The sequence below is a fragment of the Dasypus novemcinctus genome, chromosome 5 (genome assembly GCF_030445035.2).
Source record: "Dasypus novemcinctus isolate mDasNov1 chromosome 5, mDasNov1.1.hap2, whole genome shotgun sequence".
Classification (NCBI taxonomy): Eukaryota; Metazoa; Chordata; class Mammalia; order Cingulata; family Dasypodidae; genus Dasypus; species Dasypus novemcinctus.
Window position 1 is genome coordinate 38,010,631 of NC_080677.1, and position 144,179 is coordinate 38,154,809.

A 144,179-nucleotide genomic window follows, 5' to 3' on the forward strand; every position below is an offset into this window, starting at 1 on the left:
GCTACTAAGAGGAACACAGCCCAAGGTTTAGGCTAATTAGCAAATCTTAAAAGAATGGAAATACATGCATTTAAAATCCTAACGTGCAATTACAAGTTGGTTGTGTGTATGTTAAATAGACATTATTTTGGGACAGTAAATGCAATAAATACTTTTTTCAGATTGAAGAATATTTTACATGTTTCTTGCAGATACCCAAAGATACTGCACTCCTTTAAGCATAATAAACAAGGTACACTGAACATAATTTTTTTTGATAGCTTGAAGTTATTATGAATGTCACTGTGAACCACACCATATATGAGAGTTGCTCTTAGCAAGGCTTCAACTTTCCCAGCTTATTACAGCAACGATTTTATGTCAACAATTCTATGATAAAGTAAAAGGATTACTTTTGACATTTTCTCCACAATTCAGTCTTTTTATTTTTTTTAAAGATTTTATTTTTAAAGATTTATTTCTCTCCCCATTCCTGCCCCCCTCCCCAGTTGTCTGCTCTCTGTGTCCATTCGCTGTGGTTTCTTCTGTGACTGCTTCAATCCTTATCAGGGGCACCGGGAATCTGTGTTTCTTTTCGTTGCATCATCTTGTGTCAGCTCGCTGTGTGAGTGGTGCCATTCTTGGGCAGGCTGCACTTTCCTTCGCGCTGGGCGGCTCTCCTTACGGGGCACACTCCTTGAGCACAGGGCTCCCCTACGCGGGGGACACCCCTGCGTGGCATGGCACTCCTTGGGTGCCATCAGCACTGCACATGGGCCAGCTCCACACGGGTCAAGGAGGCCCAGGGTTTGAACCGCGGACCTCCCGTGTGGTAGACGGGCGCCCTATCCGCTGAGCCAAATCCGCTTCCCCACAATTCAGTCTTGTTCATAGTTGCTTATGTGGTTTAAGTTCCTAGAAGTCTAAGAACCTGTTTTGACATTAGAAATTAGAAAACACTACTAAATTTTCTTTTTCTAATTGCACTATCTCCTCTTTTATACAGTATCATCTTGGTGCTACCAAATATGAGTTTTTCAAATGCAACACACATCTTCTTTTTTGAAAATTTAATTCCTTCCTGTTTCTTGATTCAGTCGTCATTATGAACATATATTGAGATGTAATATTACCATGCCCTTAAGGCTTTGCTGTACAAGATTATCTACCCATATACTACATAGCCTCTGATTACCACAAATTGATGTTTCTTTGGATCTTTTTTCAGTGGGCCAGTGTATTTCCCTTTTTGCCTAAAACATTTTGCTCCCAGCCGCAAACACACACGCAAACACACACAACGCAGTTTGCTCTATCTAATCAGGCATAAGCTGGGAAATCTGAGGACTGGAGTTGTTACAATGTACTCATTATGTCAGTAAGGTTCTACATGAAATTTGAAGAATTCTCTCAGAAGGAAAAAACAGCTTTTACTTAAAGACTCTGTGTTATCTATGTGGCCTAAACTGCTTCTTAGTGTTTGTTAGTTTAAATAATATTCTGTGTTTTCATTTTTTTAGATTTTCAATTTCCTAACATTTATTGCTCAAAAATACTTAAGCAAAAAATGTCCCTAAATCAAAATTTAATTTCCATAAATGTCAAGAGCAATGGCTACAAATTAACATTAAATTTGAACTGGTGTTCTTCGGCAGTATGTTCAGAGAGGTGACCAGATCTTACCACCAGGAATCATGAAGGGCTTCCAATATGTTTACTAGTGAGAAGCATTTACTTTCCAGTGTTCATTGTGATACGAGGGTAGATAGTTCAAACAATTTATTGCTGCTTTATATTATACATAATTAAATGAAGAAACATGTTAAACTCAAGGGAATTTTTAATAGGTTACTTGCAATTGTTATTGCAGGCAACAACTTGTACATGATTTTATTTCCAAATCCACAAAAAAACAAATTTTATACAAATCAGCACTGTAAAAATGTCAATTACAGCCCCAGAGGCTTTGCTGGCAGAATAAATGTCTAAATTCTAGGATATGGGAAACATTTTTTTCTGGATTTACCTTTTTTTTTTCATTTTCATTTTTTTTTTTTACAAAAAAATTTACAAGTGAAATGTTACTACAAAAACTTTTTATAAGGAATTTTTGCAAAACATTTACATTTTACCATCAACTATTTCTGTTTTAAAATCATTATGTAGATTTAATACCCTATGCTGCACATCAATTTATGTGGGATGACAACTTAGTGACATGCATAAAAAAACACCACAAGGCATTAAAATGAAGACTTAAATACAAATATTGTTGCAATAAAACAGTTATAAAATTGAAAAATAGGACCTAAACATCATGCTTATCTAAGTTTGACAAATTAACTTTTTCTCCTAGATTACACACTTTTATTACTGCTCTCATGAGAGTGTGATAAATAATGACTTAACATCAAGTTCTAATGTAATCAGCAACACATACACAAACCTAACCAAAGAAAGTATACTGGAAGAAAAAACTATTCTAACACTGGAGTTCTACCATGATAAATACACAGTTTTGCACTGATAATTACAATAAAGAAAAGTTTTATAATGGTGGCAAAGGGAATGAAGAGTGAAATGCCATTAACCAAGACTCTACTTCACATCTGTGCCCTATTACTTATAATAGCCATATCCCACTGAGTCAAATAAAGGACATTGAAATTTACGATTCTTACAAGACAGAAAAGTGGATTCAGAATGGTATACAGAACAGACTGTCAAAATATTTCTAATTCCAGTGGTGAAATGTGCACCTGCTAACACAAATTAATATATTTTATATGCTATAAAGCTATCTAGATTCAGTTTGATAAATTTATAATAGGTCTCATTGTTGATTAAAAAATAATTCCATTTCTGATCAGCATACATAGGTATGCATTAAAAACTGGTTCATGAATAATGGTGCAGAGTGCTTAAACTTGGTATTAACAACAACAACAACAAAAAGTCACTCTGAGGAAACATGATTAAAACATTAAGAAAATTTCTTTGCATAAAAAAATTTATAGCACTGATTGTGTAGCATAATGCTAGATAAAATATATATTTGATGTTTCAGTTCCTACATAATAAAATTAACAATTAACACTACCAAATCTTCCTCTGTACCAAACAAAACAACAAACTGATTCTGATGTTTTAAAGCCAGAAATATATCAGTTAAGAGTACATTAAATAAAATATACAAAACAATTTACAAAATCCAACTAAAATTTTAAAGACTTTGTTACAAGTCTACAAAAGCTTTAAGAAACTTGTAATTTATAACCACAGTGTAAAATTTTTTTTCCTTTAATCTCAAAGCTTTTTTATACAAACTGAAAGCACAAAAGACCTTCAGTTTTATATAACGCTACAAAGGGCTGGCCTAAAGTGTACATAGTGTAAACAGTGATCATTACAGTATTTCTCCTTCATCAAAAATACATGAAACATCACAACTGTGGAAGAGAATTCACATGAGTAGTACTTTTCCTGAAATAATAGAGAATGCACAAGAAAACTGTACCTCTATTTAAACCGCCCTCGAACTAATGATGTTAAACTGAGCAGGTAAAAAACTTAAGTTTTCAAATGGTCGCTTCCATTAATTGATTTCTGTAAATACTTTTTGAAAACATAAAATATCTTACTAATGTTTAAGCAATTGGTATAATCCTAAGTTTTTAATATGAAGTTTTTGGCCATCTTTCCTAATAAGACCCTTTCCTATAAGATCTTTGAATAAACAATGAAGTATATTTTTTCCCTTTAGTTACTTATTTGACTGAAAATTATTCTGATTTTTAAAAAATAACTTTTGCTTCATAATATCAAATCTATTATAAATTTGCTAGGCTGTCTTTTTAGGGAAGATTCATTTATTCACATAACAAAGACATCACTGTGTCATAAATTCCTTATCAATGGTCTAATATTCTAGAAATAAAATGGGATTGGCCAATTTTTAGTATAGAGGAGTAAGAAAATTGTATGTAGTTATAATTTTCTACTGGCCTTGAACAAAAGTGTGGTCATTCTTTGGCTACCAAGTAAAAGCATAAAGAATTCTGCACATTGTCAACATAACTTATATTTACAGAATATGAAACTACAGAATGATTTATACTCTATGCAAATATTTCCAATATAAATGTTTAAACTCAATTTTGTGGTTCAGTATAATCAATCTTAGCTTCAAAACTTTCCATGTCAAGTTGCTTCATTTTATTTTTCTGAGGCTCTTATGAGTTCTCTTGTAACCATTTTTTTTCCAGCATTTTTCCTAAGGTTACAGTCTAAAATTTAACCTAAGATTTAGTTTAAGTTCCTCTTCCATCTCCAGATGGAGAAAATAATTGGACTTCACTGATTGTCTGCGTACACACTACTATAATGTAGTGGTAATAAAGATCTGAGATGCACCTCAGATTTCTTTCTTGGAACTTACCTACTTTAGCTGTTAAAGAATTTCTAACATTTAGAAAAGATGGCCAAAACTGTTTTCAATTGGTTTTCCAAAAATCAAGCTAAGGAAATACAGCATTATCCCTATTGTCAGTTTAACTATCTGTTTTATGTGCTATAGAGAAAAGGAAATACATATAAATTATTACTGAGTGATTGTATAAAAGTACTTTCAAAGAAAAGAAGTCAATTAAGATCCAGCTTGGAAACTACTGAGGTCTGTCTTTTTAAACATGTTAACACATGATGTTAAGAGAGGGGAAGATTCAGTTAAAGGTTATGTGATATAGTTCCAAGTAACTACAACTTATAGTATGGAAGAAATACTTTTCCATCTATTTCCAGTATATCAGTTATCTTTTTGTATTTTTTTAAATTCAACATTTCACATGTTGACCCAAAACCTTGGAATAAAGAAGCCAAGAATGAAAACATGATTTCCTACTCTGTAATCCACTTGACCAGCCCATTTCCAGATTTTCAAAGGTGTGTAAACGTAAGTGCAGCACTAGAGGTCTCTCTGTGAGTAACTTTTCAGAATTCTTCCATGTTGGTTGAAACGCTGGGAGTTGCTGGGTTTGAATCTTGAGAAATGGCTGCAACTGTTACAATCCTCGGGGAGCCCAGCACCTCAGTGACAGATGAGTCCAGTTCTCCTGAGGTGACAATGGCAAGAGCTGTCCCACCACCTTTCTTATTCTGGTGCGTTTTAACGTGTTTGGAGAGATGATCACTTCGCATAAACCTTTTAGAACATTCTGGACATTCAAATCGCTTTTCACCTAAATGGAAAAATTTTAAAAATGAAATTATATATATTCTATTTAAATAAAATTATAATTCTTAAAAATGTTTCTTCTAGGTTCTGCTACAAATTGGAAATAAAAGCTGGATCAATTCAAATAACCAGTCTGGGTCTCAGCTTCTCTGTCTACAAAATAAAATGGTTTTCTAAGATCTTAAAAATCTCCCTATACAATGTTTAAGGCTTACATCTGTTCTTTAAACCTACTAACTGGTTTTTAGATAATCTAGACAAAAGCAATTTTTCATTATTCAGTTTACTAGACAAAACAAAGATTGTTTTCATTAAGAAATAAAATTTGCAATTTGCTCTTGACCTGCTTTGAATACTTGTAATGAAGACATTTAATAAATCTTTATCCATATAATAGGCCAGGCCATGATCACTTTCTTATTCAGCTTTTATTTTTTTCAAGTTTATAGCTTATAAACCTATTATCAGTTTTCTATTGTTGCCATAACAAATTACCACTAATTTATTACTTTAAAAAATACACATTTATTATCTCAGGTCAAAAGTGTGGGAGGAGATTGTCTGGATCCTCTACTTAGGGTCTCTCAGATATAAAACAAAGCTGTTGATATGGCTCTATTCTAAAGGATCTAGGGAAGAACACATTTCCAAGCTCATTAAGATTGCTTGCCAAAAAACTTCAGCTGCTTTTGCTTATAGAACTTGTGTTACCATTTCCTTGCTGGCTGTCAGCTAGGGATCAGTCTTTGCTCCTAGAGACATCCCACATTCTTTCTCATGCCTTCCCTGTGGTCTGCTGAAGCAAGAGCAGGTCAAGTAGCACTCTTACTTTTCAACCCCCTAACTTTTCTGCTGCTTCTTTCCAGCTCCAGCCAAAAACAACAACAACAACAACAAAAAAAGTCAACCAAGGATTCTATATCCAGCAAAATTAGCCTTCAAATCAGGACAGAGTATTAATTTTGGGGTTCTGGGAAGATGGTGGAGTAGGAAGCTTCATGAGTCAGACTTTCCCCTAAAACAACCACTAACCTTGCAGGAATTGTCTGAATAGACTATTTGAAACTCTGGAGTCCAGTGGAATACTGTGCAGTTTCCAGGAAGGAGTGGGCAAAATAGGCAGGTAAATTAGATGAATACAGATTAGCTGGGAAACAGATGTGGCTCAAGCGATTTGGCTCCTGTCTACCATATAGGAGGTCCAGAGTTTGATTCCCAGGGCCTCCTGGTGAAAGGCGAGTTGACCCATGCAGGAGTGCTGGCTCATGCAGAGAGCTGGTGTAGTAAGATGATGCAACAAAAAGAGAGACAGAGGAGAGACAGTAAGAGACTCAGCAGACCAAGGAACTGAGGTGGTACAAGAGACTAAGCACCTCTTTCCCACTCTGGAAGACCCCAGGATTGGTTCCCGGTGCCGCCTAAAGAGAAAAGACAAGCAGACATGGTAGAACATACAGAGAGCAGACAGTGAGTGCAAAACAATGGGGGTGGGAGGAGGGGGATAAATAAATAAATAAATCTTTTTTTTTAAAAAACCAAAACTGATTAGTTTCTGGCATTCAAGAAAATCGGTCATATCACCATACAGATGCAAACTTAAAGAACAGACAGCTCAGTAACTAAATACCAGGGTTAAAACTTTAAAATATTAAAACATACAGAATGGAACAAAAGATTACAAAACAAAGAAACAGGAAATGATGGCCCAACTAGAAGAACAAGATAAACATTCAGAAACCATCAACGAAGAGGACCTGACTTCAGACTTACTAGACAAATTCTTTTAAAAAAATTATCCTCAATATGCTCAAAAGAGATAAAGAAAAATATGGAGAAAGAACTAAGAAACATGAGGGAAACAATGAATGAACAATATGGGAATCTCTTTGGGATTCTCAATAGAAACCAAACATATAAATACCAGAGTTAAAGAACACAGTAATTAAAATGAAAAATTCCTTAGACAGTTTCAACAGCAGACTGAAGGTGATAGAAGAAAGACTGACTTCGAAAACAAGAAAAGTGAAGTGATTTAGGCTGAGAAAGAAAAAAAAAAAGAGTAAAATAAACAGCCTAAGAGACCTGTGGGATACCACCAAGTGTACTAATACATGCATTATGGGAGTCCCAGTAAAAGAGAAACGGCAGAAGGAGTATTAAAAGAAATCATGGCAGAAAAGTTCCCAATTTAAATAAAGAAATGAATATGCACATTCGAGAAGGCCAATGAATACCAAACAGGATAAACTCATAAAGAACCAGGGACAGACACACAGCAATCAAATTACACAATGCCAAGAAGAGGAGAGAGTTCTGAGTGGCCTAAGAGAAAAGCAACAAGTTACGTACGAAGGAATTCTGATAAAATTAAATGGTGATTTCTCATAAAAAAACATGGAAGCCAAAAGCAGTGGGACAAAATAAAGTGTTAAAAGAAAACAACTGTCAACAATGGCAAGATTTTCTTTAAAAATGAGGGACAAATAAAACATTCTGAGATAAACAAAAGCTGAGGGAGTTCTGCAGACAAAAAGGAAAGGACACTAGATAGTGGATCAAAGCAGAATAAAAAAATAAAGAGCTCCTATCAAGGTAACTATATGGGGAATTAAAAATTCCAGTGCTCTTGCATTGTATTTTTTAGTATGTAACTCCACTTCTAACTTCTTATAAATTCTAAAATGCAAATGCATAAAAAGTAATGATGAATAGATGGTTTTGGATTTATGATGCACAAAATTATAATTTGTGAGAAGCACAAAAAAGGTAGAGATATGATGGGGATTAGGAACAGTGTATATAATAATAGTAATTTTAAAAAAGGAACAACATCAGACTTGTCATTAGCAAAACATATTCAAGAAGATAACACAACAGTGCCATCAATGTTTCCAGGGAATAGAATTTCCAAGTCAGAGTTCTGTATAGTTCAAACCATCAATTCAGAATGAAAACATAATAGATAAATTTTCAAACAAATTTACTTCCTCTTGCTTTTTGTTAGAAAGCATTTCAAGATGTTTTATAGCAATTAAGGAAATAAAACCAGAAAGAGGAAGATACCAGATCCTCAGAATAATGGAGCCAAACCAATAGAGCAGTGAAGACAAGTCACAAGATAACTGCTATGTAGCAGGCCTATAGAGGAATCAGATTTGGGTTGGACTGGGAAGGTGGAAAGCTCCACGAAAAAGGAGAAAAGAGATGGAGTTGAAACTGTTCTTGAAATTTTGAAATAACGAAAGGTGGTAATAAAGTTAGGCAACCCAAGAAACAAAGGCCAATTAGAAACTCCAAGGAAAAAATGAAAACCACGTAAGAAAGGAAATGTAATCAGTGTATATTATATAGTCATTAAGTACTTATTTTCAATTTGAACTAACAACCTATAACAAAGAGACTTAGTGCTTCCTGAAGAAAATGCAAACATTATTAATCTTAAGCAAAAGAAATAGACTAACATTTTGGTGAGAAAAGTTGAAAGATGAAATGGATAGGAAATAAGGGCAGAAAATGATAATATCTTAGAGTAGTGAGTAAAGAGATAACGCCTGGCCTGTACACTGTATTTTAAAAAATAATCTTAATGTTCTCAGATGGTACAAAGTGAACCACATCAATCCTCACAGCAAAATGTCAATAATGTCTAAAATTAATAAATGATGTATTATTTAGATATATGGTAGTAATTACAGGAAGAAAAAAAAGAAATAATTAAAAGACTATGTTTTTCCTGGGGAGCATGAGGGGGCGGGATAGAGAGTAACTGCTTAATACTATAAAATCTTCTATAAGATTTTACCTAAATACAATATACATGTATCATTCTGAAAATCTTTAAAAATTAATCAAAAAAATCTTCACAATTTTATCAGTGAATAAAAATAACTCATATTTCTTCACAGCATGTGAGATGGTTAGGTTAATGTGTCAACTTGGCCATGTAATGGTGCCCAGTTGTCTGGTTAAGCAAGCCCTGGGCTAATTGAAATACAAGGGCATTTCATGGATTATAATTGCATCTATGGCTAATTACATCTACAATCAGCTGAGGAGATTGCCGTCAACAATGAGTAATGTCTCATCTAAACAGCTGAAGCCTTAAAAGAAGTGATTTCAGCATTCAGAGAATTTCCATCTTTACTTCAGACACACAGCATCTCCTGGGGAACACATCAAGAGTTCCTGGTTTGCAGTTACCCTACAGAATTTGGACTTGTCCATCCCCATGGTTGTGAGAAACAATTTTATAAAATTTCATACTATTTACAGATATCTCTTGTCGGTTCTGTTTCCCTAGAGAACACTGACAAATACCAGGAGTGCTTCTGGAGAAACAGAATCTTAAAAATGGGATTTCTGAATTGGTGCTGGAATTTCTGCAATTGGCTCTCTGCTCTGATTAGATTCAAAGAGGCTAATGCCTCTGTTTCCAGTAATCAAGAGGCTACTGACAGTCCATGGCCTGAGTTGGCAATAGAGATATGCAAAGTATCACACTGGATACTACTACTTCCGTGCTTATAAGAGGAAAGGCTCTGGGTGAAAGTATTTTAACACCTTGAAGTTCTGTGGCGTTAAAAGGTGCAATGATAGCTGGCTATTCCTAAATACCCTGGATACAATTACAAAAGAAAGGGATGAGCTGAAGATTTCAAATTTGCAAGTTGCATACTGCATGAATGATGTGGAAGTTTCTATGTGTGCCCTAAAAGAAAATCTTGTTTTGTGCAGCCACAGACTTGAGATCTCTGAAAATCAGGCCGAGAATCTCATTGTGCAAGTAGCAGAGATACAAGAGAAACTAAAATCTCAACCTTGCAGGATGTCTGCTTTTACAGTGTGAGCATTGTTTGGAAAGGAGTGGAATGTTGAGGATTAGTATGAGACATATGGGTTGATGATGATGGCAGTGGGGACACTGAAACCCTAAAGTCTGCTGAGACTCTGCCAGATAAACCTGTAACCGTCTGCCCTGAGGAGACAGCCACCCTACCGTCTCCCCACAGTGAGGAGATCACCACAAAACCTCTAACCTGCCCTGAGGAGACAACCACCTGACCTCCACCTGCACCAAGGAGTCAGTCACCGGACTCCCAGTCTGCCCCAAGGAGTTACAACCCAACCCCCACCTGAAAGGATTAATTCTATCTCACCAGATCAAACTGCAATGGAATGCCCTGAGGTAAGTGGCTTGCAAGAAATTTCTAATGCTTCTCATTATCCATCCCCACAACCACTTTTGTTCTAGACCTGTAACTAAAGTCACAACAAGCCCCAAAGTGAAGTATTAATACAAAGCATGAGTCATGAAGAAGTACCCTATGCTCGAAATGAAGGTATGAGTTTTTAATTTATATAAACAGAAATCAGGAAGAGGTGTGTGGGAATGGATATTAAGGGTATGGGAAAACGGTGGAAGGAATATTAAGTTGGATCAGGCTGTATCTACCGATATGGTTCCACTAAGCAGAGATTCTGGACTCAATGTTACAGCTAGAGAGGTCAGAGTGGGTTCCAAAAGTTTGTTTGGGTGGATGGCTGAAAAATGAACCAAAAGATGGTTGATTCCCTGAGGTAGAGATGCCAGAATGGCTCTGATATACTGTAGGCGAGAGGATCCAAAAGTTTAGAGAAATTAGACTGTTAGAGTGGATTCACCATTTAAGAACTACCCACACACCCCAACAATGTCCAGAGGACACACTTTTTACCAGGACTGTGAATAATAAATTTGTGAGACTAACTCTTTCCTAAAGAGCTCTGTGGTTGCTTTTCTCTGTAGGTCAGATATTACTGTGGAACTACTGCCATGGAACTAGAAACCTTAAATACTATGGAGATGACTGGATCCCAGGCTGGTAGAAGACAAGGAGCCTAGCAGCACTTGATCACTGACAAGGTGAGCACGGATAGCTACCACAGTGAAAGGCAGACTCAAAGCAGCAATCCAAAGAGTCTGAATCATATAGCCCTATGAAACTAGTGAATAGATAATGAGGTACCTAGAAGTAAAATACATGGGCAATCTACTAAATTCCCACTTATGTATAAGCAGAAGAGTTCTAGATCGAGTGAATAAAAGCCAACCTTGAGTTACAGAAACAGGGGGTTATAAACCCTTAATAAATTCCCAGATTTAGGACAGTTTACAAACCCAGAGCCCCTTTATTGAGGGGATGGTCAGGTTCCCTTGGTGACGTCCCTGTTACATAGCCAAAAAATGTATACTGTTAATCTTCCTCCAGCATTCCCCTAAGAAACCAAGATGATGTTGCATTGGAGAAAAGGAAATGATCAGATATTTCAGGGATTAGACACTGGCTCAGAAGTGACATTATTTTCAGGAGACCCAAATTGTCACACTGTGGTCCACCAATCACAGTACGGGTTTATGGAGATCAAGTGATTGATGGAATTTTAGCTCAGGTCTGTCTCACAGCGGCCCAGAGGATCCCCAGACCCATTCTGTGGTTATTTCCCCAGTCTGGAATGCATAATTGGAAAAACATACTCAGCAACTGGCAGAATCCCCACAATCATTCACTGACTTGTGGCTATTATTCAGGAAAGGCCAAGTGGAAGCCACTAGAATGGCCTCTACCCAGCAAAATAGTAAATCAAAAGCAATATGGGATTCCAGAGATCAGTGCCACCATCAAGGACTTGAAGGACGAAGGGGTGATGATTCCCACCACATCCCCATTCAACTCTCCTATCTGGCCTATGCAGAAAACAGATGGATCTTGGAGGATGACAGTGAATTATAGTAAACTTAAACCAGGTGGTGCCTTCAATTGCAGCTGCTGTTTCAGATGTGTTATCATTGCTTGAGCAAATCAACACATCCTTTTGTACCTGTTATGCACCTACTGATCTGGCAAATGCTTTTTTGTCAATTGCCATTAGTAAGGACCACCAGAAACAATTTGCTTTCAGCTTGCAACGCCTGGAATATACCTTTACTGTCCTGCCTCAGGGGTAGATCAACTCTCCAACCCTTTGTTATAATATTGCCCCCTGGGAACGTGATTGTCTCTCCTTTCCTCAAATGTAATAGTGGGCCGTTATCTCTATGATATGCTCATTAGACCTAGTGAGCAACAAGTAGCAACTATTCTAGACTTACTGGTAAGTCATTTGTGTGAGGAAGGTTGGGTAATAAATCCAACAAAAATACAGGGATCTTCCACCTTTGTGAAATTTCTAGGTGTCCAGTGGTATGAGGCATGTCAAGATACCTACTATAATAGTGAAGGATAAACTGCTTCAGCTGGCCCATTATACAGCCAAAAAGGAGGCACAATGCTTAATTGGCTTCTTTGGATTTTGGAGATAACATATTTACCATTTGGGTGTGCTACTCCTGCCCATTTTCTGAGTGACCAGAAAAGCTGCTAATTTTGAGTGGGGACTAGAACAAAAAGAGGCTCTGTAACAGATCCAGACTGCTGTGCAAGCTATACTGCCACTTGGACCATATGATCCAGCAGACCCAATGAGCCTTTGGCAGGCCCCCACAGGAGAATCACAAAGCAGACCCTTAGGCTTTTGGAACAAAGCCATACCATGCTTTGCAGATTAACTACTCTCCTTTTAAGAAGCAACTTTTGGCCTGCTCCTGGGCCTTAGTAGAGACTGAATTCATAACCAAGTTACCTTGAGACCTGAGCTGCCTATCATGAGCTGGGTATTGTAAGACTGGCCAAACCATAAAGTTGGACATGCACATCAGCACTCCATCATAAATTGGAAGTGTTATATACAAGATAGAGCTTGAGCAGGTCCAGAAGGGACATGAGGAAGCGGCCCAAATATCCAGGGCCACCACTTCTGCCACATAACCTTCTTTCCCAGTCCATAGCTATGGCCTCTTGGGGAGTTCCTTACAATCAGTTCACTGGAGAAGAGAAAACTTGGGCCTGATTTACAGATGATTTTATATAATATACAGGTACCACTAGGAAATGGATAGCAGCAGCACTGCAGCCCCTTTCTGGGATGTCCCTAAAGGACAGTGGTGAGGGGAAATCCTCCCACTGGGCAGAACTTCAAGGAATGCACCTGCTTATTAATTTGCTTGGAAGGAGAAATGCATGGAGATGCTTTTATACACTGATTCATGGGCTGTTGCCAATGGTTTGGCTGGATGGTAAGGGACTTGAAAGAACATGATTGAATAACTGGTGACAAAGGGTCTGCTTTGTGATGTGTATAGACCTTTCAGAGTAAGCTAAAAACATGAAAATAATTGTGTCCCACATGAATGTACACCAGAGAGTGACTTCAGCAGAGGAAGATTTTAATAATCAAGTGGAGAAGAAGACGTGCTCTGTGGACAGCGCTCAGCCTCTTTCTCCAGCCACTCCTGCCACTGCACAATGGGCTTATGAACAAAGTGGCCATGGTGGTAGGGATGGAGGTTATACATGGGCTCAGCAACCTGGACTTCGCCTAACCACAGCCAGCCTGGATATGGCCACAGCTGAATGCCCAAACTGCCAACAGCAGAGACTTTGCCCCCAATATGGCACCATTCCCCAAGGTGATCAGCCTGCTACCTGGTGGAAGGTTGATTACACTGGACCACTTTCATCACAGAAGGGGCAGTGATTTATTCTAACTGGAATGGACACATACTCCGGATATGGGTTTACCTTCCTTGCATTCAATGCTTCTTCCAAAACTACCATCCATAGACTTAGTGAATATCTTATCCACTGCCATGGTGTTCCACACAGCAATGCTCATGATCAAGGAACCCACTTCATAGCAAATGATGTGGTGCAATGGTCACATGCTTATGGAATTCACTGGTCTTACCATGTTCTCCATCATCCTGAAACAGCTGGATTGATAGAACGGTGGAATAGACTTTTGAAGACTCAGTTACGGCACTAACTGGTGGCAAGACCTTACAGGACTGGTGCAATGTTCTCCAGGAGGCTATATATGCTTTAAATCAGTATCTACCCTATGGTGCTGTTTTTCCCATAGCCAGGATTCACAGGTCCAAAAATCAAGGGGTGGAAATGGGAGTGGCACCACTCATTATTATCCTTAGTGATCCACTATGAAAATTTTTGCTTCCTCTTCCTGCGAACTTAAACTCTGCTGGCTACAGGTCTTAGTTCCAAAAGGAAGAGAGCTTCCACCAGGAAACAAAAGAAAATTCCACTGAACTTGAAGTTAAGACTGCCACCCGGCCATTTGGGGCTCCTCATGCCTCTAAACCAACAGTCAAGAAGGGAATTACTGTACTGGGGTTATTGTTTCTGATTATCAAGGGGAAAGAGGACTGTAACTACACAATGGTGCTAAAGAAGATTTTGCCCAGAATATAGGAGATTTCCTAGGGTGTCTCTTAGTACTACCATGACTTGTTATTAAAGTAGGACTAACAGTGGCCCAGAATCTTCAGGAATGAAAGTTTGGGTTACCCCACAATGCAAAGACCCACGGATATATGAGGTGCTTGTAGAAGGTAAAGGGAACATGGAATAGGTATTGAGAAATACAAACTTTCATCATGTGACCAGTTTTAGAAACAAGGATTGTAATGGTGACGAATATTTCTTCCTTGTTTTGTTATAAGTCTGTTTGTATATATGCATAAAACGAGTATCTTTGTTTTCTTCCTTATCCTTTCTCCTTATCATATGACATAAGTTGTATTAGTTTCATGTCGTTGTATTTAAGAATGTCAAGTTTAAGAGTGACTATTACTCAAGGACTTGTACCCTATTCTGGAGGAATTTAGTGTGGTTGTATTCAGGACACATGAGTATTGTTATGTATGTATGTATGTATATTATGTGTGTAAGTTATTGCTTTTATTTAGAGATTAAGTATGGTTTAAGGTGATGTAAAGGGTTGCCAAGCTGATAAGAGGTGTCCCCTGCTCCCACCCTGCCTTTCGCTTCCTTACACTTTGCCCGCCTGTTCCTCGTAACCCCTCTGCATTATGGCCCTTCTCAGCAGCAGTTTGTGCTGCTGCCTCCCTCCGCCCCTCCTCCCAGCCACTGTTATCTTCCCCCTCCCAGCCGATCGCTGTACTCCCCGCCTCATTTCAACCGCCCTCATCCCGCATCCGCCCCGGCACAACCTCGGAAACAACCCCCTCTGCCATCAATGGCTTACGTCATAAACCGCAGGTCCACCCTTGCCTCTGCAGCCAATCCTCAGCTGCCCTGCGGACATGCCCCTCCCACAACCTCCCCGCCTCCATGACACTATAAAACCCCATGTACTTCCCGAATAAAATCAGACCTGCGCATAGACCTCGTCTCCGTGGTTTTTCCTCCATCGAACCGCGCGTCCCCCAAGCCTTGAGCCGCCCGCTGCCGCCCCGGTCAGGCCGTGGCGTAGGCCCGATCCCCGGCAGCGACTCGCCTGTAGTGACCCGCCTGCAGTGCCGCAGCGGAGGCCAACAGGTGGCGCCCGAACAGGGACCCCAGCTACGGCCCCTTGTCTGGCCAGCCCGCTGCTGACCCCTCGCACGGGACCCATCGCCGTCCTCCCGTGCCGCCGCTCAAGGTAGGGACTCTCCGGCGTTGCTCCCTTCACCCCCCTCCTGAGCCCTTTGCCGCGATGGGGGCCTCCCTCTCATCCCGTCAGGTTCCTCAAGTCCGCTTGCTCGCGGCCCTTTTAGAGACTCACCACGTGAAGGTCTCTCTCCGTCAGCTACAGCGGTACTGGGACCTTCTCCTACCCCTTAATCCTTGGCTCACCACCTGTGCTCTCTGGAGCCCAGAGACCTATGAACGTCTAATTCAGCGGGTGACGTCCGCTATGGAGCACGATCGCAAGCAGTTTCCCCCCGGCCTTATCCCGACCCTCGTCGCTATCCGCGCCTGTCTCCAAGGTGTGCCCTCCCCTGCCTCCGCTCTCGCCTGTGAGCCTAGCCACCCTCTCACCTGCGATCCTGATGGAGACGACGATACTCGCTCTCTGTCCGCCCAGCTAGAGGCCGCGCTCGAACTGGATCCCCCCACAGCCTCTGATCCGGACCCCAACCAACATGGCGACCCCCCGCCTTCTCCCCCCCCCACCGCGTCCTGCAAACAATGCCAACATGGCGCACCTCCTCCTTCTTCTTCCTCGGCGCCCTCTTCCCGCCTTTACCCACCTCTTCCTGTCTCGTCGCCATCCGGTCCCGTCCCGGATGCCTGCCGATCGCCATTTTCGGCTAAACCGGCAGAGCCTCCGGTGCCATCTTGGCCTGTACCTGGAAATGACGTGGCCACTCCTCCATCTTGGCCCGAGGCCAGAAGTGATGTCAGGCGTGACGTCACCGTGCCGCCATCTTGGCCAATCAGGAACACCGTTGCCGCCGCGCCCTCCTGGCCGGCGCCCGGTGGCACCGCCCATGCCTCACCTCCATGGCCCGCTTCACCTCCCGCCTGCTCCAGCAATAGCGGGAGCATCGGGAATCCTCCTCCACCAGCGTACGACACCGCCTTTCTCACCTCCCCCACTCCGCCTCTGGCTCAGATGTTCCCCCTCAATCCCGCTCGCACTCCGCAGAGCCCACAAGCGTGGGTCCCCTTCTCTCCCAAAGACATCCAAATGCTCCGCAACGCGATAAAAGAGGATGGCCTTGCCAGCCCTCATGCCCAAGACATTCTCGAGCGTATGACCATCCCTCGCTGCATCCCTTACGACTGGATCTCTCTAGCCCGAGCGGTTCTCTCCCCCGGGCAATTCATTGACTGGCGAGCCCATCTCGGTGTCCTGATCGACAATCAGATTGCCGACAACGCTCGTCAGGGTGTGCATTACCCTGCAAACGCATTTCTCGGGTTCGGCCCGTACGGCGATCCCAGCGCCTACACTGCCACCCCACCTGGGTTTTTCATCCAGCTCCGTGACTGTGTTTTTCGAGCCTTCCGTTCGTGCGCCGCGGCCGCCCCAGAGCCCCTCGTGAAGCTTTTCCAAAAACCCGAGGAGCCGTTTAATGAGTTCGTAGCTCGTGTGCAGGCCGCTGCAGAGAGGCGAGTTGTCGGCAACGCAGCCCGCGAGTCCTTCGTTAAGGACATCCTGCAAGAGGGGGCTAACCCAGCTTGCAAAGCCATCATCCGTCCCCTTCGTGACAGGCCCCTCCAAGACTGGGTCCTTGCTTGCTCCGGAGTCTCCGGCCAAACCACCGCCCTCGCTGCCGCCCTTGTTGCCGCCGTCCAAACCATCAATACATGTTTCCGTTGTGGCGAGCTAGGCCACTTCGCACGGGAGTGCCCTAACCTCCCGGCACCGCCGCGCCCGGCCCCTCGGGGCATGGAGCCGCCATCAGCAGCCCCCGCTCCCCGCGCGCCCTCCACTCCTTGACCGCGATGCGGGAAAGGCACCCCGCACGGCCCTGCCGACCTTCCACCCCCCGACCCCCTTCCCCCTGATGACTCCCCCCTGCCGTAATGATGGCCCTTCTCCGCATCTCACCCCCCCGTGAGGTTTTTCTCCTCTTGTCATTGCAGATGACGCCTCCAGTTGCCCAGTCGAGCCCGCCTGAGTCTGCCCCTCCTGCGCCATCACCCGCAGGGACCACGCCAGCTCTCTCCCGCCGCCAGCGATGTCGACGTCGTCTTCTTGTCCGCCGCTTGAGCCGTCTCTCCCTCGAAGATGCCTCCATCGAGCAGCAAATTCTCCAGCTTCTCCGTCGTGCTCGCGCCTCCCCTGCCCCGCGCCTTCCTACCACCCCCCCTCCACCTTCTCATCATTATGCTCTCCTTAGCCTCCTCAGCCCAGGCCACGCCCCTTTGGGCCGCCCTTCTTCAACCGCCTGGTTTCCTCTTTCTCTCCCCTCACTCCCCCACCTTCCCCACCATGTACTCCCCCAACTTCGACTTCCTCCCAGAAAGCTGCGACCCCCTCGCCCTTCCTGTCTCCTCGTGGTTGCCAAATGTCTCCATCCCTATTTCCCTCGACGCCTTGCAGTTCGTCACCAACCTTTCCCTGTGCGTAAACCCCCGCAATAACTCCTGCCTTTTTCTCACCAATGCCACTCTTCTTGACCTCTCCCCCACCTCCCCCCTCAACGTCAACTCCTCCTTCAACGCCTCCGCTCTCAATGTCACAGGTCCCTGGCTTTTCCCCACCAACTCCGCCCCCATGCCCAGTTCCCACCCCTTCATGCGGCCCCTCGTCCAGCCCTGCCACGCCGACACCCTGCCGGCCCGCCTTCCCACTTTCCCTTGGACCCCCTGCCTCTACCCCACGCCTCGCATTGGTGGCCTCTTCCACGGAGCCCCCTGCAACATCTCCGACCCCCACAACCTTACCCCCTGCTATGCAAACCCCTTCCAAGTTTCCCCCCTGGTCCCCCGCACGTTTAGCGTCATGTCCCTGTGCAACCCCCACACCTGCTTCGATCTCCGCGCCCTTACCTGCCACCCCAATTGCCTTGTCTCCCACGCCAACGTCTCGGTTATCACCCATACTGTCTCCTCGCCTGCAACCCCTCCCCCCAACGTCACCTTCACCTCCACCCCGTTCGTTCGACACCCTTACTATTTCCTTTTATGCCCCCCTCCTTCCGAATCCACCCTCACCAACTGCAGCCTCGCAAACCACTGGAACTCTTCCTTCCCTTCCGCCTTCCTGGTGATGCAGCCCCGCGTTGTGTGGCTCCCCGTTGACTCCCCCGACTGGGTTGCCCCCCAGCTGGTAGATTTCCCCCTTTCTCGCCACCCCCGAGATTTTGGCATCACAGCCGCCATTACTGCTGCCGTCCTCGCATCCCTCGCAGCTGCCACCACCGCGGCGGCGGCCCTTGCCGTCTCTTCTGGCGCTGCCTCCGCCGTCATCAACGCATCCACAGCAGCAGCCCTTGCCCTCGGCGACCAAAGCAACATCAACTACCTTCACCACCAAGCCTTATTCAACCTACAGCAGCAAATCGACCTGCTCGCCGCTGACGTTGCCGCCCTCTACGACATAGCCACCACCACCTGTGATGCCCGTTGGCCCCTCTCTAGCTTCTGCTTAACCCCCCACCCCGTCAACTCGTCGGTGACCGCCCGCCTTGCACTGCGCCAATGGATGTTTTCCTCTTACAACACCTCCTTCCTCAATTACACCCACTCCCTCCAGCAACACATCCTCACCCTCGAATCCATCAAGCCCCCAACCCTCTCAGCTTCCCTCCTTAGAGACGTGCTCCAAAAATTCCTCTCCCTTTTCCAACCCTCCAGCCTTCTCCTCTATGCCTTCCTTTTCCTCCTTCTCCTCCTCCTCCTAGGCCTCGCCTGCTGTATCCGCAAGTCCGTTCGCCAGCACCGAGAGCGGCAGAGGCTCTTGGCCACAGCTGTCCTAGTCCTCTCCCAAAGCCATCCCCTTCCCGAGGAGGCCCGGCACGCCCAGGTGTGGCTCACGGAGGTGGCAGGAGGCGGCCATCGATAGGGCCCATCGTGGTCGCCTCGAGCTGCGGGTACGGGTTCTCTGCCCTCCGCATGGGGAATCGGGCATTTCAGCCGCCCTCCCCTCTGCTCACGCCCCCCTCGTGCCCCCACGCCCCCTGCCGGTAGCCCCTCCTCATTCCTTTCTCTCCTATTTCCCCTCCTCTCACCCCCCTCATCTTTCCTCCCTACAAAATGTCAATCCCACAAAACCTGTGCGTTCTTATTTTTGAAAGAGGGAGCAATTGTCCCCTGCTCCCACCCTGCCTTTCGCTTCCTTACACTTTGCCCGCCTGTTCCTCGTAACCCCTCTGCATTATGGCCCTTCTCAGCAGCAGTTTGTGCTGCTGCCTCCCTCCGCCCCTCCTCCCAGCCACTGTTATCTTCCCCCTCCCAGCCGATCGCTGTACTCCCCGCCTCATTTCAACCGCCCTCATCCCGCATCCGCCCCGGCACAACCTCGGAAACAACCCCCTCTGCCATCAATGGCTTACGTCATAAACCGCAGGTCCACCCTTGCCTCTGCAGCCAATCCTCAGCTGCCCTGCGGACATGCCCCTCCCACAACCTCCCCGCCTCCATGACACTATAAAACCCCATGTACTTCCCGAATAAAATCAGACCTGCGCATAGACCTCGTCTCCGTGGTTTTTCCTCCATCGAACCGCGCGTCCCCCAAGCCTTGAGCCGCCCGCTGCCGCCCCGGTCAGGCCGTGGCGTAGGCCCGATCCCCGGCAGCGACTCGCCTGTAGTGACCCGCCTGCAGTGCCGCAGCGGAGGCCAACAAAGAGGTAGACTGTGATGGCTTAGGCTAATGTGTCAACTCAGCCACGTAATGGTGCCCAGTTGTTTGGTCAAGCAAGCACTGGGCTAATTATAATACAAGGGCATTTCATGGACTATAATTGCATCTATGGTTAATTACATCTACAGTCAACTGAGGAGAATGCCATCAGCAATGACTGATGTTTCCTTCAGTCAGTTGAAGGACTTAAAGGGGATGTGATTTCAGGATTCAGAGAGAGAATTTCCATCTCTACTTCAGAGAGCCAGTGTCTCTTCATTGGAGTCACTGGCTTACGGCCTGCCATAGCGAATTTGGACTTGTGCATCCCTATGGTCACATGAGATAATTTTACAAAATCTCATACTATTTACAGCTATCTCCTGTCAATTCTGTTTCCCTACAGAATCCTGGCTAATACGGCATGTTACTGAGATTTTATTGAGTTGTGGTTAGGCAGTGAACAAAACAAATTCTAGCCATGAAAGGCCATAATTTTCAACCTAACATATTAAATGCTTAATCAATACTTACATTAAATGATATTGTTTCATATTCTTGTCTACAACTTTAGTACAAACTTCAGAACAGAAATTACTATGTTGTTTTAAAAGTAACAATATATTGACATTAAGCTTAATGTTTTTAGCTTAACATGTTTTAATAAAAAATTTGTGTATGTATTTCAAAATGTAAAACTGAAAATTTAAAGTATATTCAACTTTGATAATATAAATGAAAAGAGAATGATGGTGAGGGTCTTTAAAAACTTTAAAAAAAGAAGATATGTCCCAAATCTATCATTGGTTTTGAAATACATGTGCATATAAATCCTTGAAATAATAAATTAGTATCCTCTCTATATGACTGTGGATGTGTGATAAGAGACTCTAGAAACTTGTTTTTCAAAACAATGAAATCGCAAAATGAGGTTCCAATTTAAAGAAAGTAGCAGTTTTCCTTGGCTTCCCTATCCTGTCCCTGTCAATCCAGATGAAATACTTCATCCACTCATATTGACATAAACAGCAATCTTCTAAAACAGACATCAACATAACTAATGGAATTTTTAATAACATTATATTTGCCAATGTCAATGATGAAGTAGCATTAGTAGCCTCAATGCAATACCACATAAAAAGCCTTCATATGGTTTTAAAAGAAAAAAATTTTAATTAAAATTCTTAGTTTCAGCATAATGCTAACTCTTTTAGGGATTGAGTTGGTTTATTAATGTCCATTTCTGTTACTACTTTATGTATATATGAAATTAAATAACCTTTACATTTATCATTTTTGATAGATTTAACATCTACTTTTCTTCTCTGAAGCCATTTTCTCATTTATAAAATGAAACTAATTTCCATCTCAGAGTTACTATTAAAATAGAATGAATACTATATTTGAAACATCTGATATATGGTAGCTGAGCAAAAATGTCACTTCTGTTTCCCCCTTTTTGCACCACATATACCTTGATAACAAGTTGAAGTTTAAAGTATAATTCAATAATTTGCTCAAATTAATTTATTCAAGAAATTCCAGGCATGTTTTTTTTTGGGGGGGGGCGGTGTTGTTCTAAGGGGTAAAAAAAAAAAGTTGTCCTATCGATATCAAAATTAATATAAACTGGTGGCAATTAAAATCATATAATACTGATACAGGAACTGACATGAAAAGATGCTTAATAATCAAGAAAAATGCAAATCTAAAAAATGAGGTACCATTTAAATTGCTGAAAACTTTCAAAGTCTGACACAACTGAGTGCTGATGAGCACAGAGTGAAAAGGAAATGTGCAATCACTCTAGAGAAGTAGAGATTGTAACAACTACTTGGACAATCTGGCCATTATCGAGCAAAACTAAACATCTGTATTCTCTGAGACCCAAATTTTACTTCTCATGCTTTTTCACTATATATTGATAGCAGTGAAGTTTGTGACAGCAATAAAACAAGCTATAAATCGTTTGAGAAATGTATAAATACAACGCAGTACTCATGTGATAAGATACTAAAAAGCAGTTAAAACACATACATGCATAAATATAAATACACAAATATATCACCTTGAAAGATCTCAAAACATAATGACTGCAATTATGACAGTGAAAAATATCACTTACGTAAATTCTCATAATACACATAAAACAGTATTTTTACATATATATTCATGAACAATATATGTAAGAGCTTTAAAAATGTACCAAAAATATACATTTAATTCATGGCAACTGTTGTCTTTGAGAGGTAAGAGAACAAAGAAGATGTAACTTTATCAGTATTTATTTATTACAAAATAACAGAAAATATAACACTGGTCATTTGTGAGTTAGAGTTAGGTGGGTATTTGTTACATTATTCTTGGTATTTGGGTGAATTTTCTGAATTTCTAAAACAAAAAAAACTAATGAAGTTTACCAACAAGATCGTAATTCAACTATATTTTTGTTTATTCAAACACTGGCAAAAAATGAAATGTAAATTCAACATCTTAAGAATTCACAAGGTAAGAAAATGGAATAAATTCCATTCTATGAAAATACGCTGTTGTAACTTACAAAAAGTAAAATAAAAGGAATTTCAGAAAATAGGCAAGAATTTTGATGTTACACATCATCCATATTATCACGATAGTCATTTACTTCCCCTAAATTTATTTTTGTTTCCAATGAGACAGCTAAATCTATCACTGAAATTTTCATCAAAGTACTGAAAAATAAAAAGTACAACTCCTTAAGTAAACCCACTGACCTGTATGGGTTCTTCTATGTCTCTGAAGCTCATCACTCCTTGTGAATCTTTTACCACAAAACATCCAGTTGCACACAAAAGGTCTTTCTCCAGTATGCCATCGAAGATGTGCTCGTAGGTGAGATGTTTTGCCATAAACTTTTCCACATCCTTCAATATGACAAATATGTTGTTTCTTTTTTCCTGGTTCATTACTGCCTCTATCGAACACAAAACCAAAACATTAATTACACTCCTAAACACCCAAGCGAAAACTATGAAAAAATGAAAGGGAATCAAGGCAACTAAATGATGTTTTTCTGAACAGATTCTTTTAAATAATGATGCTACAACTGTAAGATCAGAATATTTTCAATGAAAAAAGTACATATATTAAATATAAAAGTACTATGTAAATATGCTAATCTCAGAGAATTTATGCTCTATCCTAAAATTCATGTTTCTTCCCTACTAGGCATTTTCCTTGGGAAAGGAACACTTTAAGTTTTCCAATACAGGTGAAAATTCTCTAAAACAAAAGACTTCACACTCTGTGTGAAAACAATGGTAATATTCAGTAAAAAGTATAGGGTGCAGAGGTTCACTTTCAGCATGACAGCATCGGGAGCCCAGTGAAATTGGTGAAACTTATAAAATGGTCCTAAGAGCATAAATGAAGTAATATTTATTCAACAAAATCTAATAGAATTTGGTAAGAAAAAAAGTGTGGTATTTGCCCAAGACTCGCTTCTTCCCTTTTCCCTTTCCCTGCCACCATGAGACAGAAAGTCCATTCCAGAATGGTGCAGCCAAGAACACAGGGCTGCCTCTCCTCTCATCTCTCAGTCAGAAGGCTATCTTTCCAGGAGGGGCAGGGTGTCAGCATGTCCATTCTATCTCCAGCTACCCACTGCAGATGGAAAGTACAGAAGAGAGGTGGGGACTCCCTTCTTACACTCAGCCCTGATTTTAGTATGGAAGCTCTAATCCTGGATGTGGTGTGCTAAGAATACTAGAGTCCAGATCTCCCTCATCCCAGCCATTCATAGTTCATAAATTGGAGGTTCCAAACTGGGAGAGGCAAGCTAAGAAGACCTGAGGCTATTGTCACTCCTTAATCCCACCAAGAGCTCAGCAAGAGAGTGTCATTCTGAGACACAAGCCCTAACCCCCAGTTTCAGAGCCATGACTCAGAGATTTTGCCTGGAATGAGATCTGGAGATAAAACAGAGAACTCTGGATCTCTTCCCAACAACAATCTGGAGAATTTTAAACTCCCAAAGAACATGAAAGGCAGTTGACAGGAGACAGATTCACTGATCATACAGGCTAAACTGTAGGCCAGCTAGTCTGCAGGAGAGAATCTGGAATGAGACAGTTGGGAGGAGCCCTCCTGGCGTTACAAAAAATCTCAAACACTGACCTCTGGAACTAACCTTTAAAAGGAGCAAGAATTTGATTGAATCATTCTGTGGTGCAATTTGTCCTCAGAGCATTGTTGAAAACAACAGAACAAATAGCCAGTAATTAGTGGAGCTTAACAGCTGGGTGTGGTCAGGGAAGGACACAAAAAGAGCACTGCCCAAACCACAGTTGTCCTGAGTGAGTGTGGGCATACCCCACTCTGTACCTCTGAAGAACAATAAAAGAGGCTTCATACTCTGTGTATGGGCAGTGAGGGGAGAGAGGAAGACAAAAGCTTATCACTAAAATAATCCAGTCACTAAACAAATAGCTAGCAAACAGCAATACAAGGTTCAGAAGAGGGAAAGGCCAGCACCCAGAGATGCTATAATGAATTATCTAAACTACCCAGTTTTAAGCAAAAAAAAAAAAAAAAAGATTAGATATGTAAAGAAACAAGAAAGTAAAACCCTTAAAAAGAAAAAGCAGACAACTGAAACTGCCTGTGACAGCAATCAAATGTTGGATTTAACAGACGAGCCTTCAATTTAAGATATTCACCCTTATGAATATGTTAAAAGAAGTAAAGAAAACCATGATTAATGTAGCAAGAAAAGGTATGATGAAATGTCCATAAAATAGAACATATCAAGAAAGAGATAAAAATTATATAAATATATATATATATTTTTTAAAAAATAATCAAATTCTGAGTTGAAAAGTATAATAACTGAAATGAAAAATCCACTAGAGCACTAGAGTGGCTCAACAGAAGAATTAGTGCACCTGAAGATAGGTTAATAGAAATTTTGCAATCCAAAAACAGAGAAGTTAATAAAGAATGAAGAAAAACAAGAGATACGTGGGACACTGTTAAGCATACCAAATATCTATATGGGAATAAAGGAGGAAAAGAAAGGAGAAGAAAAAATATTTGATGAAATAACTGCTGAAAACTTTTCAAATTATGAAAAAAAAAGCTACACATCCGGATGTTCAATGAATTCCAAGTAGGAAAAAGAAATCTATAAAAAGATATATAACAGTAAAAATCCTGAAAACCAAAGACAAGGAATAATCTTGAAAGCAGCAGGAGAAAAAGGACTCACTTACAAAGGAACTCCGGTAAAGATTAACAGCTGGCATGTTATTAGATAAAATGGCCAGAAGGCAGTGAGATAATTAATTAAAAGTGTTCAAAGAAAAAACTGTCAACCTAGAATCCTATATGCAGCAAAATTATCTTTCAAAAATGAAAGGGAAATAAAAGATATTCTGAGATAAATAAAGCTGAGAGAAGTTGTCAATAGCAGACCAGCTTTATAAAAAATATTAAAGGAACTCCTTCAGTAGTAATTTGAATGTACACACAAAAACCAAAATATATCAGTAAAGGTAGTTAAGTAATTATAAAAGACAGAACAAATGTAAATTTCTTCTCCTTTTACCTCTTAATTCATAAAGTAATAGTTACAAAAATGTATCACAGAGTTTGTGATGTTTATGGATATAATATATATAACAATAATACCACAAAAGGGGAAAAAATTAAACAGTAGTAACATTTCTAAATGACTGGAATTAAGCTAGTATAAATCTAAAGTTGATTCTGATAAATAAGCTTAACGTGGTAAGGTCTAGAGCAACAATGAAGGAAATAACTCAAAATACAATGAAAAAAAACTTTAAAGAAATTAGATTGCTACATTAAAATGTACTTACTTAATGCAAAAGAAAACAGCAAAGGAGGAAGAAAGGAACAAAAAAGACATTAAACATAGAAAACAGAAAGTAAAATAGTAGCAGTATATTCAACTATATCAAAAACATCAATGTAAAAGGATTAAACAATCCAATTAGGCAAGAAAAAGTAATAAAAAAACCCATAAAAGATTAGAAAGGAAGAAGTAAAACTCTAAGCACATATGATCTTGCATTTAGAAAATCCTAAGGAATGCACTAAAAACTATTAGAACTAATAAATGAGTTAAGGTTATGGGATAAAAGATTAATATTAAAAAACAGCTGTATTTTTTTTACACTACAACATACACTCAAAGTACAATAAAGAAAACAATTCCAGTACAATATGATCAAAAAGAAAAAAAACTTAACAAAAGAAGTACAAAACCTATACTCATATAACTACAAAAACACTGTTGAAAGAACTTAAGAAGATGTAAATAAATAAAAACCTTCCATATTCCTGGATTGGAAAATATAATATTATTAAGGCATTAATACTCCCCAAATTGATCTACAGATTCACTGTAATCCCTATCGGAATCATAGCTACCTTCTTTGATGAAACTAAACTACAAACAGAATTTTAGGGATCCCAGGAGAGTCAATAAAATCTCGGGAAAAAAAAAAAAAAGTTTGAGGACTCATCCTTCTGTATTTATAAAAAATTACTACAGCCAAAAAAAAAAAAAAAAAAAATTACTACAAAGCAAATGGTAATCAAGACACTGTGATACTAGCCCAAGCAAGGACACAAGGGTCAATAGGACAGAAGAATAATTTAAAAATGAACTCATCTGTCTATGGTCAAGTGATTTTTGACAGGGGTGCCAAGACCGTTTAATGGGGAAAGAAGAGTCTTTTCAACAGTCAGTCACATGCACAAGAATGAGGTGGACCCTTACTTTACACCATATATAAAAATTAATTGAAAACAGATCAAAGATCTAAATGTAAGATCAAAAACTATAAAACTATAAGGAAAAAAACATAATCTTTATAACATCAGATTTGGCAATAGATTCTTACCCATGACACCAAAAGCATGAGCAACAAAGAGGGGGAAAAAAGGAAAAAAAGAAATAGGAAAAATGACACATTATGTGTCCTAAAGGACAATATCAAGAAAGTGAAGACAGCCCCAAAATGGGAGAAAGTATTTGCAAATCATGTATTTTGTAAGGGACTTGTATGCAGAATAAATAAAGAACTCTTAAATCTCAATATAAAAAGACAAATATCTCAATTTAGAAAGGGAAAAGGATCTGAATAGACATTTATCTAAAGAATATGTATAATGCGCAGCAAGTACATGAGAAGATGTTCAGATCCTTAGTAACCAGAAAAATGCAAATCAAAACCACAATGGGATATCACTTCACTCGAATGGCAATAATAACAAGTGTTAGCAACACTGTGGAGAAAATGGAATTCTCATATGCTGCTGGTGGGAGTGTAAAATGGTGCAACAACTTTGGATAACAGTCTCACAGTACCTCAAATGGCTAACCATAGACTTACCACATGACCCGGCAATTCTACTCCTAGGTATCAAATTTTATAGCAGCAGATAGCCAAAAGTGGTAACAACAAATATCATGAAAGGATGAATGAACAAAACAAAATGTAATGCAGCCATACAATGGAATACTATTTGCCATAAAAAGGAATGAAGTACTGAGACACATGCTACAACAAGGATGAACCTTGAAAACATGCGAAGTTAAACAAGCCACTCACAAAAGACCACATATTTTACGATTCCATTAATATGAAATGTTAAGAACAGGCAAGTATATAGGGACAAAAAAGTAGACTAATTGTTGTTTAGGGCTGGGGTGGGTGTGGAAAGAAGGAAGAAGGAATGAGGACATGGGGTTTCTTTTTGAGGTGATGAAAATGTTCTAAAAATTACCTTAATGATATTTGAACAACAGTTAATATACTAAAAACCAATGAATTGTACTCTTTAAAAGGGTGAGTTGTACGGTATATGAATTGTACACCTCAGTAAAGTAGTTAAAAATGTACAAAAGGAAAAAGGAAGAGCATTAAAAAGAGTGGTAAGGTGCAAGGCAGAAGACCATTCAAATCCCATTTTTAAAATAGTCAAACTTAGTCCTATTCATAACAAATAGATATAGTTTAAAGTCTATCTCAACTTCTGGGCAACAACGCTAGAGAAGTTTTAGTGATCAAAGTACCCAGCCAATGACTTGGTTTTAAATATTATTTCATAATTTCCTGATGGAATGTGTTGAGAAGAGAGCATTTACCTTCCCTCTCCTTCCCTACAATTAGGACAAGAGCAGGCAACTCTTCGAAGCCTCTTGCCAGGTTGCACCTCTTGATCAGAAGTTTGTTGGCCTTGCTGCAAATGCACTTGTGTGAGTTGGTCAGGACTAACAGCACCTATCGTTGCATTAGCAATTCCTCCAACTGCTACGGTTACAGGAGCTATGGTAGCTTGTTGGACTTTTACTCCATCCTGTCCTTGCTGCTGGCCTGAAAAAGAAAAAGTCTTAAAATGTTTTCTATTCCTCAAGAAAGAATTAAAACAATGCCAGATGGAGATTTTAAAGCTAACACATTTGTTTAAAAGATAATCTGTAAAATACACAAGCAAAGGGGTTGATGATTATCCTATGCCAAATCCTCCTAAAAGGTAATATTCTTACTTTAGCAGCTCAGGTTGCTTTTATATCTAGTTTTTGTGAGCATACATAAACCATTTAACCCTCTTTGTGGCTTAATTTCTCCATCTGTAAAGTGAAGATAATAATACTTGCCACCTACCTACCTCACTGAAGTACTGTGAGGATTCATGAGACATTATTTGAAAAGGACTTTGAGATCCTTGGATGGAAGATGCTATATAAATACAAAGTATTATTATTACTATTTCCAGAGTAAGCAACATATCTCATTCATTCCATGAAAATACAAGAGTGAAAAGCAACTAAATGAAGGATTAATTTTTATGGACATTTTTCATTCTTATTTAAAACAAACACTTCTTTATTGTTGAGGCACTATGCATGTAATAATCTAACATCTGATTATATTACTATAGTCATAAAAGACATATAGAATATTTCTTTATTCACTCATGTTATACAGCTTCATCTCTCAGGTCAGTACATATACCAGTTTAGCTTCGTCACTTAAGGAAAAATTGATAAATTATGTATCACATAAAAATATATCTATTTATATGGCTTAACTTTATACTAATAAAGTACACATGGAGTGCCTCATAATTATCCTTTCTTCAACATAGTTCTACTTTTTCCCCATCAGTTATGGTAATAGCAAGTACATGAATGGATCAGAAAAAGAAAAAAACAAAACAAAACAGGATTATGAAGGAATTTTCTCACATCAGAATTTAAGAATTAAATTAATTTAAAAAAATCCTTAACCACAGTGCCTGGCACAGACTTGTTCATTGAAAAAACAATGCTAGCTATTGTAACTATCAGTTTCCACTGAGCTTGGTGGCAACATAAGAATAAAATATGTTAGTAGAAATAAACATGTGAGTTCTGGGTATGAAATAAAAGGATTTAGCTGTAAAGCTGCATGTTTTGTACTTTAAGCATATCAAGCAACCAAGAAAAAACAAGAAAAATTATCAAGTGTGAAAAAAGCACACATTTTCTAAACAAAACTAAACCTCTAACTCACAGCAAGAGTAAATCTCGCCTCCTCCTCACACTCACAGCACTCTAAACCCTTTGGTAGCATACTCATAACTATAGTACAAATAAAAATGTGAAGTGTTTTGTCATCACTTTGATAGGAATTTCTATTTTATTTCCTCTACTGAAGTCTAAATTTTTGTCCACCTTTCAAGTAGCATAATATGACAGTAAAAGCAATGCAAATGAAGTCAGAAGTTGTGAATTCACATCTCATTCTATGAGTGGGCACTTGGAGATCCTCAGTTTCCTCACTTCTAAAATAATGGTGACCTCCATAAAATTCTTGTTCCCTATGACTTCCAACTGTTGTTTCTGAAGATCAAATGGATATCCTACTGGGATAGGGGCTTTTTAAATTGTAAAGCAACACACAAGTTTAAACTATAATTTTTACGGCTCAATGTATCTTTCAAGTACACAGCCTTGACATACTACAGTTCTTCGGTAAATATATGCTTTATATTCAAGAAAAACCATTTGACTTTGGCTAAGCAAACTATTCAAACTACTTTGTGTACCCAGAAGCACAGTAATATACACACACCCTATTTACCATGATGAATATATTTCTGGAAACAGGAGCTCTATAAGAACTAGTAAAGTCTTTTATCATGTGGTCCCTAGTGGAGATGAAGGTTATTTTAAGTTAGTAAGTATTCTTCAATCCCCTGAAGTTACAAGATATTTCTGGCCATAATTTTTCCAACTCTGTTCATACAACAACAGTTAGTCATTCCTTTCAGGTTGCAATGATATTTAAGATGCCCTTCATTACGGCAATGAACTGCTACAGATCCCCGATCGCCATCTGACATTTCCCCATTTCATTGACCATTTTTCCTTGATAGAGTCTCAAGCCTTCAGATAATGAGAATTTGCTCAATGCCTATACAACTTAACAAATTATTTCAACAAATAATACTCAGCAAAACATTTTAATTTACATATTTAAGGCTGGCAACTCTTTTGACCTCTTCATGTCTGACAGAGAGCGCTAATTTAAGTAGGTTCAGTACTACTTTTCTTTCATCTCCACTAATACCAATCAGGTACAAGCCATGGAACTCTTTACCAAGGAATTTAACCTACTAACCTCTCAGACTTCATCTTGTATTAGTCTCTCTCTCTCGTCACTCCGTTTCTGACATATTGGTCACTCTTCTGGCCCTCAATCATTACTTTGTTAAGGCCATTACACATAATCTTCAGTCTGGGTAGCATACTTTGCACCCAGATCTTTGCAGAGCTGATGGCTTAGTAATAATCCGGTCTCAGCTGAAATGTCTCCTCTTTAGAAAAGCCAACCTGACCACATGATCTAAAAATGGTTCCCCTTAGTCTATCTCTGTATCATCACCTGGTATTACTACTGTATTATTTGTCTTAAATTATCTTGTTCATTTATTATTCATTTTCTGTCTTTTCCTCACTTCTGAATATAAGTTCCATGAAATCAGGGATCTTGCCTAATTACATTCACTGGTGTATGCCCACAATCTGGAATGGTGCTCAAAACATAGTAGCTACTCAATAATATAGGCTCAATAAGTGAAAGAAAGTTTAGAAAAGCATTCACCTTCAAATCTTGCGTCTACTAATGTCTTTGCTTCTGTAAATATTACTACCTTTCTCCATATTACCCACATTTGAAACCTTAAAAAAGTCACCTTTTAGGTGACTTCTCCTTTACCCATTACATTTAGTTATTGCCAAGCTGTACAGGAGCTACTGCATAATGAGCTCTTGCATTCATCTTATTTTTCTATTGCCAACACCATCACCCTTGTTATTTTGTGCCTCTATCAAGGTCCCTTACATCCTATCTCATTCTTCAAACTGCTGCCAGAATAATAAAAAAGTGCCATTCTGATCATATCATTTCCATGTTTAGTAACTTTCGTTTTTTTCCTCCACTTACCAAAGTCTGGCACTCAAAGCACTCTACCACAAAGATTTGGCTCTTGGCTCATAGACTTCCTCTTTATGGCCAAATCCAATGGACATTTTCTCACTCAGCATTACAGGACTGCTCTGTTGCACTTGACATCATTGACCACTCTGTCCTCCTAGAAACTTGACTCTCTGAGTGAACTACTTACATCTCCAGAAACCTCTTTCTCTGTCAGGTCTTTCTTAAACATTAAATTCAAGGCACGCTTCTGAAAAAGATTTATCTATACTGGTATTTCTTATTCCCCATCTCCTATTCTCTGAAGCCGCTAAAATTAGGTCTCCATCCCATCACTCTGCTAAAATCATGATGAAAGTAACTACCAATTTCTTTGTTGCTAAGTCCAAAGATACCTCTTTCCTGTTGACCTTATTTTACCTTGGAAGCACCTAGAGTTGCTAATTCCACTCAATGAAATTCTCTCCTTTTCCTTCACTCATACTACTCCTCACTAATGTTCTCCCATTTCTCTGATCACCACAGTTCAGTGTTGTTTCCAGGTTTCTCTCCCTCAGCTCCACATTATTCTCTAGGATTCTGGCTTCTCATTCAAATTCCCTGCTTACATGATCTCATCTACTTTCTTAACTTTTGCTACTATGTATAGGCTGATATCTCCCAAATCCATACCTTCTGCTCAAATATCTCTGAGTGTCATACTCTTGTTATCTGCCAGGGGACATTTTCACTCATATTTTTCAAAGGCAACATGTCTAAGAATCAGACAGATTGCTCCACTCTCCTAAACTAGCACTCGCTCTCACCGTCCAAATAGGAAACTTGACAATCATTCTTGACTCCCCTCCATCTCCTCCATCCCCCTCCACTGCAGCAGCAGTTATCATTTTACACCAATTAAAGAGGCATGTTACTTTACTGGTGCTTTAAATATATTTTTTCATTTGCTCCTCAGAAGCCTATGGACTGTGCATTACTGTCCCAATTTTAAGACGAGGAACCCTAGGTTCTCAGGAGTATGTAAAATGCCTAAGGTCACACAAAACAACTAAGTGACAAGACTTGAGATTTGAATGCAGGTCTAGCTAACTCCAAAGGCTAGTCTCTTTCCTGCACATATATAACTTCTGTTGATAAACGTGATGTGTCAACTTGGCCAGGTTATGGTGCCCAGTTGTTTGGCGAAGCAAGCACTGATCTGACTGTTACAGTGAGGACATTTTTGTGGACTTAAATCATCAGTCAGTTGATAGTATCTATGGCTGATTACATCTACAATCAACTATGGAGGAACTGCCTTCAACAATGAGAGATGTATCATTCAATCAGTTGAAGGTTTTTACGAGGAGAAGTAATGATTTCAGCAGTCAGAAGAAAGAATTTCCATCTCTACTTCAGCCAGCCAACTTCTCCCGGGGAATTCATTGAAAACCTTCATTGGAGTTCCCAGCTTGCAGCCTGCTCATAATATTTAGATACCTCCTGCTGTTTCTGGTTCCCTAGAGAACCATGACTCATATAATCAGTAACCCCCATTGAGGCTACCTGTTCAAAATATTTCAAATATGTCCATTTTTCTCTGTCCTTACTACTTGTCTGTTTGCGGAGACCTTTATCACTATTACACCAGTTTTGCCCCTTCTGCTCCATTCTCCATTTTGCAGATACAAATCTGGTTTTCCCCAACAAGTCAATGGGCTCCCCATGCATTCACAGTAAGGTCAACATTTCTTAGCATAGTATACAAAGCTCTTCATAATCTAGTGCTTTTATTTATAGCTTCATCTCATGGTACTCTTCCACCACTCCCACACTCAATACCAACCCCAGAGAAATCCTATTTTCTTTAATGTTCTATATTTGATTGTCTCTGGGCCTTTGAAAAACATAGCTAGAATCCAACACATTCTTCCACCCCAAATCTTGGTCTGACAAATTACTATTCATCTTACAGAAAACCCAGTTCATCTGTCATCCCCTTTGGGAAGTATTCTTAATATGTTCCTCTCCAAGCTTGGGTCACATATCCCTTCCCTATCCTCCCATAATATCATGTGCAAAATTTTATCAAAATACTGAACAAACTCTGATAAATGTATGCACATTGTAAATACCTTTTATTTTTGTCTTTCCACCTAGATTATAAATTATTGGTCTTTGATGAGTTAAGTATACCTCCCTTCACTTTCCATTCCTAAAAATGTATTGGTTAGGTAGATGAGTCTTATAAACAAATGACTGGCCTGTGTGCTAGGGATGCTGTCACCATACAGAGTAAAAATTATGACTAACAGATTTTCTTCAAAAGTATAATTTTTTATAGATCAGTTGAACACAGCATAGCAATAATAACCAGAGAATGAAACTTGCATTTATAGGAACATTCATAGTTAAATACTAGACAGGAAAATTAGGAGTGTAATTTCAAAATAGCATTAAGAAAAAGGTATTACATCAGAAAAACAGCCGGTTTGTTGAAATGACTTTGTGTTTAATTTATCTAGTAAAAAGTGGAGACAAAGATGTGAAAAAAATATAAGAAGCTGTACCATGACAGTGGAGGTGATGATAGGAAAGGCCAAGTCACTGCAGAAGGAATAACTACATTTTTATAGCTACTAAACATCTTCATTATTGAAACACCTAAAGTATCACTGCTCTTCTGAAACTCTAGTCTCTAATTACTTTCCTAGCACTGAAACTGTTTTAAAACATCATTTTTGATATAATTCAGAATATCTTGGTAATGTAATTACGTATATGGAGGACAGACTGTGGGTAATCCTTTTCTTTCTATGCTGCCAATAAAAACACTACAAGGCTGTCTGCAGCAGCCAAGCCATCTTGCTTATTCCCCTCACTTTTCTTTTGCTCTCTTTCTTCACAGATGGAAGCTCGGCCAAGAGTTAAGGCAGGCAGCTGGATGGTAAGTGACAAGTACTTGATTACAGACGCTTAAGTACACATAGAATGGTTATTTGGAAGAAACTCATTATTTCTTGTACATTTTCCTTTAGCACCAGCTGGAGTGATCCTTTGCCTCACTACAGTGGTAAGATAAATAAGTTGGATTTAAGCTTAAAAGAAGGGAAAGAAGGTCTAAATGGTAGAGAAAAATGGTGTCTTCCATATAGACTACCTTAGTTCTTTGGATTTAGTGGTAGGTGGCCTAAGTCTTAGTCAATAAAGTATTACTCTGACTTGAATTTCAATATACCTATCCTCCTGAAAAGATCTCAGGGATTGCATAAATTCAAATTTTGAATACTCCTGGTTTCTCTGATCACTACCACCTAATTCCATCAAAATATGATTCCCAAATTACTTCTAACCAAAGCCCATTCAGGATAGAGTGTGGTTTTGTGTTATCCATCTTTTGGCTATTCAAGTGCCTGGCAGACCAGAAATACTTAATGAATGTTCCCTAAGTGTTCCTCAAATAAATGTAATGATTCTCTAAAATCCATATAAAACATAGAAGCTTTCATAAGAAAGTAGGCCAGCATTAGGTCACAGGGTTATATGATGGCAGCTAGCTTGTAATAAACAACAAAATGGGCGGAAAGACAAGAAACAGAGTAAGTACACATTACCACAATTCTCTCCTGCCTTATTTATCTGGAATTCAGATAATTTAGGAGCACATCCCAGAACGTAATTTGCCACCTGCCACATGTATCTTCTCTCTCAGGTATTAAACTTAACCTATAATATTTGTGACTCACATTAAGCAAGATTTTAAAAATACACTTAAAAATTTTTAACTAGGAAGACTGACTTTGAACATGACAGCACTGAGATTCTCCAATAATCTGCTCTCCAGTAAAACTGGCAAAAATTATTTAAAAACAAATACACACACACAATGAAGCCTCTGGAGATGGCCCTGAGGGCAAAGAGCAAGCAAAGAAACATCAATTCAAGAAAATCTACAAAGATTTGCTAAGAAAGGTGAAAATCTGTGGTATCTGAACCAAGACTACTCCCTCTATGATTCCTGTTTCCCAACTCATGGAGAACATTCTACTCTAAATGGTTGCAGTCAAAAACATAGGGCTGGAGGACTTTCTTCTGGGGAGGAGAAGAGTTTCAGCATTTCTCATCCTGTCCCCAGGTGCCTGATTCTGAGGCTAAGTCCCACGTGAATGCAGGCAAGAGTCCCCTCTACCCAACTGCCACTTGTGGGACTGAGGTCTACCTTGAATGTGGTAGACTGAGAATACTGACGCTATGAGAGCTCTTCATCTGGCTCCCGAGGCAGTGGCTCCATGCCAGGAAAGGCAAGCCAAATGGACATCAGGCTGCTGTCCCCTCATCCTTCATTGAATGCTCAGCTTCTAGAATGAGATGTTACTCAGAGACAAGTTGGCATTGTGCCACCCCATCTCCAGTGCCCAGGCTCAGAGGTTTTGACTGGGAGAAGCAGCAGCCATAAAAGAGACAGCTGCTAATCCCTTCCCAAGGTAAATTATTTCATTTGCAAAACAGTCTGAAGAAGTTTAAGCTTAAGAACACTCTCAAAAACAGTGGAGACTATAGTGAAAGCAATTGGGGACTGATAGATCTACTGGTGATACAAGCTGCACTGCAGGTCAGCTAGTTTGAAGAGGACCTGGAAAGAAACAATTGGGAGGAGTCCTCCTAAGGTCAAAACAAATCTCTAACACTGACCTCTGGAACTCTCCTTTAAAAGGGGCCTGAATTTTATTTCATTCTGTGGAGCAACTGAAGTCTCAGGGTGTTGTATTATTTGACCATAAGAGCAACCAGCTGGCAATTAATGGATTTTAACAGCTTGGTGTGCAATTAGTAGAGTTGAGCACCTGGACGTTGTCAAGGAAAGAAACAGAGAGAGCCATACCCAAATCACCAAGATCCGAAGGTGACTATAGGGATAACCAACTCCGTGCCCCCTGTGAAAAACATAAGAGCTTCTCACTTTTTTGGGGGGAGGGAGGAGAGGGAGGTAGAATCAATAAAATAATCTAGTTCGTCACTAAACAAATAAGTTAGCCAATAATAATATAAGCCCTAGAAGGTTAGGAGGACCAGTATCCAGAGTTGCTATAATACATTCCCTAACAACCAGTTTCTAACAAAAAATTGAGACATGTAAAGAAACAAGAAAGTATGATCCATACAATGGAAAGAAGAAAAAAAAGCAGGCAACAGAAACTGCCTATGAAGGCAACTGGGTATTGGATTTAACAGGAAAAGATTTAAAAGTAGCTACGGGAGCAGGTATAGCTCAGTGTTTGAGCATCTGCTTCGCATATATGAGATCCTGTGTTCAAATCCCTGTAGCTCCTAAATATTAAAAAAAAAATTTTTTTTAGAAGTAGCTATGATAAATACGTTCACAGAACTAAAGGTAAACTTGATTAAAGAAATAAGGTATAGGGAAGCAGACTTGACCCAATGGATAGGGCATCCGCCTACCACATGGAAGTCCAGGGTTCAAACCCCAGGCCTCCTTCAACCATGTGGAGCTGGCCCATGTGCAGTGCTGATGTGTGCAGGAAGTGCCCTGCCATGCAGGGGTGTCCCCCATGTAGAGGAGTCCCACGCGCAAGGAGTGCACCCTGGAAGGAGAGCCGCCCAGAGTGTCTGCCCAAGAATGGCGCTGCACACACAGAGAGCTGGCACAAGATGACGTAACAAAAAGTAACACAGATTCCCGGTGCCGCTGATAAGGATAGAAGCAGTCACAGAAGAACACACAGCAAATGGACACAGAGAGCAGACAACTGGGGGGAAGGGGAGAGAAATAAATAAAAAAATAAATCTTTAAAAAAAAAGGTATAACAATGTTGAATTAAAATAAGAATATCAATAAAGAGAAAATTTTTAAGAGAATTAAATGGAAAGCCTAGAGTTGAAAAATACAATAAATGAAATTAAAAATTCACTAGCAGGTTCAGCAGATTTCAAATGACAGAAGAAAGAATTAGTAAAAAAATGTGGCCTACAAACAACTGTATGTCTATAAATTATATAATCTAGATGAAAGGGACAAATTCCTAGAACTACTGAACTAACTCAAGAAGAAATAGATAGTCTGAATGGACCTATAAGATATTAAATCAGTATTCAAAAAACAAATAAACAACAAATTAAAAACCTACCCAGAAAGAAAAGCCCAGGCCCAGATGGTTCCAAGGCTGAATTTTACCAAACATTCAAAGAAGTAATACCAATTCTCCACAAACTCTTTTCAAAAAACAGAAGAAGGAAGAGTTCCCACTCATTCTATGAAACCAGTATTATCCTGACACACACACAAAAACAGATAATGACATTGCAAGAAAATTATGGACCAGCATCTCTTATGAATATGAATGTAAAAATTCTCAACAAACTATTAGCAAACGAAATCCAGCAACTTACAAAAAAAATTATACACCATAATCAAGTGGGTTTTATCCCAGGAAGGCAAAGGTGGTTTAACATCTGAAAAATCAATTAATACAATATATCATGTCAACAGAATAAAGCAAAATAATCACACGATCACCTCAAAAGACAGCAAAAATGTGACAAAATGCAACACCTTTTCATGATAAAAACACTCAATGAAACAGTAATATATGGGAACTTCCTCAGCCTGATAAAGGGCATGTACAGAAACCCACAGCTAACATCATACTTAACAGTAAAAGTCTAAATACTTTCCCCCAAAGATCAGGAACAGGAGAAGGATGTCCACTCTAGAGATTTCTATTCAAAATTGTACTGGAGGTTGTAGCCAGGACAACTAGGCAAAGGCATCCAAAACAGAACGGAAGAAGTAAAACTACCTCTATTCACAGATTACAGGATATTGTATATAGAAAATCCTAAGGAAGTCACTAAAAATCTACAGCAAAGTTGTAGGATAAAAGGTCAATATATAAAAACCAATTGTTTTTCTATACAGCTGCAATGAAAAATCCAAAAATGAAGTTAAGAGAACAATTCCATTTAAATAACACCAAAAGAATGAAACATTTAGGAATAAATTTATCAACAAGTACAAAATTTATATTCTGAAAACTACAAATGGTTGTTCAAAGAAATTAAAGATCTAAATAAATGGAGAATATCCAAAGTTCAAGGATGGGAAGATTTAACATTGCTTGGACAGCCAATACTCCCCAAACTTACAGATTCAATGCAATCCCTATCAGAATCTCATCTGACTTTTTGTACAATCATATACTCTGTGCATATGGCTCTAAAATTCATATAGAATTGTAAGATCCCAGAATAGCCAAAGCAATCTTGAAAAAGAAAATAAAGTAGGACTCACTTCCTGATCTCAAATTTTAATACAAAGGAATGGTAATCAAGACAATGTGGTTGTGGCATACTGGAACCAACCCTTCAAAGGGAAAGAATAGTCTTTTCAACTAATGGTGTTGAGACAACTGAATAGCCACAGGAAAAGCAACAAAAACTACAATGTAAACTATAATCCATGCTGTGTAGCAGTACTCCAAAATGTATTCATCAAATGCAATGAATGTACCACACTAATGAAAGAAGTTGTTGATGTGAGAGGAGTGGGGGATATGGGAACCTCTTATACTTTTTAATGTAACATTTTGTGTGATTTACATATCTTTAAAAAGAGAAGATAACTTAAAAAATTAAAAAAAAATTAAAAAAAGAATGAAGTTGAAATCTTATCTCACATCTTAAACAAAAATTAACTAGAAATGGGTGAAAGGCCTAAATAAAACTTAGAAGAAAACATAAGGATAAATTCATGACTTTGGGTTTGGCAAAGGATTCTCCAATATGACTTCAAAAGCATGAGCATCAAAAGAAAAAACAGGTAAATTCATTAAAATTAAAACATTTTTTGTGCTTAAAGAAAACCATCAAAAAGTGAAGGTAGTCCCAAGAATAGGAGAAATATGTATCTGCAAATTATATATTTGATAAGGGACTGTATCTAGAATATATAAAAAAAAGTTTACAACTCAGTATAGTAAAAAGACAACCCAGTTAAAAAAGGACAAAGGATCTGAATAGACATTTTTCCAAAGAAGATACACAAATGGCCAATAAGCACATGAAAAGATGCTTGTATCATTAGTCATCGAGGAATGTAAATCAAAATCATAATGACATACCACTTCTCACCCATGAGGATGGCTCGAATAAAAAAGTCAGATAAAAAGTGTTGGGAAGATATGGAGAAATTGAAACCTCACACACTCTGGAAAATAGTCTGGCAGTTCTTCAAACAGTTAAACATATAGTTACTATATGACCCAGCAATTCCACTAAAAGGTATCTACCCAAGTAAAATGAAAACATGTCTACAAAGAAATTGGTTCATGAATGTTTATGGCAGCATTATTCATAATACCAAATGAGAGACACCACCCAAATAACCCTACATACTAATGTATAAAAAAAAATGTGGCGCATTCATGCAATGGAATATTATTTGATCTTAAGAAGGAATGAAATACTGATATATGCTACAACACAAATGAATCTTGAAAACAGTATGTTAAGTGAAAGAAGCCATGCACAAAGCACAACATACCATAATGATTCTACTTATATGAAAGTCTAGAATAGGGTCACCTATAAAGACGGAAAGTAGGTAAGTGGTTACTTAGGCTGTGAGGTTGTGCAGGAATACAGAAAGGTGATGACTAAAGGATATGAGGTTTCTTTCGATATGACGAAATGTTCTAAAATTATGATGGTTGTGCATATTCTGTATAATCTACAAACCACTGATTTGTATAGTTTGAATGGATTAACTATATGAAATATAGCTCATAAAGTTATTAAAATTATAAAGTTGCCATTTCTTAAGGGAATTAGTAGGATTTCTCCCTTTCACCTACTTTGAGAAAATCAGTATTTTCTGTTAGACATATATATATATATATAAAAGATTAATTTATTTCTCCCCCCTCCTTCTATTGTCTGCTCACTCTGTCCATATGCTGTGTGTTCTTCCGTGTCTGCTTGTATTCTCATTAGGCAGCTCCAAGAACCAATCCTGGGAACTTCCAGAGTGGGAGAGAGGTGATCATTCTCTTGTGCCACCTCAACTCCCTGGTCTCCTAAGTCTCTTTTTATCTCTCCTCTGTGTCACTTTAGTTGCGTCATCTTGCTGAGTCAGCTCTCTGCACTGGCCAGCACTCCCACATCAGCCAGCACTCTGTGTAGGCTGGCTCAAAACGTGGGCCAGTTTGCCTTCACCAGGAGGCCCTGGGTATCGAACCCTGGATGTCCTATATGGAAGATGACAGCCCAATTACTTGAGCCATAGCTGCTTCCCCAGAAATATATATTTTAAGGTTATTTTTCTGATTTCAAGAGCAATGCATGGTCAGCATAGAAAACATGGAGGAAGGAAAAAAATCACTCATATATTCATCATTAATCATAGGTTGTTGCTATTATTATTTTGGTATATCACTTCCAATATTTACTCTGAGTATTTTCATATTGATGCAATTCCATGATAAAAGCAATATTGTATTTTTCCCATTTAATAAATAAGTTACTTCCTTTGCTTCTAATCTTTATTCTGTATTTTGTGATATTGATGCAATTCTACTATAGAAATGATTCTGCATTTTCCCCATTTAATAATATAAGTACTTCAAAATTATTATACATTTTTAAGAAAATAATAAAATGGTTATACAATATTCCATCATATACCTATTCTATAATTCACAAAAACATTACTCTATTTAGACACCTATGTTATTTCCAAATACTTATTATAAGTAAAATATAAAAACAAAATAAATGTAAACTTCAGCAAAAATATTTTCCCTATTAATTTCCAAGGAAAAGGCACAGAAATGAGATTAATAGGTAAAAGGATACAAAATATTTATATTATATACAGATTACTAAATTACAGGTATACACATACACACACACACACACACAGCTGCATTAATTTACTTACCCAAAAGAAAATGCACCTCATTCACAAGAGAAATTCAGTTAAGATTTAAAAAAAACATTTGACAAAAAATTGGTATTTTTAAAAATTGTATTGTAGTAACAATATAACACAAAATTTCCCAGTTTAACCATTTTTAAGTGTACAACTCAATTATTAATTACATGCAAAATGTTGTGCTAGCTACCATCACTGCTGTCCACTACCAAAATTTTCACCTCCACAAATAAAAACTCTGTACCCATTAAGCAGTAACTCCCCAACCATATCACTATGATTGTTAACAGGAGTGGTGGTTGCACACACCTCTACTATTCTATATTTCTTCAAAGTCTAAGCCAATGCAATAAAATAAACAAATAGACATATACAAGAAATGAAGATTTAAAAGGAAAAAATGAGGGTGGAGGGTAGGGTATATGGACCTCATATTTTTTAATGTAACATTTTTTGTGATCTATGTATCTTTTAAAAAAAGACAAAAATTTTTTTAAAAAAGGAAAATTGTCATGATTTACAAAAGATAATATTTAGAAAACTTTAAAAATTAGACTAGTTATTAGAACTAATATATTTCAGCATGATGGCCAAATACAAGATTAACATAAATCAACAGCTTCTCTCCACATCAGGAACAATCAATTACAAAAGGTAAAAGAAAAAATATTCCATTCACAATAGCAACAACATGAATACCTGAGAATCAATGCAAGATCCTGAGAAAGATTTAATAAAGGACATAATGCAAAACCTGCATATGTCCATGAATGAAAAGAATATTTCAGTTTTTCTAAAGTTAATCTATAAGTTGAATGTAGCCACAAATTAAACTCAAAAATTTTTCATGAAACTATTAGATGATTTTAAAAAGTAGAATAAAGATTCTATAAAGCTATAATAACTACAACAATATAGTACTTGGTTGGCATGGTATAATGAGAAACTTCCCCCTAGTTCTTGGGGAAGCAACCTCTGAATCTCTGGAATTTCCTGTGATAGCAGTGTCTTCTGATCTTCATGGTAGGCCAGGAGTATACCTGTTGGTTATAGGGTGGGATCAACCAAACCTGCAGCTTATGGTGGGGGCTTCAAGCCACATCCTATCAGTCCACCTCCCCAACCCCTGGGAGAGGATGGGGGTTGCAGGTAGATTGAGTTCAACTGTGTGGGCAATGATTTGATTCTATCAATCATGTCTACGTAATGAGACCCCATATAAACTTAGAATACTTAACAACCAAAAAAATCTTAGACAATTGTCAATGACTGATAAGATACATCTCTGGGCCAGGAGGATGATGTATGTGTTAAAACCCTTTCAGGCCTCACCCTATGCTTCTCTTCTTTTGGCTTCGTATTTATATCCTTTTACTATAATAAAATTATAAGTATAGCAATTTTGTTGAGTTTTGTGAGTCATTCTAGGGAATTATCAAAACCGAGGGGGATGGTGAGAACCCCTGAAATTGTAGTCAATTGACCAAAGTGTGGGTTGCCTGAGCCTCTGAATTTGCAACTGGTTCTTGAAGGATAACCTTGTAGAAGATTGCCCTTATCCTGTAGAGTCTGGCCTAACTTCAGGTAGTTTAGAGTCAGAATGGAATTGGATTGAATTACTGTAGTCTGCAATTGCTGATTGCAATTTTTTGATAACCACTATAATTAGGAATAGGGTACAGACCTGAATCTAAAACAGATTCTCATATATATATATACACACACACATATATATATATATACACACACATATATATATGAACACAGTATAAGATAAAGATGGCATCTCAAGTAAGAGGAAAAAGCATGAAATAATAAAGTGTTTTGGTTTGGGATTATTGGTATCTGGGCTTGCAGGAGATGGGAGGAAGTTTAAATCCCAGTTACACCATTCACAAAAGTAAATTATAAACTTAAATGTAAAAACAAAATAGTAACAAAATCTAAAACAACAAAAGTATTAGAAGAAAATATAGAAAGACCACACGGTCTTCTTAAACAAGAACCTAAAAGAAAATATTGATAAATCTGATTTTATCAGAACTTTCAATTTCTTAAGACAAGTATACAACTTCTTCCTATCAATTGCTTAGACCAAAATTGGTACAGCCATCATTGTTCTGAATTCTCCACTTTTCTCATACTCTACTAGCAACTCCACTGACTTCTCCAAAATATATCCAGATTCCAAGCACTTCTCCACCACCTTCACTGCTTGTGCCTTAATCCAAACCACCATTTTCTCTTACATGATTACTACAATCATTTCCTAACCGGTCTCTCTGCCACTATGGCGCTCCTGTGTTAGTCCATTCTTAAGATAGTTGCCAGAAGGATCATGTTTAAAGGTACTCAAATCATGTCATGTCTCAAACCTCTGATTCCGTACTTCACCCAAACTAAAAGCCAGAGTCTTTATATAGAGCCAGGGTCCTTATATAGAGTCCTTATAGAGGGCCTGCATGGCCTTATATAAACTGGCTACCATTACCTCCCCAATCTCATCCCCTGGCTCACTGTTCTCAAGTCACAGTGACTTTCTTACCATCCCTTGAAGACTCTAGGCAAACTCCCATAGTAGGACCTTTGTGCTTCTGTTCTTTCTTTCAGGAACGGTCTATCCTCAGTACATATATATTTAATTTCCTTACTTGTTTCAAGTCTTTGGTCAAATGTCATCTTCTCAATGAGGCCTACCTAATCTGATGGCTTCTATTTAAAACTGTAACAGCCTCTGCTCTCCCAAAATCCCAATCCCCTTATACCCTGCTTAACTTTTCTCTTACCATAGATCTTGAAAGGATGTTCACTGCAGCAGTGTTTATAACAGTGAAAAATCTGAAATAATTTAAATATCTATGAATTGGGAAATAGCTAAATAGCTATGGAACAATCACACTATGAAATGTTATGTAGTAGTTGAAAAGAATGAGAGAAATCTCTACGTACTAACATAAAACCACACATATGGTTGAGCAAGAAAAAGTTGCATTATGATCTATAACACAAGTACTATATATATCTAAATGGCATCGACACTTAATAAACAGAAAAAGATCTGAAAGGATATATAACAAACTGATTGAGTGGTTATTTCTAAGAAGGGGTTTGAGATTGGGGTGTAATCAATGAGAACTTCAGTCTTATTTTCTAACAGTTGTATTTTTTATGAAAGGAAAATGTTTCCATGTATTACTAGCATAATTTTAAAAGGAAAAAACTTTGGTAATTTAATAGACCCAATATCACATTTCATTATTGCTTTTATTTGCATTCTGAACTGGCCATTTATTCTTTCTGAATTGCGTGGTTTATGTACTTTCCTTTGCCCATTTATCTACTGGGGCTCAGGTATTTTCTTTTGTGTAGCTCTATATATCAGGGATCCTTTGATTCATTTGTTGCAAATATTTTATATGCTACACATATTTTCCTATATATACATTAAAACAAAAAGAAATAGGGTATCGTCAACCTCTATGAAGTGAGCTATAACTGACATTAAAAATATTCTAACACATTAAAACATTTGTTAGCAACTTCAGGGGAAAAATAGAAATAATGTAAGATGAAAGTACAATCTTACTGTCTATTTCCTTAGATTGTTACTGATTGAGTCTTTTAGCATTTCAAATCAACCCTTCGAGGTAATTAGGACAGTCATTAATATTTCCATTGTATAGCTAAGAAAATAGATCCAAAATAATCCAACTGGGCCTTGTTTCTTCTCATGGAAAAAAAATTAATTGCAAGTTATTTTCTTATAGTGAATAGGAGGTAACACTGTATAGGTAGGAGACCCAAACATTTGAAACAAAAAAAAACCCCCCAACTATCAACCTACCTACTTCTACCTCTAAATAAATTAACCTAACAACCAATTCAATTAATATAACCTATTTCATAGGTCATACATCAGGTTCAAAATATTATTTTCAGTAAATACAATTCATAATTCTGTTTCTTATGCAAGGGTAAGAAATAAAGTTTTCTACTAGAACTGAACCAGGGAAAACAAAAACTGTTTATTTCTATAATATGAAACTTGCCACGGCAAAGGTGGAGGGACTGTAGGGGGACTAATTACTGTTCTGTAAAATATTAAAATGATTACCTTATCAATTTAGGTTTTTAAAAGTTTCTTTACAAGAAAAATTTGGAGTAGTATGCCTGAAAAAATGTCTAAAGGTCTCTGAAGGTATACACAGGAAAGAACATATAAATGTCTTCTTATATTGGAATAATTTTCAATGAATAATAGGATTTGGTTTGCATAATCTGGCTTAAAACAAGAAAGACTTTGCAAATTTCTAAACTTAAACTGCTCTCTCTGTCTGTTTGTTGTGTCTTCTGTGTCTGCTCATCTTCTTTTAGGAGCCATCAGGAACTGAACCCGGGACCTCCCATGTGGAAGGGAGGCACCCAATTACTTGAGTCACATCCACTCCCTGATTGTTTTGTCTCTCATTGTGTCTCCTTGTTGCATCAGTTCTCTGCACCAGCCTGTCACATCAGCTTGCTATCTTGCTCGTCTTCTTTAGGATGCGCTGGGAACCAAACCCAGGAACTCCCATGTGGGAGGCAGGTGCCCAACTGCTTGGCCGACATTCACTCTTGGAATTTCTTTTTTTTCCCATTTATTTGTCTCCCCTTCCCTGCCCCCCTCCCCCAGCTGTCTGCTGTCTGTGTCCATTCGCTGTGTGTTATTCTTTGTCCGCTTGTATTCTTGTCATTGGCACCAGGAATCTCTGTCTCTTTTCATTGCGTCATCTTGCTGTGTCAGCTCTCCAAGCATGTGGCGCCACTCCAGAGCAGGCTGCACTTTTTTTTGCATCAGGCAGCTCTCCTTACGGGGTGCACTCCTTGCACGTAGGGCTCCCCTATGTGGGGGACACTCCTGCGTGGCAGGGTACTCCTTGTGCACATCAGCAGTGCGTGTGGGCCAGCTCATCACATGGGTCAGGAGGCCCGGGGTTTGAACCCTGGATCTCTCATGTGGTAGGTGGACCCTCTATCAGTTGAGCCAAATCCACTTCCCTGGAGTTTCTTTTTGAAGTTATGAAAATGTTCTAATATTAGATTGTGGTGACAGATGGACAACTCTGTGAATATACTAAAATTCCCTGAATGTACAGTGTAAATGGCTATATTTTATGGTATATAAATTATACCTTGATAAAGCTGTTAAAAAAAACAGGTAACCAGATAAAAGTTTTAAAAATTCTACTTTTGTTGATTCTAAATCCCTTCAAACCAGTAGTTCTCAACATTTGGCCATGTCTGGTGACATTTTTGTGTCATAATATAGGAGATTATTACTGGTACCTAAGAGGCCAGGGGCTCTGATAAACATTCTACACTGTACAGGACAAGCCCTCAAAAACAGAATTATCCAGTCCCAAAGGTCAATAGCACTGATAATGACCCTTATAATACTTAGACTAATGTTTACAGCTCTCATTTATGCAACTCATTATAAACAGCAATAATAATCATAATCAAATATATTAAAAATTAAAATATGGTATCTTTGGATGATAGCTATAAAAGCTATAAACTACATGAGTCTCCACAAAAAACAGAAACCAAATGACTCTAAATTAAAGCCTCTTAGTAACATAAATTTTGAACCAGGCATTGACAGACACATCAATGAACATATTCAAAGACAGAATGAGAGTAAAAAATATATATATGTATCTTGAATTTTGAAATTATGCTTTAATTATAAACACTTCTTTGCCTAATTCAAGATTTAAACTTCCAACAGATGACATATAACCTGAGAATATTAAGGAATAAATGGGTACTCCCTATGCTTCTTAAATGAAGCCAAACCGTATTAGCCAATGACTGCCAGGACTATTTACATACTGTGGGTCATGTATGATTTGCAAACCAATATTGAGTTAACTGAGTAGGCATAACAGACAGCTCAACAGAGCCTACAGATTAAAGAGGGCTTTGTGGTCAGGCAGACAGGGCTTTGTATTCTGATTTTATCTGCAGTTTCTTCCTTTGAGGACCTAACAGATAGAGTAGGTGGAATTAACTAATATAATATCTGTAGTACAATTAGCGCAAATGTGGAATAGGGTAAACACTCAAGAGAAATGTTAACTCCGATACAAATGAAATTAGATAATTTAGTAAGTAAAAATACATAATAAAGGCCAATTTGATCTCTGTAAGTCCTAATCTTTCCATGAGAACCAGTATACAACTGAGATTTACTCATCCTGCTATGTACAACATTGATGAGAAAATAAAGATGAATAAGAACTTAACACTCTCACCTGTGGTGGAGACAAACTCAAACAAATAATTAAAATTTATGCAATAAATAAAAACTTGCGTAAGATGCATGCATAGAACAGCTTACTACCAAGGAGAAACAAGGAAGACTCCATGGAGGAGATAAAACCTCTGACAGCTGAAGAACAGTGGAAACAGATGGGAAGGGAAGAGGAACCATATATTTAAAGGCATAGCCTGAGAGAACACGCTGATGGAAATCAAAGTTCAAGGAAATGAGAGGATAAGATGGGACTGGAGAGAAAGATCAGGAAGGGCATTACGCAACTTCTTAAATAAGTGAATTTCAGGGGAGGGAGTGGACCTCATTAAGGTACCACGCCCATCTCTTCTATCCCCAATCCAGAGAATAGCTGCTACATAATAACCACTTACATTTACTGACTTTACTAAATGGCCAGAACTGAACTAATAACTCCTTGATACTTAACACTTTGTCATATAATATTCTCTCCTAAGGCTCAAAGGAGTTACGTAATTATATAACAAAGGTTACACAGCTGTTACTAATAGCAAAACAAAGCCTAGTTATGAACTTTGGTTAGTTTGAACTCAGAGCCCTTTTCCAATTGGCTATACTCTCTCCCTGTGAGCCAGGAATATTATTTGGGTTTGGAGGCAAGAGGGAGGTATGAATGGTTTCAGGTAGGATATTAATGGGTTCAAATTTACATATATCACTCTGCCAACCACTGAAAGGAGTTGAGTCTGGAAGCTCTATTCATAATTTTTGAATGAGACCTGTAGAAAGCCTACCAAATAAATCAGTATGCTAAGATGACTTTTCCCAAGATTAGATGAGAAAGTTGCTTTGACAAAAACTGCATAAATTTGAGTTTTCGCTTTTATTAAAAGAATAACTAGTTCAGGCTTGGTTTTCAGGAAAAATATCTCTCCGAAGGGTTCAGAAATTCAATAATGACTAATAGACACTAGGCCGTATTTCTAGAGAGGATATCTGAGAGATATACATAAGTTATTTATCAATTCTAATGCCTGAAGTTGCTACTCCTTTGAAACTTTCTGAACTAGAAAAGATAATCAACTATTAGTCACTTAGAAATCGCTGTTTGTGAGGCATGGTGGATACTTAAGATTTTTTCCCTATTTAAATTCCCAGAGAGGTTGCCATTATTCAAGCTTTACCATGAACAGCAGAGGTGGACTTTTTTTTAAAATGCACCCTTAAATTCACTAAAGATCTGATACCTAACCAATCAAGAAAAGTATGAGGAAGAACTAACATTCCTGCAGAATGGATACACTAAGGAAGGGCATTCATACACAATTAAGAAGCAAGCACAGAGAACGCTGACTGTAAAAACAGTGGTCTCCACACTTTCTTTGCTCTATAACCTTATCGGTAAAAATATCTTGGCTTTACATTCTAATATATTTAGTTATTTTAAAATTACATGCATAGAAGTGTACACTAATATCCATGTTTCAAACTTATATACAGAAATAAAAATTTCAGACGATTCAATTAAAAATACATAAAAAAATAAGTTCTATTATTTTTGTCAAGCTCTTCATTAAGGAGACCATGTTCCCTTACAGAACAGCATGAACAAGAAACTGACACAAATGGCAGAAGTTTGCCCAAGGAAACTGCTAAAAGCTTACACTAAATTTGCTGAAAACCCACTCTACTGGTATGGTTTGGAATGGCTATAATTTGATTTGGAAATCTATCTATCCAAAACACATTTTTTTTTAAAAAGCAGCAGAGTCATCACAGGGAATTATGCATTTCTTGAAAAGCATCTCACCAAAATTTAAGGAACAGTCCCCAAAAATGTAAGCATGTAAGCTTTCTTAACAAGAAGAAACATTAAATAGACTAGAATCTATGTTAAAAATAATTTTCCTTATGGGATTTTATATGTAGAATTATAACTAAAGCATAATTTTAAAATCCTTATCATAAATGATAAGGATGTGAATAGGACATTTTTAGTGTTCAGTATAAAGTATGGAAAAACATGATGAATAAGACTGTGTCACTATTTTATGTAGAACCATATTAAACAAACAAACAAAAAACACTACCTGGAAGAATCTTTAATCCTGAGGAAAATCACAGCTACCTTATGTCATGCCCTGGATTAGACCCTTTCGCATATTTATGTTTAATCCTCCCAACAACCTGCTGAGAGAGGTTATTACTCCAAAAGACTACTCCCAATGTTCTGATTCCATGTTCACCAATTATTATTTTTATTATTCGGATTCTCAGGTTCCTTGACAACAAGAACAGAAGATTAGGAACATGCTGGAAACTGATAACTGGGGTAACTCAGGTTACATTAAAAACAACAACAGTATTCTAGGTATTCAGCCTTTTGTGAATCCAGATTATATAAATCAATCTCTCTAGAATATGACCACTGAAAATCAGTTCCTGAAATTGCAAAGCTAGAGACTAACTCATGGATCCATATTGATCTATCCAAAGAATCACTTCTGAAACAGGAAAACTACCTAACCATCTTAAGTACAAATAAGTGAAAAAAAAAAAAAACCCACAAATTCTATTTGTACAATAATAATTTAATCTGAAAGTAGGCTAAATTTTAGAGTTTATATGAGCAAATACAGTTTGCAAATTATGTAAAAAGATATATACCTTCAGTCATAATGATTAACTGTGCCTGAAAAAGAACTCTGAGGAAACATTAGTAGAGACCACTGGATTAACATCCTTAGAGACTGGCAATACTCTTGTGTCATGAGGAGGTTAATACACCTCCATAAATGCCTGCTTTAAAAAATATGACAGGTTTTCATTCAAACAAGTTTAGTGTTTAAGTGGATCCTATTCATTTTCTAGAGTTCAAAATCCACTGAAAATACTGTTTATTTTCTTATACTTAACTTGAAGCAGTATTATAACTGAAAATCTATCACTGGAAAAAAATTTTTTTCAATGATGAAAATCTCTCATGTTAACTTATAATAAAATCTCATATTTTCTTCCAAAATTATTTGGTTACAGAATATCACTTCACAGTTTCCAGGGTTACAAATAAATGGCACACAAATTAAAAGGATTCAGTATGTAGTGCTCCTCTTTATAATTTAGGAGGCTGGCACACAAACAATCCAATGTATAAAGTGGCTGTGTTTCATGTATTCAGTTCAATTTACTGCAATAAGCATTTACTGAGTGACTCCCATGGACTAGGCATTCTAGATGGTGGTAACACAAAAATGAGTAACACAGGAGTAGGGGATAAAAACGCAGCAAAAAAAACATACATTCCTTTGATTTCTAAATTTTCTTTTTATTCTGGCTTTTATCCAAGTAACTGTCAATTCTTTTCAACTCTTTCTCTGTTTAGAAGGGGGAAAGTTTATGTTTTAGAAACCCTTAAACATGAAAACCCTTCTCTGTAGGCTAACAACTCCAGAACAATCTAAATATTTCCTTTAAACAGAATTTGTAACATTAAAATAAAAGTAAACCTAAATTTCCCCTTTCCATTTATTCAGTATTGAGCCACACTCATTTAATAAGCTGGGGAAAAAAGTCGAAGAAGGAAAAGCCTTATAACTTCTATGAAGAATACCAATTGTGTTTAAAGACTTAAAGCTCTTCCTAATCCTCAGAGCTAAACTGAGTCACCAGAGGTAATACTGAACTAGTATTGCCTATAACACTGTCTCTTTTTTAAAATGAAATGTTTAAAAAGTCAGCAATTAAAAAACCTATGAATGTTTTGTAAAGGGAAATGGGAGTTCATAATCACATCTGGGTTTTACGAAAACTTTGGAATGTCAAGCACAGACCAGAGATGTAAAAAGCTAAGGGCAGAAAATCAGTTAGGAAAGAAGATACTTTGATACTTTGCCTTCCAGATGAGGAGACCCTGAAAGAGAGCACTGACAAAAGAAAGGAGACATTGAGTTTAAGAATAATTAATAGTTATTATAATAATAAATAGCTGCTGACACTGAAAATTTTGTGTTCTAAGTACTGTGCAATGCATCATACTTACTTTATTCCACTAAAATAGAATCATTAAGGCCATTTTACAGATGAGGACACTCAGACCTCAAGAAACACTTGTATAAGATTTAAGTGGCAGAACCAAGACTTGAATCAAGGTCCAATTCCAAGGTTTATGCATAAAACCACAAACTTCAGTTAAAATTAAAAAGTTATGGAGATATAAGGATTCTTATCTGGGTAACAAGAAAGTGATACCATTAACTGAAACAAAGGAACCCAGTAGGGAAAACAGGTTTGAAGAGGAAAATCAATTCTACATTCAATACATTTTCTACAAGCAGAATTCTAACCCATTCCTTAACATCAATCTTTATCATCAATTAGAAGTGTTCCACCTCCAAAGTCAAGCTCTAATCACTCATTTAACCTTCTACCATTCCCACTCCCTTTTTTTTTTCTTTTGAGGTACCAGGGATTGAACCTGGAACCTCGTATGTGCAAAGCAGAAGCAGGAACTCAAACACTGAGCTACACCTACTCTGCTCCCTTCATCTTAGAACTTCACTTTGTTTTCCATTATCACTTGACTGAATACACATTCCCAATTCAGCAAACTCTCCTCTGACTTCATTCAGCATTTTTGCTAATCCCTTGCTTACATGAACTGCATATGTGGTGCTAATTCTCACCATTCACTTTGTCCTGTTCTTAGATTACCAAACACCAAAGGAAAGAGATTACAAAATGACTGATAAAGTCCTAAAATTATATTCTAATGGCATACTGCCTGGGTCATCACTGTTGCTTGGTATGTAGGCAATGTAACATAACATATCTTGGGGGCAATGTAACATAATATATCTTTTCACTGGCTGTTTGAATTTTTCTCTTCAGTCCACTAAACGTAGCCCTGTATCTACCCTTACTAGGAATTTAAGGAATAATCACAAAGAAACAGATATGCATTTGAGAACTGCTAAGGAACAAGAAAATGAGAAAATCAGCAACCAGGGAGGGACACTAACAATTAAATAGACAAAAGAGGAAATGGGGGGGGGGATGAAGATTTTAAAAAGCACTAACATGAGGTAGCAAATATGGGCAAAGACAATTATAGAATTAGGTATTAGTGAACTGGACTTCTAGAAGAAGGGCATAATCTTATCAAAATGATCATCAAATGACTCATGGGATTCTGTTTTAAAGAAGTTCACCCAAACAAGCAATGTTCAAAATAAATGGGTGAAAAAGAGTTTATCTTTTATTTTCTACAATGTTATTTATTTTAATGGAATCTGCTATATCACGGCAAGTTGGTAACTTGTGCAAATGGGTTTGAGAATCCCCAAAATATTAGAATGATAGGCCTAATTCCACAAAATAAGTTACAGTTGGTCTGTTCAGCATAGAAATACAAATTGGCACTTAGTGCTAAGGGAGTACAGTATGCCCTGTCAGTTCTTAGTGTCACAGTTTAAAATAGACATACAGTTTAGGGCCAATGAAGGCAGGACCAACACTGTTAAGCTGTCATGGATCAGTCTAGCCCCATAGATGGCTATTTTAAGCTGCATCTCTGAACAGAAAATTGAGCAACAAGGAAAATACTACCTTTCTACTTTCAAGGATAGTTTTTCAAGAACAGAAAAACTAGCCATAGATTTTCTCTAAAACATTAGGGAGTATATTAGTTAGCCAAAGGGGTGCTGATGCAAAATACCAGAAGCCTATTGGCTTTTATAAAGGATATTTATTTGGGGTAGGAGCTTACAGATATCAGGTCATAAAGCATAGGTTACTTCCCTCACCAACGTCTATTTCCACATGTTGGAGCAAGATGGCTGCCAATGTCTGCCTGGGTTCAGGCTTCCTGGGTTCTTCTCTATCCAGGTCATGCTTCTCTCTGGGCTCAGGGTTCCTCTCTTCCCAGAGCTTGCTTCTTTCTGGCCTTGGGGTTCCTTTCTTCTGGGGGCTTGCTTCTCTTTCCTCTATGTGCTTACTTACCGAGACTCCAGCATCAAACTCCCAACATCAAAACTCCAACATTAAAAAGCCTCCAACTCTGTCCTTTGCCATGCCTTTTATCTGTGAGACCCCACCCACCAAAGGTGGTCCAATCAAAGCCCTAATCATAATTTAATCACACCCAGGTACAGAACAGTTTACAAACATAATTCAATATCTATTTTTGGAATTTATAACTATATCAAACTGCTACAGGGGAATCATTTTAAGCATATAAAGGCCATCCTACATCCTCTACCCAACAATCCAGACCATCTCCATTTGTGGGGAATTGAGTTCTAGTCATTTCTTTTCACTTCCAATTCAGGTGAGAAGAGTGTGAGCACATAATTGAGGGAAAAGTTGGACTAGTTTATTACTATACTGAATTTCTCAGACATAAATAATGTTTAGCATATTTGGGTGGGTGAAAAATTAGACTATAGGCAAAGAGAGACAGTTTTATTCACTTAATATAAACAAAATTTCATTTATAGAAATAAACCTTGACAGCAATTTGTGCATCTGTTGAAACAAACTGAGATCACTTAAAGAGGTGTTCAGACAAAAAGGATGAATATCACTGTAAAATTATAATCCAGCAGTAATAAATTCCTTTTTTTTTTTTTTTTAAGAAGGTAGTGGGTATTGAACCCTGGACCTTGTACACAGGAATCAGGCACGTGTTCACTGAGCTACATCCGTTCCCCAAGACTAATTCTTTTAAGCAATAATCTCTGAATTTCCTCTTCAAAATAATTAGAACTCTTAAATTTAGGTATTTTGTCCTTCTAATTTCTTTACCACAATAAAGCTTCAAAAGATCATGAATTTGCGATGCCTATATTACTATTTTTTATAGTGGCTTATTTCATCATGTGCTGACAGATAAGTTATCTCAAAATTATATCTACATTTGTGCAACTAAACCAGGATATATGGTAATGGATAGGAAATGAATAATATCAAGAAAAGCTGATAATAAAAAAATCCACAACAGCGGGCCACAGTCATATTCATTTTCCCTCTGTCACAATGAATGATATATTCATTACCAAACAGTACTTTTGTCTGCTTACCCTTGGTGACCCCAAAAAGAAAAGGGGGAGTGGATGTGGCTTAAGCAGTTGGGCACCCATCTCCCACACCAGAGGTCACGGGTTCAGTTCCCAGTGCCTCCTAAATAGATGAGCTGACACAATGAAGAGGGAGCGGATGTGACTCAAACAGCTGGGCACCCACCTCACACAAGGGAGGTCCTGGGTTGGGTTCCCAGTGCCTCCTAAAGAAGATAAGCAAACCAAACAAACAGACACAATGAATAGACACAGTGAGCAGACAATGAGCAGACAGTTGAGGGAGCCATTTCGGGGAGGGGGCTGTGGAGAGGAAGGAATATGCAAAAGTTTTTATTTCTATAAACTAAGAGAATAGTTTCAAAAATCCTACATTTAGTTATGTTCCTTAGGAAACCTGAAAAGTTACGAAGTTCTTCCAAAGGATACTTCTAGGTTTGTGTCACATGAAAACTTTATTTTTAATTTGCCAACAAAGAATGGTGAAGGATTTTAAAGTCCTAAACAAAAAATAAAATTTGGCTAGAATTACAGTATCTGGAATATGGCTGTCCAGGTGAGTAACATTTCAGTACAGAAAGAAACTGTAACACAGAAACACAAGAAAAAACTTAATTGTTGAATACAGCTTTTATTAGTAGTTATAAAACATGAACACAATACAAAACAAACACATATCATTAAATAAAACCAAAAGATTTCATAGTTAAAGGGAACTGAGATTTTCATGTTGCCAGGGGAATAATTAAACAATCATTTTTGACTCACTTAAAAAAGGCAAAGAATTCCAAAAGCTGAAACCCAAAGTCTCTGTATTTTTTACTGTAGCTAAAATAAGTATTTGTCCTTGAAATAACTGATAAGTTTTGGAAAATGCACAGTGCAGGACAGCGAAGTGATCACAGCACTATTTACAGTAATATAGTGAGGGATTTACTTAATTAGCTCCCATTTTCTACTCAAAAGCTGAAAGCTGTGACAATGAGAGCATCACAGGGCCTACAAAAGAGCAGGTATAAGACTTGGCAATAACAGGTAGAGGGCAAATTTGATAGGGAATGGAAGATTTTAAAAACTTTTCTTGTGACCTGGCCAACCAAGTAGGCAGTGTAAGATGCTCCATGGTACCATTTCCTCACAGAATCATTGAAGAACTAGAAAAAAAGTGGGCAGAGCCTTTCCTCAGATCCAGCAAGACTGTTTTGTAAAAAGGAAGGAAGAGATTAAGATATTCCCAGATTAAGAAAAGCCGAGGGAGTTCATAATCACTCTATCTGCCCTACACGCAAAGCTAAAGGGAATCCTCAGATGGAAAAGAAATGACACCAGACAGTGGATCAAAGTAAGATAAAGAAGTAAATATCTTTGGTAAAGGTTATCATAAGAGTAATTATAAATGTAAGTAGTATTATAGTGGTATTGTATGTTTTGGAATGTAACTCCACTTTTTAGTTCTTACAATTTCTAAACTACAAAAGTATAACTATAATGATAAATCTATGGTTCTAGAACACAATGTATAAGATATAATTTGTAACAAATGCAACAAAAAGGTGGGGGGATGTAGAGGTATAAGAACAATGTATGTATATGCTACTGAAGTTGATAGGAAAAAATCAAACGTTGTCATAGATGTTAAATTTTAGCTCCATGGTAACTACAAAGAAAATATTTTTTAAAATATGTGAAGAAATAAATGAAAGGGATCAAAATGTTATAAATAAAAAAAATGAAATAAATATGCATGTAGGCAGCAATGGAAGAACTGAGTGACAACAGTAGTATAAGACAAAGATCAAAGAGCAAAATGGCAGAAGAAAGTCATGAAATATCAACAGTTACTTTATTTTTTAATAATATCTTTTTTATTTAAGATTTATTTATTTCTTTATTTCTCTCCTCGTCTCCCCGCCCCGCCCCTGTTGTCCGTTTTCTATGTCTCTTCACTGTGTCTTCTTTGTCTGCTTCTGTTGTTCTCACCGGCACAGGAATCTGTGTTTCTTTTTGTTGTGTCATCTTGTTGTATCAGCTGTGTGTGTGTGTGGTGCCATTCCTGAGCAGGCTGAACTTTCTTTCGCGCTGGGCAGCTCTCCTTGAGAGGTACACTCCTTGCACGTGGGGCTCCCCTACACGGGGGACACCCCTGCGTGGCACGGCACTCCTGTGCGCACCAGCACTACTCATGGGCCAGCTGCACACGGGTCAAGGAGGCCCGGGGTTTGAACTACAAACCTCCCATGTGGCAAACAGACGCCCTAACCACTGGGCCAAGTCCGCTTCCCTCAACATTTACTTTAAAAATAAACTCTCCAGTAAAAAAAGCAGATTGGCATGACCCAACTATATGCTATTTACAAGACACCCACCTTAAATTCAAAGACACATATAGATTGAAAGTAAAAGGTTGGAAAAAATATATCATACAATAGTAACTAAAAGAAAGGTGAGGTGGCTATATTAATATCAGATGAAATAGACTTTAAGTGAAAATGTTATATGGGACAAAGAAGGTGACTACATACTGATAGATGCGTCGAATAAAAAATAAGGCTTAATATAATAACATACATTTATAATAAAACGTATATGCACCTACTCACAGAGCCCCAAAATATATAAAGCTAATACTGTCAAGTTTGAAGGGAGAATTAGACAATTCTACATTAATAGTTTGAGATTCAATGTCCATTTTCAGTAATGGATGTAATACCTAGACAGAAGATCAACAAGAATATAGAAGATTCAAATAATACTCTAAACCAATTAGATTTAACAGACATATAGAATATATTTCCCCCAACAGGAGCAGAATACACATTCTTCTCTAATGCATATGGATAATTTTCCAGGATAGACCATGTTAAGTTACAAAGTCACAATAAATTCAAAAATATTGAAATCATATAACCTATCTTCTCCAACCACAATGGAATGAATGTGGAAATCAATAATAGAGGGAGAACTGCAAAGTACGAAAATAGTGGAAATTAAACAATGTACTTGTAAATGGCCAGTGGGTGCAAGACTAAATCCCAAGGATACTTAGGAAATATCTTGAGGCAATTGAAAATGAAAACACAATAGATCAAAATTGATGGGATTATCGCAAAGGCACGGCTTTTGATTTCTTGGCCACTAAAATACCATACAATGAGTTGGCTTAACAATAAGAATTTGTTGGCTAACAGTTTTTCAGAGGCTAGAAGGTTTGCTTCTTCCCAGGTTGGGTTATCTCTGACTGACCAACAATCTTCGGGGTTGCATGGCTTTCCATCATATGACAATGAATATGGTGGTGTCTTCTACTTTCTTTCTTGACTTCCAGCTTCTGGCTGATCCCCAAAGTTTCTCTCTCAGTAGCCTTCTCTGCAAGCCCTCTAGTAACAGGATTAAGACCCATCATGATTCAGCTGGGCTACACTTTAACTGGAGTAACCTAATCAATAGGTCCAAATTGGGAAGCGGATGTAGCTCAACTGGTAGAGCATCTGCATACCATATAGGAGGTCCAAGATTCGAACCCAGGGCCTCCTGACCCATGTGGTGAGCTGGCCCACGCGCAAGGAGTGCTGCCACACGCAAGGAGTGCCGTGCCATGCAGGGGTGTCCCCTGCATAGGGGAGCCCCAAGTGCAAGGAGTGCACCCCGCAAGGAGAGCAGCCTCATGCAAAAAAAAAAAAAAAAGCGCAGCCTGCCCAGGAGTGGCACTGCACACATGGAGAGCTGACGTAGCAAGATGATGCAACAAAAAAAGAGACACAGATTCCTAGTGCTGCTGAGAATGCAAGGGCACACAGAAGCACACAGCAAATGGACACAACAGAGCAGACAATGGGGGTGGGGAGAGAAATAAAATAATCTTTAAAAAAAAAAGGTCCATATTACAATAGATTAACACCCACAAGAATGGATTAACATTAAGACCATGTTTTTCTAGGGTACATAACTAAAAGCCACCACATATATATTAAAAAAAGAATGATCTCAAATCAGAGATCATGTCTCATTACTGAAGGACTAGGAAGAAAAAAAGTACAAAGTAAACCAAAAGTGAGCAGAAGGAAGGAGATAAAAATGAGAGTGGTAGACAGTGAGACATCGTCAACATGGTGACATGAGCTGTCCATCCCCTGGAAAAGTCTCCCCTCAGGATCAAATAATAAAAGAACGATTCCACTTACTTGGAACTCTAAAAGACAAAAGAAACTGGAGAAGAACCCACACATGATGAATCAAAAAAAAGAAAAGTAATCTTCAAGATTTCCATCCCAGATGTGCCAGCCCAAACCCCTCCCCCTCATGTAGGCAGCAATGGGAGTTGCACAGAAGCAGCACTGCCCAGGTCTCTCCTGATGCAGATGCAGACTGTAGAGTCATGCACAGCAGCAATTCAGAACCACATGCACCTACAGGGACAGGGACCCAAGTTCGCACAGACCCAGGGCACAATACATGTGGCTGAGAGGGGCTGCATACAAAAGGACTACCAGGGAGTGAAGGGGGCAAAGGTGGGAAGAGGGACCGCTACAGAACTGTTGGCAAGAGGTACACACACTCAATCCAGTCTCTGTTTAATAGATCACCTAAATGCAAAATGCACCTTTCTAGATTGTCCCATCTTTCTGGATTGACCCCATCTGGGTCCCAAGGGTGGGATATACTAATGGGGTAATAACCAGAAGCAGAAATACCTCACAGGAAAAACAAAGGGGGTAGGGGAAATTAACTGCTATAAGAAAGGAGAGGTCCTAGAACTGAAAAGTATAAGAAAAGGGGGCACTGAGTGTTGGAGAGAATTTAAACAAATCTTAGGAGCTAAGGAGAAATTTTCACACAAAAACAAACAAGATGGGGAAAGAGATGTAGCTCAAGCAGCTGGGCACCTGCCTACCACATGAGAGGTCCTGAATTCAGTCCCCAGTGCCTCCTAAAGAAGACAAGCAAGACAGCGAGCTGAGCAATGGGCTGGCACAGTATGCTGACGCAAAAGATGGCACAGGGAGATAATGTAACACAGAGAGGAAACACAATGAGAAACACAATAAGCAGGGAACGGAGGTGGCTCAAGTGATTGGGTTCATGCCTCTCACACGAGAGGTCACGGGTTTGGTTCCCAGTGCTTCCTTAAAAGATGAACAGGGAGCACAGAAAAGGGGGGAGAGGTTGGGAATAAAAATAAATCTTAAAAACAAAAACAAAATAGGACAAGGGGAATGTCTAGAGAAGATGGAGGAGTAGGGAGATACTAGAATCACTCCTTCTCCAAAACCAGCTAGTGGACTGGCAGAAACTGTCTGAAACAACTGTTCTGGGGCTCTGGAGATGAGGGGAGCATTGTACAGTACCCAGAAAAGACCAGGACGAAGAGACTGAGAAATTGCAGTAAAAAACTGTGACTAGCTAACGCCCTTCACCCACCCTTGAGGCCTGCAGCCTTGGTCCGGTCCCAGGCTCGCTGCTGCCAATGGAGAGGGACATAGAAGCCTTCCTCCCTAAGAAAGGGGCTGAGTACTGATCACAGCTTTTGACTGGTGAATTTATATCACTGGGTACCAGCTCCTGAACCACTATTTTAGCCCACCCCAGACATGGTGGGGCCAACAGAGATGAAAAGGCACACTGCCTCCTTTGGCCTGAGGGAGAACAGATTGCCAGAGTGCCATCTGCTAGGCCGGTCAGGAAAGCACAGCTTCAGGGAGCAGACAAAGGCTTTTGGTCATTCACAAGAAATTGAATCAGTCATCAAAATTCTCCCATGAAAGAAAAACCCAGGGCCAGGTGGCTTCACTGGTGAATTCTACCAATCATTCCAAGAAGAATTAATACCAATCCTGATGACTTAAGTATATTGAGTCGACTCACAGAGAGTCTGGAATACAGGTCACCAGGAGACAGAAAGGGAGTAGAGGGGTGAGCTGATACTCAATCTGGACAGAACCTATGATAAGGTGGAAGGGGGTGGTTTGGCAGTGGGTAGGGATGATGGTGGTGCAGGGATGTGAGTGGAGTCAATGGCGCTATAGTGTGAGTATGAGCGGAGTTGGGGAGTGTCAGACTATCGATGGAACTGGGAGGAGGGAAGGAGGGAAGAACAGGCGAACTTTGGGGAGGTGGAGGTCAATGGTTGAAAATACGATTGTGGGAATGTTCTTTTGGCAAATATGGCAGGCTTCTGTAGAATGCTTCTATGGAATATGAATGTGTTCATCTTGTCATAGAGTGTTATCTCAGTGGATGGAGACCCACACAATAAGCAAGAAAATATTAAACTCCCATCCTGGGGAATCCTGCTTCATTCTCAAATGGAGGGGCAAGAATCTTTCGAGTACACAAGTAGTACTTAATAATAAGAAAGTAGACCTATATGCCAAGCCCTCAATATTAACGCATGTTAACTATATATTAGTTCTTGTAAAATTGAAACTGAGCCCAATAATAACTATTGCTTAAGAGTTACCTCCTGAAAAACCCTTCCTCAAATGTGGCCTCTCTCTAAACCAAACTCAGCAAATTAATGCACTACCTTCCCCCTGGCATGGAGTATGATTTCAGGGATGAGTGTCCCTGGCACCAAGAGATTAATACCAAGCATTAACCAGCGATGCCTCTGGAAAAAGACCTTAATCAAAAGGGAGAAACATCAAACACAAAAGAGTTTTTATAGCTAAGAGAGTCAGGAAATCATTCCAGAGGTTACACTCATGCATGTCTCAGGCAGACCTCACTAACTGTCACTGTGAATAAAACCTTATATAGGGGTGGCTCCTGAGGGTTCTAAAACCATCCAGACACTATAGACAAGGCACTAAATCCCCCAAAATCAGCACCCTGTCGGTGGGCCTTACTCTGAAATATATGAAACCTATTTCTCCAATGTAACTGGGTGGGACTCATTTATAATTTCCCTAACACATGATTCTTCTACCCCTTTTATTTGAGCCTATAATTAGCACTACACCTATAAATATGTATCTCTAAAACTTAAATCTTTGGTCTGCTCATATGTCAGTTGAGCCCTGAATCTCAGAAGAGTTGTAGCCAATACCTACTCTCTAGATCATCGGACTCACCAGGACAACTAACAAAATGATGATGATGGACAACTCCCATTCCAAAAACAGTATCTATAACTGCAAGCAAAATAGTTCTTTCCATCTGCCCCACAAGATCTAAGCCTCCTCTCAATCTGAGGCAGAGTGGGTATCACCATCCCAAAATCTCAAGATTGAGGAATGAACAAACTTAAGGGGGGAATGCAACTATGGACAAAGTAAACATTAATATTGTAGTAATGGAAAAACATGTAACACTGTTAAAAAGATAGTGGTTACCAGAGGTTCTGAGGGGACAGAGAGGGAATAACAGGTGAAACATAGGGCATTTTTAGGGCACCGAGATTAAGTGTAAACCACAGTGTAAACTATAGAACTTGGTTAGTAGCAATGTTTCAATATTTATTTATCAATTGTTAACAACTGTACCTCACAATGGTAAGATATTATTATTTGGGGAAGATATGGGAGGGGGAGGAGGTGGGATATATGGGAATGTCTTATACCTTCAATGTAACTTTTCTGTAATCTAAAAGCTCTTAAAAAATAAAGTTTACTATATTTAAAAAAAAATACCAATCCTGCTCAAACTCTTCCAAAAAATTGAAGAGGGAAAACTACCTAACTCATTCTATGAAGCCAACATCACCCTAATACCAAAGCCAGATAAAGATACAAGAAAAAGGAAATTACAGAACAATTTCTCTTATGATATAGATGCAAAAATCCTCAACAAAATACTTGCAAATTGAGTCTAACAGCACATTAAAAACGATCAAATAGCTTTTATCTCAGATATACAAGGGCAGTTCAACATAAGAAAATCAATTAATATTATATACCATATGTAATGTTTAGGCTAGTGTGTCAAATTGGCCAGGTAATTGTGCCCAGTTGTTTGGTCAAGCAAGCACTGGGCTAATTGTAATACAAGGACATTTATGGACTTTAGTCATCAGTGACTTTACCGCATAGGTAGCTTATTACATGTACATCAATCAGGAAGACTGCCATCAGCAATGAATGACACTTTATCTAATCAGGTGATGCCTTAGAAAGGAAGTGATTTCAGCATTTAGGAAGAAGTTCCCAGCTTCGGACAACCATCTCCTGGAAACTCATCAAGGGCTTTCACTGGACTTTCACTGGAGCCCTGGTCTGCAGCCTGCCTGTGGAACCTGGACTTGTGCATCTCCACAGTCACGAGAGACTCGTAAAATCTCATACTATTGACAGATATCTCCTGTTGATTCTGTTCCTCTAGAGAACCCCGACTAATACACTACATTAATAAATTGAAGGGAGAAAACCACAAGATTATCTCAATGGACAAAGAAACAGCAGTAGAAAAATCCAGCATTCTTTCTTGATAAAAAACCAACCAACCAACAACAATGACAACAACAAAAAAAAAACACTTTGAAAAATAGGAATAGAAGAAAACTTCCTCAACATAATAAAGGGCATATAAGAAAAATCCAGAGTTAACATCATACTCAATGTGAAAGATTGAAAGCTTTCCCTCTAAGATCTGGAAGAAGACAGGAATGCCCACTGTCACTGTTATCCAACATTTTACTGGCAGTTCTAGCCAGAGCAATTAGGCAAGAAAAAGAAATAAAAGGCAACCAAATTAGAGAAGAAATGAGTAAAACTTTTACTATTTCAGATGACATGATCTTATACATATAAAGTGCCAAAAAATTTACAACAAAGCCACTAGAGGTAATAAATCCATCATAGTGGCAGGGTGTAAGATCACCTTGCAAAAATCAGTAGTGCTTCTATATACTAGTAACAAACAATCTGAGGAGGAAATCAAGAAAAAAAAATGTGCATTAACGATAGCAACTAAACGAATCAAATATGTAGAAATACATTTAACCAAGGATTTAAAGGACTTCTACATGGAAACCTACAAAATGTTGCTAAAAGTAATCAAAGAAGATCTACATAAATAGAAAAACATTCCATGCTCATGGACTGGAAACCTAAATATTAAGATGTCATCTCCACCTGAAATTATTTAGAGATTCAATGTAATCCCAATCAAAATTCTAATGCCTACTTTGTAGAAATGGAAAAGCCAAAAATCAAACTTATTTTGAAGGGTAAGGAGCCCTGAATAATCAAAATTATCTTGAAAAGAAAGAATGAAGTTAGAGGCTCACACTTCCTTTCTTTAAAACTTATTATTACAAAGCTATAGTCGTCAAAACAGCATGGTACCGGCACAAGGAGAGACATGCAGAACAAAGGAAATTAACTAAGAGTTCAGAAATAAACCCTTACTTCTATGACCACCGATTCTGACAAGGGTACTAAGTCTATTCTATGGGGAAAGGAAAGTCTATTCAACAAATGCTGCTTGGAGAATTGGAAGTCCATATGCAAATGAATGATGGTAGAACCCTCCCTCACAGCATATACAAAAATTACTTTGAAATAGATCAAAGGCCTAAATATAAGAACCATATCTATAAAATTATGATAGGGAAACATCTACAGATCTTTGCATTAGGCAATGATTTCTTATATTTTACATCAAAAGCACAAGCAATAAAAGCAAAAACAGATAAACAGGGCTTCATCAAAATTAAAACCTATTGTGCATTGAAGGAGTACATCATTAAAGTAAAATGATAGCCTACAGAATAGGAAAAAAAAATTTGGAAGCCACATATCCAGTAAAGGTTTAATATTCAGAATATATAAAGATATTTTACAACTCAACAACAAAAAGATAAACAACACAACTTAAAAATGGGTAAGGACTTGAATGGACTTTTCTCCAAAGATGATGTACAAATGGCATAAAAGTACATGAAAAGATGCTCAACATCATTAGCCACTAGGGAAAATGAATATCGAAATCAGAATGAGATACCATTTCACAGCTACTGGAATGGGTAAAAAGCAGAAAATAACAAGTGTTTGTTAGAGGAGGTGGAGAAATAGGGATATTCAGTCCCTGTTGGTGGGAATACAAAGTAGGTCAGCTTCTGTGTAAACAGCTTGATGGTTCCTCAGAACGTATAGAAATGACCATAAGACCTCACAATCCTACTTGTAGGTATATACCCCAAAGAATTGAAAGCAGTGACTCAAACAGATATTTGTACACCAATCTTCACAGCAGCATTATTCACAATCGCCAAGAGTAAAGTAACCCATGTCTACCAACTGATGAATGGATAAACAAAATGTGTGTGTGTGTGTGTGTGTGTATATACACGTGGAATATTATTCAGTCATAAAAAGGAATGAAAAAAAAAAAAGAATGAAATTCTAATGTGACATGAATGATGACATCATATTGAGTGAAATAAGCTAGACACAAAAAGGCAAATATTATATGATCTCACAGATATGAAATAATTAGGATATGCAAATTTCATAGAATCAGAAACTAGAATGAAGATTACCAGGAACCAGGATGGGGGTAGGCAATGGGAAGTTAATTCTTAATGGCACAGAGTTTCTGTTTGCAGTGATGGAAAAGTTTTGATTATGCATGGTAGGGGTGGCAGCACAATATTGTAAATGTTATTAACACCAATGAATTATATATTTGAATGTGGTTAAAAGGGTCGAGATTTTAGATTGTATATATGTTACTAGAATAAAATTTTAAAAAAGAAAACCATAGGACTGTACAACACTGTGAACCCTAATGTAAACTACAAACTATAATAATTATACTATTGTTTCATCAATTGCAACAGTTACTACACTAATGCAAAGTGTTAATAATAGGGAAAACTGCGTGTATGAGTGGCATATATGGGAATTCTGTATTCTCTGCAAAAATTTTCTGTACAACTTCTCTAATAAAAAATAAAACTTCATTAGTTCCCAAATAAGCCATATATATTATTCTATATAATTTCCCCCATGAGTTAAGGTTGCTTTATAAAATGAAGTTGAAGTTACTAAATGCTTTATTCATTATGATCACAAAATATATTTTCTATTATTTAGGAATTATAGGTTCCCTGGGGAGCAGCTGACATACAATTATAGAATAACCTGGTATGTAGTATTTGAAAGATTTTTGTAGGCAACTGTTTAACTCCCTTCCTTATTAAATTATACCCATTTAATCCTTTGCATTATTAAGATCGTATTTCTTTAATTTAATATAAATTTCCCACTCCAATTTAATTACATTACATTTTGTTCAGTTCTCTGAGGAAATGGAGAACTATCACTAGCATCTATATGGAGGACTATTTTTAAACCACCTCTGAGCCTTCAATTCTCTCTCTATTCCTTAAAACTTGGAAAGCCAAACTTGACCCAGTATTTAATAACGGCCCAGGAATGCAGAATGCCCAAAACACTGTGTGGCAGTTTGACATTATTTATGAATCCCAAAAAGAAATATTGATTATGTTTGTAAACTGGTCTGTTCCTCTGGGTGTGACTGTATTAAATTCAAAGGCTTTACGTTTACTTGATTAAATTAAGATTAGGGCTTTAATTTGACCAAGTCAGCAGGGCATGGCCCAGGGTTGAGTCTCCACCCCCTTGGTGGGCTATATACATGGACACTCACTCAAGGAGAATATGGTATAAGACACAGCAGAAGAGAGAACTTAGTTTTAATGCTGGAATCCCGGGGAGAGCTGAGCCATTCGCCGGAAAGTATGCACCTGCAGAGACCAGAACCCTAAGCAGCTGAGAAGGTCTGGAAAGAAATGAGCCCTCCAGTCTACAGGTGAGATCAAAAGAAGGTGGACCCACGGAGACTTAAGAGGAAAAGAAGAAGGCTGACTCTCTTTTCCTGTGTCGTAGGATCCTGTCTAATTAGCTGTCTCTTCTATTCCTCTGTCTTCTTCTCCTATGTTACCTACTTCTTTGTGACAGTCTGTTTTATCAGGCCACCAAGGAGGTGGGGATTCAACACAGCATGCCCTAATGACATGGTCTAATCAAAGCCCTAATCTTAACATAATTTAATCAAAGACATCTCAGCTGAGTTTAATACAATCAAAAGGTATCATACTCAGAGGAACAGACCAGTTCACAAACATAATCAAATATCCTTTTTGGAATTCATAAATAATATCACACTGCTATACAAAGGAAAAAAAAAAAACAGAAAAAAAGAGCTAAGATACAAAATATGTAGACTTTGGACATAAAATATCTGTATTCTATTATTTAAAAATAGTTTATGAAATAAAATTTAAATATATTAAATTTTCAATTTTAGTTTTGCTAGATGGAGAAATTATATCATTTGGAACACAATTACTCAGCAACCAAGCAACTGCCACTTGGGATGGAGGAAAACAAAATTAACTTTAAGATCATATTCCCTTGAGAAAGGAGAGAAGAAAAACTTGCCTATAATATTTTTCCTAAATAAAAATACTTACAACATTTGAATGTATATTCTAATCCTCAAGGAATCAGACCTGGGTTAGCCTGGCTTTGCCAACAATTAAAGATGTGATCTGGGTAAACTACATATTTACTCTGGGCTTAATTTTTCATTTATAAAGAAAAACAGCCAAACCAAATATGATCTTACAGGTTGCTTTAGGATAAGAATTTCTGTCATCTTCCAATGAGGTCAAGAAATAGTTTTATACACACATAGATATATAACTATATGCACCTACATATACATACACATATGTATATATGTACACAAACACAAACATATATGTCAATACCATTCTTAAACTCTATTCCAGGCACTTCTGAAGAAAGTTTTATTTAGACCTAACAATATTTATTACTATTTCTTAATGGTAAGATTCTTTGGCATAAGAATTTCAAAAATCAGTCACTCAATTAACAGAGAAGTCTCATTTCTACTGGATACTTATTGAACACTCACTATTTATCAGCACTGCATTCTATGCTGCTATTTAAATGACTGTGTAATAGAAAATAAGGCTATGAAATGCTAATCACAGAAACATTTAATTTAGAAAAAAGGATAAAGGAAATTTGTAATAAACAAAAACAGCTTGTCTACATTTTCAGCATTTACAAAACATTTTCACGTAAGTTCTGTAAAAGCATACTTTTGACTTCTCTGCAATTCAGTATTTAGAGGAGTACTGTCTCTCAAGGTAGCAGCTAGAATCTGATATTAAACTCCATTTATGCCTGTAGTTGTGAGGCTAAAAGTGGAGTTCTCCTTGTGTTAATACCTCTTACATAAAATTCTCAAGTTCTGGGAAGCGGACTTGGCCCAATGGACAGGGCATCCACCTACCACATGGAAGGTCAGCGGTTCAAACCCCGGGCCTCCTTGACCCATGTGGAGCTGGCCCATGTGCAGTGCTGACGCGTGCAAGGAGTGCCCTGCCACGCAGGGGTGTTCCCCGCATAGGGGAGCCCCATGCACAAGGAGTGCACCCCGTAAGGAGAGCTGCCCAGCGCGAAAGAAAGTGCAGCCTGCCCAGGAGTGGCACCGCACACACAGAGAGCAGATGCATCAAGATGACACAACAAAAAGAGACACAGATTCCTGGTGCCGCTGATAAGAATATAAGCGGACACAGAAGGACACACAGCAAATGGACACAGAGAGAAGACAACTGGGGGGCGGGGAGGGAAGGGAGAGAAATAAATAAACAATAAAAAAATAAAAAAATTCAAAAGTTCCACAGATGGCAATCTGAATGCCCAAGAGTTTAGAGCCTGGTCCCCATATTTGCTGTTGCTCAAAGTTAGACATGTGCCTAGTTACAAGGATGCTGGTGAATCATTTTCTAAATAAATTCTGTGAATCTTTAATAATGACTCAAACCTAGAGGGCAGAACTTCTTCAAAGGAGAAAAGCATTAGAATCAGTGTTAGATCTGGTTTCAAGGACTTGTCAAAATCAAAACAAAACTTTGCAATTCTACAAATACCGATAAACTTCATTCACAGTCTTACTCCAACAGTAACCAAATTGACTTAAAACCTAGCAATACTGTTAAATATTTTCCCAAGTATCATTTACTCAGGAAAAGTATCACTGGCTCACCTAAAGAAAATTAAGCTCAATTTGGTTTCACACATCTGTGCTTAAAATTATAGAATTTTAAAAGTGAAATGGTCTTTAAAACACTTACCCCGAAAATCTCATTTTATAAACAAATATTTCATTGTACAAAAGAAAAAAAACAAAACCTCCACTTCCAAAGGTCACACAACTGTTTAAAGGCAGAGACAGCCTGCTACCCAGCAGAGCTCTTTTCTTAAATACATCATGGTTACCTCTGCTCATCATAAACTACTCATAGAATGAAACATGTTTGCCTTCCAGTTTGAAAAGTATCCACAGTTATCACTACCAGTTTAGAAAGCTGACAAAGAATCCATTTAAATGCACCGAAATCTGTCTGAATACTTCACCTTTAAAAATCAAGTTTTCCCCTATGAGTGGGTTGGAAAGTGGAGGTAGATGGGGGTGTGCTATTTTTCAGAATTACCCCATAATGAACTGGTACCCTTAATTATAAGGTAGGATTAGTTAAACAAGGAAGGTGACAAATAGGGCCACAGATATAAAATATAATCCCCTTAAGTTTTTCTTTTTTTAATATATTTTGTCAAATTTGCAACTTTTTTTTTTTTAAGATTTCTTTTTTTCCCCTTCCTCCCCCAACCCCCCCATTGTCTGCTCTGTGTGTCCATTTGCCGTGTGTTCTTCTGTGACCGCTTCTATCCTTATCAGCGGTACCGGGAATCTGTGTTTCTTTTTGTTGTGTCAGCTCCCCATGTGTGCAGCGCCACTCCTGGGCAGGATGCACTTTCCTTCGCGCTGGGTGGCTCTCCTTACGGGGCGCACTCCTTGTGCACGGGGCTCCCCTATGCTGGGGACACCCCTGCGTGGCACAGCACTCCTTGCGCGCATCAGCACTGCACATGGGCCAGCTCCATGCGGGTCAAGGAGGCCCAGGGTTTGAACCACGGACCTCCCATGTGGTAGGCAGATGCCCTATCCATTGGGCCAAGTCCACTTCCTTTAAGTTTTTCTTCAACATATTTCTAGTGAGTAAATGTGTGTACGTACACACACACACACACACACACAAACTTACACATGCAGATATATAATACAAAAGCAGTTTAAGTATAATTATTTCTCTTATATAAATCCAGTTAGTACTCTCTGCCATATTCCACTACTCTTATCCTTTTCCCTCTTCTCCCTCAACTCCCTGGACTAGACACCCTCAAGAACACCCAAACAAGGATTTTCTACCCCCTCCCCCAACCCCACATCAAGCACAGATACCCACTTACCACAGCATAGATCACTATCTGGTTCCTATACTCCTGTGCAAAAGCAGCTCCGCTTCTGTGAACAAAAAGCTATGGTGATTTGACTCATTATTTACAGAACTAAACCTTCTCTGATTGACCACTATATGAGGCACCTACATAATACCTTCAGAGGATCAGAAATAACCCGGAAATTTCAAATACCTTCAATTTCTCAAAATTCCTTTCATTGCTAAGATTCTCACCTGCAACTGTCCACCAAAATGTATGAAACATTCAGATAAAAATTCCCTTTATTTCAGTTTATTGATCACCTATCCTTTTATGACCATAAACTCTCTCATTCCTTTTCAAGTATGCATCTTGAACCTACTCCAAAGATCTATCCATCCCATTCTCCCATGAAGTCAAAGTTCTCCATCTGTGCCCTTTCTTTTAGTTCAATACCAGGATTACATATACTGACCAATGTTCAGCAAGGTGTGATATAGGAGGGAAAAATTATCAATCTATCTATCCATCCATCCATCCATCTAAAGACACATTACAGTGCATCCATCCATCCATCCATCCATCTATCTAAAGACACAGTACACTGCCTCCAAAAGGTTTACAATTCAACTTTAGTGCATATTCTCTATCGATTCAAGCCTGAATTTTGTAATGTTTCTAGAATACTCCTTAACTGAATTTCTGAGCTATAGGTAAAAATCCAACATAACTCCCAATGGTCCTCTTCTCCCTCCTGACCTGGCAAACTCCTTATCATCCTTTAAGGCCCAGGTATCACTCCCTCCATGAAAACATTCCTACAAGAACTACATAGTTCCTCTTTTTCTCTGGGCTTCTGTGACACTTTATTCATAGCTTTTATAAACTAAGCACTCATCACATTGTAACTTAATTAGCTATATATATACCATATGCCATTTACTCTAAGATATAAGTAATCACAAGACAGAAAAAAATGCTGCTAGTTAAACAATGACATGTCTTTGATTACAAGGTACATTCCAATTTCAAAGATGTTATAATGTCAAAAAAAAAAAACCACCTTAAAAGCAAAGAAATATAGTATGTCTCCTGCAACAGATAATAATATTCTGTAAGGACAGCAAACATGTCTCATTCCATCTTTAGTTTCTTACAGCCTCTTAACACCCTTGATATAGAGTAAGAGAAAAACAAAACCAAAAACAAGTAAACCTGATTTTTTTACTTAATCCATTATCACTTTTTTCATGTCACAATTCACTATACTAAAAAGTCTGACAACATGTTTTTCACATTAAGCAACCATTTACAATTACTTCAAGGCAGTATCTTTCTAGAGGACATTATGAATTCATGACTAAATTACTGTAACAACATTCTTTTTGTTTTGAAAACAGGACCCTGATTCCTAATTTTTCTACACTTTGATCTGTAAAGAAACACCCTAAAAATATCATTTCATCACAAATCATTCCATTCAATCCCTTCATGTTTTTCGTGTGTTAATTATAGATTTCAAGTGCACATGAAGGCTTTGGACTTTTTCAATCTTTGGTCCTTGTCAAGCTTGTTTCAAGTTCAGCAGCTTGGCTCAGGACATCCTCTCTTCTCACCTCTCAGCCACAAATGTCCACTTTCCAATCCAATCTTCAAGGCCTATGACCATCACAGACAGCCTTCCTCGTAATACTCTAATCCACAGCTCTCACTTATTTCTGAACTCTCAATCCTTGCTTTTCATACCCTCAATAGCCAATACTTAATTATAAACTCTAGTAGGCAGTTGCAGCTGCCATATAATTGTTTCATGTATGCAGGCCTCATCTCTCCAACATAACCATTCTTTTAAAACAGGTTAGTACTTTCAGAGCTAATGTTCATACCTACTTATTCTCCCACCTTATTACCTTGCATTCTTCTAATGGGTGTCACTATGTGGAGACTTTAACAGGTAGGTTACACGTATCATTCTATATATATTTCTTGAGAATTCAAAACATTTTTATAAATATTCTCTTGTCTCATCCTTACAATTCTGAGGTAAAGAAGGAAGGAATTAAAAGCACTATTTTACAAATGAAGAAAAGGAGCGAAGCTCCAAATACAATATATTCACCTGGAGTGAAACAGTTCATAGGGGGCAGCACCCAAGCAAAAACTAAGAGTTTAATTCTTAGTCCTGTGCTCTGTGAAACCTCTCAGTGTATATATATATTGGCAGTAATAATAAACCTGCTACATGAACAGTATAGCAAGCAGAGATTATTTGCTAGCTCCCTAAACTATCATCCCTACAGGAAAAGAGAACTTCAATACATTTGAGTTATAACTTGTATTTAAAAGGATCTCAAATATTTTTCATGCACACCTATGACCTAGATATTATAAGCCACAACAAAGGAAGGAAGGAAGAAAGGGGAGAAGGGAAGAAGGGAGAAAGGGAAAAGGAAGAGGAAGGGGGAAGGGGAACGGAAAGGGGCAGGGGATTTTCTTAGTACCCTCTAATACCATTGAAAAAAAATAATCACTTTGCATATACTAAAGTGACAGTATTAGCAATGACTATGTTTGAAGAGCTACTTAGACAAAATATCCTAACTACAAATATAGTGCTTAAAATACTATTACTTTAAAGGCAGTGTTCACCCATTAAAAGGCAAATGATATAGAAAAATAACACCTTAGAGCAAGTCAGTAAATCTAACAAATAATGAAGACCACAAATCCACTGATTTTATGAACCAAAGTACTGTATTTATTGCTTAATAGAATTCATCTTACTAGTGCTGCTTCTGTAATAAGAAAAATGGTATAACTAAGAATATCAAAGTTTAAAACTGTGACCCTCAAAACCCTCTGAAAAACTCTGAGTACTTACTTAATCACATAAGTTTAACTAAGATTTATAGAGAACTCTGATCTTGCTGGAAAGGAGTACCCAGAATAGGACTGGGTACTCAAATATTCACAGAATCATAAATTTTAGAAATAGAAGTCTCATAATTTATCTAATCAAACTTTTTATATGGCACAAGAATTCTTCCACAAAACTTAGTACTGCTGACAGATGGACATCCAATCTCTATTGTACAGCGCTAGTCCATATGTCCATATATGTGTATACTTTACATATTCAGCTGTTTTCCCAAGGCTAAACAAAACCCAAACTATTTCATTTTCCAAAACATAACCCTTCATATATCTAAAGGCAGGTGTCAAACTTTCTCTTGGTCTTCCTGTAACAATAAAAATCCCCTCTCTTTGACTACTGCTAGCATGAAATATTTTCTACACTCTTCATCCTGGAAATCCTTCTTGGTATATTTGCAACTTTGTCAATTTAAAACATGCCACCTGCACCCAATATTGCAATTGTGTTCTGACAAACACAAAGAACTTTACTCTTACTTCATATTAAGTCAATAAGTCCCAAACTGTTTTCAAATGTAGTGTTGTCAAGTCAGCTTTCCCTTCATTTTGTATGTGTACAATCTCCCCTGCTTACCTCCCCTTTTAAAAAGAGGATTTTGGGATGTGGATGTGGCTCAAGCAATTGGGCTCCCATCTACCATACAGGTGGTTCAGGGTTTGATGCCCAGAGTCTCCTGGTGAAGGCAAGCTGGCCCTCATGGCGAGCTGGCCCATGCGGAGTGCTGGCCTGCGTGGAGTTTGCGCAGGAGTGCTGGCCCATGCAGAGAATTGGCACAGCAAGATGACGCAACAAAAAGAGAAACAGAGGAGAAATAATAAGAGCACAGCAGACTAGGGAGCTGAGCTGGCACAAGAGAATGATCGCCTCTCTCCCACTCCAGGTCTCAGGTTCAGTTGTGGAGCTGCCTAATGAGAATATAAGCTGACACAGAAGAACACACAGCAAATGGACACAAAGAGCAGACAATGGAGGGAGGGGTGAGAAAGAAATAAATCTTAAAAAAAAAAAAAAAAGAGGATTTTACCTGTAATATTTATCTTGCTAACTCTGGCCCTGCATTTGACCCTATTAAGATCACCCTAAATCTCAATTCTATCCCCTATCACATTAGCAACATCTCTCAGTTTTGTCTCATCTCTGAATTCAGTAAATAGTCATCCTCTTCTTTAGTCTGATTTTGGAAAAAAACTTAAAACAGGAATAGATCCAGAATAGAACCCTATGCCATAATGCCAGAAACCTCTACTGAGGATGACAATCAACACTTTTCATATAATTTTGAAACCAGCTATGAGCCTTTTAAAGATATGACTATCAATACACATTGTGCTGATGCTATTTCCTTTGAATATTTATCTGGAAACCCTAAAGAAAGAAGATATGAACCTAATTTCTTAGTAAATCCATGCTGGCTCCTAATGATCCCTGAATTCTTTTTTAAATAAGTTAACTCCTCAATAATTCATTTAAGAACTTTGTTAAGAATGCTTATAAAGCTCATTTGTCTGCAGGTTGGTATATGTTGGAAAATTGAGATGCTTACTAAGCATGCTCTGTTTTCTGGTACTTCTTCCATACTTCGTAAACTGAATGACTGATAATGGCCTGAAACTCAATCTGGAAGTTCCTTCTGACCCTAGGATAGCATTCATCTGGATCATCTTGACTTCTAAAAAGCAACTAAGTGTTCTCTATCTCCTCACTTATCTTGAGCAAATATCTTAGAATGAGTTACAGCTCTAGTCATTTTGGTTGGAATGCATGCTCTTAGCTGTTTAACAGAAACTTCAAGTGGAGAAGCTCTGCCTTTTCATTTGTCTTCTCTTAACAGTAAATGATTTTGCTCAAACAAAATGCTTTCATTTAAAGCCTTATATGTAGCTTAAACTAATTATAAAAGCCTCACTTTATGTGGTAGACTGAATTATATGCCCCAATTAAACATGTTCTTAATCTTAATCCACATTCCTGTGGGTGTGAATCCATTGGAAATAGAACCTCTTGAAGATGTTATTTTTAGGTAAGGTGTGGTCCAACCAAACGAGAGTGGGTCTTAGTCCAGATTACTGGAGGCCTTAGAAAAAGAAGAAACAGGAAGCCAGAACTTGGAGAAGGCCCACAGGAAGAAGTTGAAAGTCAGAGGAAACCTGAAGAGTGAAAGAAAGGAGAGGACACTGTCATGTGAAGGGAGGCAGAGATGCAAGCCAAGATATTCCAGCAAGCACCAGAACACTCCAGACTCTGGTAGAAAGCATGTCTTGTAGAACCCCCTGCCCTTTTTTTTTTTTTTTTAAAGATAGTTTGATTACATAAATGTTACAGAGCCTTGTAGATAACTTGACTTTGAACTTCTTCTAGTTTCAAAACCATAAGCTAATAAACTCCCTCATGTTAAGCCAAACCCAGTTTGTGGTATTTCTAATAGAAGCTCTGCAAACTAAGACACTTTATTACGAGTTTTTTGAGTTTCTGCTTTCCTGACGGTATTCTTAAAATTTCATGCTGCTTTTTGTATTAATTCTTAAACCTATGACCCTCCTCCTGTCATCCACATATAGTATTTTAAAATCTGAGCTTAACACAGAGGTCTCCAAATAGCCATACAAGTTTTTATTCTCTGCTAACTAAGGGTCATAATTGTCTGTTAGTGCCATAGAATATTAGAACAAGACAGCTTAAATGCAGAGTTAGTATTTCAGTTTACAGTCACTGACCATTTAAGCATGCATAGCTCAGCAGACACAAAAGAGTGAAAACCAACCTTTATCTGTGGACTTATTCTTGGAACTTATGTCACATGAATGAAAGCATCAGAATCAAAAATAACTTTAAACCATCGCCCTACCACTTACTCGGGGAAAGATTTTCTGAAGGAAATTAAAGCTTTGTGGGGTAATCTGTAAAATGGGGGCAATGATACCTACCATACAAGGATACTGTAGCATTTAAAGAAAACAAGCACTTAACCCAGCACCTACCACATAGCAGGTTTTCTCCCTTCACAACTCTCATTTAAAAAAAAAATTTCTAACCATAGTTTGAGTAAAGACACTGTCTCAACCATATGAATATTCTTTAGTTCTGAATGTGCTCTTTTAAGAAAGAAAAGGGCTTGGACATGGCTCAACTGATAGAGCGTCTGTCTACCACATGGAGGGTCCAGGGTTCATTCCCCAGGGCCTCCTGACCTGCGTGGTAAACTGGCCCACATGCAGTGCTGCTGTGCTAGGAGCGCAGTGTCATGCAGGGGCGCCCCCGTGTAGGGGTGCCCCACGCGCAAGGAGTGCACCCCGTAAGGAAAGCAGCCCCGTGTGAAAAAAGCGCAGCCCACCCAGGAGTGGTGCAGCACACACAGAGAGCTGACGCAGCAAGATGATGCAACAAAAAGAGATGCGTTTCCCAGTTCTGCTGGATAATGCAAGTGGACACAGAACACAAAGAATAGACACTGAAAGCAGACAATGCAGGGGGTGGGAAAGGGGAGAGAAATTTAAAAAAATAGGTCTCTAAAAAAAAAAAGAACAAATAATACACTTAGGTTCCACCATTAAATTCAATATAGGGGAGACCTAGAGATTGCGTTTTTTTTCCAATATGTTATTAAGTATACCAAGGCCGAACACCTAGTGAAAATATATGAGGTGCTCTCCCTTTCTGTTCCCTTATCCTCAGCTAAATTTATTCATTTACTAGCAAAAGATTTAGATAACAGAAATACAACAGAGTCACAATGATGAGGGAGGTTGTTGGTATGGAAGGAGTGGAGTGGGGGGTGGGGGGTATACAGGAACCTCATTTTTTGTGTGTGATGTATATATCTTCAAAAAAGTACAATTTACAAAAATGATGTGGTGGGGGTGGGGAGTGGGTTGTATGGGAACCTCTTATGTTCCTTGTTTTTTTATGTTTTTTAATATAACATTCCTTGTGATCTATTAACTTTAATTAAAAAAAAGAAGAAAAAAGAAAGAAATACAAATAGAAAGATGACTGGAACACAGTAAAGATACTAGCCCTCACTTTTGCCACAAAGTATAACCAAGTCATTCAATCTTTCTGGTCTTCAATTTCCTCATTTTTAAAATAGGGCTAAGGAATGCAGGGGGAGGAAAGACGTTCAATTACCTTTAAGATATCTTAGCTCTTAACTACAATTCCATTAAGCCTTTATCTTACCATCTATTTTTATAAGCAATTTATGGTTTGTCAGGTTTCCTTTGCACAATTTGCTTACTCACTAAGTAGCAAAATGACAAGCATTATGAGTTCCAATCTTAGCACATACATAAATCAGAAGCACATAAAAGAGCATATGTATGTGTACAACCTGGTAGACTACATTCTCCCTTTTATTGTCAATCCTTACTATGTCAATCCCCAAGTATTTACTTAGCACAGCCTCCAACCCACAGGGCGAATACAAAAGAAACACTCCTCCTTATACCTGAAATGGTAAAAACAACAACCTTTATAGACTTGAACAGCAATATCCCAAAAGGATACAACTGGTAAACATTATCTCTAAAAGTCCTTTCAACTACAATTCTATCACCCTGTAAATCTACATTATTTCTGAAGGACCTAGGAAAAGCACCCTTCACCTATCTTGCTTCTTGACCATGCTTCCCTTTACTTATCTTCCTTCTGACCATGCTTCCTTTTCTTTTCTTGCCAGCCTGTTTTAAAGGCTGCCCCAATATTCCCAAAGTATTACTCGTTACATATTTCTTAATCTGGAATTTGAAAAGCAGGTGATTAAAACTATTTTTCCTTGCTCCTCGACCCTGAAATCATTTTCAAATGAGGCCTTTTTAAAAATTAATGTGATTCTACACTACTTTTTCCATCTTTCATGAAACAATAAAAAATAGGCACCAATATTGGTTATGTCATCATCACCAAATCTTAAAAAGTCACACTATATATATACACACACACACATATACATATATACATATATATACACACACATACACACAAACACATACTCATTAGATGATATATGTATCATCTAATGGGTAAAACTAACTTGGAAGTTCAAAACCCAAATTCCTTGTATAGGGTACAAGACTTAAGTTCCTCATAATGAATTTCAATCTATAATGAACAGTATTAGAAGAAGAATTTAGAGAAATAAAATTACAAGAGTAAACCTGACTCCTCTGCAAAAATAAATGAAAACCAAACCCAGGAATTTATACATATACTCAGACAAATTATTTTTAGGATGCCTATTACAGAAATCCCAATTTATAAAACATTCATGGCAAAGGGAAATTATATTTGGAATAAACCTATTTAATTTCTACTAAACTTGAATAGGTTCTTCTACTTCTAGCAGCTCTGGGAAAAAAAGTTTGGTATAAGAAGTGACTACTGGATTAAGTTCGGATCTGAGATTAAATATGAATTTCCATTGTTTTCTTTGGTACCCATTTTTACAAAGAATTGGCTCTCCCATGCCTGATTCTACTACATGCCAGGTTTCTTATTTTAGTTCTCTGAAGAAAAAGAGGAGGTAATTGAGTCAAGTGCTTGAAGAGCAGCAACATTTTATCAAGTCTTAAATTCCTTTGTTTGAGAACTAGCATAAAAATGGTAACTGTCAATGAAACTGACAAATATCCACTCATCCAGCAAGAGGCCTACAGCATAATCTGATATTACGAATGATGATTAAGGCCAAAAGTAAGTCAACTGCTAGCAGATTTAGTTATCAGTGGTCCCTACAAAGTCTGAATTCTTTAAGAAGATACAACTCCGGAAGCTCACTTTATCTATACAGGACTCTTTGGCTACCAGAGGATATTATGAAAACAGGTGGTTCTTTTTGAGCAAAACACCTTCCACTCTGCTCACTTAATTAAAGCAAAGGACGTTCTCAAACCAGCAGTAGAGTAAGTTGTTGCCTTTGTGCTTAAACTTAAAATAGGGTTTCTCTTCTTCCTTAGGCCAAAAACAAACACAGTCTCAACAAGGAAATAAAAAGTATGTGGAGGGTACATGTATTTAGTTCCTATCACAATTCTAATTATATGTTAGATGCTAAACCTGGAACTCAGAATTTTCAGCTGAGATCAAAATACATGCTGAATACATTATCAAGGAGATATTGCCCCTGGGTTGTCACTAACATTATTTCATAAAACCAAGTATGAAACTCCCCAGCTTCAGGAAATGATGTCATTTGATTTGCCTTATATGATTTTCTCCCTCTTTTTCTGTTCACCTCATGCAGACCCCTCCCTTCTATTGCCCTAAAACGAAGACGAGGCAGAAGAACTAGCAGTGACATTCTGCCAAAGCTACCTAATATATATGTATATATTTCTCCCCTGGCAATAGCTATTTTAAAAACTTAGAGCAATTTTTAAAAAATAAATTTAATAAAATTAAACGATACTAGTCTGAGGGGGGGGTGGGGTGTGTGGGGGAAGACATGATATAACTAGGGAAGTACTAAAAACTAGATGAGGGACACAAAGTAAAACCTCTGAACTTCCAGTTCCAGTGCTCACTCACAAAAGGGACATATTATTGCTCCTTCTCACCCCTTCTCAAGAAAGTAAAGTACCTCATGTACACTCTAAATGTCTTGAAAACTCAAGGCCAAAAGATATTAGTGAAAACAAAGCTATTTCATTTACTTCATTAAAACCACTCTAGAGCATTGCTCCCACTTCCAAACTGCTGTATCTTCTCCCGCACTTTTTATATCTTAATTCAGCAGAAGTTTTTCAAGTACCTACTATGCGTATCTTAGGAAATGAAGTAAAACCTACAAACAACTAGGCCGAGATAAACAGTACTGACTTGTATAAATCAGGGTACATTTCTGGTGTCTGAAATAGGGCATCTTCTTAAAATGATTGAGCATATCTATAAGAACATTAACTCTTCAACATCAATAAAGTTTATAATCTTTAGTTTCAGAAAAAAGAATCCAACAATATAAAGCTCAAACCTCCTCAAATACTTTTAAGTAGATCCTCAAACCATGTAAACACTTTAAATAAAAAATACATGTCTCTGAAAATGATGGGAAAAAATATACCTATTGGGAGTGCTCAGCACATAATAGCCAGTCAATATATATTTATGGAGTAAAAAATAGAAAGTTGTATTTGCCATCAAAAGTCATTCACCGTCATAAACTCTGATGTGTACATGAACTAACTCAATGCCCACCTGCCTTTTGATTCAAGCCTGTTCATTGCTGATAGCTAGACCAGGGGCCCTAAAACTTTAGTGAACTCTAGAATCACCTGCAAATTTTGTCTGAAATGTAAATTTCCTGACCCCACCCCCCAAATATGTTCCAGAAGCTGCCCTGGTATTTATAACAAACCATTCAGGTAAATCTGAGTTAGGCATTTGGATAACAATTTGTTGTTTCACCTTCACAATGGTCATTGGAAAAACTGGACTGTAATGGATATCAATTAAATAGCAAAAGAATTGACTATTTCTAACCTAAATTATGTTATTCAATTCTCTTAATTACAATTCACTAATGCTTAATAGGCATGACAAAATGTAGGCTAAAAAACTTTTGCTTTGACAGTGCAGTGTCATTCAACCCACCAAAACAGACATTTTTCTGAAATACTCAAATAGCTGTCAATGTTTAGAAAAAGAGTAAGAACAAAGCAAGTGACGGATTTTAATCCAAAGAAACACTTATATAAGTATGTTGCAATAGTTTTGGGGGGGGGAAGTACCAAACTCAAAATATTCTTTTATTAGATTACTGTGCTGTCCAACACAGCAGCCACCAGCCACATACAGCCATTTAAATAACAATTAGTTAAAACTAAATAAAATTTAAAACTCAGTTCCTCAGTTGCATTCCTCACATTTCAAGCGCTCAATAGCCCCATGTGGGTAGTGGCTAATATGTTGCACAGCACAGATACAGAACATTTCCATCACCACACAAAGTTCTTTTAGACAGCACTGGTCTAAAGGCAGTGGATATTTAATAAGAAATGTAATCTAGGTTCTCCTGAATCAGAAGGGTCTATGTGGCAATTTCCAATTTTAATACATTAGGTATTACTGTAAAACTAGAATCATAGCCCAATTATCCTGCCACTTGTTTCAAGAAAGCTCATTCAAGTAATAGCCTTAGTCATTTCAAAATATCAGAAAATATTTAACTGAAGAGGTCTGAAAGTATCAAAAGCACTAAAACACCTAGGTTTTCACCAATTCAGAACCACTGGTAAGTATTTAGTTATTAGAAAACAAGAATGGTCTAGAAAGATTAAAATACTTAATAGTAATAATTTCCTAAGTACTTCAGAAGTATCTTTTACATGCATACCAAATAACAACTGCTTTATAATTGGTTTGATGACCTAAGCACAACTAATTCAAGTTAGTGACATTTTACTGTCGAGCTGCATTTTTAATTGCTTTCCACCAACGTCACACTGAAACTATAAATAATCAACAATGACCACAAAATTTACTGAAATATAATTTTATAAATGAAAGTACGTTTGAAGTCACAATTTTACTACTTCAAGAATTGCAATTTGAAATCTTGAGAAATTCCGATTTTAGCAAAAAAGTAGACATAAAAGTTAAAGAATTTACAACTGCATCTAGTTTAAAAACTAACAATCCATTATAATAAAATAAAGGTACGGGTGATAAGATACTGAAGTTTGAAAAGTAATTTCCAGTTAAAAAACAAAAAAAGCTTTACTACACAGAGGAATGAAAACCTCATCAGACTCACAGCTATATGCTATTAATTCAGTTCAAAACCTGAATTCAGTTACAATCTCTTCAAGAAGAGAAATATCATTTTGACTAGGGTTCTTTCTGAAGAGTTCAACTGTATGCAAATATGATCCCTAAATGACAGAAGACAGTTATGATTCTAATCAGGAAGCTCTGCTTCATAAAAGAATAATCTTTTAAAGCTATCTAACAAATTGAATACAAAACCTAATACTAAAATCTACAAAAATGAACAGGTCACCCTGATCATTATAGAGTTACAGTTGGTAGTATAATATTTTTGGGTTTTCTTTTATTCCTGATGGTCATCAATTTACCTCAGAGGTCTATGACAAATTTGAGTTAGCAAAACAAAAAGAGCAATAATCGATCTTATTAGAAACTCTTTAAAAGGTACTTCAAGAGAAAAGATGTAGTAACTTACCTGCAACACTAGTGATTGTAACTGGAACTCCCTGCACTTGAACACCTGCAGCACCCAGGTTGGCAACACTCACTGTCTGAAGGTTAGGCACTGATGCGAGCTGAGCAGTATTCAAAGTTATTGGGGCACCAGCAACAGCCACAGGTGCAATCTGAGCAAGAGTTGTGCCACCGCTTGAAGACACTGGGGTGATGGTTAATTGTTGGGATAACCCAGCGTTTTGAACTTGCAAATTTGAAAGACTCTGAATATTCTGAACCTGTACAGTTTGCCAACTGATTTGCCCTGAAGGTGTTAAAGTTGGAGCCCTGATAAGCACCTGAGTCGGATTTACTGCTTGAAGTTGAACATTCTGCAAAGGTTGTTGCTGGATGGTCTGAATCGTCTGCCCTGACTGGAGTTGAAATGACTGTGGTGGAATGGCCTGAATAATCTGTTGTTGAGGCTGTTGAATCTGGATCTGTTGCAAAATAGGCTGGCCTACAATTTGCACCTGCTGAAGAGAATTTGATTGATCCTGTGCATTCTGTAGTCCATTAGACTGAAGCTGACTAGAGCTCTGGGCTTCAGACTCGGTAGCAGCAGGTGTCTGAGATTCTTCAATGGTACGATCAGAACTACTGGCTGATGTGTTTGCATACTGGCCTGTATCTGCTGAGCTCACTAACGTGTCACTGCTCGTCAGAGATGTTGAAGCAGTGGTTGTGCAGGTAGTGGAGGAGGAGGGAGATTCCGGCATAGTACTGGCAGAAGCAGTGGTGGTGGTGGGTGTGGAAACTAACTGATTCCCATTGGAAGTCCCACTATCAGTAGTAGTAGCAGGCTGGCCAACCTGTCCAGTCCCTCCTCCAGTTGCCACGTTGTTTATCACTGGCAAAGCTAAAGTTACTCCTCCAATGTTAATTGGTAGAGTTGTTACAACTTGAGCCTGAGTACCAGGAAGGGTCTGTAACTGCAGTGGTATTGAAACACCAGGTCTAATTTGAACTGGAACTGTCTGATTTGCCAGGTTCTGAGCAAGAATATTCCCAGAAGCTGTCCTGTTAGCAGCCGTGAGGATAGCTTGATTATTACCTGCAGAAATGAGCTGAATTTGACCCTGCAAATCCTGTAAAGACGAACTACTAGTTGGATTGATTTGAATTTGCTGGCCTTCTACAGTCTGAAGTTGTGGAATCACTTGGTACTGTACACTACCACTTGGATTTTGAACTTGTATGACCTGAAATTGACCAGGGGTAGAATTGCCTGATTTTGTTTTTGTAGGGGATGCACTCCCGTTATTACTGCTGGAAGAACTAGATGAACTAGAAGCTGGTTGAGAGACGTTATTTTCTTTTGAAGCAGGAGGAGCAGAGGCAACGAGTTGCCAAGCGTTTCCAGCAAGTTGTGTAGTTACCAGTTCTAGCTGTTGTGGTTGATTTTGAAGCTGCACCAATCCTTGGCTTGGATCTATAATAATTTGTTGTTGTCCAGTTGCTTGATTTTCACCAGGAGTCCCTATTTTGCTGCAAGTAGCTGCCAGTAAAGCCAGAGGAGAGGGCTGAGAGTCCTACCCAAAATGGGATAATAAAGGAGAGGGGGGGGAAAAAAAGTGGGCAGATTTAGTGGAGGCCAGTAGTTGGGAGAGGTTTTATTTATTTTGACAGCTCTAAATATCAGAACTTACTCAGGAAGTGGCAGACATCGAAAAGAAATATGAACAAAAGCAGTTAGAGACCCGAGATATATGAATAAGGCAGCAGACCCTGAAATATAAAGTTTAAATAAAAGGAAATTTTTAACAAACTTTCTTAAAGTGTTACTTGCCTAAACTTAAGATGCCCCTGGGGAAAATACACACCTTTTTCCTATAGTCTGAGTTCCTGATGTAATTTTAAACAACATTATACCCTCAAATATGTGAAATCTTTATGAATTTACATTTTAAGTTCCTCTCTCTCAGAAAGATGCTTTGAGTGGATAAACATTTTTATTCTGTTCTTCACTTCTGGGTATTTAAACGGTATAACTTCCTCTCTCCCCTAATGTTTCGGGATGAAGTTTTTTATATGCTTGCTTTTACCTGGGAGCCTGAGGTTTTGGTTTTTTTATTGTTATTCTCTGGCTCAGAGGTTTTCCCTCCTTCTGTAGCCATCGCTGCTGCTGCTGCCGCCGCTGCCGCTGCCGCTGCCGCTGCTGCCGCCGCCGCCGCCGCCGCCGCCGCCGCCGCCGCCTCCTCCTCCTCCTCCTTCTTCTGATCTGCAACAAACCCCATACACACACGACAACAGGTTATTAGGATTATTATTACTCGTCTTTCCCTTCCCTCTTCTCCCCCTCCCCCCTAACATTAATCTCCATAAACCCGCGATCCAAGCACACTGGGAGGGGGTGGGGGAGAAGGAGGGAAGGGAGGAGGGGGATATCACAAAACGTGGTTTGAAACCCGACCCATCGGCTCCAGAGCAACACCCAGAAGGAGGTTGTTCTCTCTCAGACATTAAGACAAAACACAACCCTCCTTCCCTCCCCCTGATTCCCTCCCTCCTCCTCCTCCTCCCCTTAAAGCATCTCAGCGGCCCCGGGGGAGGGGGGAGAACCGAGCAGGGTCTGGGGAGGGAGGGAAGGAGGGAGGCGGTGAAGGAGACCGAGGGGGGTGGAGAATACGTACCGCTCATCCCGCATTAACAGGACAAACCCTCAGACGGAGACACTGGGATAGAGGTGGGTGGGGGTGGGGGCGAGGCGGGAGGAGAGGCCGGTCCCGCCCGCCCGCGGTGGCTCGGAGGAGGCTGTAGCTGGCACAGGCTCTGCCTCTTTTTCCGCGAATGGCCGCCGCTGGGCTGTGGCGTAGCAGCTCCTCTCTCCGCCCGAGCCCGGCTGACTCGCCCTTGATTGACAGCGGCGGCGCGCGGCGCGGGCGGCGGCGCGGCCTGGGGGCGGGGCCAGGGCGGTGCGAGCTCGGCCGACTCCCCACCCCCCTCGGCCTTTCTCTGCTGGAGCCGACGACTCTCCACCCCTTCCCCCAGCGGATTGGCCACCGACCTGCCGGGGGCCGGGGCGCTGGTGCCGCCTCCTCTCCACCCCCTTTTTCGGGGTTTTTCTCTCAGCGGCTTTTCTTTCCCCCCCTTGGCTCTTCTCGCGCTCTTTCTCTCGGCGTTCTAACTCAGGCGCGCTGTCGGTAGGCCCTCCATACAGCCAAACTTGTTGTCTCAGGATATCCCGCCCCCTATTCATTTCCCAGCGCCCTCCCCTCATAAGTCCGCTCCAGCATCCCTTCGAATTGCCACGAAAGAAAAAAGTAGGGCTGTCGTTCATGCAAAGCGAGAGCCGCGGATGTAGAGGTGCGCGGACCACTGACTGCTCCGTATACCAAGTGAACTGCCCGCTGCCCCCGCGCAGGGAGCATGGCTTTCCTGAGGCGCATCCGGACCCGGGCGCCCTTTTTCCCTGGCTCGCTCCCTATTGGCTGAGCCCCTGGTGACGCGCGCTGAGTGGTGGGAGAAAGGGGGCGGGGTGCCGCCGCAAAGGCTGTCGGCCCTCGTAGTTTCCAAGGGACCGCCTCCCTCCTGCCCCCGATCCGGGCCTGGTTGCTGGGCGGAAAGCTGCCCGAGGGGGCGGTGGCGGCAGGGCGTGGCCGGGGCCGAGTGGGAGTTGAACTGAGCGAGGGGGAGGGGAATGGGTGTTGTTTGCCTGGGCCTATCCGCCGCGCGGGGCTGCCCAAAGCACCTCTGCGGCCGCCTCCTCGGCTCCAAGCCGCTCCCCGCGGGGCCAGCTCACACCCGGAGCGCTCGGCGATTGAGCGGGCGGCGGCGTGGGGAGGCGGAGTTTGCTGTCCTCGGGGTTTGAATGAACCCGGCTTCCCTGAGCAGTGCCTTCGCCTTTCCTTTCTTTGCTTTCCTCTCCCCTCTCTCCGCCCCCCTTCACCCCCAGGCTCCCCGCTTCGAATCCGAGGCCTATTTTCCCACAGAGAAAGAGCTTCCATTTTATTTGTTGTCTTTCTGGCTGGCTGCTGGAGCAGAGCAATGACCTGCCGGCCGGGCTTGCGTCGTGTTTTGCAGAATAGCCCGAGTGCTTGACGGCCTTCTCACTCTTACCGGTCTCCCAAGATCATCGAGGCGAAAAAAAGCCCAGCTCCATGTGGGTCAGCCTCGCTCCTGGTTCAGCATAAGCTTCTGGGCAGGTGGAATTCACATCTGGGAGCACAAAGCTATTTATTGTTAAAGGCACTTGAGCAGTCTCCTGCCACCAGCTTTCCTCCGAAGTCCTGAAGTCAGGGTGATACCATAGAATATAACCAGCGCCTAAGTATAGCAAAGGTGGAGATGAATGACTTATGTAAATATTGGCCGTGGGGAAAAGTCACCCTTACACACCCAACCCAGGCTCACCGCCACCTATTGCCTTTTTGCCTGGGCTCCACACGCAATGTTGGACCTTTTTGTCCCCTACGGAGGCCAGACATGCTGTAAAGGTGAGAAGGTTCCAGGTGCTGTGCTTGCTGGCATTTGCTTTTTAAAATAATTGCAACATTGGCTGATGATGAAGCTGTGCATCAAGACAAAGCAATTGGAATAAAGAATTACATGGTGTTGACTGCCCCATCTTATGAGTCGAAGGAGTCTTTGAAAAACCTGCTCTTCCCCATATCATGTACAATACAGAAACCTCAGAAGTGCTTTTTTGCACTTACAGATACTCTCCTCAGGTGTTTTGTTTTGTTTTTTCCTTCTTCCCCAACTCACCACAGATGAATGATGGAAGACATTTTGCAGTTTTATGAATTGGGGCAATCCTTGTAGTTTTCTTACTTTGGAAAACCTGCCTCAGAGAGCAGTGCCACTGGCTCTGAACTACAGATTAAAAACAATGCTTATCCATCAAGTATGGATCTACAAAGCATCCTAAATATTACATGTCATATAGATAAGTGATAATATTGGTATTCATGAAACATAATTAAGAAGCCCTTCTTTTCATGGTGAACCAAAAAGCCTAATTTCCTGCTGAGCCATGAGACCCGGGAAAGGTGACATAAATTAATTGCTTCTCAGGCATCATCATTTTGTTATCCATATAATAAAAGGTTTAGCTGGATGAGAAATTTTCAAAATTAGTCATTCCCTCACCACCTTCCCAACTGAAGCTATGCATAGCTATACTATGATTTACTTAATGTTTTTCTTTAAACCAACTTACTTTTTTACCTGAAGTCATTTGGTTAAGAAGGTGAGTTTATATTGCTACTGTAAATGGAAAGACAGTATCATTTGCCAGAGAGGATAAGTATAAACATAAATTAAACAAAATTCTCAGTCTTAGGACCAGCTAAAGTGGTTTCTTCCCCCAAGAAGCAGTTGGCTTAAAAAGGTTTTTTCCTGTACTCATATTGCCCACAGAACAGTGACTTTCAAACTTTTTTTTCCTAATCATGACATACAGGAATAAATTTAATATGATGACCCAATGTGTGCACATGCAGACACACAAACACACAAATACACACACAACTCTTTCAAATTATTTAATAACACTGAGAATGGACTGATCAGATCAGACACTGCCATAATGCTCTTAACACTATGAAGCTCCCCAAAGGAGAGAAGGAAAACATTGGGAGCAGTGAGAGGAATCAGACCTAGTTATTTGTCAAGTGGTAACAATTAGTGGAGACATACCCATATATATCTGCTGAAAATGAACCAATTATGTTAACTGAAACAAAGTTTCAAGAAATAATCTTACTACAGGTACCGCCAAGCCCCAACACGCAACTACACCCCATCCCATCCCCGCTTTTTAAAGGAAATTCTAGGAGCAATCCAGTGTTTGAAAAAAAACAATGCCCTATGGTCTTTTCCCCCTTCCACCAATCCTGCTTTGAAGGAACAGAAAGTTCCTATTTCTAACCACACTGCAGAACAAGTCTAGAACCTAGGCATGTCTCCTACACATTGCTCTGAATGCCTAAATCTACTCACTAAACATTTGAAGAAACGCTGCTGGTTTTTTTCCACAGGTCTCTTTCAGATTAAAAACAAAACAAAACAAGAAAAGCACAGCTGCTAGTCCCCAATTTCTAGAACCCGACATTTCTCAATTGACCATTCAATCAACAAATCTTGAATTATACATATAATGTTGCTCAAACCACTATCCCTTTCTCCCCTAATGTAAGCCCTTAGTTCCTGAAGGCGAGGGACCGGGTGTTTAATCCCCCACATTGCTGAGCACACATTTAGTAAGACTTTAATAAATATGTTTATGAATGAATGTGATAAAAGCAGCTCTAGAAGTTCATAGTTTAATATAACAGATAAAGAAACTGAGGTCCAGACATAACAGGAGACCAGAATTAGAGAAAGGAACCATTTTAAAGGAATTATTTCCATCAGGAAGCTACTTGTTGAAAAAAGCTACTTCATTTTGTCTTTGGGAAGTAGAGAGCAAAAAGTTTGGAGAGGTCACAAACCACAGAAAGGTCAAAGTTTAACATGCTCCAAAGTGCACTGACTGAGAGTGTCACCAAACAGGAGCCACACACAAAAGAAGCTATTTGGTCAATGAGGAAGTTGGGACATAGATAAATCAATTATCTTAAAATTGAATATAAAATTAGTGATTGAACATCATGAAAATATAGAGCACAAATGGCCAGTATGTTTGCCATTGTAACTTTCCAAAGCATGCCAGCTCAAGTTATATTTTTAAATTAATAAGGAATATTTCACTGAACTTTTATTTAAAGAGTATAAGCTGTGGAATCAGACTACTTGGATTTAAATTTTGGTCTCCTGCTTATTAAAAATGAAGCCTTGGTCATATGTCTTTAATCCCTCCGAGTCTCATTCTTTTATCTACAAAATGGTGAAGGTAATAATGCTACCATCTTATGGGTTAGTTTCAAGAATCAAATGAGATAATGAAGTTCTTAGAATCATCTCTGGCACATGGCAAACTCTCATGAAATGTTAGTTATCATTTTTATCATTTATTATTTTTACTAAGATATACCACTTGAAACAAATAAACCCAGAGGCATATAAGGAAAGACCTTATCCTCTCTTTCTATCCACCTGTATCCCAAATGCTGTATCATTAATGTTAGCCGATTGGCATTTCCTTTCTCACTTTTCTCTGGCTTGTGCAAATTTAAATACACACATCAAAATACGTACATATATACATGTATATGCATGTGCCATTTTAACATAACTGCACGCAAACACGCACATAGACATATATGTGCAAACTTGTTGTTTTACTATAATGTATTGTAGACATCTCTCCAGTCAAAAAAATATACATTGAAATCCCTATTTATAATAGAAAATATTACTCCATAGTATGCATATAATTTATTCAATAAAACACCCCCATTGATAGCCATTCAAGTTGTTTACTGATTTAACCTTATAAAGAATTTACAATAAACTTGCTTTTACAGATATTCTTTTTTTTCTGGTATTTTTATTTCAATAGAAAGATTTCCAACAGTGGGATTGCTATCACATATACATATTTAAATTGTGATATACACAGCAAGCTTACTGTACAAAAATAAAGTTGTTTCATTTCACATGCCCACCAGATAAGTATGAGAATGCTCATTTCTCTAGAATTTCACCAGCACTGATAATTTCTGGCCTTGTAAAATATTGCAAACCCAATGGATGAAGAATGTATTTATCTGATTACTAGAGAAGTTGAGCATCTGCATTTGCTTAGTGCCTTGAGAATTCCCACTGTAACAATTTTTGTATTCATATCCTTGCCTCTTTTATTTCCTATAGTATTGTCTTTCTCTTATCAATTTCTAAAAGTTTGCTGTATAGTTTATGACGCTTTTATCATTTGTGTTGCTAATAAATTTTTTCTAGTCTATTTGCCTTTATTCTCTATTTTGTTTTGCCATATATTAAATATAATATACTTTGAACCTTATTTCTGAAAGGATTATACCAACTTAATGAATGCTTTACGTAGTTCATTAAAATGTGTTTATATACACAGGAATAAATACATTTTGTGCTATTTAGCTCTGCTATATTTTGTCCATTAGAAAGTAGGATTGGATTATTATTCTCTACCCCCCTCCCCCATATACAATTATAGTCCACGGTAAGTATTCAATACATATTGACTGAGTGAATAAATATTAAAATTAAGTACATGATAACCTATACGAATAAAACTAAGTTGCCTGGTGTTCTCTTTACTTTCTCTTCACCCCTTTGGTGAGGGAGGGAGTCCTGGCTAGGGTTATAGAGCTAGCAGAGTACACATCATCTGATGCTAGATAGACAAGATTGACAGCAGTTTATTAGCCACATATACTCACAGCCCAGGGGAGGAGGCCACTGCACTCCACGCAGGGCCACACAGGGGTTGCTCTCAGGAAAAGAGTAAACAAGCAGGAGTTGTGGGAGGGAGGCTTTGTAGCAATTAGAGGGTGAGGTGACCTGTGGTTCCCACAAGTGTGTGCCTGGCTGGTTTGAAAATTCGGCAGGCTAGCAAGGAACTGAAGTCTGCTTCTCAGGGATAAGCATGGCTGTGCCTGGACCCATGCAAAGGAAGGTTGTTTGCCTAGGGCACCTTTTCCACAGGAGCAAGTGGGGAGGGGAACTAAGTCATTTGAGACCCCCCAATCCTGCCAGATGTCAAGACAGCACTAAACACTGAATCCTAACTTCAGACCTTATACCAAGTCCTGAATGGCTGGAGTAATGTTTATCAAATTTGGAAGATATTTGGAATGGTCTACAGTAGAGCATAGACTAAAAAATTCACTGGGAGTAGGGATAGAGATGTACCTTACAGAGAGAGCATGGATCGTCAAAATGATAAGTAGTTATTTTCTGTAGCAGCCACAGACATTGATTTTTAAAAAAATGATGGTTATGGATTCTTTCAAATATCCTGAGGGCAGCTACTAACAATAATATTTAAGTTCTATTTCCTCATTTATTTTCCTTTATGACATTGTTATTTTCACAAGTACCTGAGTCATATATAATGAAGTAGTAAAATATGAATTGAAATAGAAAATCAGTCCCAATGAAAAGGAAAAATCAAATATGATCACCAATAGTATCAACCTATATGTTTTATCTGAGCTTCAGTTTTGACTTTGAGCTTCCTAGCAGACAGAGCAATAAAGAAACGTGATTAGTTTGTACAGTTTTCATTATCAGAAAGGAGAAGTATTCCAGTTTGTGAGGAGATGAAACTCTTCCTAGCTCCAAAAACTAGTAACTATTTCACAAATGCCACACACACCTTGGGGTGAATATGCCATTTCAGGCACATAAAATGTTAGAAAAAGTTAATTATATTAAATTTAGGAACGTGTTTGAAACATTTAATGGAATTAAATTTATTTCCTACATGGGATTAGTTATTTAGAGCAGTTTTATGTGTTTATTTTCAGATTAATAGAGTATTAATCAAAGACCAAGTAAATGTAATTTTCTTATTTTAAACCCAGCATTTATTGTAAACTGCTCAGGATTGTCATCTGCTTTGTCAAGCCACTACTCTTTCTGCCTATCCAGATTCTGTGGGAGTGTGAAAATGCAGATTTATTAAGAACATCAATAACAGAATTCATGCAGCTTTGTTAATAGCCATTCCAGAGCCAGTGAGGTCAAGTAAAATGAGCATGGGCTGGCTTCAGAGTGAGGCAATCAAGGGCTCACTTCCCAGCTCCCAGGCAAGTTATTTAACCTCTTTGAGTTTTCTCAACTGTATGTAAAATCTGGATAATAATTCCTACCCTATAAAGTTATTAGGAAGATTAAATGAGGTAATTTCCATTGCAGGCACTTGATATTTCATTTCGATGTCTTTCCTTTCTGGTTCACAGTGTTTATGTTAGCGTCCATGAAATTTAAGTCTTAATTTTGCTATTCTTCTAGTCTTAAATATAGTGAGCAATCTAAGAGGGCAAAAGTTGTTTTCTGTGAACAAATAATAGCCTCCAGAGTCATCACTGACTTTTGGAGTCTCAGGTTCTACATGCATTTAATTATCTTAAGGCAATTTGCTACAAAGCAAACAGAGTGATGCAATTAAAATTTAAAGCAAAAAAAATCTCCAAAAGAATCTGAACTCTTTACTAACTTCTCTACCCTAAACACTGAAACACTGAGCGAGGCCTTTGTACAACAAAATGACTTTAGGGAGATGTGAGGGATCTTTAGCATATGTAAGGCAGAGTGGAAGAAAAGTAGAGAAGGGGATACAAGAGAGGGCTTGTGGCAATTAGAGTAGCAAGGCTGAAACTTGCAAGGAATGTATTATTTGACTTCGCTGCAAAGTGGCAGATCACCTGAGTGTACATGCATCAGACAGATAAAGATGCATGGACTAGGAATGCTTCTCTATACCTTATGTCAATAAAGATGAGGAGTTCCTAGACAGGAGAGAAGGAATACTGGAAAAAACAAACCTGAAAGTACAGGGCTGAGAGGAAATCCATGTAGAAAAAGATATGAATGGAAAATGTGATTTAAAAAAGAAGGGAAAAAACAAAATCATAATCATCCTGTTCCATGGATATAAGCTCTTCTCATAGAGATTTTTCTAAATGTGACAAATGGTTTGAGAAAATCCATGTTGAGAGTATGATCACGGAGGGGTAACTCTGCCAATGGGGCACAGAAATGGCTTGTATATATAAAGGGAGAGGGTAAGTTTTTGTTCCCTGGAGCTTGTGTCTGGAATGCGCCAGGAACCCTTGTTGTATAATTCCCTGATCTCTACCAACTCCTGAAGGATCATGAGATATGAAAGACATCACCAGAGAAACCAGGGAAGCAATTCTCAGCACTGTGAACTCTAAGTAGGAAACAAAATTAGGGTACAACATGATTGGGCTAGCTGTAGCAATGACCCAAATACAGTGTCAGTGATAAATTTCAGAAGTGATAAATGCAAAGACTTTAACAAACAAGTATAGCAATAGGGTTGCTTAAATCTCTGTCAATCAAACCAAACCTGGAAAGGTTTTAGAAGGACATCAGTAACTGAAAGATAAGATGGGCCAGGATGACAAAAGACAAGAACCAGTTATAATCACTGAGGTTGATTTGGAAAGAATAATAAAATAGTCTTCAAATATTTTAAGGTGTATTAGATGGAGAGGGGTCTAATTTATTTTATGTGGTTTCAGAGGGTCAGATTAAGATCAATAAGGGGAAAGTATCAGAAGGCAGATTTTGGCACATGATAAAGAAAACTTATGAACACTCTTGAAAAATGAAATATACTCTCTTCGGGATGGTGAGCTCCTCTTAATTGGAGGTATTCACACACAGGCTGAGCCATTACTTACTAGGAATGTTGTAAAAGAGGATTTATGCATCTGAAAACAGCAGGGGAGGATCCAGGCTTTGTGAGACCTAATGTTTTTATAATCTTGGGAGTGGTTTTTAAGAAAAAAGAATCCACAATTATGAATAAAATTTAAACTCAGAGATCTGGAAGGTGCTTTTACAAGGGAGGGGCCCTCAAAGCTTAGGCTTCGTTAGCTTTATCATAAATTCATGCCAGGGGAGTCAGTTGATATGAAATTTGAGTTTATTTTTAAATGATTAATAGTTCTCCTTAATTTAAAAGTAATTTTCGGTTATCCATTTGACAGCATGGAGGAGGTAGAAAAAAGAGGGAAAGTAAAGATTGACCCACGTGGGTTCCTATCCTGCCTCCTATCCTATGCAGTATGCCTATACTGCATAGCTGGTAACCTTGAGCACAACTTAAGGTTTCTGAGCCTCAGTTCCTTCACCTGTAAAATAGAGGTGATGATCCCTAGCTAGAATTGTTATTTGGAAAAATTAAGTAAAATTTATACATAAAGCAATGATATATAGCAGTTACATAATTAACGATAGCTAAATTGAAGGACTACTAGGATTTGAGTAGTCATAAGGAAAAGATTTTTACAAGTGCTATTTGGAGTTTTCTGTCACCATGAAGATAACAAATGACGTTTTTCCTCATCCCCCAATTTAAGGCACAGGCCAGGAGTTCATGAAATGTCACTGTTTTAGTTTCTGAAGGCTGCCGAAGCAATATAACAGAAATGGGTTGGCTTTTGGTGGGGATTTACTAATTTATAAGCTTACAGTTCTGAGGCCATGAAAATGTCCAAATCAAGGCATTAGGCAAAGCTCTCTCCCAGAAGACACGTGTGCCCATGATCCTGGACTCCTGTTGCATGGCAGGGCATAACAGCAGTATCTGACATGCCCTGCCTTCTCCTCCAGGCTCTGCTGCTTTCCGCTTCTGGCTACTCCTTCTGTGGCTTTCTCTCTCCAGTATCACTGATTTCAGCTTCTTGCTCTAGTGCCTTCCTTTCTCAGCTTCTGAGCTCCTGGCTCTGTCTCTCCATATTTATCCCATTTACAAATGACTCTAGTAAGAGGATTAAGACCTACCTTGGGTCATGCCTTTCTGGTGTAATCTAATCAAAAGTCCCAACTACAATAGATTCATACCCACAGAATAGATCAGCTCTAAGGAAATGATCTTTTCTGGGGGTATATACAGTCTCAAACTGCCACAATCACCAAACTGCAATCTTCACATTGGGCTTTCTTCAGCCTGTTCGAGCTTATAAACAGACTGGTACAGTCATTCAAAGAACTGGCTGGTCAAGATGAGTAACTTTGCTCTCCTTGCCCCCTCTTCTCTCTTTCAGTGTTTGAGGTTTAATCAGGAACAGGAGCATAACTTGACACTCCATTCCCAAGAAGAAGATGGTCAGTTAAAATGTACATAGGTGGGTCACATTGTCTAGAAGACTCTTGCTACTCAAAGTGAAGTCCTTGGTCTAGCAACAATGGCATCACCTGCGAGCTATTAGAAATGCAGACTCTCAGTCCCACCCAGGTATTTAACAAGATCCCCAGGTGACCTGATGCCCAGTAAGGTCTGAGATGCTGATCTGGACTGAAATGTAAATGTGTATCCCCTGGTGCTAGACATTCTGAGAATCCCTCCTTTGGCTTTTGGCATGCCTTTCCCTTTTGTGAGGTTATGGGGGAAAAGAAGCTAGGGGCTTGCCAGGTTTTCCTTGGGAGAAGGCCCAGTCCTGTTTCTCATTGTTCTCTCATTTCTTTGGATTGTCTTCTTTTCATGCAATTCATGAGGTAAGACAGTTCACACTTGCGGTGGCAAGTTATACTTAGCAGACAATCCAACTGTCCTTTTTCAGGTGCCTCCTTTCCTGTCTCTCAGGACACAATTCATTCTAAGAGGCTATAGACGTGGGGAATGGGGCCAGGGATCACTTTCTCTTGAGAGAGAGGCCTAGTCTTTAACCCATTCCTGGTCAGCTAGGCAAAATAGGCAGGGGTTAAACTCATTGGGAATAGCTCTCACTGCTCTAGGAAGAGCTGAGTTTCAGGCTCCACCAGCATTACAGCTTTCTTACTCTCTTTTTTTTCTATTTCACTGGTCTGTGCTGGATCCATTTTGCCTAGCCTTGGCTGTGGTCTTCGGTAAAAGGGGAAAAAAGGAGCAGAAACCTATAAGGCTTGTGTTACTTCTAAATCTTGAGCCTAGACAAAATGATTTCTCCATCTTTCCCAGAGCAGCTTCCCAGGGGTGCATCAGCATTTGGGAAAACTCATCTAGTCTGGAAGACCATGCCTTTGCTGTGTACATATTAATAGCAAATACCTATATAGCTCTTACTATGCTATAAATAAACGCTGCATCCATATCAACTCATTTAATCCCCAGTAACCCAATGAGGTAGATTTTATAGTTGTTCCCATTTTACAACACAGAATCTGGAAGACCTGAGAGTTTAAATCATTTTCCCAAGGTCACCCAGAAAAAAAGTGACAGAGCTGAGATTCGAACTTGGATGATTCATACCAGAGACCTTGTGGCTCTTAACCTTTCTCTGACACATTTCTCTCAGGAACCCTGTGGAGAGGGTGGCTGGTTTGGGTGTTTCTGCTGCCCCAATTCAGCTACTACGCTAATTTCATTAGGATTCCCTACAGAGCTCCTTTGTCAAAGAACAGCAACAAGATTTTAAACCGTGGAAGATGAGTGTGACTGGTGAATGTGGTTGTTTGTTTAGTAGATTGACCAGATTTACAGAGAAAAGGAGCAGATCATGGACTCAGAAAGACTTCCTACAGCACTGATGGTTTAAAAATACAAAAACAAAAACAAAACAAAACAAAAACCCTCAAATGTGAAGGCTGCATAAGATAATCAGGATAATCCAACCAAAGGGAGACAAAGAGTTACTCTTTCCTGAACCAAATTACCTAAGGGAGAGATTTTCAAAACAGAATCAATTAAATTAGTTTCCTGTTCTCAGTCATAGTTCCTGGCTTTGGATAAAGCAGGCATGCTGCTTGCAAAGTCCTTCCACAGATGTTTACTCCCTGATCTTTACAGCATCCCAAAGATGTTGAGTATCTTGCCTAAAATAACACACTAACTAGGTGGCAGAGCTTAGGCTATGGTCTGGTCTCCTGGCTTAGAGACCGTGGGACTTGAGCTTCATTACCTGCTCTCTGTCCATGAGTGGTAAAATAGAGTGGAAAGAGGTATGAAATCATCATACTTTAAAGATGGAAATTTCTACTTACCCCAAAATACCAGCTAACAAATATAGAGGGCTTTAGCATGCACCAGTTGCTGGCCTAAGAACATCACAGTATAACACAACAAATTTATAACTTGATTATTATTATAATTCCCATTTTGCAGATAAGGGAACTGAAGTACAGAGAAGTAACTTGTCCATACCACTCACCCTTCTATCTAGTGACAGAGCTCCGATCAAATCTGGACATCTGGCTCCAGAAGCTGTTCTCTTATCCATCAAACTCTCCGACATCTGCTGAAATATTAAGATCTAATTGTTAGACAGTGAACTCAAGATCATGGGAGGCATCCAGGAGTGGAAAAGGGAAATTTTTTCTACCACATGCTTGTGGTAAGAAAAATAACATTACAGCGTTCTCATTATGTTAAATAATTACTTGAAGGTAAATAGGACTATCATCTGGGTGTTGGCCTGGAACGTTAATGATTAATTAACGCGTATCAGCTTATATGTTCTGAATACCGTCTCTGTGTAAGAGACTGTGTCAGGTGATGTGGGGGCTCCAAAATGAACAAAACCTGCCTTTGCCTTCAAGAAGCCAAGAGGGGAAGCTGGAGCAACAACAAGGTGCCACTGCAAGGAAAGTTATACAACACAGAAGGGCTAAGTAATAGTTTGATAAAATAATTGAAGAGATGTCATGAAGCAGTATCTGATTAAACACCAAATGAATTCTATAGTCAATAACAGCTCTAGGTGTTCAAGGCAAGGAGCAATCCCTCCAGGCTGGAGTTGTGAAGCAAAACTTTGTAGGGGAGGTCAAGTTTGAGTTAGATCTTAATGAATGCCAAAAATGTGAATAACTGTAGGGAAGGGAAAGGGCATTCCAGACAGAGAGAACAGTGTAAGCACAGGGGTAGAGGCAAAAAATGCTGGAAGCACACATTGGAGGGGCAGGGCAGGAAACAGGAAGCCTGACTAGACCTGACATTACATTATTCCAATGCTAACCCCTCAGCCTTGAAACTGCTGCTGTGAAAACACTTGGTGAGGTGCACTGGTACTAAGCAATCTCTAAGCATCCACCTGCCCCACTGCCTACCTTCCTACTCTCTAAGCCAAGAGCCTTTGGTAGCACATCCAACCACAGGATGAGTAACTCCTTCCAACAAGTCCTGGGTTCCTCCCATACTCCAAGCTTGGGGTTATTTCACATATGAATTCCTTTAGAATAAAATCTATCCAAACAAGGGAAGTTGGGACTAAAGCTTTCGGAAATGCTAAGGTCATCAAATATCCCATCCCTGCCATTGTCCTTGGAGACCTCCTGAAAGGTAATTTCTTACAATCATTCCCCTTCACTGCCTTCACCTCCACATACTGCTCTGGGCTTCCTATCCATGACCTATCCCGCTCTTCTAGTAACACTTCCCAGAGTGGCCACTGGAATGCCCCTGCAAAGAAACACTCCCCATCATCCTATACTCTTCAAATATTTCCCTCCTCCCTTCTTGCTTCTTGCCTCAGTGGAAATATTTTCCAGTAGTTCTTTCATATACTTCATGTAGTTCAGGCCCACAGTCCTTCTCATAACAGTGCCTTTGCCTTCATTCAAAAAAAAATATTTACTTATGTCCCCCAGATGCCCAGAACTGGGGATACAGCAGGGTCAAAAATCCTGCCCTCAAGTGCCTTTTATTCTTGCAGGGAGGGCTGCTACAAAAAAACAAATATAGGAAATTGGATGTGGCTCAAGTGATAGCTCTCCTGCCTACCATATGGGAGGACCAGGGCTCGATCTCTGGGGCCTCCTAGTGAAAAAGAAGAAGAGAAAGAGTCCCTCTGCAGTGAGCCATTGCCCACATGGTGAGCTGAGTGCACGCAGTGTGAGCTGAGTGCCCATGTGAGTACCTGCACGGCGAGTCAAGTGCCCATATGGCAAGCCGAGTATCCATGCAAGTGCCCACATGGCAAGCCAAGTGCCAGCACGAATGCCCCCGTGGTGATCCAGTGCCTGTGCAAGTGAGTCATGCAGCAAGATGATGATGCAACAAAAGAGAGACGAAGGGGAGAGTCTAGGTGAAGTGCAGCAGAGACCAGGAACTGAGGTGGTGCAGTTGGCAGGAAACCTCTCTCTACATCAGAGGTCCCCAGGATCGAATCCCAGTGAATCCTAGAGGAGAAAAAAATGAGAAGAGAAGACAAAAACAGAAATAGATACAGAAGATCACACAGTGAATGTACACAGACTGCAAAAACAGCAGGTGGGTGGAGGGGGAGGGGAAGGGAAAAAATATTCGTAAAGTAGATGGTAATGAGTGCTATGGAATAGAGAGAACCTGTGGGGGTGGACATGGGAGGAAATGGGGGTCTTGTGAAAAAGTGACATTTGAGCAGAGATCTGAAAGAGATGAGTGAGTGGGCCACTGAGCAGAAGTTTTCCAGGTAGAGGGAATGGCAAGTACAAAGGCCCTGAGGTGGGAACAGTTTTGTCATGTGTGGGGATAGCAAGGAGGCCAGTGGGACTAGAGAAAGTTAGGCAAGTAGTAAAGTAGTAGGATATGAAGTCAGAGAGGAAAGGTGGGCAAGCAAGACATTGCAGGGCTTTGCAGGCCAAGCTGAAGATATTACAGTTACTCAGAGAGAGGTGGGAAGTATTGGAGGTTTTTGAGTAGAGTCATAACATGATCAAAATTATATTTAAAAAATATTAACCAAACTTCTGCATGGAAAATAGATGATGGAAGCAAGGAGTTATGTTCTGGAGCATTCCTCCATTCTTTTGTAGAAATTCTGCATCTTTAAGAGTCATACCATCCAGTTGTAGTACCCTCTCCACTTTACCATCACTGTCATAACTCCACTTCCTCCCCATCATTTCCTGCACATCTTAGCCTTTGTTTCCTCTTGTCCTCGAGACCTGCCATTGTCCAGGGGAATTTTGTGCACATCTGGATGCTCCATTCAATTCCTTGACTTCACAACTCACTGACTTCCTCTAGTCCAATTGCCTTTATCTTTTCCCAATTAGCCACTCAGTCCCATTGCTAGGTAAGAACCTTATCAACACCTGGGATGTTTCTAACTCTGAAATTGTAAAATAAGACTGTCCATTCTTACATATTTACTTCTGGTTTAGCCATTCTCTAACCTCGTGGGAAAAACAAAACAATCTTTTCACTGCTCACTATTAAAGCCCCTTCTAGACTTTTATGATTTCTTACCCTTATGACACATCATTTCAACCAATCTCTTTCCAAAAATCCTCCACTAATTTGCCCCATTATTTTCTGGTGATCACCACCTAGCAAAACTCTAGCCGTAGATGAACCCAACTATTTGACTTCTCTACTGAACCACTTTCATGCCACTCTAAATTCAAGATTTCTCTTTCCATACTTTTAGATAATCCTTCTTTAGCCATTATGACCATTACAAATATTTTTCACTCTCCACGAACCACCTCCAACTTACCCCTCACTGTCTTTGAAAATGAAATCCAGATTGGTGGTTGGAAGCTGTTGGTGGTGGCTGTGACTCCTCAACTGCCTTGAGCTCTGTGACCTGGGGATGTGTGGTGTGGGTGTTAGTCCTGTGCACTGATGGGGGACTGATCCCTCTGCTGAGTTTCTTACTCTTTAATCCACTGAACCTCCCCATGTTTTTGGCTGGAGTAGGAGGTGGTGGATTTGTGTGCTGTGGACCCTGAGGGGAACTACAGATCACAGATTTGACCAGCTGTGTGGTGATGGAGTCCTGCCAGAGTAGGCTGTTTCAGGAGCCTGCAGGGCGGGAGGTGGCCGGACATTGATTTGGCGAGACTGCAGCAGAATTGGTGTTTGCTCAAGGTAGAACTGCAGGTTTCTAACACTGAACTCGGAAGCTGTGGGAAGGAAACCTAGCCAAAAACAAGGAAATAGAATAATAAGAAAAAAGTGACAAAGAGAAGACTTAACAGGCACAAAAAACAACAACTAATTAAACCCCAAGACTAGATGAAGAAGATAATCAACAGAATAAGCCCAACAAGATAGAGAAAAAAAATCAAACAACATAAGACAAACACAAATCCAAAGAAAATGTGGCTAATATAAGTAATTCCTTGAAAGTAATAACACTAAATGTCAATGGATGAAACTGTGTTAAGAGACACAGATTGGAAGAATGGATAAGGAAATATGACCCATCTATATGTTGTCTACAAGAAACTCATCTTAGATCCAGGGATTCAAGGAGATTGAAAGTGAATGGCTGAAAAACAATCTTACAGGCAAACAATAACCAATAAAAGGCAGGTGTAGTTATATTAATATCAGACAAAATAGACTTTAAATGCAAAACTGTTGTGAGAGACAAAGACGAACACTATATATTAGTGAAAGGGATAATCTTTCAAGAAGAAAGAACAATCATAAACATTTATGCTCCAAATACGTGAGGCAAACACTGGAGAAACTAAGTGAAGGAATAAATCCTCTACAATTATAGTGGGGGAATTTAACACACCACTATTACCATTAAACAGAACATCTCAAAAAAGAATCAATAAAGAAACAAAGATTTTGAACAATATATTAGGGGATCTGGACCTAATAGACATATACAGAACATTACACCCAAATACAGCAGGATATACATTTTTCTCAACTGCACATGGATCATTCTCCAAGATAGATCACATGCTAGGCCACAAAGAAAGTCTCAATGAATTCAGAAAGGTCAGAATCATACAAAATAATTTCTCTGACCACAGTGGAGTGAAGCTGGAAATCTGCAAGGGCCAGAGGCCCAGATTTTGCACCAAGCTATGGAAGTTAAACAACACACTCTTAGGAAAACAGTGGGTCAAGGAGGAAATCTCAACAGAAATCAATAACTACCTTGAAACTAATGAAAATGATAACAGAACATATCAAAACTTATGGGATGCAGCAAAAGATGTGCTGAGAGGGAAATTCATAGCCATAAATTCATACATCAAAAAAGAAGAAAGAGCCAAAATTAAAGAACTAACTGAACAATTGGAGGAATTAGTAAAAAAATAAAACAAGCTAACCCCAAAGAAAGAAGAAAGAATTAACAAAGATCAGAGCAGAACTAAATGAAATAGAAAATAGGAAAGCACTTGAAAAAATAAACAAAACAAAGAACTGGTTCTTTGAGAAGATCAATAAAATTAACAAACTCTTAGCTAGACTAACAAAGAAAAAAAGAGAGCTGATGCAAATACACAGACTAAGAAATGAGAAGGGTGATATCACCACTGACCCCACTGAAATAAAAGCTATCATAAGAGGATACTTTGAAAAACTGTATTCCAACAAGAGAGACAATTTAGAGGAAATGGACAAATTCCTAGAAACACATAAGCAGCCTACATTGACAAAAGAAGAAATCGATGATCTCAACAAACCAATCACAAGTAAAGAAATAGAATCAGTCATTAAAAACCTCCCAACTAAGAAGAGCCCTAGGCCAGATGGCTTCACAGATGAATTCTACCAAACATTCAGAAAGAAATAACATGAATTTTGCTTAAACTCTTCCAAAAAATTGAAATAGAAGGAACATTGCCTAATTCATTTCATGTTGCCAATATTACCCTAATACCAAAGCCAAACAAAGACACCACAAGAAAGGAAAATTACAGACCAATCTCTCTAATGAACCTAGATGCAAAAATCCTCAATAAAATACTTGCTAATTGTATTCAACACATTAAATGAATTATACACCACAACCAAGTGGGCTTCATTTCTGATATGCAAGGATGGTTCAACATAAGAAAATCAATTAATGTAATACACCACATAAACAGATTGAAGGAAAAAAATCACATGATCATATCTATAGATGCAGAAAGAGCATTTACAAAATACAGCACCCGTTCTTGATTAAAACACTGCAAAAGATAGGAATAGAAGGAAACTTTCTGAACATGATAAAGGGTACATATGAAAAACCCACAGCTAACATTATTTACAATGGTGAAATCCTAAAATCTTTCCCTCTAAGATTAGGAACAAGACAGGGATGCTCACTATCACCCCTTCTATTTAACATTGTCTTAGAAATACTTGCTCAAGCACTGAGGCAAGACCCAGATATAAAAGGAATCCAAATAGGAAAGGAAGAAGTCAAAATTTCACTATTTGCAGATGACATGATCCTGTACATAGAAAGCCCTGAGAAGTCTACAATAAAGCTTCTAGAACTTAAAGATGAGTTCAGTAAAGTCTCAGGGTATAAGATCAATGCACAAAAATCAGTAGCATTTCTGTACACTGATAATGAGCAATCTGAGGAGGAAATCAAGAAACAAATATCATTTACAATAGTTAATAAAAAAATCAAATACCTAGGAATAAATTTAACCAAAGATGTAAAAGATTTATACACAGAAAACTACACAAAACTTTTTAAGGAAACCAAAGAAGACCTAAATAAATGGAAGAATATTCCCTGTTCATGGATAAGAAGACTAAATATTATTAAGATGTCTATCCTACCAAAACTGATCTACAGATTCAATGCAATCCCAAGAAAAATCAACACAGCATTTTTTAATGAACTAGAAAAACTAACTATGCAATTTATTTGGAAAGGAAAGAGGCCAGGACCTGAATAGCCAAAGATATATTGAAAAAGAAAAATGAAATAGAGGAATCACATTACCTGACTTCAAAACATACTACAAAGCTACAGTAGTAAAAACCACATTATATTGGCACAAGGGTAGACACACTGACCAGAGGAACCAAATTGAGAGTTCTGATATAGATCCTTGTATATATAGCCATATGGTATTTGACAAGGCCACCAAACCCTCTCAACTGGGAGAGAATGGCCTCTGCATCAAATGGTGCCTGGAGAACTGGATATCCATACGTAAAAGAATGAAAGAGGATTAACAACTTACACCTTATACAAAAATCAACTCGAGATGGATCAAAGACCTAAATGTAAGAACCAAGACCATAAAGACCTTGGAAACAATGTAGGGAAGCATCTACAGGATCTTGTAATAGGAAATGGCTTCATGAACTTCACATCCAAATCATGAGTAGCAAAAGAACAAATAGAAAAATGGGACTTCCTCAAAATTAAAGCCTTTTGCACCTCAAAGGAATTTGTCAAGAAAGTGAAAAGAGAGCCTACACAATGGGTGAAAATATTTGGTAACCATATATCTGATAGGAGACTTATATCCTGCATTATAAAGAACTCCTATATCTTGAAAATAAAAAGACAAACAGCCCATTTAAAAAATGGGAAAAAGATTTTAACAGACGCTTCTCCAAAGAAGAAATACAAATGGCTAAAATGCATATGAAAAAATGCTCAAAATCATTAGCTATTAGGAACATGCAAATCAAAACTACAATGAGATACCATCTTACTTCCATAAGAGCTATCAAAAACCAGAAGACTACAAGTGCTGGAGAGGATGTGGAGGAATGGGAACACTCATCCACTGCTGATGGGAATGCAGAAGGATCCAGCCATTTTGGAGGACTGTTTGGTGGTTTCTTAAAAAGTTAACTATAGGTATGCCATATGACCCAGCAATTCCACTGCTGGGTATATACCTAGAAGACCTGAAAATAAGGACACAAACCAATATATGTACACCAATGTTCATAGCAGCATTATACGCTATTGCCAAAAGTTGGAATCAACCCAAGGGTCCATCAATAGATGAATGGATAAGTAAAATGTGGTATATACATACAATGGAATACTACTCAGCTATAAGAAGAAATATAGTACAAACACATGTGATAACATGGATGAATCTTGAGAACCTTATGTTGAGTGAAGCAAGCCAGGCATTGAAGGACAAATACTACATGACCTCTCTGATATGAAACAAGCAAACTGAGCTCTCTCAGAGAGCTAAAGACTGGAAGACAGGCTTACAGGAATTTGGGGGGAAGAGGAAGGTTGCAAGCTGTGCTTACATGGGTGAAGTCTATGATAAACTGGAGGTAAGTGTTTGTACAAGGAAGGAATAAGATGGGGTCATAGGGATACCTTTGGGTGGGGCTTTGTGGGCTTGAGGGGCCTAGGGTTGGGAGGATGGGTCAGATGACTCAAGGAACTGGGGGGAGGGCTGGGGGAAACCGTTGAATATGGGAGAATGTCAGGTATATGGTTGAACCTATACTGTTGAGAAAACTCTTTAGAAAATATATTAAGGAAGGATCACGTGTTTGAGGTGCTTAAGGGGGGGGCATCTGGTACAGGTGCAAGCTTCTAGGGAGTATGTGGGTACTCATTTTGTCAAAGTGTGTTATATCATTGGGTGGAGACCCATACAATGAGTTGAAGTTATATCCACATCCTGGGAAGACCTGATGTTCCCAAAGAGACAGAATTGTGTCTCTTGAGAGGATCGCTGGCTCCCAATTAGTTAGGACAGTCTTGTATGTCAAGCTCTCAGCATTGCTGCAGTATCTGTAAATCTGGTTCCTCAAGTAGTGAAGATTGAGTGTCACAGTGTGCCCTGAGGGGAGGAGGAGAGAGGTATAGCATAGATGGAAGCAGGGCAACTGGGGAGCAATGGAAGTTCTCCACAAGATCATGCAATGATGGACATGTCAACTTACATCTAAAGTGTATAAAAGTCTATAAACCAAAATGTAAAATATAATGTAAAACATAAGGAAACTAAAAATTTAGAAATTTGTATAGTCTAAAATATAAACAATAATGTAAACAAAAATGGAACCATGTTTGATAGGTATGTTTCAAAATTTGTACATCAGCTGCAGCAGATATAACATCAACATGTATTGATGGGGAAAGGGGATAAGGGTTTGATGATGGATATCTGGGAGTCCCCTATATTGTGTATGTGAATTACTGTGATCTAAAACTTTTTTTGAAGGCAAAATTAAAAATTAGGAAAAAAACAGAGAAAGGATGTAGACACTGAGGAAGAAATGAAAGTGCCTTGCCACTGTACATACAAGGCAACACCTATTACAGTGATGAAAGGCAAAATGCTAGAAACAAAGTTTTATAATATTTCTCATTTTATTAATACACCAATTTACTTTTACTTATTTTAGTATTTCTAAATTACTATGTATTCTATTTCTAAACTTTAAACACATCACTGTATTTCAATTTCCTATTAATTGAATTTGTCAATATATTAGGTTTCATTGTTGAAGACGTTTTAGACCACAGAGAGTTTTAACTATGGCAGAGGAGGAACTCTGGGGTGGGGTGCTCTGATGGGGGGGCACATGGTTGGGGGGGAGTTCTCCAGGGCATGTATATAGGGAACATAAATATGTTAGGATATATGTTGGGTATTTTTATAGTAGTTACAGTTATAAACGTCAACTGAAGGAGTGCTGAGTTCCCACCCAGGGGAGCTCTGTCACATTCCTCAATGGAACAACAATAATCTCCCAAGTGCAATGGCAAAGATCAACAAGGAAGGATGGTCCAATAATGAGTCCTTGATACTGATGATTATGCTTAGGAGCCTGTGTGCCTGAAATATGAACTAGGTCTAGAGCTGTAGGGTGCCTAAGAGTTACCTCCTGAGAGCCTCCATGTTGCTCAAATGTGGTCATTCTCTAAGCCAAACTCAGTATGTAAATGCATTACCATCTCCCCACTGTGGGACATGACTCCTGGGGATAAGCCTCCCTGGCACTGAGGGATTACTACCAATCACTAACTGGAGAAGCAACTAGAAGGAGGCCTCGAATAAAAGGATCAACTCAGATCAGCAGAATATCTCAGCCTGCATGTTGGATCAAGGGTTAAAAACTGCTCTTTGACCTTGAATAAAGCGGGGAAATGGCAAAGACGAATGAGTTGATATGGCTAAGAATCTTCCAAAAAGAGTCAGGAGGTCATCAGAGGGGTAGCGTTTACGCATACCTCAGCAGGACCCCCCAAAAAGCCAAAGCAGATACAACCCTAGGTACTGGTTCTCCTGAAGGCTACAGAGATCCACAGGGTATATGGTCATGGTAGTTGGATTTGGAGCTCTGTGCCATGTCAGAGGACCCTACTTTAGAATTTGTGCTCCTGAATGTGATGAAGCCAGACTCAGACGTGACTTTTCTACACATGCCTCTTCTGTCACTCTTACTGAACCTGTGGCTGCCGCAAGGGATGGTCCAATCTCAGGAGACTTGACTCTCTGGACTGCCCATGTGCCAGCTGGGTCCTGAGCCTCAACAGAGTGGTGACTCCTACCCTCTGATTCATTGGTCTTATCCAGATCAGCTGACAGGGAGGTGAAGATGGGCAACCATCACACAAGGGAATCAAGAGTGCCTACAACTATAAGCAGAGGAATTGCATCCGTCATCTATGTGGAATCTAAGCCCCCTCTTGATCTAGAGGTGGAGAGGACATCACCATCCCAGGGTCCACAGAATGGAGGAATAAAGTGTGGATTAGAGTGGACTTACTGAAATTCTACTATAAAACTATTGTGATGAGTAACAGAAGACATTTTAGCATCAAGGTGGAGAAAGTGGTCAGAGTAGTTGTTGAGGGCAGGGAGAGGGTAGAAGAGATGTGATGTGGGGAATTTTTGGGGTTTTGAGTTGTCCTTAATGATATTGCAGGGTCAGATGCTGGACTTTATATATCCTGCCATAACCCACTGAATGTACTGGGGGAGAGTGCGAACTACAGGGTAAACTACTATCTGTGTAGTGCAGCAGTGCCCCAAAATGTGTTCACCAAGTGCAATGAGTGTGCCACAATGATGAGGGAGGTTGTTGGTGTGGGAGGAGTGGTGTGGGGGGGATTGGGGGTATACAGGAACCTCTTATATTTTTTAATGTAACATTTTTTGTGTGTGAGGTATATATCTTCAAAAAATACAATTTACAAAAATGATGTGTGGGGGGGTGGGGAGTGGGTTAAATGGGAACCTCTTATGTTTTTTGTTTTTTTATGTTTTTTTAATGTAACATTCCTTATGATCTATTAACTTTAATTTAAAAAAATGTTATCTATCAAAAAAAAAAGAAAAAAGAAGGACTGTTAAAAACATTCCCAGGAATTGCTGTGCTACAAGATCACAAACTGGCATACTACATATTAAGAATTGCTTTATCATTATTGTTCCTTTTTTCAGTGTATTTTATGTTTAGTTGATTAAATGACTAAAAATTTGCTCAAATGAAAAAAAAAAGAAAATGAAATCCATCAAATTCCTGCCCTCCTATCCACCACACCCATCCTTCCTTCTTCCTTCTAATCCCACAGAATGAGGCTTTTGCCTTCTCCTGTGCTCAAGGTTTCAGTCTCTCCCACATTAGGCATCTTGCTCCGCAGCTGCTCCTCCCTCTCCTGAATCTCACTCCAGCATTTAAACTTGCTCACATCTCTCCTATCTTAGAAACACACACCCATAAACAAACCAAACACTGCCCCAACCTATACCCTTTTGCCTTATCTTTTTCTCTCTTCCAGCCAAGCTTATTGGAAAAAATATTCTGTCCTCTTTTATGTCTGCTTCCTCACTTCCCATTCATAAGCTCCCACTTTATTCTTTGAAATTGCTATCTGTAGAGACACCATTTTCCCTCTCCAAGCCTCACCTCTCTGCTCTAGGCCGCACTGAACAATAAGAGGCCCACAAGTAGGCCAAGCAGTCTCTTGCCATTGGCACTTGTCACACCTGCTCCCTTGACTGTGCTACTCTTCCCTCACCTGCAGGAGACTACATCCTATTCAACTTTCTTGTTTCAGTCACTATTATGGCTTTGGGAAGGTTTTACCCACCCCACCCAAATTCCTGAGTAAGATGCCCTATGTGCTGGCACCTGCTGCTGCATACTTATTTACATTTATTGCATCACATGGAAATTTCTTGTTTGCCTGTGAGCCTCCCTTGCTAGACCATAAGTGACTTGAGGTCAAGGAGTATATGGCAAGAGAAAGGAGACCATGAAGGAATGATTAGAGAGGAGAGAAAGAACCCTAGGGAGAGTTGACCAAGGTCGACATCCTGACCTTTTCTTTTTTTTTTAAAGATTTATTTTTTATTTATTTCTCTCCCCTTCCCTGCCCCACCCCCACCCAGTTATCTGTTCTCTGTGTCCATTCGCTTTGTGTTCTTCTGTGTCAGTTTCTATTCTTGTCAGTGGCACTGGGAATCTGTCTCTGTTTGTTGTGTCATCTTGCTGGATCAGCTCTCTGTGTGTATGCCGTCACTCCTGAGCAGGCTGCACTTTTTTCAACCAGGTGGCTCTCCTTACGGGGTGCACTCCTTGCGTGTGGGGCTCCCCTATGCGGGAGACACCCCTCTGTGGCATGGCACTCCTTGTACGCATCAGCACTGTGTGTGGGCCAGCTCACTACATGGGTGAGGAGGCCCTGGATTTGAACCTTGGACCTCCCATGTGGTAGGCGGACACTCTATCTGTTGAGCCAAATGCGCTTCCCCATCCTTGCCTTTAACACCTTGGTGCACGTTCCTCTAGCCTTGTTCACTTGTTCTGCATCCCAGACCTTGGGCTGAAGAGTGCAGAACTTTGCTGCAGATCTGATACTCTGCATATGCAAACAATTTGATTTTACTTGGTTTCTTGCCACTGGACAGAAATAATTTATCTTTGGCCAGTTCCTACCACATGTACATAAGCAGCTATCCTAAACATCTACTATTCCAAAGATCCTAATCATTTTCTACTCCCACTCTTTTTCTTTTTTTTTGGTAACAGGTTTATTGAGATATAACTCATGACATACAATGCACTCATTTAAAGTGTACAATTTTGTTTTGATCAGTATAGCCTCAGAATTGTGCAACCATTACAACCAATTTTAGAACATTTTTCTTACCCCAAGGAGAAATCTGCATCCCTTAGCTGTTATCCCCCAATCTCCTCCCACAGTCCAAGGCAAATACTAATCTACTTTTCGTTTGTAAAGATTTACCTATTCTGTACATTTTGTATAAATGAATCATCCAATATGTGGTCTTTGTCACTGATTTCTTTCACATAGCATAATGTTTTCAAGGTTCATCTATGTCATAACATGTATGAGTACGTTGTCTCTTTTTCTTGCTGAGTAATATTCCAATGTATAGGTATGTTTTATTTTAATCTATTCATCCATCAATTTATGGATATTTGGGTTATTTCCACCTGTTTGACTATTGTAAATAATGCTGTTGCCTCCCTGGCCCTGAGGATTACTACCAAGTACCAGCTAATGATGTAACTAGAAAATGACCTTGAATAAAAGGGTCAACTCGGACCAGCAGAATATCTCAATCTACATATAATACCAGGAGTTACAAATGCTTTTTGACCTGAAGAAAAAGGGGAAATGGAAAGGACAAATGAGTTTATATGGCTATGAGTCTCCAAAAAGAGCTGGGAGCTTATCAGAGGGGTTGCCCTTAATTTACCAGTCGTCTGACCTAAGGCAAAAATTGTACTTAACCTTTCTAAGCTTATTTCCTCTTTATGAGTGGAGTGAGCTAAGAAAACACCTACTGTATAGTAATGCCTTAAGGTACCACTGAGTTAGTGTTTGTAAAACTCTTACCACAATATTTGTCAAATATATGTGCTCTATAGATATTAGCTGATAGAGAACACCAGACGTAGTTTCTCAATATTTCCTCATTTCCACCTTAAACATCTGCTTTTTTTCCTTTCATTTCTCTATCAGAGCAAGGGTATAATGTGACTTTAAAGTTATTTGCTATAGGGAAGAGGATTTGGCTCAACTCATAGAGCATCTGCCTACCACATGGGAGGTCCAGGGTTCAAACCCAGGGTCTCCTGACCCATGTGGTGAGCTAGCCCATGTGCAGTGCTGATGCGCGCAAGGAGTGCATGTCACGCAAGGGTGTCCCCCACATAGGGAGCCTCCCACACAAGGAGTGCGCCCCTCAAGGAGAGCCACCCCACGTGAGAAAAGCACAGCCTGTCCAGGAGTGGTGCTGCACACAAGGAGAGCTGATGCGGCAAGATGATGCAATTAAAAAAAAACACAGATTCCTGGTGCTGCTGACAAGAATGCAAGTGGACAAAGAACACACAGCAAATGGACACAGAGAGCAGACAATGGAGGGAGGAGGTAAGGGAAGAGAAATAAATAAATGAATCTTAAAAAAAATTTATGTTATAAATAATTTATAATCTCACTTGCATTATTTAATGTATATTCTATTATCTAAAGCTATGATAAACATTTTCCAAGATCTAAATTTTAAGTGTATATTTGTGTATGCAGGATGTCACATTATATTGATCATTCTAGATTGCCATGTAAACTGTTTTTCATGAAATGTGATTATGGTAAGTTTACATTGCGTTATATATATCAGAATGTATTTCACCTATTAGTTGGATAATAGTAACAGCCTATTCATATAGAATAGATGAAAAAGGAAAAAAACCCATGAAAGCACTTTGTTTCCATATAATTATACAGTCTTTCTATTTATGGAATAAATGACCAGTTGACAGTATAATGTACACTAAAGCCAGGATCTTCTTCATGAACTTGGTCAGGAGTTATCCAAATCTCCTTTGGAAGTTATTCAGAATAACAGTGGCTCTGTTTTCTTCTGATGAATCAATAATGTGAATCATCACAAAGGATAACTCAAGAATCGGGTGCAGCACTGGTGAACTTCCCTGTCCAGTCTGTGTTCAAATCAGTGGTTCTCAAACTATCGTTGTATCAGAATCTCCTAGATGGTTTGTTAAAAAAAAACAAGTGCTAGACCCCATCTCCAGAGTTTCTGCTTCAGTAGACATGGGATGGTGTCTTAGATTTTACACTTCTAGCAAGTTCCCAGGTGGTGCTGATATTATTGGTCCAGGGTTTACATTCCCAGAACCGTGGCTCTAGTTAAGCTAAGGATACCTGGTTTAATTTCTAAGTTGGCCAGCATCCTGAGAATTCCATAGCTGTCCTTGACTCCATCAAGTATAATGTAGCTTCTTAACATATCCATGGAATTTCAAACATCTAGAAAATCCTTTGGCTTTCTAGGTAAGGAAGGGAATATTTGAAAAATTCGTGGGATAGCACTTCTCAAATTTCAGGAAAGCTTAAGGCCCTAGAGACTCTGCTGGCTCTGGAGTCCAGACAGACCATGGGGTTGCTGGTCAGCCTACCTGTATTAGTCAGTCAAAGGGGTGCTGATGCAAAATACCAGAAATTGGTTAGTTTTTATAAAGGGTATTTATTTGGGGTAGGAGCTTACAGAAACCAGGTCATAAAGCATAAATTATGACCCTCACCAAAGTCTATTAGAGCAAGATGGCTGCCAACATCTGTGAGGGTTCAGGCTTCCTGGGTTCCTCTCTTCCCAGGGCTTGCCTCTTTCCAGGCTTAAGGTTCCTCTTTTCCCAGGGCTCCAGCTTAAGGCTTCAGCATCAAACTCCATCATCAAAACTCCAACATCAAAAACCCTCCAACTCTGTCCTTTGCCATGCCTTTTATCTGTGAGTCCCCACCCACTAAGGGTGGGGGCCCAATGTCCTACTGGCACAAGAGGTTTATCTGATTACTTACTTAAGTAAACCTCTGAATCCAATGTAATCTAATATGCCCAGAGGAAAAGATCAGTTTACAAACATAATCCAATATTTCTTTTTGGAATTCATCAATAATATCAAATTGCTACACTACCTAATCACATTCTTGATCCAGTTGAGTTTGTTTTGACTTTTCCTTCTCAGCAGAGCAGACCTAGTAACTGGCTTCTTAGCATACCTTCCTTTGTCTAATGATCCTTTATGATGTTACAGGTTGCTGTACATACTCACAAATTTACAGCTATTTTGGTGAATTTTAAGATGATTATAGTTTGCTTTCTGGTCACTCCCATGGCCAACATTTTGGCTGCCTAGCAAGTTTTCCTCTCTTTCCCCTTCTCCAGTGGTTGGTTTTGTTTTTCTCTTTAATCTGGAGTCACAGTGCTGGAAAGGTATAACTCTGGGGCCATCTTTAGCCATTATCTCTACAACATGGATAAAGAACTTCTTAGTACAAAGCCAACATACAAAGAGAAACAGACCTGAAAGAATTAATAGAAATTGATGATATTATTTGAATCTGGATTAAACTAAGCCTGATAACAGCAATACAGTTGTCCTTCTGAATTACTTGAGCCAATAAATTTCTATTTCATGTAAGTTAGTTTGAGTTGGGTTTCTGACATTTACAACTAAAAGATCCTAAACCTGTATAGTTCCTGAGATTAACTGCTGATCAAAGGGAATTTTTCATTAAAAAGGTTAAGTTATGTATATCTAATATACACAGACCAAATTTATTCTTAGATTCCAAATGAAATACTGGCCACAATTACTTTAAGACTCATTCAGGGAAGTGGATGTGGCTCAAGTGATAGAGCTTCTGCCTACCATATAGGAGGACCAGGGTTCTATCCCTGGGGCCTCCTGGTGAAAAAAAAAGCATGCCTGCATGGCAAGACAGGGCCTGCATGGTGAGCTGAGAGCCTGCATGGTGAGCCAAGTGCCCTTGTGAGTGCCTGTGTGGAGAGCTAAATGTCTGTGTGGCAAACTGAGTGCCTGTATGATGAGCCAAGTGCCCGCGCAGTGAGCCAAGTGCCTGTGCAGTGAGCCAAGTGCTGGTGTGATGAGCCAATTGCCCATGTGATTGCCCACATGGTGAGTCAGTGCCTGCACAGCGAGCCAGCACCCATGTGGCGAGCTGAGTGCCTGTGCAGTAAGCCAGTGCCCATGCAAGTGAGTCATGCAGCAAGATGATGATGCAACAAAAGAGAGATGAAGGGAGAGTCAAGGTGAAGCACAGCAGAGACCAGGAACTGAGGTGGTGCAGCTGACAGGGAATGTCTCTCCACATCAGAGGTCCCCAGGATCAAATCCCGGTGAATCCTAGAGGAGAAAGATGAGAAGAGAAGACAAAAAGAGAAATAGATACAGAAGATCACATGGTGAATGCACACAGATGCAAAAACAGCAGGGTCGAGGAGGGGGAAGAGAAAGGGAGAAAAAGACTCATTCAGATACTCACAGAGTAAAAACTGTTAAAGAAATCTAAACTGACGAGGTGACAAGGGTCACGAAGGAGAGGCAAAAGACGTTAAGATAATTATTCATATGATTTTCCTAATATACCATTGACATCAAAAGGTCCAAGGTGTCATTTGTAATATGGAATTCCTTATAATTATAAAATAGTGTCACTCTAAAAGCTCTCAAATATATATATACAACCATTCTACTAATTCAAAGCACTCATCAAAGTGCCATTGAAACATTTACATTTATCTTTGTAATTAATTCAGTGGTTAACATATACTAAAGCCAGGGTTTTTAAACTTTTTTGTTCCACGGACCACTTTACCTGTCAGGTAAAAACCATGGTCCATTTACTAAGTCCACACTATACTGTATTATTTTATAAATATATCACATCTGCACCAACACATCCTCACAAGAATATTGTGGGTTTTTTTTTTGTTTTTTGTTTTTGTATTTAAATTCAAGCTCATTGACCCCTTGTTAAGAACTCCAGTACTAAAGAAATTAGAAAGAGTAAGCTAATTGAAACTTGAAAAACCAAATGGTGACTACAGATAGCCATTTATGATGATAGCATCTGCCTTTGAATCTTGGCTTTTCAAGTGTCCTTTAATGAATTGTTCAATATAATGGCTTACATACTGTGTTGGTCAAGGTTCTCTAGGGAAAAAGAACCAACAGAAGATATCTGTAAATAGTATGAGATTTGATAAAATTGTATCACATGACTATTGCGATGTACAAATTCAAATTCCACAGGGCAGGGTGCAAACCAGGGGCTCTGATGACAGTCCTTGATGAGTTCCCCAGGAGATGCTCTCTGTCTGAGGTAGAGATAGGAATGCTTTCTGAAAGCTGAAATCACTTCCTCTTCTAATGCCTTCAACTGATTGGATGAGATGTCACTTAATGCTGATGGTAAGCCCCTCAGTTGACTGTAGATGTAACCAGCCAGCTATGCCATCAACTCACTGATGATTAAAGTCCATGAAATGCTCTTGTATTACACTAAGCCCAGTGCTTGCTTGACCAAACAACTGGACACCATTACATGGCTGAGTTGACACATTAGCCTAACCACCACAGTCTACCCCTTGTCAACTTAGCAGCTATACATGTCACCTTAAACCATACTTAGATTCTAAATAAAAATAATAATATACATATATATATTTTTCTGCCTAACAGTATTTAATTATTCTGTGTACAACTGGAAAATGCATGAAATCCCTCAAGGTAGGGTACAAGTCCTTGAGTAATATTCAGTCTTAAACTTTATAACCTTAAATACTACAAAATTAAACTAATACAAACTTACGTCATATGATAAGGGGAAAGGTTTGGGAAGAAAACAAATATATTCATTTTATGTACATATACAAACGTACTCATAACAAAACAAAAAAGAAATATTAATGACAATTACAGTCCTTGTTTCTGTACCTGGTCATGTGGTTGAATTTTGTATTTATTACTACCTCCTTCCACCACCCATTCCATGTTCCCTTTACCCTCAGCAAGCACCTTAGCTGACTGTGATTCATTGGCTGATCCAATTTTCATTCCTGAAGATTCTGGACCATAGTTACTCCTTCCTGGATTGGGTTGTTGAAATTTTCCATTAACTTTAATCACAGGGCATGGTAATAAGAGACACCCTAAGGGATTTCCTGTATTCCAAACAAACAATTCTTTACCTCCATTGTATAGTTGCAGTCCTCTTTCCCCTGGATAGTCATCCCAGCCAGTACAGTAATTCCCTTCTTTGTCTGTTGATTCAGAATCATGATGAGGCCAAAGTGGCCAGGTGACAGTCTAAACTTCCAGTTCAATGGAATCATTGTTGTGTTTCTTGGTTGAAGCACTCCTCCTTTTGGAAGTATAACATGTCTACCAGTAGAGCTTAAGTTTGCAAGAACAGAAAGCAAGAATTTTCTTAGTGGATTACTGGTGGTAATAGTGAATGGTGCCACTTCCATTTCTACTCCTTGATTCCTGGACCTGTGAATCCTGGCTATAGGAGAAACAACACCATAGAGTAGACACTGATTTAGAACACTCACAGCCTCCTAGAGAACATTGTCCCAGCCCTGCAAGGTATTGTCACATAGTTAGCACTGTAATTGAGTTTTCAAAAGGCCATTCCACCATTCTGTCAATCCAGCTGCTTCAGGATGATGGGGAACATGGTAAGACCAGTGAGTTCAATGACCATGTGCCTATTCCTACACATCATTTTCTGGGAGGTGCGTCCCTTGATCAGAAGGAATGCTGTGTGGAATACCATGGTGCTGGGTAAGATATTCGATAAGTCCATGGAGGTAGTTTTGGAAGAAGCATTGTGTGCAGGGAAGTCAAACCCGTATCTGGAGTATGTGTCTATTCCAGTTAGAACAAATCACTGCCCTTTCCATGAAGAAAGTGGTCCAATGTAATCAACCTCCTACTAGGTAGTAGGTTGCTCACTTTGGGGAAAGGTGCCATATCAGGGGCTGAGTATGGGCCTCTGCTGCTGGCAGATAGGGCACTAAGCAGTGTATATAGCCGAGTCAGCTTGGTGCGGGCAAGTCCATTTGCTGAGTCCATGTATAACCTCCATCCCTACCAGCATGGCCACTTTGTTCATTGTGCAATGACAGGAGTGGCTGGAGAAAGAAGCTGGGTGCTATGCACAGAGTGGGTCATCTTAACCACTTGATTATTAAAATCTTCCTCTGTTTAAGTCACCCTCTGGTGAGCATTCATGTGGGACACAATTATTTTCATGTTGTTTGCCCACTCTGAAAGGTCTAGCCCTCTTCCTCAGACCCCTTTGTCACCAATTTTCCAATCATATTCCTTCCAAGTCCCTGATAAGTCAGCCAAACCATTGGCAACAGCCCTTGATCCAGTATACAAAAGCACCTCTGGCCATTTCTACTTCCAAGCAAATGAACAAACAGGTGCACTGCTCAAAGTTCTGCACACTGGGAGGATTTCCCCTCACCACGGTCCTTTAGGGGCATCCCAGAAAGGGACTGAGGTAATGCTGCTGCCCATTTCCCAGTGGTACCTGCATATCATGTAGAATCATCTATAAATAAGGCCCAAGTTTTCTCTTCTCCAGTCAACTGATTGTAAGGAACTCCTCAAGAGGCCATCGCTGTAGACTGGGAAAGAGAAGGTTATGTGGCAGGAGTGGTGGCCATGGATATTTGGGCTACTTCCTCATGTAGCTGACTTGTCCCTTCAGTACCCACTTGAGCTCTATCTTGTATATATCACTTCTAATTTATAATGGAGTGCTGATGTGCACTCCCAACTTTATGATTTGGTGGGTCAGGCAACACCCAGCTCATGATAGGCAACTCATGTCTCATGGTAACTTACTGGCCCATGGTTAAGCATTCAGTCCCTACTAAGAACCAGTAGTAGGCCAAAAGCTGTTTTTCAAAAGGAGAGTAGTTACCTGGAAAGCATGGCAGGGCTTTGCTCCAAAATCCAAAGGGTCTACATTGTGATTTCCCTACAGGGGCCTGCCAAGTGCTCCAGACAGCATCTTTATTTGCCACTGACACTTCTAGCACCATTGGATCTGCTGGATCATATGGCTCAAGTGGTAGTGCAGCTTGCATAGCAGCCTGGACCTGTCACAGAACCTCCTCTTGTTACAATCCCCACTCAAAACTAGCAGCTTTTCTTGTCACTTGGTAGATGGGAGTAGCATACCCAAATGAGAAATATATAGTCTCCAAAATCTAAAAGGCCATCTAAGCATTGTGCCTCATTTTTGGCCACAGGAAGGGCCAGATGCAGCAGTTATCCTTCACTTTATAGTGAATATTTCAACATGCCACACACTAATTTACACCCAGAAATTTCACCAAAGTGGAACAATTTCACCTGGAAATTCTTGGTGGATTTATCTTCCGTCCTCCCTCATGTAAATGCCTTATCAGTAAGTCCAGAGTAGTTGCTACTTCTTGCTCACTAGGTCCTATCAACTTTATACCATCAATATAATGGACCAGTGTGAGATTTTGTGGGGGAAGAGATGATCAAGTTTCCTGGGGACAATATTACGACAGAGGGCTGGAGAGTTAATATACCCCTGAGGCAGGACAGTGAAGGTATATTGCTGGACTTGCCAGCTGAAAGCAAACTGTTTCTGGTGGTCCTTACTAATGGCAATTGAGAAAAAAGCATTTGCCAGATCATTAGGTGCATACCAGGTACAAGGTGATGTGTTGATTTGCTCAAGCAATGATAACATATCTGGAACAGCAGTTGCAATTGGAGACAGCATTTGGTGATGTTTACGATCATCTACTGTCATCCTCCAAGATCCATTTGTTTTCTGCACAGGCCAAATAGGAGAATTGAATAGGGATGTGTTGGGAATCATCATCCCTGCATCCTTCAAGTCCTTGATGTGGTTCTGATTTTTGCAACCTCTCCTGGAAAAGGGTCTGCTTTTGATTTACTGTTTTGCTTGGTAGATGCAGTTCTAGTGGCTTCCACTTGGCCTATTCTACCATAATAGCCCTCATACCACAGGTCAGGATCCATTGTGGGGATTCTGCCAGTTACTGAGTATGTCTATGTTAATTATACATTCTGAACTGGGGAATAACCACAGAACGGGTCTCAGAAACTACTGGACCCACTGTGAGAGAGACCTGAGCTAAAACTCCATCAATCACCTGACCTCCATAAGCCCCTACTCTGACTAGTGGACCACAATGACATTTTGGGTCTCTTGGAATGAATGCCATTTCTGAGGTAGTGTCTATAATCCCCACAATGTCTAATCATTTCCTTTTCCACCGTGCAGTTACCCTGGTAAAAGGCCATAGGGCTCTTTGAGGAAAGCTAGGAGGAAGATTAACAGTATAAATCTTGGGCAGTGTAAAAGGATCATTCACTAAGGGGACCTGGCCTTCTGGTCTATGTAACTGAGACTCTTTTGATTGCTGCTTTGAGTCTGCCTTTCATTGTCTTTGGTGAACAAGTTCTGGTACTTGGTTTTCTCCAGCCCATGATCTAATTCTAGTTCCATGATAGCAATTCCCACAGTAATATCTGACCTCTAGGGAAGAGCAACCACGAGTTCTTCAGGGAAGATTGAGTTAGTCTTACAAATTTTTTCCTCACAGTCCTGGTAAAATCGGTGTCCCCTGGCCATTCCTGAGGTGTGTGGTTAGGTCTTAAATGGTGAATCCACTCTAGCATTCCAATCTCTCTAAGCCTTTGGATCCCCTCATCTATAATATATACCAGGATAAATTGGACATCTCAACCTCAGGCATTTTAGGCCATCTTTTGTCCATGTTACAGCTAGCCACCTGAACAGTTAGAGCTCTGTATAACCCCTCTAGTTATATCATGTGTAACCCCTCTAGTTATGTCATTGAATCCAGCAGCTCTTCTTAGTGGGTCCATATCAATAAATTCAGCTTGATCCAACTTCATATTCTTTCCACCATTATCCCACACCCTTAATATCTATTCTAACACCTAGTCCCCTGATTTTTTTTTAAGATTTATTTTATGTATTTCTCCCCACTCCCTCATTGTTTGCACTTGCTATATCTGTTTGTCTTCTTTGTGTCTTTAGGAGGCACTGGAAACTGAACCAGGGACCTCCAATATGGCAGGGATGCACCTAATCACTTGAACCACCTCTGTTCCTTGCTTTGCTCTGTTTCTCATTTTATTTTCCTCCTGTGTATCTTGTTACACCATCTTTTTGTGTCCGCTTTCCTTGCCTTCCTGTCATGTGAGCTCACTGTCTTGCTCCTCTTCTTTAGGAGGCACCAGGAACCTCTGCTCCCTGCTTTGTTTTGTCTCTCATTATGCTTTTTTCTTCTTGTTGGGTCTCTCGTTGCATCATCTTGTTGTGTCAGCTTACTGTGCCAGCCTGTTGTGCCAGCTCACTGTCTTCTTTAGGAGGTACCAGGAACTGAACCAAAGATCTCCCATGTGGTACACTGGAGCTGAATCACTTGAGCCACATCTGCTTCCCTCCCCTGATTTCTGTTTATATAAATGGGAAAATTCATGTAGTTCCTTAGAGTATGTCATCCTTACTCATTGCTCACACTTTGTACTTTATTGTTGGGAGCTTGTTGTGGTTTTAGTCTATAGGGCTGGAAGAGAAGAGGAGTGGGGGATAAGGAGAAGAATTAGAAGTGTTTTGCAAGTTAATTACCTATGGACATTCTCTTTCAGTTTCATTTGATGAGACAGCATTTATGTCTTTAGGAGGTGGATGGATGGTAGACTCCTCAAAGCTGGGTGGAGGTTGGGTAATGGTTTCTTCAGGGCAGGGAGGAAATTGGGGGAGGTTGGAAATTAGGTAGTACAGGCTTGAGGTTGGGTAGTACCTGTCTCAGGGCAGGGAGGTGGCCTGAACTCTTGGGGCAGGCTGGAGGTTGGGTGATGCAAGTTTGACCTCAGATGGTCTCTGCAGGACATATCATTCTAGCTTTGTCTGGCAAAGTCTCAGCTGAATTTAGTATTTCATTGTCACCACCTATATCATCATCAACCCATATGTTTCTATTCCAATCCTCAGGGTTCCACTCTTTTCCCATCAATGCCCTCACTTTAACAGCAGACACCCTGTAAGGCTGAGATTTTAGTATCCTTTGTAACTCTATTACTCATACAATGAGACTCCGTGTCTGATTTTCAGAGATCTTAAGTCTTCAGCTGCACAACACAAGACTTTCTTTCAGAGCATGTATAGAAACTTTCACATCATTAGTGCAGTGCTTAAGTCGCAAATTTGAAGCCTTCAGCTCATTCCTTTCTTTTTAAACTGTACCCAGCATATTTAGGAACAGCCAGCCAACATCATTGCAGCTTTTACCTTTTCAAAACTCTGTTAAGGTGTTAAATCATTCTCACCTAAATCCTTGACTCTTATAAGCACGGAAACAGTCATACCCAGTGGTGATATTTTGTGTATCTCTATTGCCAACTCATGCCATAGATTGTCAGTTGCATGTTGATTACTGGAAACTGAGGCATTAGTGCCCTTGAACCTAATCAGTGGAGAGAGCCAATTGCAAAAATCCAAGCACCAATTCAGAAATCCCATGTTTAAGATTCTGTTTCTCCAGAACCCTGCCTGGTACCAAGCTGTATTAGTCAGAGTTCTCTGGGGAAACGAACTGACCAAAGATATCTGTAAATAGTACGAAATTTTATAAAATTGTCTCACATGACTATGGGGATGCACAAGTCCAAATTCCATAGGGCAGGCTGCAAACCAGGGGCTCTGGTCATGGTCCTTGATGAGCTCCCTAGAATAATCTCTCTGACTGAAATAGAGGTGAGAATGCTCTCTGAATGCTGAAATCACTTCCCTTTTTAAGGTCTACAACTGATTGGATGAGACATCACTCATTGCTGATGGCAAGCTCCTCAGTTAATTGTGGATGTAACCAGCCATCTATGCCATCAACTCATTGGTGATTAAAGTCCATGAAATGCCCTTGTATTACACTTCACCCAGTGCTTACTTGACCAAACAACTGGGCACCATTCCATGACTGAGTTGACACATTAGCCTAACCATCATTCATATCCATTTTGTGAACACCCCAACTGATTATATACAGCATTTGGACTTAAACTCTATCTCTAGATAAGTGAATGCTCATCCTTTTTGGCGGGCAGATACTCTACTAATACCCAATCCTGATTTGAACCCAGTCTTCTTGTCAATTGCCTTTAGAGGAGAACACCTCTTATTGTCCTGCTTGACTCTGGCCATAACACTGCCTTTTGCCTTGCCCATGCAGCAGTTATACTCATCAGTCTATAGGGAAACCTTCCCCTTGATTCCTGCCTGAATGGAACTTGTTCATTCAAATGGTTACCAAGACAATACCATATCTCTTGGTCATGCTCCTGAAATATATGGAAATACATTGCAGTTTTGGATACCTGTGGCAGCTGACAATGGCTTAATATCACTAGATTTACAATGGAAATGTAATATAATGGAAATGCCTCCAGACTGGCTCTGTTTCATAGTGTCGGTCAGTGAAACATGGGAGCCTACCTTTCTATTCTCTCCAGGACCAATGGAGCTGCAGTGTGCTGGTTTTGTGAAGGATATACCAAGTGGAGCAATAATTACCAGAGAAATGTTAGTATTAATAGGACCTAAACAAACACCATTGGCATTACAGCCTACTTCCATGGAGAGACAACATATATGGTATTGCAAACTTGGAGCTTAGATATATTAACTGCAGCTCAAAGAGAAACTTGTGCATTGATTAGTATTAAGTGCAGTACCTATAGACCTGATGAATGTGATAATATCCCTCTATATTGGATCACATGCAGAGGGATATTGAATATGTTAAAAGTCCTGGCAAATTTGACTCATTTTCTAAGTAATTAACTAACTTGCATATAAGATAAAAGAATGGCTCTCTTAAATACAGCCTTTATTTTCCTTGCCATATGCTTGTCTTATTGTTGCCTATATTTTCTTTGTGAGTTTATGTTTAGGGCATTCTCCAACATGATATAAAGATTTTCTTCACCCCTAATGAGCAGGAAGTAACTACAGAAGATGAAACCTTTGCCCAGTCTCACCCTGGTTATCTGTTCTCTGTGTCTATTTGCTGCATCGTCTTCTTTGTCCGCTTCTGTTGTTGTCAGCTGCATGGGAATCTATGTCTCTTTTTGTTGCGTCATCTTGTTGTGTCAGCTCTCTGTGTGTGTGGTGCCATTCTTGGGCAGGCTGCACTTTCACGTGCCTGAAGGTAATAGATTACAAGAAGCCCATTCGAATTCCATCCCCAGACCTCCACTCAGGCCAGCAGACACTCAGAACCAATGAGAATGTTGTGTTTCCAATCTCTCTTTTGCATATGACAGGACCAATGAAGATGCTGCAACTTACAGGATTTCATTTCCATGGAGGAAGGAAGAGGGGGAGGGTGGCCTTAATAATGCTATAGCCCCAACCCCAGTGTGTATCTCTCTCTTGAGACACCTGCACTCAAGTCTCAAGTGTGTACCTTTGCTTCACATTAAACCATTTATTTGCTTGCTTAACCTGGGACATGTCCTTGAATTCTTTCTTGTGTCGTTGCCAAGAACCTGGAAACCATACCCGGCAACTCAAAATGTAAGAAGAGTAAGAGGCAGAAAATAATAAGAAAAACCAGTCAAAATGCCAACATTTTGAGAATAGCTGGCAAAAAAAAATAAGGCAAAACCATCTGTATAGTTGTTTTGTTTGATTTTTAAAGATTCAATTATAAATGACATAATCCATATATATGTGTCTCTCTCTCCCTTTGTAAAATGAAGGGTTGATATATATTTCTTAGAGTTCTAGTTTCAGAGCCTACTATCTATGTTGTATAATTTATCTCTCAACATATAACTATCTCTGGTTTTAAAGCCAAGGTGAATTTGTGATTTTGAGAATTTTATATGGAGACCCCCCAGAAAGGTTGGCTAAATCCAATAGCAGTTAGAGATTAGAATAGTGAACAGCTTAACTTTACCTATAATGGAGGAGAGTTTTCCTTTTTCCCTTCTTGATAAGGCAGGAAATCACACACATACACACAGTCTCATTAAACTTCTTAATGAATAGGAAGTTATACTTAATGAGGGAAAAATGACAAAACATCAAACAGGTTCTGTTCATTCACTGGTTCTAAAATCTATAGTTACATCTTGGTTCCAGTTAATTGGAATGGCAGAATATTTTAAAATATGCTTCTTTACCTAGGACAATGAGGAGAAAAGAGATTTTTTTATTTGGAAATTTGGGATATGAAAACATTTTAACAGAATAATGGAGTTATACAAGAGACCTCATTGCCGTTGTGGGACATGGTCTACACGTTTTTTTCAGTTATAGGAGAAAGTTTTAAAAGAGGTGGGTCTTTGGAGTAAAGAAGAGGGAACACTCCTTTCAATTTACATTTAAAATTATTTTGCCAAGGAATGGGGACGACATAAAAAATTCCATGGGGAATCCTTTGCCAAGTTCAAAAAAGTAAAGCAAGTATTTGTATTCCTGAAGAGGAATCTCTGTTAGTATTGTGTGATGTGATTGAAGACAATTCTATAACACAACATGAAATGATTTGACCTACCCACAACCACTTTTTACTGTACCCAGGATATAGATGAAACAGATTTTTTTCATATGAATATTTTAGATTCTGACCTGCACTTTGCCATAAAGGTGGTAGTACACAAGAACAGCAAAGAGTTGTGTTTTTGCTGCTGATTTTGTTATTGTTGTGGCTTTAAGGACTCTGTAAGACTTTATTGACGTTCTCAAGAAAGCTAAAGATGGGGACTATAATTTCTACATGGAAGCACCACTGGTATTCCCCAGATATAATCCCACAAAGTAATCCCTAATTTTTTTCAATAGGGATTACGCTGAGTGGATTCCTTTTCTCTCACAAATACATACTTAAATAAATAATTTAAATAAAGGGAAACAAGTTTCTATATGATGTATTACCTTACAGAGGTCTTATCACAATTGCATTCATTTCCTAAATTGAAAGTCTCTTTTTAATGTTTTATAAATATAATATCTGTTGGGTTGTATTTAATTATTTTAAGTAGCTCTGCAAAATATTTTAGAAGTTAATACTATCGGATGTTTTATCACATGGCCAATTCCTGAGTGATTTGTTTCTTAACACTGAAGACCGAGTTGCTAACTGCAATTTTGACCTCCTTTTTTTTCTTAATCTGTAATATTGTCCAAGCTGCTACAATTTCTTTTTTGATGATATCAGTGATTTTCACATATGCACTAGCTCTAGTCGCATAGGTCTTTGGCCACAAAACAGGAATAATGAGAGGAAATATTAATGGGAAGAGAAAAATGTTATAATTTTAGTAATTTCTCTATTTGATAAATACACTGCTAAATTGGTGCTCATATGATTGAATATAAATGTTGGTAGCCTGAATATTTAAATTCTTTAGACTTGAGGTTCAAGATTTGCTAATTCAACTGAATGTAACCAAGCCAGTTTGTGTATATTTGTTTAACAAGTGGGTGAGTTAAGGGTCAAAGAAAGAAAGCAATCCACCCATTCACTGAACAATAAAACCATAAAATCATTAAGATAAGTAAAACAGGTCTCATGCAGGTAACAACTGAGGTGGCTAACGAATAATTAGGTGCTAGAAAACCTAGTGTAAGGGAAACTATTTGAGTGCAAACCTTGACTCTGCATTTTAGGGACTTTCCAGAGAAAATGAAATTGTGATGTGTTACAGGCCATACCTGTGGATCAAGATGGACACACTTCTCCCTACTTGTGCTTTGGGAGGTATATATTCCACAGGGATCTTGATTGGTATAATAAAAGACATTTGTTAAAAAATTTAAGGAGAGAGGGGATAATTTGTATTTTAATTCCACTAAAGAAGAGCATAAAATGTTAAATCATGATTCTGTGAAAGCATTCTATGAGGAACTAGAGTGTCATCTAGGTTGACAGGTTACTGATGAATTGTCTGGATGCACACAAAAAGCTTAGAGAAGCTGGTATTGTTTGTCAAACACTTCTGTTCATAAACATCATAAAATAATTTTGAAAAACTATATGCCTCCTTGAACATTTAAAAATTACTATGTAAAACTTTCCATGAGAGGTTTAAAAAGCCAAAAGGGTATAATTTCTAGTATATTTTAACTATGGCATTTGAAAATAAAGCTTTATGCCACTTTTAAAGGTATAAAAAGATGATTTAAATATCTTAGAGATTTGATAACAGCATCATCCATTTAATATACTTGAAGAATTCTTTTAGTGGTCAGAAATTTTATGTTTCTTAGGCTCTTTGAAATTACATTTCCATTCTACTTCTATAGAATTATATTTGCATGTCACTGAAATAACTATTGATATTCAATTGCCCAAAACAATCTAAATTTTTATAAATGACTTTAATTGTAATTAAACAAATGGTTAATATTGCTGTTTCTTTCCTTCAGACTTCTTTACATTTCCCTTCGTGTTGGATGTCATTGGAATGATTGTGGGCTTTTTTGGGGAACCACCTAAAAAAAGGTTGAGCTTAGGATAATTGAGTGTCTGTTTAATGGATGATATATTTATCAAGTTATCAATCACTTCTGTGTATAGTTAAGTAATGGCTAGCTGGCTCAGAATAGGAGTGACATCCATGCTACTTATTCAAGTCACTTGGAGTCTAGACATAAAGATGTTGGACCAGAGGTTGAATAGTGAAAGAAAGTGTCCAACTCTGACTGGATCTGGAAGCATGTAGAACATAGAGAAGAAACAATGGAGACAGAAGTTGGTCCAAGGAAAATTGTATCAGACATGAAAAAAAAATTATAAAATTGCCAGGAAAGGACTTGGTTTTCAAAAATATCTGATCAAAACAGTTCTCACCTATTAGTAATATACTTAATAATGGAAGATGTGCAATTGTAAATGCATCATACAGGTTTTTTAATTTTCCTTTTTCATAAAAGTCATTGGAAATAGAATTTCTCTGAAAGCCACAAATCTGTAGCAATACTACAAATCGCATTTCTGTCTGTGAATGAAGTCACATGTAAATACTGAATCATATTTCTACTCTTTCTGTAGAAGATAATATATTGAAATTATTATTATGTGGAGTTGCAATCAAAGAGTAGGCAGAAAAAATGTAAAAAACATGTAATATGGTGATTTACTGGGAATTTAATTAAAATATAGTATTTTATGATTTTGAAGTATCTCAGCATTATAAAAGGCTGAAGTATCTCTTAGCCTCATAAAATTTATGTTTTATAATTTCTCTTTTCATTCTAAGTAAATGTTCACGTTCATAACTAAATTTTAATTCTTTTTCTTAAAGAGGGCTCTCCAAATTGTGTAAACCTCAAGCCCCACAGAATTTGCCTACATTTTTTTTAATTTTATGGGCCTTTGCTTCAGCAGTAATTTTATGGGCCTTTGCTTCAGCAGTAATTCTGAACTCAGAATTCAGAGTTCAGCAGACACTCTTAAAGAGTAGTCAGGCTACAGGAGAGGAAGTTCCTGCCCTACTATACGATGTATCTCAACTAAGAACATCTCAAATAATCTGCTACAATTTGCCCCTAATGGAAATATGATTATGACAAGGGATAATGGACCACAGAGCCTTGATTAAGGATGTTTCACAGATACCAATAGTTTGGGGACTCATGCGTTTTCTTCTCCCAACTTTCAGTTTTGAAAAATTTCAAATGTATGGGAAAGTTGCAAGAATAATATAATGAATACTAATTTATTCTACACCTAGATTTACCAACTGTTAATATTTTACTATACTTGCTTTCTCTTTTTTTCTAGGTAACAATTAAAAAAGAGTGTATTATTCTTATTACTGAGTCTTTTGCCAGTAAGTTGCAAACATCTGGACTCTTTACCCCTAGATAATTTATTTTTAAAAAGAACTTCATGGGGCATTTTTTGGTGGAAGATGGGTGATCAGATCTGTTTAGCCTTTTTCACATACTTGAGATTGTGCTAACCAGTGGGAAATACCAAAATGCATACGTATTTATGACCCAACTTGTTATAAGAAGTTGACCAAGATTTGGACATTGCTCTCAAGAAACCTCATTCTGTGCTGGAGACAAATACATAAGTAATTAATCAGGCCATAAGGCAAAATTAAATTTGATAAAAGAGGTACAAATAAAGAACTAAAGGAGAATATAGATGTCATCAGTCAGAACTGAAGCTGGAGATTGGAAGAAGATGCACAAAAGAGACATATTGGCCAACATGGACTTTATTAGAGGATTATTCTTTTGATAGTAAAGAGAGTGAAGATGGGTGCTGAAAGAACACAAATCTTGTAAGTATACAGAAGTGTGGAAATGAAAGGATCTGACCAGTTTAGAGGACATTCAGCAGTCTTCGGTGTCTGGAATATAAGATTTATGAAGAACTAAAGTTAAAAAGATGGATTATAGACATATTATGAAATGTCCCAAAAGTCTTTTGAGTTTTCCCTAAACAATAGAGCATCTCTGAGCAGGAGAATATGGTGACTAAATCTGTGATTTCATAAAGAGTCTTAGGAGGCAATGAGACATGAGGATTAGAAATGTAGTAATTTGAAGTCAAGAAGTCATTTTAAAATATTAATACTACCGTAATTGTATCCACATGGGAAAGTAGCGGTGGGCATGGAAAAAAAAAGACAGAAATGGGAGACATTGATGAAACTGAATCAACAATGGGGCATGGCAAGTGCTAAATTAAAGGAAGTAAATAAAAGGGAAAAAAGGGAAATGAATTTAAAAAGCAGAGTCATTAAATGGGATATAGGGAGGAGATGGAAGGAAAGGATTTGAAATGGGATCAATAAAGCGCTCCCTCTGAGGCATAAAGAGTTTGATATGTTACTAGAATATCCAGGTGGAATTCTTCCAAATGTAATTGGAAATGTGGATGTTGGGACAGATACAGATGTAAGAGGTGGTGGTGGGGGTGGGGGTGGGGTGGTTGAGGCCACGGGAATGGGAATTATCTACCTGAATTAAAAGTCAGGATTGAGGGCTTTTAAAATTTTAAAATAATTGTAATAAATATATGTTTGGTATTTTATTTTTATTTATATTATATATGCTCCATGCTTCAAGCAAAAACTCCCCCCTTCCCGTACCCATTTATAGTAAACTCTAATCTACTTTCTGTTTCTGCAAATTTGATATTTCTAGATTTCTCTCATAAGTGACATCATAAAATATTTGTCCCAGAGTGCCATGTTTATTTCACTCAGTATGTTTTCAAGGATCTTCCATGTTACAGCATGTCTCAAAGCTTCATTTTTTCTTATTGCTGAATAATAGTCCAATGTGTGGATATACCACATTTTGTTTATCCATTCATTTGTTGATGGATACATGGGTTTTTTCCAACTTTTAGCTTTAGTGAATAATTCTGCTATGAACATTGACGTACAAGTATCATTTGAACCTCTGTTTTCACTTTCTTTGGGTATATACATAGAAGAGTGATTGGCCAGACCATATAGTAATTTTATGTTTACCTTTTTGAGGAATTGTCATATGCTTTCCTCTGTGCTGCACCATTTTATATTTCAACAACAATGCAATAGAATTCCAATTTTTCCATATCCTCACCAACACTTGATATATTCCATTTTTAAAAATAATAGCTAAACTTATGTGTGTGAAATCATATCTCATCGTGGGCTTGATTTGATTTCCCTAATGGTTAATGATGTTGTGCATCTTTTCATATACTTATTGGCCATTTGTATATCCTCTTTGGAAAAATAGCTAAGTCCTTTATCCATTTTTAAATTGGGTTATCTTTTTGCTGTTCTATTTTAAAGGTACTTCATATAATCTGGGTATTAAGCCCTTATCTGATATACAGTTTGTGAACATTTTCTCCCATTGTGTAGGTTTTAAAATTTCCTTGATAGTATCATTTGATGTACAAAAATTTTCATTTTGATGAAGTCAAAGTTATCTATTATTTCTTTTTTTGGTCCATGCTTTCGCTGTCATTTCTAAGAATCTATTGCTGAAACCCAGTGAAGATTTGTCCCTCTGTTATCTTCTAAGAATTTTATGGTTTTCACTTTGATGTTTTGATCCTTGATCCATTTTGAGTTAATTTTTATGTGTGGTGTATGGTAGGGGTCCAAATTCATTCCCTTTCATGTGGATATCCAGTTTTCCCATTACTACGAACCATCCATTGCATGAATTTAGCATCTTTTTCAAAATTCTCTGTATATGTGTAGGTCTATTTCATTTCCATTCCATTGGCCTATTTGTCCTTCTTTATGCTAGCACCACACTGCTTTTATTGCTGTAGCTTTGTAGTACATGTTGAAACTGGTAAGTGTGAGTCCTCTGAATTTGTTCTTTTTCAAAATTGTTTTGGATATTTTGTTCCCCTTGAAATCCCATATGAATTTGAGGATCAGGCTTTTCATTTCTGCAAAAAAACCTGCGGGAATTTTGGTAGAAATTTCATTGAATCTGGAGATCCCTTTAACATAGAATTTGTAGATTGACGTCTTAACAATATTAAATCTTCTAATCCATGCACTTGGATGTCTTTACATTCATTTAGGTCTACTTTGATTTTTTTCAGTAGTGTTTTGTAATTTTCAGTGTGTAAGTGTATCACATCCTTGGTTAAATTTATTCCTAGATTGGTGGATTGAATTGAATTGTTTACCCCAATTTGGACATGTTCTTGGTCTTGATCTGTATTCTGGTGGATGTGGACCCATTGTAAAGAAGACGTGTTCAAGGTGTTCCTTCAGGTAAGGGGTGGCCCAACTAAATCAAGGTGCACTTTAATCCAGATTACTTGAGTCCTTTATAAGAAGAATAAACATCAGACAGAGAAGCTATGTGGAGCAGCCAGAAGATGGACATCAACAGAACCTGGAAGAGAAGGGAGATGCCACAATGGCACTGCTATATGACAAAAAAGCCAAGGTCCAAGGATTGATGGCAGTCAGCCCCAGAATGCTATAGCCTTTGGGGAAAAAGCATTACCTTGCTAGCACCTCAATTTTGGACTTCTGGACTCAAAACCGTGAGTTAATGAATTCCCATGGTTTAAGCCAAGCCATTATATGCTATTTGTTTTAGCAGCTGGGAAACTACAACACCTAGAAAAAATTATTACTACATATTTTATTTTTTTAGATGCTATTTTAAGTGGAATTGTTTTTAAATTTCTTCTTCAGATTATTTATTGCTAGATCAAAGAAACAAATAACTTTTGTACCCTGTCACTGCTGAATTTCCTTATTAGCTCTGCTTATTTTCTTGTGGATTCCTTTGGATTTTCTGCATACAATATCATGTCATCTAAATATAAAGATAGTTTTACTTCTTCCTTTCCAATTTGGATATCTTTTATGTATTTTTTTTTTTTGCCTAATTGCTCCGGCTATTACAATATTGAATAGCAATGGTAAAAATGCACATCCTTGTCTTGTTCCTGATCATAGAGGGAAAGATTTAGTCTCTCATTATTGAGTATGATATTTTATATATAGTATTTTTTTTCGTAAATATCCTTTGCCATATTGAGAAAGTTCCCTTCTGTTCTAGTTTGCTGTTTTATGAAGAAAGGGTATTGGATTGTATCAAATGCCTTTTTTTCATCTAAGGACATGATGTGTTTTTTTCCTCCTTTGTATCATTTATGTGGTATATTACATTTATTTTTGTGTGTTGAACTACCTATAAATTTCTGGACTAAACCCCACTTAGTCATGTGTACAATCTTTTTAATATGCTATTTGATTTTGTTTGCTATTATTTTGCTGAAGATTTTTGCATCTATAATTCATAAAGGATATTGGTCTGTAATTTTCTTTTCTTATCAGGCTTTAGTATAAGGGTAACACCAGCCTTATTAAATGAATTAGTAAGTATTCCCTCCTGTCAATTCTTCGGAAGGGTTTGAGGAGGATTGGTGCTAATTTTTCTTTAAGTGTTTGATAGAATTCACCAGTTGATGCCATCTGATCCCCAACCTTTCTGTGCTGGAAGGTTTTTGATTTTAATTCAGTCTCTTTGCTTGTTTTTAGTCTGTTGAGATCCTCTATGTCTTTCTTGCATCAGTTTAGGTAATTGTTTCTAGGATTTTTTCCATTTCATCTAGATTATATAGTTTTTGGTATGTAATTGCTCATAGTTTTCTCTTACAACCTTTTTTATTTCTGTAAAAGTAGTGATGTTGCCATTTTTATTTCTGATTTTATTTTCATTCTTCGTATTTTTTTTAGTCTAGCTAAATGTTTATCAGTTTTATTGATTTTTCAAACAACCAACCTTTAGTTTGGTTGATTCAGTTGTTTTTCTATTCTCTATTTCATTTATCTCTGCTCTAATCTTAATTATTTCCTTCCTTCTGCTAATTTTGTGTTCTGTTATTGTTCTATTTTTTGTTACTTAGTTTTATTTTTTGAAAATATAAAATATTAACCTCTTTCCAAAAGTCAAAATGATACTGTCTTAGTTTACTACAGGGCTGCCAATGCAAAGTACTAGAAATGTGTTGGCCTTTATAAAGGTGATTTACTTGGGATAAAAACTTACAGCTTACAGGGTGTGAAATGTCCCAATCAAAGGACTATCAGAGATGCTATCTCACCAAAGTCAGCTACATTTGATCCTGGTGGGCGATTTCTGTCCAAGTCTCTGCCTTCCCCTCTGGAATTTACTGTCTCCCGGAGCTCAGCTGTGGGCAGGCAGATATAGGGCTTGTCTGTTACTGGGCTTCCTCTCTCAGTCTCAGCTGCTCTGCTTTCTTCCTGAGTCCAGCTGCGATCTACCAAGCATATGGCTCAACTCTCCCTAGGTCTCAGCTCTTTGAGCCTCTTGGGGTTTTTCTCCTTGAGCTCAGCTGTGGGCGAACCTGGAGTCCTTTCTCTCACATTGTAGGATCAAATATGGCTGTTTCCTTTTCCTCTGTCTGTCTCTCTCTGTGTCTGTGTATATCAGATCCATCAAGGGGGTGGAGACCCAAGCTGGCTCACACCTCACTGACTCAGTCCAATCAAAAGCCCTACAGGAATGGAGTGGTTCAAGAACAAAATCTTTCTGTTTTTATGATTCATGAAAGAACTTCAAACTGTCACAGATACAGTAACATATATTCAGAGATGTGTGTCTTCTCTTATCCTCTCTTTCCAGTTCCCACCCACCCCCAGTAGCTAACCTATTTCATTATGTCTTGATTATCCTTGTGTTTGTTTTTGAGAAAAATTTTTTTACTGCTATAATGCAAAAAATAGTATATTACATATAATTCTTTTCCCTTTGCTTTTTTCATCTAACAATATGTCCTGGAAATCACTCCATATCAGTTTACAGAAATCTTCTTCATTCTCTTTTATAGCTCTATAGAATCCACTGTGTGATGTATCTTAGTTTATTCAAATCAGTTTCCTATATATGGATATATTTAGATTGTTTTCAATATTTTGCAATTTCAAGTAAAGTTGTTATGAATACATGATAATTTTATATTTATTGGTGATGTACTTTATGGGAAAATCCATGAATGACACACCATAATAAAATTCAGGATGAATGAAAGCTTTGATTTCCTTTTGTAAAATATGAAGAGGCCCACTGGTTGTGTTTTTATTTGGCTCACTCTCATTGACCAACTTCATCCCTCCACTAAATGTTAAATATTTATATTGTTATTTTGGTTTTGTATTTGATTCATTTGCCATTTAAAATAATGTACTTAAAACACTATTTCTTGTTTGTAAATGTTAAATTCTATCTCTTGACTTGCTACCTTGAAAGATGAGGCTATTAATGTCTCTATCTTTTCTTCATCTTCTCTTTCCCTTTCCATGCTCCACCTTCTGCTGTCTATCTTTTCTCTTTTAGATTTTCAAGGATGTTAAGTGTGGTGTGAACTGCCAGAAACTTCCTACTATCCCTTTCCTTTGCTTCCTTGCAGTGACAGAACTACCTGGGTTAAGCTGGCCCAAAGTGCCTAACTCAAGTCTATATTCTCCAGCCTCTTTTCAACCAGGTATGGCCATTTAACTGAGTTTGGGCCAATGGGATGTGGTAGCTCTAGTGAAATGTACAACTTCTGAGTCATCTCATCAAAGACAACACCCATTGTACTAGACATCTTCTTTCCCCTTCCTGCAATCTGGAATCCAGATATGTGTTGAACACCTCGCTCCATCCCCAAGGCATGTATCCTGCCAACACAGAAGAAAGGGCACCGTTTTCTTCATACAAAATCAGTGTTCCAAAAAACCATGCCCCCATGGACCTGCCTTCTTCTTAATGGAGTGTCTTGTTCTAATTTGTATGTTTAGTGGGAGTACCCTTTTTTGGTGCAAAGCTACCTTCTGTTGACCTACATGTGCACTTGCCTGAAGGGGACACATTTTAAAATTTGCAAAAGGGAACCATATAGCCTATAATACTGTGGAACTTGCATAAAGGCACAGAGAGAGTCTGGAGGTAAGTCAGTTTCAACCATGCAGAGGAAGGCCATGTAGGGAATGGCTGTGTGGTAAGATGGAACATACCTGGGTCACTGAAGACCAGTCATCTCCAGATACCATAAGGAAGAGAAAAAAAAAACTTTCATATTCACCTCATTGCATGTTAGTTGTGATTTTTTTTCTGGTTGTTGTCATTACAGGTTAGTTACAATAATTGCCTTCTCTTCTGCCTCCACAAAATAACCTTCTGTGCTTTATTCTTAGGTTAACTCAAAAAGCTGAAACATGACAAAGTGTTCATATTATTCTGATTATGTGATTGGTTGAGTTGTGTGCTAGGTCTTTATTTCCTTCATTATGGGTGAATGCCATAATGTCTGAATCACTTGTAGTATATTTCTATTATCTAGATCATCAAGTTCAAATAGATTCTTCATTACTGCATTTCATCAAGTTGACTTTTCAAAAGAAAAATCCCCCCATGAATTTTGCAATTGTCTTGTTCTTTCCCTGCCTTGTTTCCCATCATTATGTTATTAATTTATTTTCCTTCTTCCTCCCTCTCTTTTGTTATACATTTGTTTCTTTTCTTTTTTCTCTTTCTTTCTTCTTTCACAATCTATTCTATTTAGTCCTACTATTTCCCTGAACATTTCCCTCTCAAAGTCCTCCATTCTCCTGCTTCAATTTCTTAATTATTATTATTATTTTAGCATTTATTTTTTATTATATTTTTTGGAAGATACATAGATCACAAAAAAGGTTACATTAAAAAATGTAAGAGGTTTCCACATACCCCACACTGTACTCCCCACCCCCATCACAAACCTCTTCCATCATTGTGGCACATTCATTGCATTTGGTGAGTACATTTTGGAGCACTACTGCACTGCATGGATTATAGTTTACATTATAGTTTACCCTCTCCCCCAGTACATTCAGTGGGTTATAGAAGGATATATTTTTATTGGACATGAAATTTCATGATGATGTCTTTAGGCATACATCATTATTCAATCTGAGGACCCCGTATTCTTTATTTTTAAAATTAATTTTATTTACAAACACTCCAAATCCACCAAAAATACACTCTCCTATATCCTTTTTAGCTCTGAAACTCTCTTCTATTATGGCTTTGATAATTTCCTCCCAAGTGTGTACTTTGAGCTCCCTTTCTTAGAATCCTATAAGTTGGCTATTAGTCTTCCTGGGTTGGGTTGGTCTTATAAACAGCTCATATCTTTCTCCTCTCTCTCTCTCTTTCTCCTTTTGAGTGATTTCCCTATACTTATATTCTATTCTTCTATTTTTAAATTTCAGGTGTCATAAATTATATATATATATATTTGTAGTTCCCAGGGATTGAACCCAGGACCTCATATACAGAAGAGAGGCACTCAGCCATCTGCTCCCCAACGACAGATGGATGTTTTGCTTGTTTGTCTTTGGGAGGTACCAGGGATTGAACCTGGGACCGTGTACATGGGAAGTAGGCACTCAGTGACTTCAGCTATATCTGTTCCCCCAGAAATTTGTGGTTTTTTTTTACTTTTATAATAGGAATTTTATAAGGGGAAAATCTTATAGTTCTGAGGCCTTGAAATCAAGGTGTCCAAATCAAGGCACCATCAGATACTTTCTCACCAAAGTCAGCTACTGGTAATTCTGGTCTCCTGCCATGTGGTAAAGCAAGATGGCAGATGATCTATGCCGAGGTCCCTGCCTTCCCCTCAATGCTCACCATCTCCTGGAGTTCCACTGTGGATGATCAAGCACATAGCAGGGCTTTTCTTCTCAGCTTTGAACTGCTCTGTGGGCACAGCCCCTCAGGGGCCTCTTTCCATGCCTCTGTGCTTTGCTGATTTCAGACTCTGGAACCTCTCTCAGCCTCTCAGGGCTTTGTGTCCTCTCTCTCATGTGGCTGGGTCAAAATGGCAGAGCTTCGCTCAGCAAGAGGGTGGAAACCCAACCTGTGTCATACTTCACTGACGTAGTCCAATCAAAAGGGCTCCACACCCACAGGAATGAATTAGTTCAAAGAACATAATCTTTCTCAGAGAGGATTTTCAATCTCTAAAAGTACTTTCTTGTTCTCTATTCCTTTTTATTTCTTAGCATCTTTTTCTTGTTCTATGAAATGCTTTTGAAGCTCTCTGAACATATTAATTAATGTACTTACACTCAAATTTGATGATTGGAATTACCTACAGAATTTAAAAAACATATATAGAAAGCAAAATTTCCCATTTTAACCACTTTCAAGTATACAATTCATAGATATTAATTACATTTACAATATTGTGCTACCAGCACAACTGTCCATTACTAAAACCTTTCCATCACTTCAAACAGAAACCATGTACCCACTAAGCAATAACTTCCCATTCCCTATCCCCCTGGCCCCTGGTAACCTGTTACCTATTTTCTGTTTTTATGAATTTGTGTAATGTAGACATTTAATACAAGTGGAATCATAATTTTTGTTCTTTTGTGTCTGACATTTTACTCAACATGATATCTTCAAGGTTCATCTGTGTTGTTGAACGATTCAGAACATTGTTCATTTTTACAGCTGAATAATATCACATTGTGTGAATATACCACATTTTGGTTATCTATTCATCTGTGATGGACACTTGTGTTGCTTCCTCCTTTTGGCTATTGTGAATAATGCTCCCATGAGCATTGGTGTACAAATATCTGTTTGAGTCTGTTTTCAATTCTTTTGAAAGAAATCCCACTAGAAGAGGGATTGCCAGGTCATATGGTAATTCTATATTTAATGTTATGTTTTCCACAGTGTATGAGGGTTACTCTTTCTCTGGGTCCTTGTCAACACTTACTTTCTGTTTTTTTGTGGGGTTTTTTTTGTATAGCCATGCTAGTGGCTAGTGGTTTTGATCTGCTTTTCTGTAATGGCTATTGGTTGAGCATATTTTCATGTGTTTATTGGTCATTGGTATTTCTTCGAAGAAATATCTATCAAGTCTTTTGCCCATTTTAAAAATTGAGTTATCTTTTTCTCTGTTGAGTTATAACTACAGAATTTAGAAGAGTACTATCCCACCCTCAAAGACTCTGATTCAACTGCTCTGGGGTGTATCCTGGGCAACAAGATTTTCTAAAAATCCCCAGTTAATTCTAATATTCAGCAAAGTTTGGGAACCACTGATTTAGACTCCCTGTTCTCCTCTCAAGTTCTGTTCCTTTTTCTGAATTGTCTGATTTCTCCAAGGTCAGGTTTTCTTTTTGTTTATCTTGGTCTCCCTGATTCTAATATATTCCTGTCAATTCAACTTGTCCATTCATATTTAAGCAAGGAAGGCAGGATGACTGGTTTGGGTTTCCTTTGCCGTCATATAAGAAGGGTGTTTTTCTACTTTGATCTCTCTCCTTAGTGGGGTTTCCTGATTGTGAGCTCTTTTGGGCCTCAGCCAGGAAAGATTTTGGGGAAGGGAGTAGGGAATGACCATCAGGATATGGACACTGTGAATGCCAAAAAGAGGAGGGGCTTTTCCCTGAGGGGAGCAGTGTCCAACCTAGAAGCCTTTGCTTTCCCAGTTGTTTATTCAGTCTTTAGGAAAGCATTCCCTGTTTTCTTTACCTATCAAAAAATGCTAGCTCCCTAGGCTCTTTGCTGAGAAAGTAAGAATGCCAGCTGTTACTAGTATACCTTAAATAGAATTTTAATTAATTCTCCTGTTTTCAGCCTCACTTCTAATTCTGTACTTGTTGTATATGTTGACTCTGAGGTCAGAGCCTTACAAAGGCAGAGTTTCTTTGAGTGGATAGGTCCCCACTTCCTCTGTATTGCCTGGGGAGTTTTTTCCCCTTATATAGATACACAGGCTTCACTATAACCCACTGAATACATTTTCCAAGGACGATTCTGATGCAACCATAAGCAGTAGGCTGCGGACCATTGTTTGGAAAACAGTAACATGGATTAACCTTCTGCTTTAGCAATTATCTCGCTAACTTTAACATCTCAGCTTGAGACTAGCTTGTGCTCACATTCATTATCAGGCCTATCTGGGGAGCAGATGTCACAGCCCAGCAGGAGACTATACACATGGGATGTACCCTGAGCCCAGAATTAGGGCCCTAAGCATTGGTAGCCATGACAAGGCAGTGTGCCTTGGAAAGCAGCAGTGGCTGTACCTGGCGGGGAGGATGACATCTGAAAAAGATGCTTTTGGCAAAGACACTTGCACCTGGGCTAGTTTATAGACTAACATCCATGAGATCTACACCAATCTCTGTCTGAGGGGTCTGGTGATCCTACAAAGTGGGTTGCAGTAGAGAGAGTGAAAAGCTGATCAAAGACTATTACATTGACCTATTTTTGCTCCTGGAGAAAGTTGGTTAAGAAGTGAAAGCATGAGCCCATGTTATTTTTCTTTCTAATTAGCCATCCTCTCCTTCATTTATAGCTTTTCTCTTTGAAAGACTGGTCAATTCTTCCTCATTGAGCTCTCGACTCTCTCATCATCAGGCTTTCATCTCTTCCATATCCTCAGCCATCACTCTCCAAATCTATTCTTGCCAATGTGACCCATGATCTCCAAATTGACAAATCCAATAGGCAATTTTAGTTCTTAACTTATTTAAATTTTGGAGTCAGATTTGTGTTCAGTTTTAGCTCTACCACTTATTAACTGTCAGTCCTTGGAAAATTGCCCCATCACTCTGATCCTTAGTTTTCTCATCTATAACTGAGAATATTTTAACCAACATTGTTGTGAAAATTAATGAAGTAAATGATATTAAAGTTCCTAGCAAGATTACTGGCCTACTGGGAATACTCATTTATGTCAGATGTCATTATTATTGCTCTCTATAGATTATTTTTTTTTAAAGATTTATTTCTTTCTTTCTCTCTCCTTCCCCGCTCCCACCCCAGTTGTCTGTTCTCTGTGTCTATTTGCTGCGTCTTCTTTGTCCGCTTCTGTTGTTGTCAGTGGCACAGGAATCTGTGTCTCTTTTTGTTGCGTCATCTTGCTGCGTCAGTTCTCCGTGTGGGCGGTGCCATTCCTGGGCAGGCTGCACTTTCTTTTGCGCTGGGCGGCTCGCCTTACGGGGCGCACTCCTTGCACATGGGCTCCCCTACACGGGGGACACCCCTGCGTGGCAGGGCACTCCTTGCACGCATCAGCACTGCACATGGGCCAGCTCCACACGGGTCAAGGAGACCCGAGGTTTGAACCATGGACCTCCTATGTGGTAGGTGGACGCCCTAACCACTGGGCCAAGTCCGCCGCCTCTATAGATTATTGACCTCTCTATTGGTCTCTATTATCAGCACTCCCTGAAATGTACTTCTTTTGGCGTCTGTGATTAACACTACCTCTTGTGTCCTCTTTACCTCTCTGGATTCCTCTCAGTGTCCTACCCATGCTGCCTCCCTTAATCCACTCCTTCAATGCTGATATTTCTCTAGGATCCTAGCCTCACTTCTCTTCTTTTCTGACTTTCTAGATTAGTTTTTCCACAAATTTTGACACGTGAGGACCACAGCATTCAGGAGTCAGGTGGAGCCCAATCAAGTACTTTGAGAAAATTAATCATAGTTTTGAATTAATAAAAATAAAATTGTTTGTAAACTTTTATAACTTATCATTTTATTTTTTAATTGTTTAGTAAAGTTGTTTCATATGCATGAGAAAGACAATATGGCTTTCCGTCTTTCATCAAGATATCTCTGAGTTGTAAGTCAGGCACCACATCTGGACAGTTTCTATTCGTACTCTTTATTTCTTCTGTGTTATAAAAGCCTAATTCATAATTACAGGCTGCTGACAATGGCATTAAATATTATTGGCTCTCTCAGATAGTTCTGGATATTTGGATCAAACACGGATCAAGAAATTTTACAGCTTTTCTCATTGTAAAACTGTAAGCATTTTCCAGGTGCTGAAAGGTTGACCATTACAATTTGGGAGATAAGAACAAATAAATTCCCAATGTATCTTTCAGGGGGTGCTTTTAACTCTGAAACTTTTATCTATACATTTTAGTTGTAATGTTTGACTCTGGTTTTAAAATATGCATCCACATATGTTATTTATCCCTCCTCAAGGGGAAAAAGTTTCTCAATTGCTTGAAAAGAATTAAACTCTTGCTGAAATAATAGAACCACTTTTTAAAATCTTCCTGAGAAACTTGAAATCTTGTCTTTAACATTAAAATAATGATATTTCAGGCCTGAAGTAAAAATATTGGATGCATGGCAGAGATATACCACTTGAACAACATCCATAAAATCACAGAAATGGGCTTTACTGATTTTGTCACATTGTGAAGAATTTTTTAAAAATCACGTCGAAACTACTGCCCATTTATTTGCACAGCAGGCTGAAAAGAAGCTAAAATCTGATCTCCTTCACATTTTTTACTCTTTACTTTAAATTAGGATCTGGAGACATTTTCACCTTCCTTTATCTCTTTATGAAGAAGGCGGCCTGGAGTTTGATATGTGGGCAAAACCCTGATTATTCATGTAGCAAAATCCTTTCTGGTTGCAAATGGTCTGTCAGCACTAAGCCCATCATACATCCAGTCGTATGATGGTTCACAAAGAGATTGTTAACTAAATGAAAAAAAATTATCTTCGGCTACTGCATAGTGGGCCTGGGGATCTTTGGACAACTCTTCCTTGCAATGACCATTTGCCATCTGGAAAAAGTTGAACGTAATAAACCGAGCCAGGGGAAGGTAAAACTGTAAGGCTTGGGTCATTTCCTTCCTAAGAGACAATTTTTGTAAATTACAACAAAGGGATGAAAACAAAAATGCTTGGGGTGCTCTTCAGGCTTTATATCTTTTCTGACAAGTTTTGCATACTGTCTGCTTTGTAATAGCTCTATTGGAGAATACAAGGACCCTGTCTTTCAGTGTTTCAGTGGGAAACAAAACGCTGTAGTTGGTTGTCGTTTCATCCAGTCATTTTGAATAAATGGGATAAAAGAGGGAGCAGGTCACTAAACTTAGGTTAAGAATACCTATTGAGTCTACGAGGCTTTATTTTTTTTTTTAAAGTACCAGGGGCCGGGGATTGGGAAGCTGGTGCTCAAGCTCTGAGCCACATCAGCTTCCCTGAGTTGTTTTTTTCCTTAGTTTTGCTTGTTATTTGTTTTTGCTTTTTTCAGGAGGCACCAGGAACCACTCCTGGGACCTCCCATATGGGAGGCAGGTGCTCAACTGCTTGAGGCACATCCATTCTCCGAGTCTATGAGGCTTGACTCAGGCAAACGCCTTTCTGTCTTCTCCTCTGAAGCGAGGACAAGTGTATTGCCACAAACTGGAATAATTCAAATAAAGAGAACTTACAGTAGACAGCTGAGAAACCAGGATGGGTAATACCTGATTAATAACTTAATGTCATTTTGAGTAGAAACAAAAATCTTTCTCATGATGTCTTTTTCTAAAGTTCTGAACCTTTCACATAGCTATTCATTACTTAGGCCTGTCAAGGAGAGGGGTGTCTGGCCTAAACTTGGGTCAAAAATTCTCCTAAATAAAGTGTCAAAACTTTTAATGATAAATAGGAAAAAAATTTCATCAAGAACTTCTTTGAGTATGTATCAGACTATTGCCAGGGACTGATTCATACGCTATACATGGAAAATAAAATATCTGCTTGTGTGCAGGTTTATATATGTCAGTAGTCCCATATTATTTGCTAACAGCTTGCATCCTTCCTGATTGATTGGTGCCTGTACCTTCCCAGTTGTTCAGTATTTTGAATATTGCCCCTAACCAAATGATAGCAATTGTTCTTCAATATTGCATGCTATTTATATTAGGCAATATCCTCGAGTGTCATTTGGCAAAAGATTTTTGCCAAAGCTTGCTCTGTTTTGGTGTTAAGCATATCACATGTTATTTATTTTTGTGGCTGGTTTTATCAACTTGTTAACAAAAGTACAACTTGTGTCTATTTTTGCTGTGAAATATACAATGTTGAAGGATGGCTCTGGTTTTGGCTTTAGTAATACAGTTAATTGGTTTTATATTGGCAACTATTTTTTGTGTGTTCTGGAAAAACTAAATTGGATGTACTCGAGGGAAACTTTTTATTTTTAGAATGGAGCAAATGCACTGAAGATATCATGTCACTGATAAAGTTTCATTACCACAAGGGAAGGGGTGAATGTACTATTAGTCCAATGAAAACCAGTATTCAGATACTCATAATAGCATTTGAATTTCCCATTTCCACTTTTCTTTTTCAGTTCCTTGTGTAGAGTCACCCACTCATAGATTCATTTTCCCCTGCCCAGAATGAGTTAGTTAGATTTCACTAGAAGGCTATATAATTCATCTTTCTTTATTAAATGGTTCTATGTTTTAGTGTTTATTGCTGTTTTCATCTTATTTTTAAGCTTCAGTGAGTTGTTGTTGAGCCGTTTTTGTGACTTGGAGCAAAGCACCACAAAGCACTATTAATTAAAATGCAAAATAATAGATTAAAAAATAACAGGAAAATATTTTCTGAAACACAATTATCAATACAGTTTTTGTAGAGCATGCAAACCTTTAATAAAGCAATAATTTTCAAATGTGATAGAATATCTGTGAAAATAATGATTAATCTAAAAAAATGTTAAGTAACAATCTTACACCTTAGTTTTGTGAGATGTATGTGAACAGAGTTTTTTTCGATTTTTTCTCTTCAAACAAACAGACTATGTAAAAATCATTATGGGTCAAACAGAAATTTCAGGATCACATTTTAAAAACCACTGTTCTAGATAAAAATCTCATTCATGGTTTCTAAATCCATACATGGGCCACAATTCCTAAATATCTATTTCAATCTTTCCCTTTGATAGCAGATGTATTTTTCTGAACACCTCCTCCTGGATGTTGATATGTCCATTAAACTCAATAAATGAAAAATTTCTGTATGTCCTAACATTCTCTCCTAACTTGTTTTTGACAACTATTCAGAATTTTAGGTTTATTAGTTTCTCCCTTTCCTTTATGCCTTATGTACAGACTGTGTCAGTTTTATTTTCAAAAACATTGAGCATAAATATATATATGGCACCTGACCTCTCCTCTTCACTCTGCTGATTCTGCTTTTCTTCAGGTTTGTGTAATTTGTTGCCTGTTTTACATTGATCTACCTCTCTTGTTCTTTGTCGATTTTATACTCCATTTTGATTCAACTGTGATCTTTTAAAAATGCAAATTTTAGTATGTCTCAGTCCCAGCTAAAGTTCTCCAAAAACTCCATATTTTTCAGGATGAAATCTGAAGTCCTTAGTACTACATGCATGTATCTTCATGATCTGGTCTTGGCCCATGTCCCTAACTCTTTCTCCACACAAACTTTTTTATTTTTATTTTTTAATTTATTATCTTTTTTTAAAAAAAAGATACATAGATCACACAAATTGTTACATTAAAAAATATAAGAGGTTCCCATATACCCTACTTCCCACACCCCCACTACTTCCACATTGACAACTTCTTTCATTAGTGTGGTGCATTCATTGCATTTGATGAGTACATTTTGGAGCACTGCTGCACAGCATGGATTATAGATTATGTTGTAGTTTACACTCTCTCCCAGTCCATTCAGTGGGTTATGGCAGAATATAGAATGTCCTACATCTGCAATATCATTCAGGACAATTTCAAGTTCCCAAAATGCCCCCATATCACACCTCTTTTTCCCTCTCCCTGCCTCCAGGAACTCCCATGGCCACTGTCTCCACATCAGTGATATAATTTCTTGCATTGCTAGAGTCACAATAATTCTATAGTAGAATACCAGTAAGTCTACTCTAATCTATAATTTATTCCTCCATCCTGAGGACCCTGGGATGTCAATGTCCACTCCACCTCCAAATAGAGCGGGGGACTTAGATCCCACATAGCTGATAGATGTAACTCTCCCACTTGCTGCTGTAGACTCTCTCAGCCCCCTGGTATGGTGGTCGACCATCTTCTCCTCCCCATTAGCTGACCTGAGTAAGTCCAATGAACTGGAGAGTAAACATTGCAACTCTGCTGAGGCTCAGGACCCAGCTG

The 144,179-nt window shown here is 38.7% G+C and overlaps 1 protein-coding gene across 2 annotated transcripts; it reads right to left on the reverse strand.

Annotated features, from left to right (window-relative positions):
• Positions 1 to 1,801: 1,801 nt before the first annotated feature.
• SP4 (Sp4 transcription factor) lies at positions 1,802 to 85,929 on the reverse strand. 2 transcript variants are annotated; one of them, XM_058296895.2, is made up of 6 exons: positions 85,201 to 85,929; positions 84,613 to 84,788; positions 82,548 to 84,099; positions 28,542 to 28,770; positions 23,140 to 23,339; positions 1,802 to 5,216 (listed from the first exon to the last, which is right to left on the reverse strand). In XM_058296895.2, the coding sequence occupies exons 1-6, from the start codon at positions 85,205 to 85,207 to the stop codon at positions 4,969 to 4,971; spliced, it is 2,412 nt and encodes an 803-aa protein (XP_058152878.1). In that variant the 5' UTR covers positions 85,208 to 85,929; the 3' UTR covers positions 1,802 to 4,968. The 2 variants fall into 2 exon arrangements, with proteins under 2 accessions (XP_058152878.1, XP_058152879.1); XM_058296896.1 differs by lacking the exon at positions 28,542 to 28,770 and having other exon boundaries at positions 85,201 to 85,427.
• Positions 85,930 to 144,179: the final 58,250 nt, after the last annotated feature.

What these genes read in the sequence shown, in the direction of transcription:
- SP4 (XM_058296895.2), bottom strand. An exon ending in TGTAGGGAAGGAGAGGGAAG is followed by an intron (nt 23,340 to 28,541) that starts GTAAATGCTCTC and finishes TGTGTTCGATAG; the next exon opens with AGGCAGTAATGAACCAGGAA. An exon ending in ACATAGAAGAACCCATACAG is followed by an intron (nt 5,217 to 23,139) that starts GTCAGTGGGTTT and finishes TTTTCCATTTAG; the next exon opens with GTGAAAAGCGATTTGAATGT.